At 39.7% G+C, this 121,896-nt stretch overlaps 5 protein-coding genes and 1 long non-coding RNA gene across 9 annotated transcripts in view; 3 read left to right on the top strand and 3 right to left on the bottom strand.

Annotated features, from left to right (window-relative positions):
- Nucleotides 1-11,641: 11,641 nt before the first annotated feature.
- Nucleotides 11,642-68,960, bottom strand: LOC140362868 (chemokine-like protein TAFA-1). Of its 2 annotated transcripts, none has more exons than XM_072449128.1 (6): nt 68,829-68,960; nt 64,808-64,952; nt 17,459-17,599; nt 14,234-14,358; nt 12,516-12,604; nt 11,642-12,430 (listed from the first exon to the last, which is right to left on the bottom strand). In XM_072449128.1, exons 1-5 carry the CDS (start codon nt 68,883-68,885, stop codon nt 12,572-12,574), a joined length of 501 nt encoding a protein of 166 aa, XP_072305229.1. In that variant the 5' UTR covers nt 68,886-68,960; the 3' UTR covers nt 11,642-12,430; nt 12,516-12,571. The 2 variants fall into 2 exon arrangements, with proteins under 2 accessions (XP_072305229.1, XP_072305230.1); XM_072449129.1 differs by having other exon boundaries at nt 64,808-64,949.
- A 36,436-nt stretch (nt 68,961-105,396) lies between these two features.
- On the bottom strand, nt 105,397-107,294 carry LOC140362855 (monocarboxylate transporter 2-like). Of its 2 annotated transcripts, none has more exons than XM_072449107.1 (5): nt 107,158-107,294; nt 106,821-107,051; nt 106,601-106,744; nt 105,698-106,522; nt 105,397-105,612 (listed from the first exon to the last, which is right to left on the bottom strand). In XM_072449107.1, the coding sequence occupies exons 2-5, from the start codon at nt 107,035-107,037 to the stop codon at nt 105,410-105,412; spliced, it is 1,389 nt and encodes a 462-aa protein (XP_072305208.1). In that variant the 5' UTR covers nt 107,038-107,051; nt 107,158-107,294; the 3' UTR covers nt 105,397-105,409. The 2 variants fall into 2 exon arrangements, with proteins under 2 accessions (XP_072305208.1, XP_072305209.1); XM_072449108.1 differs by having other exon boundaries at nt 106,821-107,048; nt 107,158-107,264.
- A 763-nt stretch (nt 107,295-108,057) lies between these two features.
- LOC140362853 (monocarboxylate transporter 2-like) lies at nt 108,058-111,087 on the bottom strand. Its single transcript, XM_072449106.1, has 5 exons — nt 111,018-111,087; nt 109,522-109,749; nt 109,285-109,428; nt 108,382-109,206; nt 108,058-108,307 (listed from the first exon to the last, which is right to left on the bottom strand). Exons 2-5 carry the CDS (start codon nt 109,736-109,738, stop codon nt 108,120-108,122), a joined length of 1,374 nt encoding a protein of 457 aa, XP_072305207.1. The 5' UTR covers nt 109,739-109,749; nt 111,018-111,087; the 3' UTR covers nt 108,058-108,119.
- On the top strand, nt 110,159-112,472 carry LOC140362854 (uncharacterized). Its single transcript, XR_011927123.1, has 3 exons — nt 110,159-110,572; nt 111,642-111,830; nt 111,938-112,472. It is a non-coding gene; the product is annotated as an uncharacterized lncRNA (long non-coding RNA).
- Nucleotides 112,473-113,382: 910 nt separating this feature from the next.
- LOC140362852 (calcium-independent phospholipase A2-gamma-like) lies at nt 113,383-118,111 on the top strand. Its single transcript, XM_072449105.1, has 8 exons — nt 113,383-114,591; nt 115,252-115,401; nt 115,477-115,634; nt 115,722-115,816; nt 115,895-116,066; nt 116,226-116,283; nt 116,354-116,548; nt 117,513-118,111. Exons 1-8 carry the CDS (start codon nt 113,386-113,388, stop codon nt 117,969-117,971), a joined length of 2,493 nt encoding a protein of 830 aa, XP_072305206.1. The 5' UTR covers nt 113,383-113,385; the 3' UTR covers nt 117,972-118,111.
- Nucleotides 118,112-119,845: 1,734 nt separating this feature from the next.
- nfascb (neurofascin homolog (chicken) b) overlaps nt 119,846-121,896 on the top strand; it is a 21,175-nt gene continuing 19,124 nt past the window's right edge. For both annotated transcript variants that reach the window (XM_072449104.1, XM_072449101.1), the window contains exons 1-2: nt 119,846-120,105; nt 121,818-121,896. The exon at nt 121,818-121,896 is cut by the window's right edge and continues 57 nt beyond it. The gene's annotated coding sequence lies outside the window, so the exon portion shown is untranslated. The remainder of the gene's footprint in view (nt 120,106-121,817) is intronic.

The raw sequence follows: 121,896 nt of genomic DNA, 5'->3' as shown, positions 1-121,896 counted from the left end.
CCTTGTCCAGGTTTTGTTTTGGGGTTAATCCTGGTTTAGTCCCTAGTTTAGCATTGAATGTGTAAGGGTGAACACCCAGATGTTCAGCATTTCTGATTTGTAAAAAGGAAATGTGTTTGTCTTTTGTACAGTATCAAAACACATAATGGAACTAAATGGGAAATCAAACCTGGACTAGACCAGGATCAAACCTAGTCTTCATCAGGACTATAAACTTGGACCAAAGCACTTTTCACACATAAAGAAGTGAAAGTCTCCAGCGAGCTGCTCCTGATCTCAAACCTCAAGGTCTCAGATGGTTCTGTGGGTGCTCACGGCAGTCGAACAGCCCTGAAACCTGAGTACTGAATTTTGTTACGTATTTAAACGCACAGATACGTGAACACACAAAAAGCACATTCAAAAATCAATTCAATTAAAAGTATGGAAGAAGACAGTGATGAAATGTATCATTTATGTTCTTATTCAGAATTAAATAAATAAAGTCTTTGTGTTAATGCTTGCGCTTCTGCCTGAGAAACAGAACATACATTAACATACAGTTTGTACAGAAGCTTATGCCTCTGTTTATCTGCCTTCTTATCTGTCTTCAAGTGTGAAAGTGAATCAACATGTGACTGTGCACAAATGTCACACTGCTTTGCTCTGTATGAAGCTTTGTACTTCAAGTATAAAATACTCAGCGCACAGAGGCTCGGGGCTGGTCAGGCTCTGTCCAAACTCTATCTTTTGTGACAAAGAATAAACCTCAGTCAATTTCATAACTCACCAAGGCTTGGAAAATGAGTATGGTATTATTATCGATATTTTTTCCCCCCACAAGGAGCTGTTTGAAAATGTACTTTAAGTATAAAAAGTAAAGGTATTTCACACAGATTTTTGGTTATCTTTGGTGATTCTTCTTGTGAATTTTATATGTATTTTCATTTTGTTCAAAGCTTGGGCTTTAATTCAAAACTTCAGATGTCACCATGAATGTGCTAAAACTCATACCTCAAATCATAAGAAAAGTACTTTCCACTTTTCAGTCCAGCTCAAAAGTCGAATCACGACAGGTGGTTGAGTGGTTAAGGCACAGCACATATGCCAGGCTCCAAGTGCAGCCGACCGCAGTGTTCGAATCCTAACTCTGTCCTCCCTTCTTTCTCATCCCCATTTCACACTGTCCAAAGAGTATACACTATCAAAATTACTCAAGTAAAGTTCACATGCCTAAAGATGTTACTTTAAGTACAGCACTTTTACTTTTGCCCTTTCCACTGCGAGGAACAGTGTTAGGTCCATTCTCTCCTCATTTGAAAAAGCAAAACAAGACTAAACTAATGTATTGTGTAACATATCACCCCAAATGATGATCTAAACTGTCCCATAAATATATTCATACTTGTTTACTTACAATACGCCCCCTTTCAGCATGAAGCATATGGGGCCGTCTAATTCTATAAACTATTCTTAAAGCATATTTGTAATTGAAGCGTCGGCCTCCATTAGAGTCACATTTGGGGGTATCCCACAGCGAGATAGCACGGTGAGGAGCCGGGGTGGACAGTGGGCCGCTGCTCCCTTCACTGCTTCTGCCTCTGGAGATGAAGCTCACATTGATGTCATTGTCGGTGGCAAACAAAACATTAGTGTCATTGTCCATTGCCCGGGCTAATGAAGGGACAGTTAGAGCAGCTTTAGTGATGCTCCTTTAATGTGCACATGTGCACAGGTAAAAGCTTCATTCAATCACAAAACTATAGCTTCATCATGTTTAACTTCACTTAATTTGATTATTTTAAAAGTAAAAAGTAATTGGTGGATTTGAGCATTTAAAGCAATTTGCTTTCGGGCTTTTTTATTTTATTTATAGGTTTTTACATTGTTTACATCGTAGATAAAGCATGCTGTGAAAGTTTTTGTAGAATTTAGTGTTGTAAAAAATATAGATATAAATTCAGAAACAAATTGATCTTAAAAGTAGTGGGTACTCATAGAATCAACACTGACAAAAATTACACAGAACAAAGTTGGACATTTCATGAATGGTTTTAGAAAGTAGTACAAGACCTCAAGGTACGACAAGAGAAACTATAATTGAAAATAACATTTTATTGCAGGGGTGGGCAATATGGTCCGGACCAACGTGATCATTGATGTTACAAATTCTCGTCATTATAAGTACATTTCTGTAAAATAATTACATTCATGTAATCTTTATTAAATGCCCAGCAGCCAAGTGTTCATTTAGAAAGCATGTGTTTGTGATCTATAAGAAGACAAATTGACATGGAAATGAGCCAAAAATTGCTCAAAAACTCTGATTTACTTTGAGGTTTTCAAAAATGAGGAGTAAAGTTAGCAAGTGAGTTTGGTGCATTTACATGATGAATAACTCGGTTATGCTCTGTTCTGTTAAGTATCCTGGTATTATGTGTGTGTCAGTGTCAACACCATATCTTGATAGATTACTGGTTATGACAGTATCCTTGTTATGAGAAACCACCATATTCTCACTGGGATATTCTGATAATCCATAAAACTGTGGCACGTAAATGCTGTCGTCTGATTTCTCAACATGAGTGCTCTACTGAGCATGTATAAAGTCAACAAACACATTTGGCAGAAGCAACTCGTTTCCCAAAAGGACTTAAACTTCTAGGGCTTTTTTAATTATATTATTTTATCATTATAATACAATTAAGTAATTAACTGTACAACATTGCCAACTTTTAACAACAGCAAACTAACTTCTTGACTGTCTGTGTTGCTCTTATTTGACTTGTTGTAATTGCTCTCTGTAAAGCACATTGTGATTGTGAAGGAGCTCTATAAATAAAGTTTTACTTTGTATTTTACTCTTGGACTGAACTGAAAGTGTGTGACTCGGACGTATTTTTCCACTGTTAAACGGCCTTTTACTGAAGTTGTGACTGTACTCTATAGTCTCATGTTCTTATTTGAACTTATCTTATCTATCTGTCATAAATCTGTGCAACAGTTGCCAGTGACCACTGTAAATATCTAGGACACTCTCAGTCCACATATAAACAGGGATATGAGGGTTTCTCTGAGCGCATGAAAGCACCATATTCAGAATACTGTCATAAGTGGGATACAGTTCAATAACCGGGTTATTTGTGCACATGTAAACACACTCATTGAAAACGTTTGTCATTGTCCCATGAAACTTGATATGAATTCCTTTTTATTGAAATGTAATTTAAAATATTATAATTGTAACAGTAATATTATATGTGATACTAATTGCATATTATTTTGATTTATTTAAAACATTTTTTTATCAGATCAAACTTGCTGTAATCCATCAAACTTATGGTGACAAGGACAAGACGTCTGCAACACATGGCACACATTTTTACAACATTTCACACAATTTTACGTAAAATGATATAATATATAATATATTTAATTTCAACAGCGCAGTACTAGTTGTTTTAGTGTCAGATGGTATAACTTTGGTGGTGTTTTAAATGTTTTAACTTGTTATTATTATTTTTGTTTTTATGAATGACAATGAACGCCTCTCAGTTTTAGATCTTGACCTATCACATGACTTTTGCCCAATCCCTGCTGGGCATCTAACCAGCGCACCTGGTGTTGGCGCTAAAACCAAACATTCAAAAAACTGCAGGAACCGGCAAAGAAAAACAGAAAGGAGGAAGTAGGTCTGACAGCAGGTGGGCGCCGGCACTGCAGCTGCGGAGGAGGGCGCATGGAGCGAGGAGACAGGGGCCGAGAGGCTGCAGGCCGCGGGATCGTAGGAGGGGGGGGGGCATATGAACAATGTGAACAAGCCATGGTGGACGACGGGGGGAACGCTGGCAAATGACGGCTCGATGTGAGGCTCGCTGCGGTGAAGGAGGGAGCAACCACGGGCAGCCCCAAACCATCGAGGAGATCTGGGTGATACACCACATTTTTAACAGCAGCAGCAGGACAAGGTGCCTGCCCCCGAGTGAGGACCATATACATGAAGGCTAGTGGTGTTCATAGCGAGCTAAAGGGCCGTGAGATCGCTCAGGTGTGGGAGGAGTGCTGGCTCTGTGTGTTGTCCTGCCAGGTCATTGTCTGGAGGTGGTGTGTCCCACAGGGCGAGTGACAGGCGCGCACTGGAGACAGGGCCACAGCACGAGACACAAAGATGTAACCCTGCCGTCTGCATCACCAGGGAAGAAGACCGACCTGGACCCTGCACTGCTCTTTACCTCCGGTTTATTTCAAGAAAATTCTACTTTTTTGTAGCCCATTTTAGCTAGTTTTTATGCCCTTACAATAGTTTTTACTTTGGGCTTGTGTTATTATTTAAACCTTTGATTTTATTATAAATAAACAGCTGTGATTATTTTTTTTATCTTTTTTGCTTCTTTGGTTACACTGCACATAGCTCCCACTTCAATTTTATTTTTGCCATCATTTTAATGATAATTATTCAACTCCACTATAAATCATCTAAATAACCTGTGATATTAGTGCTTGTGTAAATGTGTCATGGCATGTAAAGATATATTTCTGTAAATAAGCTTACCTGTATTCAAGTACATTCCATCGCAAGCACACGCTGACATTTCAAGCTTGGTAATTTGACAACAAGACAAATATTATACTGTTTATTCCTGCGGCCTGGCCGCATTTATCACTAATGTTCTTTGAAGTTAGTCTTTGCAGGAACTCTGGAGCTAACTAACAACACCACCTGTCCTTGAGCCAGACGGGAAACATCGGCGGCGGACTCACCTCCTCGCTCGGACCAGAGAGAAAGAGGACGTCTACTCCCTTTATGCATATTATGTTTTGATCTATGTATAAAATGCTGGGTCGAGGGCTCGTCCGGCAGTCAGCGCTCCTGGTAGAAGTCCTAAATAGTCGTGCAGGCGACTAGGGAAAGACTGACCCAGAGCTCTGTATTAGCAATCCATGTTGACGCAACAAAACATGATTTCAATTTACTCAGACAAATCCTGGTGGTTCTTTTCTACAACATGCTGGGTATAAGTAGTGTTGTATTCGAAGCAGCAGGAATAATCATGTACAATTCCAATGTATTTTAGTGTTATTATCATCAGTCCAGATGCTTGCACTGCCCCTCCGCCGCAGACCTGTTTCTGCATGTACGTACCTGTAGTTATTGTGAACCGTACGTTATAGTGTTCACAATGGTCTGACAAAAGAAAGCAGAGGCTCATCTTTTATTCAATACAGGCTCCCTCACACTGAGATAAATCCCCTTACCACTTATAAAAAGGAAGGAAAAAACACTCCTAAGCATTCGCCCTCTCTATTCAGCAATTATCTAGCCTACTTGTATTCTCTGCAATTTCACACACAAGGAATCAATTTGCTGCTATTCTTTATTTTTTTTGCTCTCGTTTGATGATATTTTGAGGGGGCGCACACACAAAGTCAAAGAAGTCACTGCTGCACCGCCCAACATATGGCCAATGCAGGTGTCACCGTCATTTGCAAACAATCATGTCAAGTTCACAGCGGGTCACGGCACACATTTGAATACCGGCCCGCTGGAAAGAGACGATTTTGTCATATTTTCCCTTCATGGGGGCATTCTGATTGCATTAGTAAACACTTTGAGGCAGGAGATTTGATTTAATTGCCGTGCTGGAGATGGAGATAAAGCCTCTCTCCAACCAACCGAATGTCAGCGGAATGGTTCCTCTCGCACGCGGCCCTGACATCGCTTGATATGAACGGCGGCAACAGACACCGGGCCCCTGTCAGAGCGAATTCGTCCATGTTTGCTTTGTGTGATCAACTTGTTATTCCTTTGTGAGGGGCTGACGGCATGAAAGGACTGCATGAATCATTTAGATGAAAGCCCGAGGATGAGGAGCGAGGAGGCGGGGGGGGGCACCTGATGTCACTTTTAATTAGACTCCACTTTGGGCCGCATTACCTTGACTTTGAAATCCCTCCCAATCCTGCAGGGGCACTGGAGAAGAGGAAGACACGGTTCGCTTACAAGATGCCGTCTGATTGGATAATCTCGGTGATCGCTCGCCGCCACAAGGAAAAGTGACAGGGAAGTTTTGGAGTTGTTTATAAGTTTTCGCGAATGCCGTGAGTGAATGGTTGAATAAACATGGTTATAAGTATAATCTATGTTATTGTTTGCAGATTTCAGAATATGGGATGCATGTTAAGTGGGTGATGCTTTCAACATAAAGGTGCACGATATGTAACTTTTCTGGTGGGTATTCCTGCCAGACAATACTTTGCAAAGATGTTTTGTCTGGAACCATTCTGTCCCCGCGATTTCAACTGGAAGTGATTGAAAAGTGGAATGACAGGTGAGATTAACCAATGAGAAAAGAGCATGGTCCGCTCGTGTCTAGACAAACATGGCGGTTTATGAGTAAAACACGGGAGAAAAGTCACACAGAGGACTGAGAAACTGAGCGTTTTTCTGCAGAATCAACATGCAAAACACTGAACTCTTACAAATCTGAGGTAAATGATGTTGTATACATTGTTCTGAATGTTACGAGAATATTCAGATGCACTTGAGAGACATGTGATACAACTTAGCGTCTGTGGTTGGACCGTTCCATGTTAGGAGAGTTTTTTGATTCCTTTCCCTTTTGAAAACCTTCTGCAATTGTAAAAAAGACATGTGAACCTAAAAATCTGTTTTGGGTAATCAGAAGGACAGTGATCAGAAAGAAATCTGATGATCTTTCTGTTTACATGTCATTTAATAATGTTACAAATCCAAAAAATCTGATTTTTTTTAGTCATGTTTTGACTATTTCTATTACTAGAGGGCAACATTGTGCTGTGTTTTCCAACCAGAGGTATGGCCGACACCAAGGGGTACCAGGGGGGAAGTTGTGTAGTATTTGAATGTCCTGAATGCAGTTAATTTCATATCTTTTGTAGGAAGATTATAGTTGCAACATCATTAAAATATAATAGAAAACAAAACAAAACTCAATAACCAATGTATTCTTCCAAAGTATCACATGTTCACAAAGGAGTGGGTATTTGGGGAGTGAGACACAGCTTAGGGGTACTCAAGTCTTAAAAAGGTGTGCATTATTGGCCTGGGAACTGTATGGTCACTGGTTCAAAGCTCTGGTTTTGATTATTTGTTTGTTGAACCCTTCATAATAAGGCTGGTTGCATAAGGAAGTGCATTGTACAAATCTGACTTTGGCTGTCGCAACCTCTTTAAATGATTATCCTGCTATATTACATTCAAAAACGGCAATCTTTCATGTGGCTTTACCTGCTCCCGTCTTTTTATACAACCAGACTATATTGTGATGTAATCTGAAATCTATTGCTTTGAGCCGGAGCTTGATTCTCAGGGTCAAAGACTTCCTCGTACAAAACCACGGCCTGAGTGCAATGTGTTTAGAATGAAATGTGTCTTGAGCTGAACCCCACAAGACCCACTTTTCCCAAGACGGCCCCGCTCCGTCAGAAACAGACAGTCAGGCCACATCATCATCACATACTGTTGTGTCCACTATTCTTTACCCTGATCTGAGACACGACTGCCAACAGCGACGGCAACAACAGCATCAGAGAACATCTCACAAGGACCGGCACAAATTAGGATTCTGCGTGTTGCCATCCTGCTCACATTATGCCCATTTAGCTGTGCCCATGTCAGAACGAGAATTTCTATTTTCAAATACAAGATGTGATTGCCCAGAGCGAACAATCCAAGACCTAAACAGCATTTTCACTTAATTTGTGTATTCATGCGGCACTCTGTGCTGTCTCCCGGAAAATGCTGCTATCATTTTGACTACAATAGATGATGGACAGTGTGTGTAATTTGAATGTGTTTATAGTGGTCAGTACAAAACACAGATGGAGCAGGAATGTGCACGACAAAGCAGCTGGATATTTACAGCAAAAAGAGACAGCCTATTAGTTAAATTACCTGAATTACAATATTAATCAACGTATTTTTGTATGATGGTTGATTATTTCACTCAAACATTGTGCTTTGTGTCATTTACTCCCAATATCAATTTAGATATAGATATTGATAGATATAGATAGTTATTTAGATTAGCTTCTTCCATGATGTAAGTACAGATTTTACACAGGGATTCTTAACTTCCTCCTAATGATTCAATCCTTGTCATCAAGCCAGTTAGGCCTGTAGGGGAATGTTTGGCAACTATAATGTCTTGGCAGAAGATCAGTGTTTTTGACCTTCATCAATGTAAGCACTAAAAGCTCAAACAATCAACAAAGTCACTTTTGCGTTTCTAAATTATATACTTTAGTATCATGTAGTTTGCCGTTGTGTATCAGCTGACAGTATATATAAGGAATGTTCTGATATATGAGCAGTTTATGCAGATTACAAATAAATATTATCATGACCAAGTGCTCCTCCGTGTTTTGAAAGTCCGGACACGAGACAGACCACAAGTGCTCAAATTGGCATCAAATACTAAGGCGCTGTAGCTACTTCTTCAGTCTAAGGCAGAAGGATTCACAATTAATATCCAGCAGTCATTTAACTTGATATTCCCGTTTGCAGTATGAGATGTATTTTTCACAGGCAATCATAATGTAAAGAGCTATTCTCACGGGGCTTAATTAAGTTCTGATTTGAAGAGATTGTACAGCAGTCGTAAAGAAGACACTTTGTACTGCTCCTCAGACAAAAAGTGTATGTTTCACTGAGCCAAAATCTCCTTCTTTTTGAGGTGAGCTGTGTTCCTCTCACTTTGCGGCCTTATTACACCGCTCTGCTTTGTCATCTGTCTGTCTAACAAGACTTCAGAAGAGGAACAGGATATTCAGAGGCTCACACAGCATCTGCAGCGCCGCAATCTCACCAAAACAATGATTAAAGGAAAAGATACTCGCTGTTGTGGTGTGTCCTCCTCCTACGAATCCCATACAAATGAAGCAGCTGTTTCACAAATGTGGAAATGCTCCTAAACGAAACAATAGAAAAGGAAAGGATGAAATTGACACGCCGAAAGGGACTTGGAGGATGAGATTTCATTTTTCCTGAAGATGGATGATGACATCTTGTATTGCAGAGTTTCACATAACACCACAACATTATACAGGCCTATTTTTAAATGCCTATGTTTAAATTTAGATGGCGACGGCAAAAACGTATGATTGTCAAGATGCATTTTCGTGTGCATAGACATATGTGGCTGGATAATAGACCTTGGAATATGCAATAGTGACAGAAATGAATATCTAAATATTTATTCAGCTTATCCAGATGCCAATCAAGCCCATCAAAATTGGAGGGAAAATGCCTTTAATTGTCTTGGATGAGGTTTTTTAAAAAAGTGATTAAAGAAAACAGTGACTGCAGGTTTGAATTAACTACTAAAGTGCAGAAATATAATCTTATATGCTTGTTTGGGCATCTGGGAATAGGATTCTAATCCCAAAACGTAAAACAAAGCACATTAAAAAGCTGTAAATTGCACCTTAATTGTTCATCAGTGTAATTATTGGTAATGACAACTGTACAGTTTTAGTCTGTTTTATTATTTTATGCATAATTTTTCTTTTTTCATCAACACTGGGGCACGTTCAGATGCTTCAGATATATTTTATTGTTTGCAGAATGTATGTATGTATGGACGCCAACTCCAGCTGTAAACCAATTGTACCTGCAGATATAAATAAAGTAACTTGAACTGAACCTGTTTGAAGGATTTCACTTTTAGTTTCTTTGATTTTTAATTGTCAATGAGATTTTTGAGACTTTCATTATTGACAATATACTCGAATTGTGCTAGTACCAGTTTTTGTATTTGAATGTATCTCGCGCCGCTACAAACACCACATTATGGACAAGGCCAGAGCTAAACCAGGACTAAAACAGGATCAACCCAAGTCGACACCAGGATTAAACTGAGCTCAAACTGGGACCAAACCAAAGTGCAAAGGTGAACGCTTCTTAAGTTAACATTAAGATTAACTTTCACTTTTGAGCACAGTCTTGGTGTATATTTGGTTTGTCCTGTTTAGTCCTGGTCTGTTTAAAGTTTAGTCACGGTTTGTATATAGTATGAACGCAGCTTTCGATAATTCTCATGAAAACCCTCTAATAAATGAATGTGAGGACAATGGCAGTTGTCCCAGTGAACTACAGTCAGCGTATACAGAAGATTCAGGAGCACAGAGCCACAAACACAAGCTAAACCACCAGGCAATTTATCTTTAAGACTTTTTTCCCTTTCTCACTTCTAAGAACTGTTCTGTTGTTCATAGACTATATATCTTCTACACAGCTTCCTTTTCACAATGGTAAACAAACACATATATACTCCTCTCCATGCAAAATTCAAATCAGATAAATGCATGAAATTTTTTTACGGCCAAAGGGAAGTATAGCCTGTATATTTGGCAACGTGTATCTTCCATTTTGACCGGTAATATGTAAATGTCCATTCAAATGCACAAGAAAACCAACAAAGTCCCTCCATGTGTTAATCCATCTCCATTAGTGTATTTTACAGCCCATAGCCCCAAGCTCCTGCTTGTTAAAATGACCTAATTAGTGATTAATTGTTTTTAATGAGGACTGGTCTAACAGGCGATTATACTTTAGGGTAACAGCAAAGTCATACATGGCTTTATACTTGATGTAAAACAGAATAAACACAACATATTAATATCAGCCAATTACCGGCTCAATGACAGGAGCTACCGTTATGTTCTTACACATGGTGGTAATAGTAGAAGTAGTACTCTATCTGTACTTAACCTAAGTATAAGAGTACTCAATTTGAAAGACAAATCTGATATTTTCTAGCCCTAACCCGCTGACAATATTTTTTTCTTTTTCAAGCCGCAATTGAAAATTATAAGTAAAAAGTACATTCAGTTCTTCAGTAGATTCTACAGCAAATACTTAAGTACTTTAACTTACGGTAAGTATTAATTTCCCTGAGCTAGTTTTATTTGTAGTAAGTATTATTTGACCAGGTGTGTAGTAGTAGTAGTAGTAGTAGTAGTAGTAGTAGTAGTAGTTGTAGTGTTACATACAGATACAGGATCAAAATAATTTGATGTATAAAAATACACTTTTATCAAATTTTGAGAATTCAGTGATTTTGATAAAGAACTGGGCTTATTTATCTATAAATATAATTGTGTTTATGTCAGGAATGTTTGTTTAATCAAGAATCATAATTATCTAGGTCACAATATAATCGCTAACACTAAGACATCATAATTGTGAGTAATTTCTGTTCAATCTTTATTCCAAAAAATAAATCAAAATGTCTCTCTTATCTGGCTGCTCCAACAAACTGTAGCCGGGACTTGAACTTGAAACCATTAGTCAGGATGTCAACTTGAACGTGCTAAAAATTAAAGCTCAAACCGTGTGGAAAGTTATTTATACGTTTCAATCCAGTTCATCACATTTAAGATATCTGTGCTCAAATATGGTAAAATAAAAGTACCCACTGTAAAATGAACTAAATCAAAGTAAAAAAGATGCCTAAAAAGTGTACTGTACTTTTACTTTTGCACTTCGTAAGCCTCGCAGTAGTTGTAGTTGGTTTATTGCCATTGCGAGTGAACCTAGTAGTATTCAACAAGACAGCAGTAACAGTAACAGTAACAGCAGTGGTACATTCGTCGTCGTAGCGATTCTGCACAAGACACATCGTCAGACCCATTGATTTTATTGAAACTTCAGCACAAATCAGTTGATGGCTCAATTTGTTCACTATCATCACCGAATAATAGACACAAATAAGGCATTTCAAGTATCAAAAAACAACCCACAGAATCACATTTTTGGTGACATTTCCAGGATAAGTGACGTGTGGTACAGCTCACGGCGGTGATCAAGGCCAATGTCTTACATACTGTACAGTGACCAGTGTGTTTCTGCCCAACCTTCACATCTCTTCAAACTCGCCTCTTGTTTTACGAGCGGGAATAAGATTGCATTCAGGGATGATCGTTTTTCACCACCACGTTGGAGTTGATGGCTACCAATAGGAACAAACAGTCTATGTACAATATTTTTCAACCACGTCTTTGAAATAAAAGCTCCTAAACCTGAGGGCTGTCTGTTTTTACATGTCGCTGCTTGGTTCTGTCCCCGTTTCTTCATTTTTCCAAAAGCAGTTAACGTCAGATGTTTTAGGTTTTTTTCCCCTCCCTTCTTCCTTCTTGATATTATTCTGGACGTGCAGACACATCCCATCCCGTTCTGTCACGAAGTTTCCAAAAGCAGAATGATGAAAATATATTCATTACTGAGTTTTGATGGAGCTCCCCTGCAGGCAGCTCGGAGCCTCAGCGCTTTTACGCCGCCTTGAGCTCCGTCTGCCGCTTTATATATTCTACATGTTTTTTTATAACACTTTTAATCTGACTTTAAGTCTTCACGTTTATTTAAAGCAACAAGAAGTTCATTGTCTTTGTGATAATTGGCCTGGTGACAAAGCTGAAACGAGAAGAAAGGCAGATAATATACACTTTGGGTAACAAAAACAAGTGTAATTAACGAAATATGAGAAGATCAAGCTAACCTGCAAATTAACCCTATTGCACCTGAGGCATCTGCGAGTGTTTCCTCCTCCATGTGTTAATATGTCGATGTTGGGTATGGCTGTGAGTTCTGAGGAGAGAAAAATGAAGGTTATTTGAGTTGAAATTACATTAATATTGATTTTGATTTGAGTGGGTCTGAATTATTTTATGGATTAGATTGTCAGAAAATATCTGCTAAAAATATCTACAAATTCAATGATAAACCTCTATGTGTGGCACAATTCTTTTTTCTTTTTATATATACAGTTCATAATATTTTATTGTTTTCAGTTTTAAATGATTATAGCCAAAACAAAAAACAAAAAAACACAGAACAAGACAAAAAAGGGAAAAGAAACGGATACCTTTGGTGCGCAAAGGCAACAAAAGTGTCCCAGACAGTTACGGCACAGATTGTCCAACAAAAACATCACACAAACTTTGAAAATATTTTTGTTTGATTTTCAATTTTTTTTGGGATGGCCTGTTGCCACCAAAGGTATCCGTTTATTGAGTCTGTGACAGGAGTTTTGAGGCCCAGAGTCAGAGTTATGAAGTCCAGTGCGTCGGTGTAATCCCTCATTCGTCCAGGAGAGTTCCATTGTAGAAAAAGGTTCAGTTGTATGTCAGTTGTCATCTGGACTCAGTTTAGAAAAAGCTAGACGTTTCGACTCTCATCCAAGAGTCATTGTCAAATGACTCTTGGATGAGAGTCCAGATGACTACAACTGAACCTTTTTCTACCAAGTCCAGTGCCAAAAACAATCTTCAGTGCTCTATCATCTCTGACAAATATTTATGCAGGACGTGATCATGATCACCAGAGTTTTTCTAGCAACCAGTATTTCCCTGTGAATAGTGGCCACTTTGACATTGTGTTATAAAGCTTTTCAAACATGTCACTTTGTGGTCCTCCATATTATGTGCCAGCTGAACATGTCAAGTGTAAAAAACACATCAGTTGATGCATTTCCTTGAAGTGTGTTGAAAGCTCCGAAGAATGCATTTAAAAAAAAGTAGAACTACTGCAAGTGAGACTTTCACCTCATTGAACGTGTATTTTCAGTGCGTTTGAAGTGCCCGTCGTCGCCCCCTGCTGTCTCTGGGCAGAAAACCAGCCTTGCAACATTTGCCGACATCAACCCTGAAGTCAACTCTCCATGTTTGTTTGATCAACTCCCCTAAGAAACCCTGGCTCTATTTTTTATATTTGGCTCTGTGAAATGTTTTTGTATGTAATTATACTTTCTTATGATAAAGAGAGAAAAAAAATCATAATAATTACGCATTTTCACAAGGGAGAGTTACTTAGTTCTTCTCCAAAAGATCATTTTGACCTGTGGACTTAGGGCTGAAGAGCGAGGAGAGACATTCACAGACAGTTTACGCATATACCTTGTGTGTGTGTGTGTGTGTGTGTGTGTATGTGTGTGTGTGTGTGTGTATGTGTGTGTGTGTGTGCTACAGCTAAATTGAGGTGTAATACATGAACAAATCTGAACCTGTCAAAACAACTCAAATCAAGATTCTGAATTCACGACATTAAAACTCGGTAGGCATCTGGTTTTGCACTAACAAGTCTTCTGAGTGGATTGAAATGGCGAAAAGCAGCTGCCACAGTGAATGCCACAGTCAGTGTCACCGCGCTGTGCATGGCCCGCCCACTCTTCAGATAGAATACAGCTTGTTTCCCTTCGGTCAAGAGAGGTTATCTTACCCTGGTGGTTATGATCTTGTTGCCGGCGTAGCACATCCAGCCCGAGTTGTCAGGCAGCGTCTTGCATTCCTCTCCCTCCAGGCAAGGCTCCATCTCACACCACCACTTCCCAATTACTATGGATGCTAAAGGCAGAAAATACCAGCGCTGCGTTACAATTCACCCGGAGCAAAGGCCATGGCAGATTAGAAAAATGTGGATAGGCGGTCAACAGGTTCATTCTGTCCACGATGATGCCTATTCCAGTCCTGTTTTTAATCCTGGTTTGCACAGGATTTGTACTGAAACTAGCTGATTTACTAATTTAAGTATACAAACACCGTACATTTGTTCAATGTTTTTAAATATTTTAAATCATTCACTGACCATTAAATGAATCCATTGTACAATACATTAATTATTGTGCAATTTGAATGACATCTATCATTCATTAATTATTGTGCATTTAATGATTTCATAAACTCCGCCCCTACAGGTGTGTGTTTGATTGAGATGTCGCAGGGGCGGAGTTTAACCACAGTTTAGACCACAGAGCTGCCAGGGAACCAAGCTTTCTCTGGAATTGAAAACGTATAGGAACACCACGTACACTTTAGTAACGAATAGAACTGATGCGTTTAGTCCTAGATTAAAGGTTCTTCACTCATGCCTGAAAAACAGAACTGGTTCATTTTTAACTCCTTTCAGCAGCCCACATGTATTACTGACTTATATCTTGCATCCTAAGTGCTCACTGCTATGAATTTACGAGCGCTTTTCACACTTATAACAAATATCATTATGCTAACAGCGCACTTCCTGCTTCACGGAGAATAAAACACTTTATCATTTGATGCAGACAGCACACTGCAGTCTCATTTTAATCTAAGAGTTACTTTTTCTATGCTGGGGGCAAAACACATTTCACTTTGATACATAAAAAAGGGTACAGCCCCTTTAAGTCTTAGTTTGACTTTTTAAGCTTTTGTGTCGCTTCAGATCTCTAATATATCACTGTCTTGCCCTGGTTTGATACATGTTAATATATGGTTTGATCCTGGTGTCGTTCTTACACATAGGTCTGAACCTTTGAGACCTCAATAGAGCTTACATGAAGTAATTAGTGGTGCTGCTGTAATATGAATTATAAAGCATTAAAAGTCAGAAGGAGCAGGGTGGTAAGTGCATGTACTTTGGACTATTAGTCAGAGATCTTGTGGAAGCTGAAGCTTTTCAATGAGTAAATGGCTTGGTACGTGTAACTGAGACTTGACTTTAATGCAGACCACACCGGTGCCTTTAGGAGTGAAAATTGCCTTAAATACAGGGGTAAGTAGACAGAAAATGGCGGGTAATATGTGATGCAGGGAAAAGAATCTGTCAGCGCTGACATTGAGAGAGCTCCGATTCCACTGCGGTCGGTGCCAAGATTGTGGCAAATGTTTGCAAAAGGATTTAAGATAAAAGCTGCAGGTGAGAGGTTTTCTACAAAAGCCAAAAAAGTCAAAACTCTTTTTCTTCTAAAAAAAAAAAAAGAATGGAGCTGGACATTTGTCAAAGAATGTCAAAAGCCATCTTGGAATAAATCCAGTCTGTCCGCCTTTCAAATCAGGAGTTATTTTGTCTGGTGCTCTTTGCTTTTTTATGTTTATCTGTTATTCTTGACTCTTCGTCTGTGGGGGTCTTACGTTCCCCTCCGCGTTTGACTGGAGCAAAGCTTTTCCCCTGCAGATATTCAGTCTGTCAGAACACAACTGTGACATTATCGCACGCTGAATTAATCCTATCTGGGGCTTCTCCGGTAACTTTAAGTCAAAGTTACCGGTAAATCTTTACAGAACATGGCAGTTTTGTGATGTGAACTTTTGTAAGGCAGTGTCGCATGTCGGGCTATTGTTGTGGGATCTCTCAGAAGGACCTGGAGCCTGTGTTCCTGTTTCTATAATATAGTCTTTGTTCAAAAAAAGAGCATTTACGATCCATTTCCGCACTACATGCACAAACTGTAACAACGGCTTTTTCAGTATGAGTCGTGCAGTTTTGGAACACAATCTCATCTCACAAACGGAATGCTAGAACACGCAAAACTTTGTGTGTCAAAATCATGGTTACTTGAGGATCGATCAATGATTTCCTGCTGCTGCTCTTTTGCTGCTGCCTAATGCATGTGTCTAGTGTCCTGCTTGTCCCGTGTCGTGATTGATCCATCCTTGTATGTTTTGTTGTTGTTGTTGTTTGTTGAGTACCCGGAGGAAGGTTTACATGTAAACTCCACAACGAATGCCCCATCGGGAATCAATCCGTGCTGCCAGAAACACATGAGATCCTGTCATATGCACATTGCAGCCTCATTCACCAGGATGGCACATGGCAGGGTGTGTACAATGTTGCTTTTTTAGATAAACATTTTGTGTTTTGCTTTTAAGATGCTTTTGAGACATAAAAAGCTTCAGTTGTAGTCATCTGGACAAAGAGGATTCTAATAGGCCATTAAAATTCTGAATAGGCTAGCTCGGTAGATACAAGGGTTGAGTTTCTGTTGAAACAAACAACTCTTTCTACTTCAGGAAGGCTCCGCCCAATGGGCGGGTCTTACCACAGAACAGTATTAATATCGGAGTTCTCGATCTAAATTCTTTTATTGACAATGACTCTTGGATGAGAGTCGAAACGTCTATTTTTTCTAACTGAGTCCAGATGACTACAACTGAAGCTTTTTCTACTATGGAACACGCCTGGACGAATGAGGGATTACACCGACATATTTGAGACATAAAGTATATATAGAGAGTAATGATGGACAATATTACTGTCAATCTAACAAAATTATCTTTAAATGTACTAGTTGAGGTTTTATTATCAGATTAAATGTGAAATTCCTGAATATAACATAACATAAAAATAAAATCAGCTCTTTTTGAAGCATTACAATAGTCTCGATGTTCAAATTTTGCATATCATCAAAACAACATTCCCAATATTATCTAAATTTCGATATGTTTCCTATCTCTAAGAATAATCTTATTTTTCTCGGCCTTAAAGGACAAACACTCAATTTTATTTGTCTATCAGTTATCAGGAAGTTCAGCCAAAGTTGACGTTGATGTGAAGGGATCACAGAAGAGTTGGACCGACCTTGTTTTCACAGAGATGTTATTGCTTTTGCCCAGAATGTTACACAAAATTGCTTCAACCCCAACCCTGATGTCATGGTCACATACATGAAAACGCCGTGGTTGAACTTACCGTCGACACACGATGGTCTGTTTCTTGTGGTTCCTGCAACTTTCCCGGGGAGACAGGAGCACTTGACTGTCTGAGAGCGTTCTTCAATTCGATTCTTGTTACAACATCTGTGAGCTGCAATTACCTCGCATGTGCCCCCCTCTGTCAAGAAAACACAGTGCAAATTGCATTAAGGCGACCTGCTGAGTATTCTAACAAGACAAGTAGCATTTTCAGTAAACGTCAGGTCTCAAAATGTGTTCCACTGAGATACAGAATAAAATAAAATAAAATAAAAGCATGATTTGGGATTTTTTGTTGTTACGATAAACTATACGCTGTTATGTGATGCTGTTATTGTGATATGTAAATATACTTTTGGACACATTAGTTTCAGCTATATTAAAACAAACATGTATATGCTTTCATTTATTAGTCCAGCTGCATTAAAATAAAAACCTAACATATCAAACACCAAAGCTAAATCAAGAATAATTACGACTAAATAAAATGGTATTGTTATTGAGATTTATTTAGTTAGTTGCAATATTAATTATTGCGTTTGCAAATATAGCTTTACTTTTGCAATATATTGTGCAGCTGTAATACATATTCTAAGAAGGTCGTATCCTATCTTATTATTGATGCTGTCAAATAGAAAAATAGAAACAATATAATATGATGTTCAAATATGTCCAGTTTACACACTGCTTTGAATATATATCATGGGGTGAACAACTGCCAAAAAAAGATTGCATCAACTGTTTATCACTATTATTATTACTCAAGTATATTGGGCTGCAATTACCTTTGAAGTTAATGTTAATGCCTGCTCTTTCTCTCTCTCTTTTCCACGGTATAGCGTAAAACACATACTTTGAAGTATGTACAACTACAGTAGGTGACGGTAATGAACAGCAAACCTTTGTGTTAGTGGGTGATTGTCTGAACCTATAAGAGATTGCCAGAGACTGCAGGGCTCCTCAAAGCTTTGTCTGGTCAGAAGGGCAGATAATCAGTCATTATTAATACAAATTAAATGGTTAAAAGCCTAATTCTGTGATTGGAAACTGGTTCTGGGAACAAAAACAGCACAGTAGCTATTCAGTGAAATAAATGCTTGTTAGTAAAGATGAGGAAAACTGCTATAAGCGTCCTTTATATCCATAGCATCTAATCTAAATGACAATGAGTTATGATGGCGAAATTGTAATGCGTTGGTGTATTTATATTTAATACATATGAACCCATTACTGTGACAATATTAAAAGAGCTGTAAACTAGTCACTGTTCCTGCTCTAGAGCATACGGTATTTTCATAAGCGATGGCCCCTGCAGCTGGTTGAATATATAATCAAGATGGAGATATATGAGGGCCAAGTTGAAAAAATACATCTGTTTAACAAAAAGAATATGGCCGCTTCAGGGTTATGAATGTTATCCACTGTGCAATTATCAGCAAACTACTGACTGTGCGACCTGGGACAACCCTCCACCCAAAATAACCCTCTGGCCTCTCCCTCCCACAGCATTCACTCTCTCAGACACAAGAGCGGTGCCGGCATCACATTAGCAGACAATTACACCGCCCATCAGCATGGCAGCAGATCAAGGAGGAGGTTCATAAGTGAGTGAGGAGTTTCTGTTTCTGCACTGAAATGAGATCTGAGGCAATGTTTTACAATGAGATATGTGTTCGAGAACTGTACCATGGTTAGATTTGCATATGTGACTATAAACCTCACTGCGTGTAGAAAAACAAGGACAGGTTGAAGCTGTCAAGACAACGTTTTTCGTATAAATTAGGGTGTGAAGCGTGCATGTTTTGAGTAATCGGTATTCTTCTTTATCAAGACGCCGTTGCTCCGGAAATTCCTGTTCTCAGCGATTGTCATTCTGTTCTGGTGTCTATAAGAATAATGTAAAATATAGCCGCAAGCGGCAATGATTGGCCCTCGCCACGCCGCCGCCACGCTGCAAGAGGAGGGGGCGCTAACGCGCCCCAATTGTCCTTTTATTACATCTACTGCTGAATCTGTGACGCTGTCACATCTTCTCCCCTTTGTTTTACCATCAAAAAGCAATTTTATTTTGAATTCTTGGCAAAATGTGCGGCTTTGCCGCACAGACACCGTGACTCTTAGAATAGAAATGTGGATAACTTTTGATGGTCCACCCCTGAAGATGAGTCTCACCAAATTTCAGGTTAATATGTCTAACGCCCTAAGAGGAGTTCGTGAAAGTCTAAAGTGTAAGCATGTTCTGGCGATTTCCCCATTGGAATAACATGGAAGGTTTCGGTCATCGTTACGGCAACGCCATAACAATTATGACATGGGTCTCATTGACTTTTTTTGATGGGGATGCCAAAATTGAGTTGTGTGTCAAATTTCATATAATTTCGCAAAACTAAATATTTAACCTCCATATAAAATCTGTAGGGGGCGCTGTGGCTCCAAATTAATTTATTTCACTTCAAGTAGGTTTAGGGCAAAGAGTTTAACAACTGATTCTAATTTGACGCAATTCGGACTTTATCTGCGCAAACGGCAGAAAAGTTAAATTTGGGAGATTTCTGAAATTCTTGCTACAGTTTGCGGCTTTGCCGCACAGAGACCGTGAGAGGTATCAATGTAATTTGGATAACTTTTGATGTCCCACTCCTCAGTAGCATTTTCACCAAATTTCAGATTTTTAGGGCCAACGCCCTGGGAGGAGTTCGTAAAAGTACGACGTTTGGAAAAACTCCGAAGTCATGTTTAGCCATTTTTGAAGCAATATGGCCGACATTTGGTTGGGCGGACGGCGTTGCAGTAATAATATTTTTTACTTCTCTTGTCACCATCTACCTCGGCGCCAAATTTCATGATTCTACGATCAGATTTTTTTTGGGTCATTTCCCATCTCTCAATGCATTTTTGGTACATTTGGGGGCGCTGACGCGCCAATTTTTTAATTTTAGAAAAAGGAAATAGCCAGAATGTAGAGAGGCACGATTTTTAGAGGTGTGCTAATTTTTGTGACTTTTCGTCAATGTTCACTGGGTGAAAAATAGGGGGGTTGGTCCCGAGAAGAAGAAGAAAGAAGAAAGAATTAAAGCCGCAAGCGGCATCCAACGGCCCTCGCGGGCCGCCGGCCTTCCGACTCTGCGCTTTCGACTTGATAAAGATGGCGCCCTTATTTTGTGTTGAATTAAAAAAGAACTTGACAGACGGCGACACATTGGACATGGCCAATCCAGTGGAAATGAACACAAATGTCGGTCAAATGTGCGGGTCCGCCGCACAGAGACCGTGACACTTGGAATAAAAATATGGATAAGTTTTGATGCCCCGCTTGTGTAGATGATTTTACCCAAATATGAGTTTGATCGGACAATCGCCCTAGGAGGAGTTCGTTAAAGTGTGAAGCGTAAAAATGTGGTGATTTGAGCGATTCTACGATTTTCTCATAAGGATAACATGGGATGTTTCTGTCATCGCTACGGTTACGCCGTACAAAATATGACTTTGGCTCTCATACTTGTATGATCAGGATGGCAAATTAGAATTTTGTGCAAAATATCATGTCATTTGGAAAAACTCTATTGTTTATAGGCTACTCTGAAGGCCAAATAGTCAGAATTCTGGGAAACGTTTGCGGCTCCGTCGCACAGAGACCGTAAAAATTATCCTTAAAATTTGGATAACTTTAGATGCCCCACTTGTCTAGAGGACGTACACCGATTTTGAGGTTGGTGGGCAAAACGCACTAGGAGGAGTTCGTTAAAGTGTGAAACATAAAAATGTGGTAATTTGAGAGATTTTGTGGTTTTCCCATAGGGATAACATGGGATGTTTCTGTCATCGCTACGACTACGCCGTAAAAATTAAGGCATTTGTCTGATTGGCTTTTGTGATCGGGACGGCAAAATAGAATTTTGGGTAAAGTTTAGACAATTTTGGTAAAACTAATTTTTGACCTTCAATGTTAATTTAAAGGTCACTCTGTAGGGGGCGCTATCGCGGCCATTTCAATTTTGTCAGCCTAAACTGGTCCAAAATAGAAAGTTTAACAACTGATTCAAATTTGGTCCTAATCGGACTTGTTTTGATCAAATGGGAGCAATTTTTAGATCTGCAATATTCCAAAATAAGTTGTCCATCTTTGCGGCTGCGCCTCACACAGACCGTAAAAGGTATCTCAAAAAATTGGATAACTTTAGATGCCCCACTTGTCCAGAGGACGTCCGCCGATTTTGAAGTCGGTGGGCAAAACGCCCTAGGAGGAGTTCGTCAAAGTTTGACGTGAACAAAATGGCTAACACAGCGTGTTTTCATTTTCAAAGGAAGATGGCGGCCATAGGGTAAATCTGGGGGCGTGGCCACAATAATATTTTTTTTTTGTCCTCACGAGAGGAATGCGTGTTCCGAATTTCGTAGCTCTACGACAAAGTTGACCTCGGGGCGTCTCCCATAGGCGCAATGTATTTTGACTTTTGTCGGTGGCGCTGTCGCCCCATTTTTTAACGAAAAAAAAAATGGCCCAGAAAAAACAAAATTTTTCGCCGATTCTGAATTTTGGGCAAAGTTTGGTGAGTTTTTGAGCATGTTCAGGGGGTCAAATTAGAGTTCAAAGCGATGAAGAACAAGAAAAATAATAATAATTAAAGCCGCAAGCGGCATCCAACGGCCCTCGCGGGCCGCCGGCCTTCCGACTCTGCGCTTTTGACTTGATAAAGATGGCGCCCTTATTGTGTGTTGAATAAAAAAAGAACTTGACAGACGGCGACACATTGGACATGGCCAATCCAGTGCAAATGAACACAAGTGTCAGTCAAATTTGCTGCGCCGCCGCACAGAGACCGTAGCACTTGGAATAAAAATATGGATAACTTTTGATGCCCCGCTTGTGTAGATGATATTTCCCAAAGTAAAGGTTGATCGAGCTATTGCCCACGGAGGAGTTTGTTAAAGTGTGAAGCGTAAATGTGAACATTTCAAGGATTTGGCGTTTTTCCCATTTGTGACAGTATATTTGCAGCTCCACGGCACAGAGACCGTACCACTTAAAATCAAAATATGGATAACTTTTGATGCCCCGTTTGTGTAGATGATTTTCCCCAAATATGAGCTTGATCGGGCAATCGGCCTAGGAGGAGTTCGTTAAAGTGTGAAGCGTAAAAATGTGGTGATTTTAGAGATTTCGCTGTTTTCCCATTTCTGACATATATTTGCGGGTCCGCCACACAGAGACCGTAGCACTTAGAATCAAAATATGGGTAAGTTTTGATGCCCCGCTTGTGTAGATGATATTCTCCAAATATGAACTTGATCGGACAATCGCCCTAGGAGGAGTTTGTTAAAGTGTGAAGCGTAAAAATGTGGTGATTTGAGCGATTCTACGATTTTCCCATAAGGATAACATGGGATGTTTCTGTCAACGCTACGGTTACGCCGTACAAAATATGACTTTGGCTCTCATACTTTTATGATCAGGATGGCAAATTAGAATTTTGTTCAAAATATCATGTCATTTGGAAAAACTCTATTGTTTATAGGCCACTCTGAAGGCCAAATAGTCAGAATTCTGGGAAACGTTTGCGGCTCCGTCGCACAAAGACCGTAAAAGTTATCCTTAAAATTTGGATAACTTTAGATACACCACTTGTCTAGAGGACGTACACCGATTTTGAGGTTGGTGGGCAAAACGCACTAGGAGGAGTTCGTTAAAGTGTAAAACATAAAAATGTGGTAATTTGAGAGATTTTGTGGTTTTCCCATAGGGATAACATGGGAGGTTTCTGTCATCGCTACGACTACGGCGTAAAAATTTAGGCATTTTTGTGATTGGCTTTTGTGATCGGGACGGCAAAATAGAATTTTGGTTAAAGTTTAGACAATTTTGGTAAAACTAATTTTTGACCTTCAATGTTAATTTAAAGGTCACTCTGTAGGGGGCGCTATCACTGCCATTTCAATTTTGTCAGCCTAAACTGGTCCAAACTAGAAAGTTTAACAAATGATTCAAATTTGGTCCTAATCGGACTGGTTTTGATCAAATGGGAGCAATTTTTAGACCTGCAATATTCCAAAATAAGTTGTCCAACTTTGCGGCTGCGCCGCACACAGACCGTAAAAGGTATCTCAAAAAATTGAATAACTTTAGATGCCCCACTTGTCCAGAGGACGTACGCCGATTTTGAAGTCGGTGGGCAAAACGCCCTAGGAGGAGTTCGTCAAAGTTTGACGTAAACAAAATGGCTAACTCAGCTTGTTTTCATTTTCAAAGGAAGATGGCGGCCATAGGGTAAGTTTGGGGGCGTGGCCACAATGTTTTTTTTTGTTTATCCTCACGAGAGGAATGCGTGTCCCGAATTTCGTAGCTTTACGCCAAAGTTGACCTCGGGGCGTCTCCCATAGGCGCAATGTATTTTGACTTTTGTCGGTGGCGCTGTCGCGCCATTTTTTAACGAAAAAAAAAATGGCCCAGAAAAAATACAATTTTTCACCGATTCTGAATTTTGGGCAAAGTTTGGTGAGTTTTTGAGCATGTTCAGGGGGTCAAATTAGAGATCAAAGCGCTGAAGAAGAACAAGAAAAATAATAATAATAATATTTTTAGCAAAAACAATATAGCCGTTTTTACTATAACAACAAATGATACATCGTTTGAAAGCTCTAAGCCTTCCCGATGCCGCCATGGGGTGGAATTATCATTACGAGCGCTTACGCGCTCGTCACTCCCTATTCCGTCGGGATGCCCCGCCCACTCCCCATAGACTTCCATTGATTTGAGCAGATACAAGCATGGCCCATGCCTGCGGCATGGATTCTCGCATACGGGACGATGCCAGGAGGGTTTTTGGAGGAATGCAGCGCTTCGCGCTGCTGTTGTCAACAATTAGTGAATGGGCTACGCCCATTCACTAATTGTTGACTATTTCTGTCATAGCAGGAGTAAGTATGCATGATCCATGCCTTCGGCATGGGCTAGTTCACTGTACTTGTCAGGGGCGACGGGGTACCAAACATGCGGGCTGCGCCCGCATGTTTGGTCAGACAGTTGCAACGCTGCCTTCGGCAGCGTTGCGGGAGCAATAGGCCCTCCCCCTGCTGGGGCTCGGGCCTAATAATAAAAATAAAAATAATAATATTTTTAGCAAAAACAATATAGCCGTTTTTTCTATAACAACAAATTATACATCGTTTGAAAGCTCTAAGCCTTCCCCATGCCGCCATGGGGTGGAATCATCATTACGAGCGCTTACGCACTCGTCACTCCCTATTTCGTCGGGATGCCCCGCCCACTCCCCATAGACTTCCATTGATTTGAGCAGAAACAAGCATGGCCCATGCCTGCGGCATGGATTCTCGCGTACGGGACGATGCCAGGAGGGTTTTTGGAGGAATGCAGCGCTTCGCGCTGCTGTTGTCAACAATTTGTGAATGGGCTACGCCCATTCACAAATTGTTGACTATTTCTGTCATAGCAGGAGTAAGTATGCATGATCCATGCCTTCGGCATGGGCTAGTTCACTGTACTTGCCAGTACAGTCGGCAGCGTTGCGGGAGCAATAGGCCCTCCGCCCTGCTGGGGCTCGGGCCTAAATATTCCGATGCGAAAACAATGTTTCCCATTTTTCAAATATCATGAACTATACATTTTCGGAAAGCGCTCGCGCTTTCCTACCTCATGGTGTGGGTCCCTGGTCACTGACGGGTACTTTCGTTAATTTTGAGCGGGCTCCGCCCACTTTGTGTTTTTGGCCCTGTATACAGTAATAATGTTCAATTTTTGCATTACATGCTTATATGCACGGAACATGCAAGATATGGGGAACGTATTTGTGAGCTACTTAGCGCAAATGAGTGCTTTATATGGGGATGACGACCGCGAAAAGCGGTCGTCATCCCAATTTAAAGTGCTCGTTTAGTGCGTACTTTTGCACGGGCTTCGCCCGTTTACAACGGTAAAGTTCCATTTTCCTACTCGATTTCGTGCGCACTATGTGCGCACTTTCGCAGCCGTGCTTTGCACGGCCTTACGAGATTAATAGGCCTCTCGCCAGCTTGTGGCGCTCGGGCCTAATTAGTACATTTCTATTTAATTGCCGATGAGCTGCTCCCTCTGATGGTGGTTGGTTGTAAGTGTTTGTTTCTTTTTTTCTTTGTCTGTTTTTAACTGTATTTCAAATGTTACATGAGCCTCTGCCTGGGACTATCTCTGGTCGTTGCAGTATGTTTATTGTGCACTATCTCACTATCAAGTAAATATATAAATGACCTTAACAACTTTTTTTCATATATTACTCAGTGTCCAACTACTGGTATATCTAGATTTCTTCCTTATAAAGTGCATTGCAAAGGCAGAACTTTGAGACAAAAATCGAAGCACTAATAATAAAACATTTTACAGATCACAAACTACATTTCATAATGTGTTAAAATGGGAGCTGATTGGTTGTCCTTCGTTGGTCCACCGTGCTTCACTTCTTTGTCTGTAAAAAGCCGTTCTGAAGCTGTGCTAGTGGCCAAAACAAATCAATGCATGGGAAGAGCGACGAGCCAAAAGGTCTGTGAGAGCTAGGAACTAGATAGACAGATTTATACTTTCTCCTTGGATAATCAGTGGAAACATCTAATTAGCTGCTGGTTCCTCAGCCACCTCAGTCTGCCCCAGCTACAGAAGCTCATGCTATAGAAGCTCATGCCCCAGCTATAGAAGCTCATGCCCCAGCTATAGAAGGCTCATGCTCCAGCTATAGAAGCTCATGCTCCAGCTATAGAAGCTCATGCTCCAGCTATAGAAGGCTCATGCTCCAGCTATAGAAGCTCATGCTCCAGCTATAGAAGCTCATGCTCCAGCTATAGAAGGCTCATGCTCCAGCTATAGAAGCTCATGCTCCAGCTATAGAAGCTCATGCCCCAGCTATAGAAGGCTCATGCTCCAGCTATAGAAGCTCATGCTCCAGCTATAGAAGCTCATGCTCCAGCTATGGAAGCTCATGCTCCAGCTATAGAAGCTCATGCTCCAGCTATGGAAGCTCATGCTCCAGCTATAGAAGCTCATGCCCCAGCTATAGAAGCTCATGCCCCAGCTATAGAAGCTCATGCTCCAGCTATAGAAGCTCATGCTCCAGCTATAGAAGCTCATGCTCCAGCTATCTATAGAAGCTCATGCCCCAGCTATAGAAGCTCATGCTCCAGCTATAGAAGCTCATGCTCCAGCTATAGAAGCTCATGCCCCAGCTATAGAAGCTCATGCCCCAGCTATAGAAGCTCATGCTCCAGCTATAGAAGCTCATGCTCCAGCTATAGAAGCTCATGCCCCAGCTATAGAAGCTCATGCTCCAGCTATAGAAGCTCATGCTCCAGCTATAGAGGCTCATGCTCCAGCTATAGAAGCTCATGCTCCAGCTATAGAAGCTCATGCCCCAGCTATAGAAGCTCATGCCCCAGCTATAGAAGCTCATGCCCCAGCTATAGAAGATCATGCCCCAGCTATAGAAGCTCATGCTCCAGCTATAGAAGCTCATGCCCCAGCTATAGAAGCTCATGCCCCAGCTATAGAAGCTCATGCCCCAGCTATAGAAGCTCATGCCCCAGCTATAGAATCTCATGCCCCAGCTATAGAAGCTCATGCTCCAGCTATAGAAGCTCATGCCCCAGCTATAGAAGCTCATGCCCCAGCTATAGAAGCTCATGCTCCAGCTATAGAAGCTCATGCCCCAGCTATAGAAGCTCATGCTCCAGCTATAGAAGCTCATGCTCCAGCTATAGAAGCTCATGCCCCAGCTATAGAAGCTCATGGAATGATTATTATTGTAAATGTGCAGATTTTGAAAATGTCCAGGAGGATATCAAGACTTGAGTCTGAATATGTATCATGTATGTACATTGTGTAGCGTTTGTATTAAAGGGGACGTATGATACAAAATCAACTTTTAATTGTATTTCCTTCACCTATACCCTCTCGAAGCTGCAAGGACAATTCTTTACTTACTTCGAGTTCCACTTATTTTTTTAATCTGTGAATCATGTGGATTTATTTGAGTCATTTTAGATCACTATTGGGCTTTAAAATGTCCAAAAATAATATATATATATATATATATATATATATATATATATATATATATATATATATATATATATATATATATGTATAAAATAATGATGTACGGTTATCATTTTAACTGAAAAGTGGGCAAAAAAAAGTTTATTGTGTTTTTTTGGGAGACAGGTAACAATTTAGTTAAATAAAATCATCTGCTTCTTCAGAAAGTGCACCATTGACTGTGATTGGTTAAATCCAGTGCTCCCTCTCTCAGAGCATGACAAAAGCTGACCAATAGGAGGCGTGGTTGAGAAAGGGTGACCTATGTTTTAAAAGACTTCTACATAAAAAAAAAAATGGTAATTAGATTCATATCACCTTATTTCCCAGCCCTGTTATAAGTGTGGCAGACAAACTGTTACATATATTCTTTAATGTGGCTTATTTGGCAACCAAGGGATTTGTTTAGAAACTGCAATGTCATTTGTAAACCACTAGGGGTACATAAAGCCCCCCCAGTATCTGTTATGTAATGAGTTTCTGTACATTTCCAGAAATATGATTCGAGGAAAGTTTGTGTGAGCTCTGCGTCTGAACTATGCCATGGTTTGATTTGCATATTTGAATATTTTGGGTTTAGAGAGAGGCAAAGTGTGTCCCGGGAGACTGTGTTATGGTATGTTAGGAGAGAGAAAAATCACAGTGGAAAAAATCCTCGGCTTATTAATCATAATCATATCATATAATTTTTCAGCTCGAGTGGGAAATGAGTCTGCTGCTTGGGTTGTAAAATTTAAACAACGGCAAGCTGAATAATTTAATTTTAACACATTTACAGTGACACGAGCTGCCCAAATGAAAATGATAAGGAATTTTGCATTCATTTTCAAGTGCAGCAAAACTATGACATAAAGCAGCTTATAATCAGAAATAGTCAGCGTGAATTGACTTGTTAAGTTTGTGATGCTGCTGTCAGGATTAGGCAAACACGTCTTGGAAACACTTGATCGGGGATATCACTGCACTGTAAAGAGGGCAGCAGAAACCACAGCCATTCTTGGATAAATGTTGCTCGCTGTCAGATGTGCTCCACAACGAGCAGGCCTGCGCTGAGCTAATCGTGATGTGCCAGTGGAAGCAGCGGGGCATCATTTGGAAACAACAGCCCACAGGGGTTTGTTCTTCTTAATGCAGCGGGTTAATTGCGTAAGACAGACCCAGATTTCCTCTTTGATCTGTTAAAAATACACAACTGACAGAGTTAACTTGATAACAAATAAGCATTTTAGTCCATATTTGGAATGGAAACCAAAATGAAGGCTTTTTTCTGACAAACTTGGAAATGGATACGGAATTTTAGCAGTTTTCTCTTTGCAAATCATATGAACAAATGTGCCGATGTGAGTGGATTATATAGATGGATAGATAGACCTTATTTTGTTACGGACGGGATTAAAAGCAGACGACAGTTATGGACGTGCCATATGTGTGTGGAGTTTATAGATTGTTAAAAAGACGTGGGACAGATGATAGTGGATACTGCCGTCTGCATCATTAAGTACTGCATTTTTTCACGTGTTTAGTGTTTCTTCTTGTACTTTTAAGTGCACAAACGCTGTCATTTAGGATATCAGCGCGCTTGTTTGCTGCGCATGGTTTGTACGGACGGCATCTGTCCATTTTAGCGGCTTTGAGCTCTGAGAAGGAGAATGCTAGCCCAAAACACTGATTTGTAGGTGCTGATTTGTTGGCCAAATAAGTATAGAATAGGGCTGTAGTGCTTTAGTCGTTTAATCAATTAATAGGTGGAAGTAGTTTTCCCTTTTCTCCTCACATTTGTGCTCTGTCTTTTTGAAGAAAATTGGCTTTTTTTGTTTTAGCAGATGACATTATAAATAATTGAGTTGCTTTTGTGTTTTCCCATTTCGGACCATTCCAATAGCGAGTTGGATTTGTTTGGAAATGGGATTAATCAGATGTCATTATCATTGGAATACAAATGCAAATGGATTCAGCGTTGCTTCTTGGGAGCTTTTTTTCTTTTCATTTTTTTTTCCAGACAAAGGCAGTGCAGTGGTGACAGGCGCAGCTCTTGAAGTTCACCCGTGGTTTGAGCCTGAGTACTACACGCTGTATGCTCCGCGGCCCCATCTTTGCCTGATGAATATTTCAGAGGGAGCGGCGCGGGAACACGGCTGCAAATGAACGCTCTCATCAGGTAAGGGGGTAAAGCCACGCAAGGGTATAATTGTTTTCACCATTTCCATTTCCTCTGTCCTCGCATGGCAGAAAAAAAATACAACAAAAACAAGGTGCAACTTTGTGGTGTGTGTGATTGTGTGCAGGTTTCAGAGGTGTGTTTTTAATGAATGTAGAACCGAGGGCTAAACCAGGGCCAAGAGCAGAAACTAAACTGAGATTTAACTGCAGCTTTTACACAAAATACATTATATCGATCTTGATTTCGATATTAAAGAAAGAATAAAATATGTTTAATAGTGATTTTGATACTTTTGGAAACTGTATTTGCCGGTGATGTATCAAGATGATTTCAAAACAAATCATTTATGTTGGTTTTTTGTTTCCAATTATGATACCTGCTCTGAAATGCATTGTAGTTTGTTATTTGAGTAACATTTTGATAGTCCTACTCAGGACCAAATCATTGTATAAACCAGGATATGACGCGGTGAGTAGCCCCCGTCCATCTGCTCATCCGAGGAAAAGGATATAGACTGTACTCTTGCTAAAAACTGCAGGAATCAATCAAAAAAACACTTTGGGCACACAATTACCTGCTTACAGTGCTATTGGTGCCTGTAAGAAGGTTAAAAGCTCTGAAAAGTCGATTTTGCATGATATGGGACCTTTAAGTCCTGGTTAAGATCTGGAATTGTCCCAACTTAGCCCTTCTTAGTCCAAGATTAGTCATATTTTGAACTCTCTTTCCAGTTCCCAGACTAAACCAAGTCCAACCCGCGACTAGGCCCGTACTGAACCAGTCCTGAACCATATTTTGAAAAAGGGTCCAAACTAGGAGTGAAATTCATATCAACTAAATGGGCCTCGGTATTTCAGATATTTCATGTTTTGCTGATTGGGGTTTCTCGACCCTAACGTTTTGATTGACAGAGAGCAGGGGTCACACAAAAATTGCCTTTCTCGGGGTCGGAGGTGAGAGCTGAACCCGCTGCACTGCGCTGCTGCCTCTTCATTACTGAGCCTTTGAAACAGATGCTGTCAAAAAAACTGGGATTACATCAAACCTTTGGACAAAGGAGAAAGTATAACATATGCAGCAACTGTGTCCATGTGTGAAAAAAGAATATCTATTCAAATCAAAATGGCTTGAATTCAAAATATGAATCTTGTAGAATAGTTTGACCTGCATTTGTACAACAGAAAGTGTTTCAATGTTAGTCAGCTCAAGGAAATTTGACATTTTCTGGAGTAATTAGAGCGATCCCTTGTGATTCATACGTCTACATTGCCATCAGCGAAAGGCTACATATATTTTAGTATTTTCATATACTGTGTAGAATAACCGTACTCTGAAATGTGAAAAGCAAAAGCATTGCAATTAGCTTTTTAACCCTCCACCAAAAGGTCTGCATCTTTCATTTTCTTCTCGACACATTGGATATGATTATTACATGAATAACAGTGGTTAGTATTTCTTGTAAAGCTGTGAAGTTTTAGGAGAGCAGGGTTTCACATGGTCACTTCGGTGTAATTGGTCAGTGATGGCGAGCAGCTGGCAGAGGAGTGATGATGCATGTGCGATGAGGACGTGGTCAGGGGTGACAATGTGACTAGGACTCACTTTTGGACTGGCCTGCAATTTAGCCTGTTCTGTGGTGAGTCACATTCTTTAGCTGCAGAAAATGGTGGGTTATTTATTTTCAATTTAAATTATGTATTTGTATCCTTTAGACATGTTCTAAATGTAGTCAATTAAACTACATATTGTATTTCATTATCTTCACTGTCTTCATGACGTGAGTTTTGTGTCTGTTATGTTCTTTGTCAACCTGCTTGGCTAACTTTGGCACGTTTACATGTTGGACTAACATGTTAATTCATGTTTATGCCTCCAAATGTAGCTTTGTTGTAATCTTACAATGCGTTTACCCCAGTTCCTTTATGTTAAATGTCTGCAGAGTCCAGGTCACCCTCACAAAACCAATCTAGATCTCAATGGATACAAGCTGCTTGAATAAAAGTTGATAAATAATAAATGAGGTGCCCAGCGGAAACCCGCCCAGACACGAGGAGAACATGCAAACCAGAGAGCCTTCTTGCTGTGAGAGGAGTCAGTGCCCTTGTCTTACTGCTAACAGTGCTTACGTCACAGAGCTCATTTTTGTCCTTTCTTTTCCTGTATACTGTACTTCAAAGGCTATAATACAGTGATGTTCAGAGATGACAGCAGCTGGCTCTGTCTCTGTCTGCGCTGCTCAAAGACTCGCAGTGATTCACCCGAGGCCAACCAAGGTGCTTCAAAGCCACATGAGACAGTCAGGGTGCTATGGGGAAAATTGTATATTTACACAATTACCAAACATTTTTCACAGAGAATACTGGGATAAGAGCTCATTTTTTGTAACCCATTTGAAATAATATGGTTGTTGCTCTGTAAATGAGGCGAAATGCAGAGGAATCTCATGATGGGTGTTGCAGCATCTATGCACTTATTTGGAGTATTTTTTTGCCTTTTTTTAGATATCAAGGATGGAAGATGTTGTGCCAAAAGATCTCGCTACATAAAATTGTCAGAAATTGTGCACACATGTGGAAAATTATATTTACCCCCTCCCATGTGTTTACTTTTGGTTTAGATGAGTGTTGATAATATTTTGAGAAGCTGCAGTTCTACAATTAATTGAAAATAAAATTAACCAAAAATTGTGAGGCAAAATTGTGAACAAAACAGCAGAATATATTTATTATACTAAAGATATTATGTGAAGGTTTAATTTTTGTGTCTCCTTTTGGGGGAAATCTTTTCTAGGGATGTCAAGATTATTCGGTTAAACAATAATCGTGAAGTCACAATATAATCACAAGAAATAAAAAAAATTATAATTATCAGAAGCAAATACATTTAATTTAATTTCAATCTATGTTCCAATGCTCCAAGCCCAAATATAACATTATTTTTCTCTGACCATTTATATCACAGTTTTCATTCAAAGCTTGATTTGATGCCCAATGTTGACAACGTGAATAAAGCGTGAATTTCTTGATCCAATAATCGTTACAGTTTGATTGTGACATAGTCTCGCCTCATTCCTCCCGGTTTGCCTCTTTAGGAAGTTATTTTGACAGCTTTTTAGTTGGTTTCTAAAATTAGTGACATAAATATTCTTAGCATATTTTCCAAATGACAATTTCAACATTTCCTCGCAAATGTTATATCAACCCCCTCTACAGTAAAGCAATCAAATACGTCTTAGCTCTTAGGCACAACACAGCCAACACATTTAGTGATGAATGTCGGCTTATTTCACACGGGACTCCGACCGTATTTCTTTCCAATGGGACGAAGCAGACTCGGCGCACTCGGAAATGGTCAGTATATCTCAATAGAAAAGGCAGTGTGCAGTAAGTAACTGGTGTGCGTGACCGGCTGTGAGTGAACTGAGTGCAGTCTGGGAGCTTGTCTCTGGAGAGGAGGGTGAGTATGGGGAGAGAACATGATGTTGATATCTGTTCTGCTCCGTGTAAAAGTACTGCAATAAGAACAGTTTGGGCGATGTGTTTGATTTGGCAAAGTGAAGTTCAACTTGTGTCCTGAACCTGCATTCATTTAAACGCTGCTGTCGAATACAAGCCAGATATAATACTGTTTTATAGCGCCAAGCCAGGATATGTACATTTCTTTGCAAAAAACACAAATCATCTCACAGTAGAAAGAAGGGGACATTTGCCAAATTGAATACTGCTAAAACATGTTGTCATGCATAGTAACGAAGAAGAAGATACAAAAACATATGATCCCAGCCCTAAGAGTAGAGCAGGCACAATCAAAAAATGCAAAGAATGACCCAACAGTTAACTTTGCCCACTTATCACACTATTTAGTCCAAAACTGAACCCATTTGAGCCCTGATTTCAGTCCCGTTTTAGTCCTCGTTTAGTCCTGATCTAAGGTCCAGGTTTAGTGTTGGGTTTTGTCCCGTTTTAGTCCCAATTTTGATGTGTGAACGCACCCTTGGTCTCTCACTGAACCACGACAGAGGAACAACTGTCTGTGTTAGTTCCAGGCAGTTGCTTCCATATAGTTATCATCCAATAACGTATCTTTAAGCCAAAATGAGTGCGTCACATCCAGTTGTTACCGCGCGGTTCTCGTCTAATTAAACGCCTGTTATAAAGCACAGGCAATTTATTTCGGCGCTGTTGTCGTTCAGTCAATTAATGGGTCAACAGCGTCTCGTTTGACCGAATTTGTATTAGTCCATTAATTATTCTATTATGATTTATTAAGGATTTATGTGGATGTCAGCAGAAAGCAGAGTGACTTCACTGGCGTTTTGGAAGTGAGTGCTCTGCCTTATTTTCACTAGTATTTAACTTCTCTGTTGATTTTGTTGGCCATAACATATTTGGGAGGTTTATTTTTGTTCTTTTTAGTCTCCTAATCAATCAAACACCTAGGCTACACTGCTGGTCTTTACATCTTTTTCACAATTTTTTTTCCGGCGATGTGGTTCACATTGCAGATAAAATGTGACTCAAATCAGTTTTCAAACGAATGCGACAGTCCTGAAGTGCCCGACGAAAAACCAGCAGTTTTGTTGTAATTTTTGTAATTAATTGGCAAAAGTTTTCAAAACCATTTCAGTGCAAACCTTCACTTTTTTGCTCTTTTTGGCTTTGTTGTTGTTGTTTGGCAGCCATTTGAAAGTTTATCTGTTTAATTCCAATCTAAAAAAAAAGTGGCATAATTTTTTTTAATTCCAGAACAAAAGTTGGATAAATGTGACTTGTGTGTGTGTGTTTCAAAAGATCCGATTTGAATTTGATTTAGTGCAACATGCGATCAAGTGTTTCCAGGACTCATTTTATTTATGTTCCCTGTCCTCATTTTATTTATGTTCCATGTACTCATTTTATTTATGCGCCATGTACTCATTGTATTTATGTTCCCTGTACTCATTTTATTTATGCTCCTGTACTCATTGTATTTATGTTCCCTTTACTCATTTTATTTATGCTCCCTGTACTCATTGTATTTATGTTCCCTTTACTCATTTTATTTATGCTCCCTGTACTCATTTTATTTATGTTCCCTGTACTTGTTTTATTTATGTTCCCTGTCCTCATTTTATTTATGCTCCATGTACTCATTTATTTATGTTCCCTGTATTCATTTTATTTATGTTCCCTGTACTCGTTTTATTTATGTTCCCTGTCCTCATTTATTTATGTTCCCTGTATTCATTTTATTTATTTTCCCTGTACTCATTTTATTTATGTTCCATGTACTCATTAGGCCCGAGCGCCACAAGCCGGCGAGAGGCCTATTAATCTCGTAAGGCCGTGCGAAGCACGGCTGCGAAAGTGCGCACGTAGTGCGCACGAAATCGAGCGCGAAGCGCTCGCCCACTTCCAAACACTCACTAACGCACTCCTTCACTCACGCACGCCCCGTGCATACTAATTAGTAGTAGGAAAATGGAACTTTACCGTTGTAAACGGGCGAAGCCCGTGCAAAAGTACGCACTAAACGAGCACTTTAAATTGGGATGACGACCGCCCATATAAAGCACTCATTTGCGCTAAGTAGCTCACGAATACGTTCCCCATATCTTGCATGTTCCATGCATATAAGCATGTAATGCAAAAATTGAACATTATTACTGTATAGAGGGCCAAAAACAGAAAGTGGGCGGAGCCCACTGAAAATTAACGAAAGTACCCGTCAGTGACCAGGGACCCACACCATGAGGTAGGAAAGCGCGAGCGCTTTCCGAAAATGTATAGTTTATGATATTTGAAAAATGGGAAACATTGTTTTCGCATCGGAATATTATTAGGCCCGAGCCCCAGCAGGGCGGAGGGCCTATTGCTCCCGCAACGCTGCCGAAGGCAGCGTTGCAACTGTCTGACCAAACATGCGGGCGCAGCCCGCATGTTTGGTACCCCGTCGCCCCTGGCAAGTACAGTGAACTAGCCCATGCCGAAGGCATGGATTATGCATACTTACTCCTGCTATGACAGAAATAGTCAACAATTAGTGAATGGGCGTAGCCCATTCACTAATTGTTGACAACAGCAGCGCGAAGCGCTGCATTCCTCCAAAAACCCTCCTGGCATCGTCCCGTACGCGAGAGTCCATGCCGCAGGCATGGGCCATCTGCTCAAATCAATGGAAGTCTATGGGGAGTGGGCGGGGCATCCCGATGGAATAGGGAGTGACGAGCGCGTAAGCGCTCGTAATGATGATTCCACCCCATGGCGGCATCGGGAAGGCTTAGAGCTTTCAAACGATGTATCATTTGTTGTTATAGTGGAAACGGCTATATTGTTTTTGCGAAAAATATTATTATTTTTATTATTATTTTTCTTGTTCTTCTGCTATTTGAGCTCTAATTTGACCCCCTGAACATGCTCAAAAACTCACCAAACTTTGCCCAAAATTCAGAATCGGCGAAAAATTCGATTTTTTCTGGGCCATTTTTTTTTTCGTTAAAAAATGGCGCGACAGCGCCACCGACAAAAGTCAAAATACATTGCGCCTATGGGAGACGCCCCCAGGTCAACTTTGGCGTAAAGCTACGAAATTTGGGACACGCATTTCTCTCGTGAGGACAAAAAAAAAATATTATTGTGGCCACGCCCCCAGACTTACCCTATGGCCGCCATCTTCCTTTGAAAATGAAAACACGCTGTGTTAGCCATTTTGTTCACGTCAAACTTTGACAAACTCCTCCTAGGGCGTTTTGCCCACCAACTTCAAAATTGGCGTACGTCCTCTGGACAAGTGGGGCATCTAAAGTTATCCAATTTTTTGAGATACCTTTTACGGTCTGTGTGCGGCGCAGCCGCAAAGTTGGACAACTTATTTTGGGATATTGCAGATCTAAAAATTGCTCCCATTTGATCAAAACAAGTCCGATTAGGACCAAATTTGAATCAGTTGTTCAACTTTCTAGTTTGGACCAGTTTATGATGACAAAATTGAAATGGGCGCGATAGCGCCCCCTACAGAGTGACCTTTAAATTAACATTGAAGGTCAAAAATTTGTTTTACCAAAATTGTCTAAACTTTACCCAAAATTCTATTTTGGCGTCCCGATCAAAAAAGCCAATCAGACAAATGCCTTAATTTTTACGGCGTAGTCGTAGCGATGACATAAACCTCCCATGTTATCCCTATGGGAAAACCGCTAAATCTCTCGAATATCCACATTTTTCTGTTTCAAACTTTGACGAACTCCTCCTAGTGCGTTTTGCCCACCGACCTCAAAATCGGTGTACGTCTTCTAGACAAGTGGGGCATCTAAAGTCATCCAAATTTTAAGGATAGCTTTTAAGGTCTCTGTGCGACGGAGCCTCAAACGTTTCCCAGAATTCTGAATATTTGGCCTTCAGAGTGGCCTATGAACAATAGAGTTTTTCTAAATGACATGATATTTTGCACAAAATTCTAATTTGCCATCCTGATCATACAAGTATGAGAGACAAAGTCATATTTTGTACGGCGTAACCGTAGCCATGACAGAAATATCCCATGTTATCCTTATGGGAAAATCGCGAAATCCCTCAAATCACCACATTTTTACGCTTCACACTTTAACAAACTCCTCCTAGGGCGATTGTCCGATCAAACTCATATTTGGGGAAAATCATCTACACAAGCGGGGCATCAAAAGCTATCCATATTTTTATTCTAAGTGCTACAGTCTCTGTGTGGCGGACCCGCAAATATATGTCAGAAATGGGAAAACAGCGAAATCTCTGAAATCACCACATTTTTACGCTTCACACTTTAACAAACTCCTCCTAGGGCGATTGCCCGATCAAGCTCATATTTGGGGGAAATCATCTACACAAGGGAAGCATCAAAAGTTAGTCATATTTTGATTTTAAGTGGTACGGTCTCTGTGCCGTGGAGCTGCAAATATACTGTCACAAATGGGAAAAACGCTAAATCTATTAAATGTTCACATTTACGCTTCACACTTTAACAAACTCCTCCGTGGGCAATAGCTCGATCAAGTTTAACTTTGGGAAATATCATCTACGCAAGCGGGGCATCAAAAGTTATCCATATTTATATTCTAAGTGCTACGGTCTCTGTGCGGCGGAGCAGCAAATTTGACTGACACTTGTGTTCATTTGCACTGGATTGGCCATGTCAATTGTGTCGCCGTCTGTCAAGTTCTTTTTTGTTCAACACACAATAAGGGCGCCATCTTTATCAAGTCGAAAGCGCAGAGTCGGAAGGCCGGCGGCCCGCGAGGGCCGTTGGATGCCGCTTGCGGCTTTAATTCTTTCTTCTTCTTCTTCTTCTTCTCGGGACCAACCCCCCTATTTTTCACCCAGTGAACATTGACGAAAAGTCACAAAAATTAGCACACCTCTAAAAATCGTGCCTCTCTACATTGTGGCTATTTCCTTTTTCTAAAATAAAAAAAATTGGCGCGTCAGCGCCCCCAAATGTACCAAAAATGCATTGAGAGATGGGAAATGACCCAAAAAAAATCTGATCGTAGAATCATGAAATTTGGCGCAGAGGTAGATGGTGACAAGAGAAGTAAAAAATATTATTACGGCAACGCCGTCCGCCCAACCAAATGTCGGCCATATTGCTTCAAAAATGGCTAAACATGACTTCGGAGTTTTTCCAAACGTCGTACTTTTATGAACTCCTCCCAGGGCGTTGGCCCTAAAAAGCTGAAATTTGGTGAAAATGCTATTGAGGAGTGGGACATCAAAAGTTATCCAAATTACATTGATACCTCTCACGGTCTCTGTGCGGCGAAGCCGCAAACTGTAGGAAGAATTTCAGAAATCTCCCAAATTTGACATTTCTGCCGTTTGCGCAGATAAAGTCCGAATTGCGTCAAATTAGAATCAGTTGTTAAACTCTTTGCCCTAAACCTACTTGAAGTGAAATAAATTAATTTGGAGCCACAGCGCCCCCTACAGATTTTATATGGAGGTTAAATATTTAGTTTTGCGAAATTATATGAAATTTGACACACAACTCAATTTTAGCATCCCCATCAAAAAAGTCAATGAGACCCATGTCATAATTGTTATGGCGTTGCCGTAACGATGACCGAAACCTTCCATGTTATTCCAATGGGGAAATCGCCAGAACATGTTTACACTTTAGACTTTCACGAACTCCTCTCAGGGCGTTAGACATATTAACCTGAAATTTGGTGAGACTCATCTTCAGGACCATCAAAAGGTATCCACATTTTTATTCTAAGAGTCACGGTGTCTGTGCGGCAAAGCCGCACATTTTGCCAAGAATTCAAAATAAAATAGCTTTTTGATGGTAAAATAAAGGGGAGAAGATGTGACAGCGTCACAGATTCAGCAGTAGATGTAATAAAAGGACAATTGGGGCGCGTTAGCGCCCCCTCCTCTTGCGGCGTGGTGGCGGCGTGGCGAGGGCCGATCATTGCCGCTTGCGGCTTTAATTTTATTTATGTTCCATGTACTCATTTTATTTATGTTCCCTGTACTCATTTTATTTATGTTCCATGTACTCATTTTATTTATGTTCCATGTACTCATTTTATTTATGTTCCATGTACTCATTTTATTTATGTTCCCTGTACTCATTTTATTTATGTTCCATGTACTCATTTGTACTCATTTTATTTATGTTCCCTGTCCTCATTTTATTTATGTTCCATGTACTCATTTTATTTATGTTCCAAGTACTCATTTTATTTATGTTCCATGTACTCGTTGTATTGATGTTCCCTGATGAGGGGAGAGAAGCTTCTGGTGCAGAGGGTGTTTTCCTGTCAGGCAGACCATGTACCATTTGACCATGAGGTTTTTTTGGCATGTTGTGCATAAAAATAAGGCTTTAACCCACTTATTTCTTGTCAAATCAATCATTCTGGGATGAATCAGGATCAGTTTGTACTCGAAAAAACAACCCTAAAATTCACAAAAGATTTAATAAGACTTTTATATGGATTCCCCCTGGACTTAAAAAAAAAATATCGCTAAATCAATTTTTTTGTTGAATTAGCTTCAGCTTTTAAAGAGAAATCCTCTTTATATTTACCTAAGAAAATCTAGATGAGATTTAGAATCTGGTTTTCATCTGTGCAGAGCATGTTCCCAATTATAACTGGAGTAAATCAGACCAAAACTACTGAGTGTCAAGAGAGCACAGCCAATTGTTAGCACTCGGAAGAGTTCAGTAACTGCTCGTTTATTTATCTCTCATTTTATTTATTATTTATTTGATAGGGACAAATATAACAAACATAGATTTACAGTGTTCTGATGCAGGAATCACAGTGTCTATAGCCAGGGCTATTCAATTATATTTTCCATGGAGCCAGATTTCTCGAGGGGACTATTAGTCTGGGGGCCTGACTATACTATTCAACAGAAATCTATTGTTTCACTGATTTAAATTTAAAAAAAATAAAACAAAGGACTAAGCAGACAGTGTCAATCAAAATGCAGACTTGAACTAGAGCAGATCATGGCAGCAGATCTAGAACTAGTCCTAGTCCTGAGGCAAGACTAATCATATTGTAGGACACATCAGGCTTAAATAACATCTTGAACAGAATCACAGACTCTTAACCAGGACAATAAAGTCTTAAGCATTCGACTGATGTTAGTACAGTAGGTTACATCAGAGTGCACTAAGGACAAACTCATTATCACCGAGCAGAATGGACCATATTACTTGGTGATAACTGTGGCATCTCTGCTGCAGTTCACGGTAGGCCAGTGGTTTGCCAGGCTTCACTGCAATGTGGTCTGGCCCATGGCTCATTTTACCATGACGGGCCTGACCATATTGCTAAGTGGGCCGAATCTGGTCCACGGGCCACCAATTGAATAGCCCTATTTTATAGCCATGGCTAATTTGCAACACCAGACTCTAGAAGGGCTTATAACTGATCCGATTTCACTAAATGCTGTTTTAAATTAGTTAAACATTAATAAAAAAAAAAGCAATAAACACAGTGGATATGTCAGAAACACCAAATATATAATAGAACAGCAATATAGATTCACACATCCACATACTTACGCTCTTTCATGCTACTCACACTCACACAATTCACACATTTGGCTCATTTTAGTCTGACGTTTTGAGAAAAATTGGCCCTCATGGTGTTAAGAGTCTGCCATGTTTAATATTGTGAATGTAACTAATCAAATGTGCATTTTCTTTTTCTCACAGTCCTCGACGCAATAATCAATACCGAAATAAGTCACATTTTCAAGTTTAAATGGGAAATATAATGCCGCATGGGAAAAAGGTTTTCATTCATGCTCTCTTTCTTTGACACAGTTTGGTGTATACATTTATACCCAGACCTACATTCTTCTTGCAAAAATGTATAGCGACATTATTACAATTCATTCTGCAATTTAAAAAAAGTGAAATCCCAGCTGCGGTGAAGACAAATTCCCTTAACAGATGGAATGACTAGAACATTTGACCGTGAGGACAGGTCAGCGCAGTGGTCTAACTACAAAGCCTTCGAGACTCAATTTAGCGGGTAACCATCTCCCAGGGCTTCTGACGCGTGATTGGCACTCACGGCTCTGTGTACGTTGTTTTTCCACATGCTCACGCTCCTCTAAGAGCTCCGTCACTGTATGACGTCTCTCCAAGTAGAAAAAGTCCTCCACCACATTAAACCCAGTTAATTATTTTACAGCCTGAAAGTAATTTACCCCAGACAGCAGGTTGTGATTTTCCAGGGTGCGCCAGTCCATGTTTTAGCAGCACGCCTGTCACCTTTTAATGGGAATGCAACCAAGGTGACCCATAATAGGTTCGCACTCAGACATTGAAGTCAGCGGGGCTATAAGCAGTTTTGTAGCTGACAGCAAATGGGCTCACCAGATTAGAGAATGTCAAATTAATGCAGATGGAAGACAGTGAGCGGCAGCAAACATGTGACAGTATGGTGTCAAAAATAAGCAACTATTCTTTGCCTTGCACCATCTCCAAAAACATCCCAATGGTGTTGTATTTTTTCCAGACAAAATGTTGAGTTCATGTGAGGATGTCAAGCTTTGGTGTAGAAATTAATGTGAATGCCAGAGATGCAGAGTCATTTTCTGTTCCTTTTTTCACTGCGCTTTCCTCGAATAAAGTTTCTGTCGCCTGCTCGTCTCCATGGAGTCATTACTGCTTCATCCAGAATGTTACAGAGTATTCATGGGTTTCAGTCACGTGACTTATTTGTTGTTGTAATCATGAAAGATAGCTCATCTCGCTGAAAATGAAATGGGGTTTTAATCCTTATCTACTGCTGGGGAGTCGTTGATAACTCTTGCCACATTAAACGTTTGCGGACATTTACATCAAGCTAACCTCGTCCACTGCCGCTCTGCGTAAGTCCACTGGCCCCTCCTGACCACAGTAATACATTTCTATACAAATAGGCTCTTTGGGGATGTTACAGAAGAGAAATCTTTTGTTTTGAGATTTTTGTTGGCACAGCCCACAGTGTAACATGCAGCTTTTGTCCTCAAGATGGCAGTAGAAACGAGCGTGTCACCTAACTTCAGACACATGAATAGAAGTTATCTTATCTATCGCTACGGAAACAAATACACAATGCCGCGAGGCCACCAGGCCAAGTTACAGGTAAGATCTGAGGAGAGGCAAGCTCATTCACAGTAAAAAACAACAAAAAAACAATAAATGCAAGAAACATTCCAGGCAAAGCAAAAACATCTCGGTAGAAACAAGCAGGTGCAAAATGATACATAGTGCACTTTTCAACCAAACAGCTGCTTAATTGTATGTGTTTTTTCACTCTAATGAATCTTTCATTAATTAGCCTCACAATGTCTATTTACTGAATCCAATTAAGATTAGCATTTACAAAAAAAAATGTTTTAATGTATTTTAATCTCTTTTGAATAAAAAACAAACAAAAAATAAATTAAATTAAGTTCAATCTTGACGTGTGGATCCAGGGTTCAAGTGTGCAACTTAATCTGAATGTTGAGAAAAAACTATAATACTTGGATAAATTCTTGCATTTTACTTGGGAAACAAGGCCTACATTTAATCAAAACTAATAAAGGAGTCAGAATGCCCAGTTCAAGCTTAGATAAAACTAAATCAATATGTAAATTGGAGTAAATAAAGTTTCAGTATCATAAAGATAAATTACTTCTGTGTAGTAAATCCATTTCATATCATTAAAGTTTCAAAATTACTACAATTTCAGAGTCGGATATTCAATTTCACTGACTTACAATATTAGGAGAGAAATTAAAAACTAAAGATAATAAATCTTTTGGTGTATCAAAAAATAATTCTGCCAAACCCTTTTATCTACGGCGCTGTTATTACTCATCCTTTTTCCCATCACCTACGTGCTTTTGTGCTCCAAGCTTTTCACAAGCTGCTTGAGACAAGAATCAAAATATCTTACGAGCAAAGAAAAGAACCAATAACTTTTTTTCAGAAAACTGCCACTATCCATGACAAATAAATCATAAAAATGCATGAGATATGCCTGGTGGCCGTGGCAGTGGCCTGTAAGATTTGTCCTGTGCAGCGGGCCAAAGACTGCTGATGGTTTATTGAAAGACACAATGACTTTTCAGGGCGCTGAGTGGCTGTTGTTTTAAGACGCATGAAAACTGCATGAAAAAATAAAACAGCAAAAAGGGCCGCAGCTTTTCTTGATCTATATTTGAGACCCGTCGTTCCGTGTCTCTCCGTAAACAGCGAACAGTGGATTCTGGGAGACTTATTAAACATGTAGCTGCCTATGCTATGGATCATTTTTTAAAAGTAATTACAGTGGTTTTGTGGTGGAGTGGAGTGGAGGAGGTTGTTGAGTCTATATCAGGCGCACATCAGCAACAGAATGTGATGGAACACTTACAAGAGTTTATTTCAGTGCTGGAGTTTTGAGATGGAGCAAGGAGCTGTGCAGATACAGGCATGTTAGAAAGGAACTAACGAAATGATTATTCTTTAACATGACATTCTATCATTTTACAGGGAGAAAGAAAGAATGGGCAATATAACAAAATCAAATCAAATTGTGATGTGTTTGAGACGAGATATACTTCTTGGTGGACGCAGAACGACAACAACAACAACAACAACAGAATGAGTAGGACCAGGGAGAAAAGGAATGAAACTAAAAATGAGGGAGTGGCATAAAAAAGAAAGAAAGAAAGAAAAGTTAGAGCATATAAGTCCAAATACTTTTTTAATTGTATTGTTATATTTTCCATTGTATGTAAGTCTGTTATGATATTAGTCCAGTTCTTAATCGTCGGAGCAGTTTGAGTCATCCATATTTTTCAGCTGCCAGGATTATGTTCCATTGATATTCATCCACTGTTTCCATGGCTGGGGTTTGTACATTATTCCAAAAATTCCTTGTTAATTTTTGTGTTAATTTGTTAATGAATACATCCCAAAACACATGGCCGTGATATACCTCTTAAAGTCTAGGCGTGATCATTAGAGGAAAAGATTGAGTTGTAATCATTCTCAATCTGTGGATCAATTCTGAGAACTCAATGTACTGTTTTAAGTTCCCCCTTAAAAGAACCTCCTTTGTTACCCTAACAGCCCTGTAAGGAGCCATAGAAATGCTTTTGTTAGCTGGCTGCAGTAGCTGATTAGAGTCAGAATGGCCAGGATGATGCTGCCCCAAAGCTTCAAAATGCTGCTCTTAAAAGTGACAGCAAACGTTACATGACATGATGAAAGGCACTAGGGAAATAGTGTGTTTTTATTTGTTTTATTTTATTCAAGGAAATATGTTTTTTACCAGATATGGGTGGACAATATATTGAATTTTAGATAATATTGTGAATGTTTGATATCTGGTGCATCTTTTATAGTACAAGAAAGAGATGAAAAAGAAAAAAGTAATGTTGTAATCTTTCAAATACACTTAAAATGGGACATCTCTGAACTTTTATGATTCATTTCACAGACATTTGACATTTTCTTTAAAATACGTGTTTTAACACATTACTGTTGGATTAAGTAAATGTAGATGGATTCTTGACCTTGCATCAAACATATTTTATTTATTATAAATGAAAATTCTCACTCTTAGATAAAATAACACCATCCTGCACTCACAAACTCACTCTCCTCTTATACGATCACATTAATGATTCATGGGTACACACTTTCAAATAGAATAAATATATTTATCTACTTTATTTTCTGTAAAATCAGTGGTTTCTCCAAATAATTCATTACAATTTGAATATATTGTACAATTAAACAACTATATATATCATGTTGGGGTCAGATTGGAGGATAAAATCCCATGGTTACTCCTTAATCCCATTGGTGGAATTTTATGTTTAGTTTTATTTGGTATTGCATGTTTTTCTTTGTAGTACTTTGAGATTTTGCTCTCAAATGTAAAGTGCATTATAAATTAAATGTATTATTATTATTTGAATGCTTCGTTATGCCAGTGAAAACCCCAAATGGACAAATTCAGAGAGACTCTCCGGAAATGGCATCCTACATAAAAAACCTGTGCCAAATCAATATTCAAATTACTGTGGGAAAATAGACAAAATGATCTGTAGAAGCCAGAATAAATGAACGACACAAGTAACAGTCAAACTAACAGTTTACACATTCCGCTATGTTCTGAAATGATGCATCTTGAACCTTGTACGTGAAGCAGAAATGCCCATTTGCTCTTGGCTTCATTAATCACAGTCCAAATATCACCACAGCTCCAGTTTGTGACACTTTTCCACCTCAAACAGACAAATCACAACCTTTTCCGACTCCACACACTCCCGTCTGCACAATGACAGTTATTTTTAAATGTCACGCAACGCTAGACTTTTTCTACCTTGCCTTTTCACCGCCTGGCAAACGTCCACAGCCGCTAATGCATATTTTTCCGATGGCCAGCACTGATGAGAGCCCTTACATGGAGCGGAGGAGAAAAGAGAGCAGAACAGCTGTTTGGTGTCGAGCCTGTCTCTGCTGGGGGCCGCTGCTACATGTAAACTGTGTAATAATGCATAATACAGACACTAAATGACCTTTCAGAGTATATGACATATGCACTAAAGGCGTCCTGGCAACAATTATGCACAAGCTGCTGCTGCCAGAGTGAAACATGAGACGTGATCACCTCTTAGCATATGGTGACACAGAGAAGCAGAACCATAAACCATTTGGTCTCGCTGTAAAGTAAATAAGGAAGTGTTACCTGTAATAATTATAATCGTATGTCTCAAGAGTAACTGAACATTTTATTTTAGTGTTAAAGACAGTTCTAGACCTGTAATTTATGCTTAAATAATAAGAATCATTCGGGTGAGGAATTGTGGTAAATCACTATAACGTTTTGCGCGCAGACCAAAAATCTGATCATTTTCTGATTTCTGCATTCTGGAAAATGGAAGAGAAAACGTTAAGAGTTATCTTAAAATATATCGTCTTCCAAATTCAATTCGAATAGATTTTTTTTTTATTCTGTTAAACACACACCAAAAATCTGCTCTAATTAGTGGGTTATCTTATTATTGTCGTGATCTGCTTTTTGTAAATGTGTTGCTGGTGTTTTGACTCAATAATTATAATACATTTATTCATAGAGGGGTTTTCAGGACACTCAAAGACGTTTTACAGAAGAACAATAAAAAACAGTCAATTCTAAAAACATAAAGAAACAAACAATGCAGAAAAATGAAACAGTAAATCAGTAAAATTGTAAGTAATTAGAATCTAAAGATAGAATGCTCTAATCAGGTGGGTTTTGAGGTTAAGACAGCACGATTACACAAAAAGTCAAAGATTTAAGACATTAAGACGTTTTTGAAACAATTATTCTCTTCTATTCTAAAGTGAAAGTGCAGGGGAAGAGAATACCAGAATTGTACACTTCTATTATCTGTTATTTGCAATGTCTTCAACCTTGTGAGATCTGTTTGACTGACTTTATAAATGATTCTTTGTCTCTGGACGTTTTTCTACACACATGTTCAGAATAAAGAATTGAATAAAGCCATTGTTGAAGTTTATTAACTCATAGTCAGAGTCAGATTGCCAGTTTTAAAGAGTTGTTCCGCAGCTCTTTCATCTACTTTTGATCAAATAATTGGCTATTGTATGTATTTCTCTGCACTTATTACCTGCTTGTCAGAAACCCATAGTATTTCACAATATTTTCCGATTTGTGACAAAATGTGACACATTCAAATCAACAAAATCACAATTAAATTGAGCGTTTGAGCGTTGCCCAAGGACATAACAATAACTTTCAAACTGCGAGTGAACTGCCAACCTTTTGTGCTGAGCTCTTTAAAACGAGACTTTTGTTGAATGACAGGATAATATAATAAACTATTAATATGGAAATTAAAACCACTTTATCGCGTGTAAAATCTGAATGTTCATCGAGTTTTCATGAGCCTGGAGTTTGCCACAGCACAGTCATTGCGGTTTCACTTTTTACGCGAGCATATGCCACTCTCTTTTGCAAAGCTAATTTGAGATGTCAGTAGACCCATAGCACACCACGGAGGTATTATAAAAGCAGGAAAAATGGATTCTGCCATACAACCTGATAAACCCGATATTAATTACATAGCTTATTTTTCATCCCACCGCCCCCCTTGGAACCAATTAGTAAGTTGAGATGCTTCTTTTCAATTTAATGAGGTCTAAGTAATGATAATGAATTTCAATATTCCTGCCAAGAATTTAAAATAGGCAAGAGGGTTCACAAAGGAGACGCCAAATAGAGTAATTTTTCACAAATCTTCCCACTGAAGTCGGTGTTTTCATCGAGAATATTCATACTGAAGATGTTGGATTTTCTTTTTGATAAACGACATTGACAAAACTCTTTATTGAGGAAGCTGAATTGCTTTTAAATTTGACTATAAGACAACAATATTTGAGGTGCACGGTGGCAAAGGCGGTTAGCGCTCTTATCTCCCCGTGTTACCGTGGGTTCTCTCCGGGTTCTCCGGCTTCCTCCCACCGTCCAAAGACATGCATGTGTTAGGTAAAATTGGTAATTCTAAATTGGCCCTAGTGAATGAATGTGAGAATGAACTGTCTGTAATGTCTATGTCTCTGTGTTGGCCCTGCGACAAGTTGGCCACTGTCCAGGGTGTACCCCGCCTAAGGCCTGAAGTCACTGGGATAGGCTCCAGTCACCCGCGACCCCGAAAGGGAACAAGCGGTAGAAGATGGATGGATGGACAACAATATTTGATGAAGTCTGTTCTCTCTTGTCAAAGTAGTGAGTGTAGTTGCCTAATGCCACTGACACTGGATCTATCCTGCATATAATATCTACACTTCTTCTGAAGCTATGTTGGTAATTATTGATGATCAAAATACTGTACTAAATACATTAAAATATGTATTAAAATGACAACATACATTGAAAAAAGTGCAGTTCAATTCTGGCTGGTGAAAACAAAAAGTAAAAGAGGACTTGCCTGTGGCCAGTCTCTGGGTAAGAGTGAGTTAAAGTGCATAAATGGTCTACAAATTTCCTTAAAATGCAATGAACGTAATTATATTTCACATTTTACTCAACATTTTGCCTCGTTGTCCCCAATTTGACAATTTTGGTGGTTTATAATGTTACTTCCTGGTTGGACATGAGCAGTAGACGTGACATAGAGATGATTCTACAACTGTTGCCCAGCAACCGTGTTGTAAACAAGGCCCAAAATCCATAAATTTGACAATAGATATTACCCGATAACACATTTAAGATAAGATAAGATAAGATATTCCTTTATTGTCCCACATGGGGAAATTTCATTGGTGCAACGCAGGTAGATACAGAGGTAGATACAGAAGAACAGATCACTTATAGGAAGTCTGAAAAACACTTTTTTTGGTGAATGGTCGTTTAAACTCTCAGTAAATTGTGTCAGTTGCATTTAAATTGTCTCTATTTTCAATGGCGCGTTGCATATTGATGACATAGACAGAGGGACTGCGTTTAGTGCTGCGTTCCATTTGTCCATTTGGAAAAACAAGGAGCAGTGGATTACAGCTTATGAACATTAACGACTCAAAACAGGTAATACAAACCAGGAACCAGCTCAATTTAGTTTATGTATTATTATTATAATTACATTTGGAGTCTATAAAGCAATGTCTGAGAGGGAATTTTTGCTTTTGTTGACGTTAGCTCCGTGTTGACGTTAGCAACATTAGCATCACAGAGGATTTGAAACGGCAGCGAAGCAGCTTCACAGATAGTAGGAAGAATCTAAAGAGAAAATAACTCGAGTACTATTCATATTTTAACTGTCGGAGCTAAAACGTCATCCAAACGCAGGGGGCAGCCATGTTGGAATGGCTAACTCAGATAAACTCTTGTATTATTAAAATGGTATTTGAGAAGGAATTCCGAGATGTGTAAAGAGTTTAAGAGTCCTCAACTCGACTCACGTTAAACTATGATAAATATTCACCACGGATTCCATTCTACCAAACTAAGTCATAAATCTACAAGATTTATGACTTGTGATTGTTTAAATTGTTTTAAGTAGAGATGCCACTGTACTAGATTTAATATAGTATTGTGGTATCTCTACTTTTTAAACAATCACAAAAGTTATAAGGATGGCGGATGTTTATAGAAAATAAAAGGGTTTAAGTGTGTGGTGGAGGCTAGAAAGATTAGATAAATGCAAATCTGTGAATGTGCGACAGCAAAGTGACAATGGTCTAAAAGAGGAGTGTGATCCCGAGGAGCAACTGAAAACAAATCTTCACGCGACAAAGTGAATGTCAAAGAGTCTGAGAGGGCCAAACGGCTAAAGCCAGATGGGACGTGTGCCATTCTGTAAAGAGACAGTGTTTTAGAAGTAGAAACAATGCACAAATGTGGAAAAATGAAGGGTAACGGCTGCAACACGCACTCCAACATGAAAAGACAATATGTTTCTTGGGATAATGCTGATCACTATTGTATATTCAGACAATATTTTAGCAATCCATCAGAAAGGCGGAAAAAACAGCTCTTTTTTCCCCCGCTTTTCTTTTTAATGAAACTCCAAAACAATATAAGTTAGAGGAAAGGCTCTGCACAGCTGCGTAGACGACAGGTGCATACGGCAACAGCAGGTACTTTAATTGAAGATAAAGGAATACTCTCGCACACTGTCTCAATCTCAATTTACTGCATACATTGTTTTGGTCGACTGATCAAATCTCCACAGTTTTCAATTTATCTCCCGCTTCTCGTTCAAAATAGTCAATAAAATCCCAACTAAAACAAACAAAACGGAACAATAATGTAATGTAGAATGCTGTTTTTATGCATGACATGTAAGTCAAGTGAAACAATATGTCAAATTTGAGGACATGAGTTAGAAGTTGCGTTCTTGATTTTTTAACATTGTGTCGCAGCTTTCTGCAAATAAAAAGGATCAAAGTGAGGTTGAGCCGACAGTGAGAGGAGTTTTCCTGATGGATTGCTGGAGTGTAATGGAGATTTAATTGCATACTTAATGTGGATCTATGGAAAAATGAGAATGTCAAAATAGGCTTTATTATTAATGGATTTAATCTGACAACTACGGCGGATTTCACTGAAGTGTGCGGCGGCTGCTGTTTGAATCCCAGGTCTGAATAACCCTTGGTGGACCGCTGCTCTAATTTAATGTGTAGACGTGACGCATGAATGTTTTATTTGCCGATCGCTGTCTGTTTTGAACGTGCGAGAAGCATCAAACGGGGTAAAGTTCTTTTGTGTTGTTGTCCCGAAACACAAACTTCCTAAAACTCGCTGCACTCTCTGATCCCCTTCTGCAGAAAATGTTGTCAGCGCGGACCACATTTCCTCTCCAGTATCAAGCGTTTTTTTTAATAACAAAGAGTAAAGTCACGCACACAACATTTTTTGCATTCAAGCTGCTTTACAAATGAAACCTGTGGGTTCGTTTTTGATCAAGACATTTTGCCTTTTCCTCCTTTTATGTGTGCATAAACCTCTACACTTCCAAGATTTTAGCTGTCATTCTGTATACCGTTGTCGAATCGCATTAGGATCTTTGCCGTCTGGTGCGAGTTGCACACTATTTCTAGATTAAAGCCTTAAACAGCACAGCGTTTTATCAGCGGCCGCGATGTCACATTTTTACAGCACTCACCACACAAAGAAGTACATCTCGTAGTTTATTGTGATATTAAAAGTGGCCGGCGTTTACTGTCCAGCTGGAACTAAACTTTGCCCACTCAAGACAGAAGCTGCAAGTCTGTGGCTCCACTGAGAATGAGTTTTATGAACTTAAGTTTAATACATTCAGCAGGGCAGTGTAAAAAATATGCGCAAGAACCAGTGCTTTCTCTACTAAATCATAGGCACATACATAACCAGTTTGCGGAATACAACAAAATAGCTCTATATTTAGTTATGTATAGCATCATTTTGGACCTAATATCATAATAATGATAGTTACCATGCAATACTTCAACTTCAGATTATAAAGATTGTTTTTTGTCATATGAATCTATACAATATTGACTCCAGCTATCAGCTTAATGAATGTTGTGTCTGGGATGAACTGTGAATGATAAAATGTGCATTTGATGTATTTGAAAAGCATTTAGTGGTTAAATTAGGTTATAAGTTTGGAGATATGCAACATTAGAATATGAAGTGTGTCATCTGTAAAAAAAAGAGTCTATTTAATTTATAAGTGATATTTCTGCTTATAAAATGTTGTGGATGAGATATTTGAGCTTGAACCAAGACATTTACCTGCATATTTTAGCACATTCCTGATGCATTATTCAAATATTGTCTGAATATTGTTGTCGAGATGATGAAAAAACATATTTTTTGTAAATATTGCTCTCCTCTGGACTTGACATTGTTACTCCCATCACATCTAAAGTGTCAGGTGTTTGCACAGGGATATTGGAAATAAAAAGGTTTGCTAACTCTTTTCAGTGATGAAACTGTATATAACAATAAAAATAAAACAAAATTCATATTATTTTAGTGTGTTTCGTTTAACCACATGGTGTGCTGTTAAATGTCCTCCGTGTTGACATAATCGAACCTACTTGTCGCACTCATGGACCCTTTTATTAAAGCTTAGGGACTCTGCGTGGAGGCAGAGACAATAAAGCGCCGCAGTGTTTAGAAATGGCTGGCTAATTAATTAGGCTGTGGGCCACAGAAATTCATTCTACATTTAAACATGACCACAAACCATAGACCCTGAACAGAATAGGCTGAAAGACTTCAATTAAACATGCTGTTTAAACAAATATCCACAAGCTTAGAGGAGCCCAGCTCTATGAATAATTCATAATGTAAAAGTGGAAATAAATGAGAAATGCTGAAATATGTAAAACCTATTTGTAGCTGTAAGCCCACAATAATAATTAGACCGCTGATTGTACTCAGATTCATTTACTTAGAAATATATTTCAGTTTTCAATCCTAGCTAACAAGCCAAATGCCTCAAGTACTTTAATACCAGTAAACTGCATTTCACCGTTCTGCATATGCTTTGCCTCAGCCATTAAGTCATACAAAATCAATTTTACAGACTATCCAAGAAGGTTTTACGGTGTGGTCAGTGGGGCCTCAATGTCAGTGAGTTACAACATCCGGCTAAAGAGTCGATGGACAGACTAAAGTAGCACTCCACAGACCACAGCCTACACAAAGTAGCTTGCAGTTTTTCTGATAGATAGTTAGTTAATCACAGTTTGGTCTGTAATATACTTTGAAGAATAGTTCACAGGGCACATTTTCACAATCATTTCCAGGCACAGTAACACTGGAGAGAATGCTGTAATAAACAAATCCAAGAACACGTGAACTCCAGGACATCTCTGTGGAGGTTCACACTTTGTTTCTTTCTTTCCTTTCGTGTGATTTGCCAATTGCGACCGCTCAAATTCTAAATTTCAATTCAACCGCAAATTATCTTTCATCCTCACACTACAGTCAAGAGGAGGCCTGAGGCACAAAGGAAGATATATGTTCAAATGATGTGCATTATACAGTATATACGAGGCCATAAACCTGTCTGCTTCTAAAACAGTGCATAAGCGAACACCCTTTGCAGTGACAAACCAAACCCATTCTTCATGTTTATTTCATTGTGAAACAGTCGGCGGTTCTTTGTGGAGGAAGATAACCAGTTGTGATCCTTGGCTCTTCAGTAAAGCTTATGGGGGGATTTGTTCCTCTGAATAGAAGTGCGTGTTTAATATAAAAGAGGAAAACTTAAAATGACATGGCTCAACTGTTACATTGTCTTTACAAGGTGCACTAGAGGCCTGACCTGTAAAAAGAAGATTGTTGTTACGTATGTGGATCCTATAGAATACAACAGGAGAGAGTGAGACCGATATCACATGTAGTTAAGTATTTATGAAGAAAATCTGAATAAATTTTAAAATGCTTAAGTGTAGACATTTGCAAGCAGCTTATATTCTTTATTCTTGCATCGGTTGCACTGCAAAGATACATACTGTGCAGGAATAATTTGACTGGAATTCATAATACATTTTAGGCTGTTCCTTATCTTCACATTGAGTAGGATAGTTCTGGTTTCCATAGTATCTCTGATTATTTCTGTACATTTTGTCGGACAACAATTTGGCATATGTCTTGGTTTAAAGACAATATAACGGTTATTTTTGCCACAATATCAAAATATTAAAGCGTCATTCATTCACACTAGGTTATTTCTGTAGCCACAGCCGCCCTGGGGCCCTTCCACACACAACCAGTCCCTCTGTCACACGCACACCACATTCATACAAAACCAGACCTTGCTTAATGCACTGGTCCGAGCGGGGTTCAAACTGATGATCTTACAACTTAAATCATGACTGATATTTAGATTTCAAAGTATAGGAGTGGGCCAAACATTCCAAAATGAACTTCACTATTTTTATAGAGCCAGATCACGTTTTCAAATTGACCCCATTTTGACTTTTCTTAGTTCCTTTTAAGAGGTAGAAGTCCGCTCACTGTTCACTGTGATATTAAAAGCCACCTGTCACTCACGGAGGCTGACCAATCGGAGGAATTGGGCGTTTGGGAGTCTGTTTTTGAGCTGCATCAAACATGAGCAGTGCATTACGTTTTCACCGTAACAGCAGATCGCCAATGGGATGATATTGCCTAATTCCTACAGGGCGTGTGGGCTTGCTGCTGTGTTGGAAGGTTGACGTTGTGTGTACTTCTTTACAATAGTCTGTGAAATGAATGACCTGTGGAGAAGTTTGACCCCGCTAAACCATTTCTTGGCGGGAGTTGAGGACGGAGCAAGGCCACTGGCGTCTCATCTTCTGGCTTTGTCCTTCTGCGCACACCCCCACACTGCACAATCACCGCGAGCACCATTTCTCCCTTTTCCTCAAGTCAATCACATTCAAATTCTATACTCGATCTGTCTAACTGTGTACAGTGAGCTCATTGCTTTTTTTCCCCTTTTCTTTGGAGGGGGTCAGGAATTGAATGACCCGTGAAGGAAATTCACCGGCCAGCACTTTAGAGAACACAATCTGTTCCCTTTTGAGCACTGTTCACGCTCTTTGCACCAAATAAATACACCACCTTTATGAATCGTGCCACAGAGGACGGAGGAGCTGCAGAGGAGACACTGCCCGGGGGACAGTGGCATCTGCGAGGATGGAGCTGGAGGCTTGTTCAGGATCCAAACTGGGACTAAACCAAGACTAAACAGGATTAAACCAATGATGAAATGATGTCAACCAGGACTGAACCAGGACAAACAGCATTAAACCAGTGCTGACTCACTTAAGCAAGGACTAAACTAGAACTAAACTGGGTCATAAACAGGAGTAAATCAGTGCTGAATAAGTACAAAGCAAGGACTAAACCAGGACAAAGGCAGGATTTAAACGAGCAAGGTCACCTCATCTGATGGCGACTGTCTCCATGGAGATAGCTATGTTTAATGCCATAATTGAGTGCCTGTGTGATGTCACGCAGGCACTATATGTTCTTGTATTTCACGTATTTTTTATTATTATATTTTCCATGATTTTCCATTTAGTCAGTTTCAACTCCTTAACGCTTTAACTGATTTCAACATGTTATACCTCATTACGATCGCTTTCGCAGTACGTGCGCTATTACTTTTGACATTTGAACAACTTGTACTTTTTGTAGAATCTTCAAAAGTATTAGTACTTTTTCCCCATTTAAAATGAATTTGGGCATTATGAGTGTCTGCGGAATTCTTTAAGCAAAAGAAACATCCCTTCAGGACTAAACCAGGACTAAACAAGGATGAACCCAGGGCTAAACAGAGCTAAACAAGAGCTAAACCTGAGCTGAACAAGGATTAAACCAGGGATAAACCAGAGCCAAACAATAACTAAACCGGGGTTAAACAAGAACCAAACCAGGATTTAACCAAGGTTAAAACAGGACAAAACTGGGGCTAAACAAGGACTAAACCAGTGCTAAGCCAGGGATGGACCAGATCTAAGCAAGAGCTAAGCAAGAGCTAAACAGGGCTAAACCAAGGCTAAGACAGGAAAAAACTGGGCTAAACAAGGACTAAACCAGGGCTAAATCAGGACTAAACAAGGATTTCAAGAGACAATAAGGAACATAAAAACATTGCTGAGTGCCTTGAACCGAGTGGCTGCCTCTAATATTTTGAGTAAAACTGAAGTATTTACTGTGACTGGTAAGTACCTGGGATTTGACCAGGTCTAAACCAGGACTAACCAGGATTAAATCAAAGGTAAACGAGGATTAAACTAGGTCTTAAATGGGATCAAACCAGGACTAAAATAGAACCAATGTAGAATTTAAATATGAACAAAAGGAACAGCCCTGAGCGAGTCTTGAAGTGGCTGCTGTAATCTGTAAGTAGACCGATGAGCATCTATGCTGCGAATTAGGGATGTAAAGATATGCATATCTCCCACTACTACATTTATTGTGATATTGTGAAGATGCAACAGAACTGCAGATATGCTCATTTTTTCCTTTTAAATGCCTTGACTAGACTTTGGTGTGAATCATTACTGTTGTATTCCATATTGATTCTTTATGTTTTCTGCACTGAAACGGAGCAAAGCTTGTCATCTGATATATTGTGACATACAAAACGGTTGTTGTTCACATTCCTCCAACAGATGTAAGACTAAACCAAGACTAAACCAGGAATAAACCAGAAACAAACAGCCGTGAGCACTCTACAGAGAGAGAGAGAGAGACAAGGATCAAATATGGACTAAATAAGCGTTAAACAGGGACCTAAACCAGGGCTAAACAGCAATAAACAGTAAATAAAATGCAGGACCATCTATAAAAACTCAGAACAGGTTAGAACAAATATAGATCTTGACAGAGATTACAGCAGGGCCTTAGGGAAGCAATAGATCTGTTTATTGAGTTCAAACACTAAACCAGAACTAAACCAGAGCTGAGAAACAAGGGTTTTACACTAAGACTAAAGCGAGGCCAAAAACACAGGCTAAAGAAGGACTCCTCAAGCACTTATATTCAGCATAGACAGTAGACTAATTAACCAATACCATACTGAACCAAAACAAAACTCTGTCCAATATGGGGATCAACATAATGAGCCTCAGTTTTGCAAAGATTGTAGCCGAGAAAAGCCCCGGGTAACAGGGGTCTGGACAGTAATCTGTAAGTAGAGCTGCAGGGTGGAACACAAGAGGCTAAATGGTCCAAATCACTGAGCATGCACAAGCAGGCACTGGAGGGTCATTCGCCTAATGGACTCCTGCGCTTGTTTTCAGCGCTGCTATAAGGCAACCGATATTGACAGTCCAGCGAGGTTGTTGGTTATGCACTGTCAAAAGAAATGATTACTCAGACCAAACGCATTCCGCAAGAACAAGGTTAATGCGAATTTCGTCTCCAGTGACCTGTCTGTGCTCAGAATTTGGAAAGTGGTAAACATCCAGCATTGACATTTTTGTAAATTAGGCTCTTTAAAACAAGGCAACACTATCTCAGTCAGACACTTGTTAAAACTTGGTATTACAAAACTGGCTTTGTAGCAGTGTTTCCCAGACTTTATTGACTTTTTTGGTTGAAAAGGTTCTGCGTTACACCACTACAGTAATTAAACATGACCAAATCACACACATTTCCTTTTTTTTGTAGCATAATCACATACAAAAAAAATGTCAAACAGCCAAATATAAAAACAAAAAAAAAGCCAGGGTTTCTCAGGAGCGTTGACTTCGTGTTGATGTCGGCAAATGTTGCAAGGCTGGTTTTCTGCCCGGAGACAGCAGGGGGCGACGATGGGCACTTCAAACGCCCGAAAATACATATTTAACCATCACATCACAGTACAATGAGGTTCAATGAGGGGGAAATGTTTCTTAGTTCTGCTTCAAAATAAAATTCCTAGGCTATTGGGACATGTCGACGTCTTTCAACCACGTCTTGGTTTTATTCCAGTTCTTTTTCCTGTTTTTATTTCGGTACCTTGAGTCATCCCCCCATCAACGCACTCACCTTTCCTATTTGTTTTTTAATCACCAACTCACATCTTTTAGTTTAAAACAAAAATTGAATGTAACAAATATTGTCTATACCACTGTCTTCACTCTGGTTCTATACGTTTGGAAATAGAGCTTGTTTTTCTCGCTTTATTTGTGCAGAAGTTGGCTCAGGACTCGCCAAATGGTAATTTATTCATATTAAATCCACGGGTAAATCTGTTTACTCAAATTCTAACTTTTTCAAAGGCACATCTTGCAATACCTCAAGGCACACAAGGATAAGACACACGTCTGTAAATGTGCAAGTAAAAGGAAATATAGTAATCAAATATATTATGCTATGTACAAGAGGTACACAAATGTTAAGTGCCTTGCCCAAGGACACAACTACACTACGCATTAGACAGAGTTGAAAATGACCCGCCAACCTCCGGGCCAAGCGCTTCACCCGTCCCGTCTGTATATCTGTAAATACTGTATAACTGTGTAACTAATGTGTATGTAAATGTGTGGTATTGATGGTCTGAGTGTGACTGACAAGTGAATGAATAATGCATCAAGTTGAAAACCCTATAAGACAAATGCATTATTATAAAAGCTACATAAAGGTACACATTATGCAGGCTTCAGATTACTATTCAGCAGTGTTTCGTGCTTCGACCCCTGACCTCCATGACAGAAAGCTCTTGAATGTGTTGTAAGTGGGTGGATTCAGAACCACCTCTTCTTTCACCCTCTGGACACTTAAAGCACTGTAGCATAACAAATACCTCACAACATTGAATTTCATACTAGACCAACATTTATTTTTCAAGGATTTTCATTTAAGGATTAAATTGCCACCCTGTTCGAGCTTCATTTTCATCTGTTGGCAGAAAGAGACAGGACTTGCTTCAAACCATGAGCACTGTCTGAATGCTAATGCAAACAAGTTTTATAAGAGTCTCTGAACTGTATTAATATTTGATACGGCTTTAAAATCTTCAGAGGTAAAGTTTGTTATAGACCTTTTGTTGTATGAGGTGACAATGTGGATTGTTTTTTTTTTCTTTTATTTCAAAAACAAACTTGAAATCCATTCTCAAACGCAGTATATGTCAGTGACGTAGAGAGACATGACAATCATTTAGATAAACCACTTTTGGAAACGTAGATTAGGTCAAAACAAACAATACAGCCACAAAAAGCAATGATTCAAGTCAGTCTATACGGAAATACAGATGCATAAGCATGTTTTCCATGTGAATTTAAATTAAGCACTCGACTTGATCGCCTCAAAAGAAAGTTAGTAGTATTTATATATAGTTGTACATCTGTTTTCTATTTGTGCAGTGAAAACAGGGCTTGACAATGACTTTTAGCTGAAGAATCAAGATTCAATCGTTTCACGTCGTCAATGGGGCTTTGAGAGGTCTAAAGTCGAGCTTGTGACGTATTGCAGGAAAATATTAGATTTTTCATTGTACCTGTGAGTGTAAATTCCACTGAACCTAGTAAATAAACTACATAAATACAACTTTTGAGCTTTTAAACATGTTATAATGGTGTTCCTTACTCAGTCAGATTCAGAGTCAGATTGATTCCTGCATGTTGGAGTAAGTCTGTGTTGTTCTGTATTTGAAGACCTACAGCTCTGTATTTACTGCGATTATTCCAACAATTCAGACTCTCCAGGCTCATAATGTAGGATTCAAAAAGGTCACGAAGCCATTTTTCAATAATAAAAACAAGTAAATGAAAATCTGCTGCTTGGTACGATGAAATGCCACTATGTCAATGGACCAGTTTCTATTATTACACTTTTTTGGAGGATTGTTGTGGTTTAATATGAACAACACTGAAAGATAAGACAGCATCTTTAAATTGTGATGTAATTTGAAGAAAATAAAAAGTGCTCATTTTATTGCTTATATTGCCCTGCAGCCCTCAAAAAAATCATTTTTCAAAGATCATAAATAACAATACATGTGTTATTAGGGTCAACAATAGGCCCCGAGCGACGCCTTCCTCGGGACTCTGGACTGACTCTTTTTGTAACATCTCCCATAGATATGAATTTCTACTGGCAAGAGCACAACAGATCCTGCTGTAATACCAGTCGCCGTGAACCCATGGCATTTCACTGCCTTTAATGATTGGCCCAACGTTCTGCAGCCAACGGCCTTGTGCCACCAATTCATGACCCGTCAACCCCAATCCTCCCACCAATCCAACAGGCACACAACTCGCAGCACAAAACAAATGTCTCCGTGTCCGAATCAATCCAGACAGGCAGCCCATCCTGCTCTCATAAAACTGGCATCTCATTTATCCAGGCCTGAGAACCGGCCCTCCACTATGGTTAATGGAACAAGAGGGCGTTTCCCCTTTTAGCAGCAGATCCCCAGAAGGTTTGAATTGCACTCTCTGCAAGGATTGTGTTCTCATCATACCAGTGAGATCACTATGTACTATGGGCATTTAAAATTTAATGGAGATGTGCAAATGTTAGTGTTACAATTATTGTGACAGAGATTGTTTTATGATTGTTTCAAACCCGAGCGACAGGAAAATCCTCTATTCACTTTGATCCACATTGTCTAATAGATCCACTCCTATATGTCCCTCTGAACTGAGCTCCACACATCAATCTGGAAAGGCTCTAACAAGCAGAGAAATGTAATGTTTGTTGAATCCAGAAAAGCACAGATTTCTTTTACACTGCAAAGAAACGCCTCAACTGTGTGCAACTCTTTGTTGTTTGTGTTTCTGCAAAATAGGCCAAAGTACGTCCATCGGCTCTCATTTTTCTTTTGGCTTGTTTGGGCACTTCCAAAACCAAAATGCTGCCCTGTGATTGGTCCAGACTCCACAATCAAACAGCCCAAAAACATTGATATTTAAGAGTGTTATTCTTGCTGTTAAGGTTCCTCTAAATGTCTTATTTGTTTTTGGCCTGTCGGCTTTATTAGACAGGACAGCTTTAGCGTGACATGGGGATGAGAGAGGGGAGGACATGCAGCAAACCCTAAAGCTAGAATTCGAACTCACAACACTGTGGTCGGCTGAACATGGAGCCTGGCATATGTGCTGCTGCCTTAACCACTCGACCACCGCATGAATTTAAGTTGTTTTTAATTATAAAATTCTCACTATTCTTATGTTTAATAGTTCTTGGTTATATTGTGGCCTGTGTAATCATGATTGACATCCCACACATACATTTGTAATACATACATTCATGTTTTAATGTGAGTTCAGGAACACGTCAATAATTTGAAGGATCATTTTCCACATTTGTGATTTTCCTTCTGGATATTTCTTGTAATCAGGTCACGGGTTTTGGTCCCATTACTTTTTACAGTTTGGAACATAATTGGAGGACTTTGGACCATTCAAAAGATTTTTAACTAAACGTTCTCTTCCCAGTTTTGTGCGCTGAAAATGCTCCCGAGTGAGAGTGTGACATAATCGACTTAAATTATGTTCGAATTCAGCTCTAAACTGCCTGAATGCAGCTGCTTTGATTCAGTTTGCGGTTAATATTTCTTCAATTACAGAACCTAGCCACGTGAAACAAAAGCGGCACAAAGTTCAATGTCTTCTCTGTCAGCGCAAATTAACTTCACTGAAATTATTCTTCAATTGATGCGTCAAAAAGTGGTGACGATATTCAATTATACAGGTGCGATTGTTGGCTGGTGTGAAGCATATTATGTTTATAGGATTATTTCAACCTCAAACTAACAATGATTCAGTTGTGTCTCGCTCTAAAGGTGGGAAAATAAGTGTTTCACAAGCAGGGGTGCACGGACAGGAGGGTGCTTGGAACGGTTTCCGATTTAAAAAAGATGAAGCTGAATATTATTTGAATTTTAAACCGTTTCGGAGGATTTTGGACATCAATATAGTTCAGACAAGCAAATATATCATCGTAATAATTGACAATATTGACTGTAGAGGTGGGCAATTGTGACAAAAGGGAATCTCTTGATATTTTTGGGGGAGAATCCTGATAACGATGTGTCAGAGCGTATTCACACACAACATTCATAACATTATCGAATCCATACAACTGAACATAAACAGACAAAAACACTCATGTACTTAATGTATTTGGAAAGAGGTGATTTATAAAAGAAAGTCGTCGGAGCAGACATTTTTCAAGCATAGCCTTCAGATCAGTCATAAAGACCCCTCGCTGATACGTTTGAGCCGTTGGATGGAGGAAATAATGCAACCTGTAAACCCGCCCCCGCCACTTCCCTCTTTTGAAGTCGTGACGAAGATTCTCCAGCTCTGCCGCTGTCGCAATTACTTACCACAAAACCGTGCCTCGAACCCGCCTTGACGGAAACAAAAGCTAGATGTTTTCAGTCATTTTCTATTCAGCTCAATTTCACGGGGAAACACAATCGCACAGATCAAATACGGAGAGATGCGCTGTACCTTGAATATCAACTGTAATGGCTTTTGTGGACGGAGGCGCGAAGCCAGCGCGCGGCTGTGTGATCTCCGCCGCTTATATCTGTGTCGTAATGAAGAACTGCCACTTTGTATCGCGCTGGCTAAAAAGATTGAGGATTATTAATTAACGCTGTACTGTAAATGACTTAATGCCATCCAAATGCGAGGATCGTTGTCTCCAGGAAGAATGTGAAGACTAATTAAGTAGACGTAACTAAACCGGAAAGGTGTACGACAGTGACCTTGTGAAAAGTGCAATGTAAAAGTTTTAAAATGTCTTGTTTATTAATGACATTTGAACTGCTGCACTGCATATTCTGTGTGTTCTATCGAAATGAATTAGGGGTCGTTCAAAGTTGTGTGTGTTTGAGCTAATGTTTGTTTGGACTGGCCTATTTCCTCCATTTACTTTCTTAGAAGAAGCTTTGTTAGAGAACAAAACAAACAAAAGACTTTCTAAAAAAGTGATAGAAAATGCATCATTTTCTCACAAGCGTCAAAACATCACAATTCTGTCGAGTGACACGAGTTTCAGCTGTTTTAGGTCATATTCTGAACGTGGTTTGAAGATATGCTGAATTTGAATGCAGATTGTGTAGTTTACAGTGAAAGCGCAAGAAAATGAACTGTTAGAAATGACAAAAAGTCATGTTTTAAACTTCCAACTGGGTATAAGGTGTTATTTCTTCACTTTTGTACTTTACATTCATCGGATAATCAAACTCAACGTATATGTTTCGTGTTTCGACACATTTCTGTTGGATTGACATATCATTGTCTGAATATCAAAAAATGACGCAATTAATATTCATTTTTGTCAGTAACAGTAAATCTAATAATGATGGAAAATGTTCTTATCAATATCAGTGCCATTGTGAATTATGGTTGCTCAAGAGTCGCGTTGATTGATTGAATTGATTTCTGATTTATAAAAAATGATATACTATGTGACTTTATGTATGTATGTTCATAAGTCTATATAAATAGCTTATTAACACTAAAAGTTTAGCCTGTTCTCGCTGCTGACCTCGAGAATGAGGTTTTGCAGTTTTCGATGCGGCTCAGCCAGGTTCTGCAATCGTTTTTTGCCCGTGGCTGTCAGACCGCTGAACTCCTTCTAAACGCACTTCAAAAGTATTTATCTGCTGATTTTTGCACTCAAATGCAACGTTCTGTGTACACTTATATCTGACAATAGAGCCTGTCTAGTGCCCGTTACTGAGTTTTAAAAATTCCCTCGTATACGTAGGACAGACTTTTTTTTATATATTGAAGTATTACAAGTCTGCGCCTTTTGTATTGATGTTATTATCTATAGCTCCTGCTCTCTGGTCTTGTTCTTTGTTTAGTATATGTTTATACTTAAACAATTTAAAAACTAAATATATAAATCAATATATATTCCATGTGGTTTCAAACTTGTTCTGTTAAAGCTCAAGATCATTCTAAAACTGTTCAGAAAAGGTCAAAATGTGTTTTTGTATCGATACTTCTTCAAATATATAGTTTCAACACTAGTTTTAGTATCAATTAGTACCTGATATTTCATTTACTATATAGCAAATGAGGCTCTGTTATGGTTAAATATTGTAAAAATGTGTACAATATGAGGCTAAAATGATCTCAAAGTAGGAAGCGTTAACAGATTTCTCACAATAAAAGGGACAAACAGGTAAAGCCCCAATGCACTGACAGAAACTAATCCCAAGTCATTCCAGATTAGTCCGATTAATACAGATGGTTGATCCAACAAGAGCATCAAGCATAAAAAAACATGTTCTAATTATTATCATGTTGCGGGAGACCATTTTGAAGTGGCAATCTGACGAAAGTGAATACAAAACACTAAGTTTATATAGTGTGCTGTGACTTTGAATGCATATGAAGTACATACAGTCCAAGATATGGCATGGCAACAGGGAATTGTAATTGCATCAATTTTCTGAATGAGTGAAAGGGTTTTAGAGGACGCGTGTGTGGTGAAGACAGTGTGAAATAGAGCAGCGCTTCTGTTCTGTGCTCAATGTGAAACTGTAGACACTGTGCGGGAGTCTACAGGCATCGGGTTTCAATTCAGAAACAATACATATATTTATTGATTCGCCAAGCTTTTATGGCCCGCGTCAGTGTGAATAAAGATGAATAATAAGATGCGTTTTCACCTTCACTGCATTAAAATCGGGACTAAACTGAAACTATTCTTGGATTAAACCTAAACTTAATTTACAGCTATTAAAGTGTGAGCTGTGTGAGCTCCACACTGTAGGTAACGGCTTCACACTGTAACACGTCATAACACATCACTTTCAAGCTTTCCCTTTTTTTTCTCTCCAGTTTTGATTAATTCCTTGAACATTTGTCCATAATAAATATTTAGTAGTGTAATAAGAGAGTGTTTTTTTTTTCAAAGATTAGTGTTTTGGAGTGACTTGAATATTAATTAGAAAGGCTCGCCACCAATTAACTGAATGCTACAGTGATTTAGGTAATATAATATATTCTGCAGAAAACGGAATATTCTGTGTTGTTTCACCTGCTAATCCTGTAGTTTAGACCTCTACAAACATGTTGTGTCAGATGCTCCTGGTGGACGCATTTAAAATGTGCACTGTGCAAACTGAATCTTGAATTGCATCGTTTATTCTTCCCCACAGCCTTTCCAGCCTCACTGATCACAAATCTAATCCCATAATAGTCATCTGACTGTCCCTAACCCCTCAGTCACATAGTCCTGCATTATTTAAAAAACTATACAGTGAATCACAGAGCAGTCGTGTTGTGTCCAGTTCAAGACCTGTCACTGTCCGCTGTTGTTCCAACTCTCGCAATAAGATAATCTTTTATTGTCCACACATGGGATAATTTCATTGTTGCAACGCAGGAAGATACAGAGGAAAAGGAGAGATAAAATTATAGGAAGTTTAAAAAACACTCTTAATAGAAGAACTCTTGCATTGGCCGATCTAGTGACCAGCGCTGGACTCTACTTTTCAAACTGCACTTTGAGGCATTTTTAGTGCACTAACTTTTCACCTGCTGGACATTTGGACAGCACTAAAAATGGCTAGCCGCATAATTAATGCCCTATGTAGGGAAGAGTGCGGACATTCAGACCCACACACAAAATCACACAGCCTTAAAAATATGTTATTTTTGCAATCCTTGGGAGACAGAGCAATGTATATTTTGCAGAGATTGCGACTCACCGATCATGTGGATGGTGGTGCGTCCAGGCCTGGTCCCGGGATGCTGAGGGATGGTGTCATAGAAAGTGGCCTGACACAGTTGAATGGCAGTGACACTGAGCCAGAGGCACAGGAAGAGCAGCCACGACATGACAGAACACATCTGCTGGGAGCACATACACAGTCAGACACTCCGCAGTATATGTGGCTTCAGACATCATTATATAGAGCTGGGGTGTTACAGACGACACACTCAGGTGGCTGAATAGGTCTGGTGGAGTAATGAGACTGCCACAATAACATGTTCTGAAGAGCGATATATTGCTACGGAAAATATCACGATAAACCATGATATTGAAACGACGGTACTCTGTGTTTTTTGGGGTTGACAGTGTTTTAATTATGTCATTACTGGGCCTGTCTATGCGAAACAAAAGCTGGCAAAAGGTTCAACATGTATAGTTAATCATTATTTCAACAATTACTTGTGTAGGGAGAGAATGAACAGAAATAGAAATACACAGTACTTTAGAAAGGTACAATCTGTGCAACTTTTCTACTCAAGGACACACAAACATGTGCAATTAAATGGCATTGTTACTCTTGATTACACAAGCAATAATCTTAATTGTAAATGAAATTTGATTAGTTTTACAGCCGTCCAAGTTTGTAGAGCCAATTCCAAACAAATAATGAAAAGGTTCAACATTCTTAAGTTTGGATAGTGTTTAAAAGGTTGTATAAGCCCCTTTATCTGAACACAATGTGAATACAGCCGATAACCCTGAGACAGCACAATGCCAGTCAATACTTGAAAAGTCAATCTAATTGTATAGTATGATTAAAAACAAGAGCTGTGGCTTCAAAAAAAGCAAACTGAAGTATCTATAATCCGTCATCGAAGTTATGCATCTCTCAACGGCTCAAATCTTATTGCACTATAAAGAAATAACACAAATGCCCCCAACTGTGCAGAGAACAGACACACGATTAATATTGAGCCACAAAAGCATTGTTCCATTCCTTTCAATGAATTGTTATTGAACAATAAGTGAATTATGGCAACAGTTCTTTCCATGTGCTCAAGGACGAGGTTTAACATTTGGTTCAGCATTTATTGAGGTGCACAATAGCATTTTAGATACATTGAAAGAATTTCAATAATACTGTTTTCAAGCTATGCAAAATGTGAATATTGAGTATTTCGTTTATAGTAAAATAAATCTATAAAAAGAGCTGATTAAAAACACAAATGTAAAGGGTTATGTTTTGTTGTAAATCTTCAACTCAGGTATAAGGTGATATTTCTGCCCTTTTGTGATTTATTTCAAATTTGCCTAATAATTAAACCTTAAAGGTTGAATGGAATTTTTTTTTTGTCCAAATCTGAGTCTCATTTCCTCGTGGCGTGGACTGCCAATTAGTCCTGCCACGTATCAATTATAAAACGCACCTACCGCTCACCTGCAGCCGCGTGCGGTTTGTCCTCACGAGCAGCACGTTTCCGCGTGTCTAAGCGCATTGATCTATCATAATATAGTTCCCTCAGTGTACGGGATAAAATGAAGACAGAGAAAGACAGTTCGAGCTGACTCAGAAGAAGACGGAAATCTACGGGAGACGAGAGATGCGATGCGATCCATCGCGCTGATAAACAAACGCACGTGTGTGTTGTATCAGTCCGCACGGGGGAGTGCACATGCGCACTTCCACCTGAGTTCTCAAATCACCGAAAAATCGTCCATTGTACCTTACAGTTTTAACACATTTCTGTTGGACTGACATAATATCATCTGAATATCCTTATCCAGATACTCGTGAATATCGTGATACGTCATTTTTGTCATATCGCCCAGCTGCACTTACATTGTGTCGTTTTTGTTTCCTTGTCACCAATATAAAGTTTAAATTTACTTTGACATATTTCGATCTAAAATACCACAGTTGTTCTCGAAAGACAGAACAATATTTTTGGGACTCAAAATGGATCTTATGAACCTTTTCATTGCACTTGTAGGGAACATTTTTGTCATTTTTAGTCTTTTGGAATTCAATAACATTTGAGCAGTAGAGGGTCAAATAATTTACTTTTACAACTATTTATATGTAGCAAAAGAAAATGGACTCCTGTCAAGTGTCCAGACGTTTGAAGAGTGAAGACGTTTGGACACTCATCCACGCAGCTTCTTCTTCTTCTTCTGCTAAAAGCTTCACTCTTAAAACACTCTTTTGTCCAGTTGACAGAATTCAATTATCTTCTGCTATGTTACCTGACTGGATGACTGAGCGTCTGCACCGACATACTGTGGAATTTCTCTAGTTATTTCTTCATTGCAGTTCATACTTTAACAATATTGCACGTTTATAAAAGTGTTTACTGGGGAATATCTGGATATTTTCTGAAGCACTGCAAATCGCACTTTTCTACTTTTCACATGCTGCAGCTGCATTTACACAGGACTGAAACAGAACCAACTCAAATCCACATCAGAACTAAATCTTTGTTCATTTTAACCGTTTTCAAAATCGACTAGGTGCTTTACACGTGGCTCTCGAGTGCTATATTTCAGTCCTGCGCGTTTGGCCCTGGCGGCATTTCAAACTGCATATACTTTCTGAGGTGATAAATGGCGTGCAAACATGAGAACCTCTGATATCGTAATCAATACCGCAAAATACTGGCTTCTGACCCCATCCGAGCGAGGGACGGCATCACGTTCTGACAGTGAAGACAGACAATATCATGAACTCAGTGGCAGCTTTTATCCGCACCGCTGCATTTCCAGAATCGTACATCAAACTGTTTTGGTTTTGGTCTATAAATGGTCTGTTCAGTGGGGGTCTTTTAGTCATCACGGTTAATCATTAGCGGCATTATATAAGCATGACTTCTTCTGACTTCCTCTTCCACTTGGCCCTGTCTTGTCTCTGAGCCTCAACACGGCAAAAGCAGAGCGATCCCCCGGGAGGTTTCTCTTCCATGCAGCACATATTTCCCCTGACAGCCTCCTTAGATGTGCTTACCCCTCCCCTCCTTCTCCTTTCACCCTCCAGCCCTCCACAAGAGGCAAAAAAATACAAAATGATAAAAAAAAAAAACTTAAAGAAAGATAAGATTTCACAAGCAGGAAGGCAGCTGCTGGGGCTTTTCTGTAGCTGTCAGAATAATGTGACAGTGACACAGCAGTAATAGGAATCAAAAGACTTGTAATGTTTCACCGTTCTGTTTAGAGAGACGAGAGGGAAACAGAACATAGTTTGCTCCTGGTCATGGCGGAAAGTTGAGGGAAAGAAAGATTTTTATAAGAAGGATGTTTTAATGCAGTGAAGAGGTGGTGAGAGTCAGATAAAACATTTTAAGAAGAAGAAACTTGAGATGACTATTTGCTATTTGCACACAGGCCTACATGTATGTCATTATTATATATTATATCCTTGTCTTCTCACTCTAGGCCAAGCACTTTGCAATTTACTTGGATTATATTTCATTATGGCCATTTGGAAATTGGAGCAGAAACAGTTATTTATAATGTTGTACAATATAATGTCATATTCTTTTTCCCCTTTCTCTCCAAGCACAGTTTACATACACACAATCTGATTATTATCTGATTTCTGGACTTTTTAGATCAAATGCAAACAACTGTATCTGATCTAAAAAAACACAATTGTAAAGAAATCATGATTATTGCGCTGTTTTAGATCGTTTCACTAATCGTGTAACTCAAATAATCTGCCAATTATCAGATTTCGCATGTTTAACTCATTGCATTGGGCCCAAGCCTTGATAAATCGTGTTTCAATCAAGTTTGAAGACTTTTTCACACATAATCAACACAATGAAACGAGCTTAGCAAATGAACACATAATGCAAGAGAATTCTAATGCACTTAAACATTTCTTCATATTGAAATCAGTTGTCATAAGGTTCACTTCACGTTTTGCCAAGAATAACAGCATTTGTCTTTCCAGAATGCATGATGAAAAAAAATAAACAACGACACATGCAAACAGACTCAACGCAGGCGAGTTCCATTCTTACCTGAACAACCCAACAAAGAGTTTTTTTTCTTGTCTCAGAGCTGTGCCATAAATCCATGCAAAAACGTGTTCTCGCGTTGATCCGGAGCGATAACTACATTTCCCCTCAACTCCTCACTTTGACATCAACAGTGAATCGGAAACGACCTTTCTCTCCCTCTCTCTTTCCTCAAATAACAAAAAAAAAAAAAGAAGAAGAAGAAGAAGAAGCAGCACCACCGGCGTCTCTCTGCGCGTTCTTCAAAGCCTCGACTCGGCTGACACCGGATTCATTTGCCCCGCACGCGTTCGTGGCCCCGTGCCGCGGAGTGCGCTTTAATTAACTGGAGTGGAGTCGCATCTCTGGGCGTCTGCATCCTTCCAGCGCGCGGCAGCCTCTGAGCAGGGACTCTGACTTGCTGATGCGCCCCTCCTTCACACCTCTCCTCCTCATTTTCTCTCTGCTCGCTCCGTTCCGCGAGCGCAAAGACACAAGACGCGCCGTGCCAGACGCGCCGGGGACGGGGAGCGCACGTCTTTTACGCAGCAGCGCCTCTGTTTTTGTTTATAGAGCATATGTAGAGCTGATGTAGGCGCTGGTCGGGGGGAGCTGTGACCACCTGATGATGTGCAGTTATTTACATTTAGACAGGGTTTCTTCATCACAACAATGACTTTTAAGTTTGACGTGTTTGATGTGCGTTCTTCTCGGCTCTGGTCTGAATTGAAAGAGCGAGACTTGAACGTTTTGAACTTCATTTGAGCTTCTTCACTGTGGCTTACTTTGGTTGTGTGAGAATCAGGTCAAAAAATTGTAACTAGGCTGTTTAAATGTACAAGTGTGGGGGTTTTAAATGTCATAGAGAGGCTGAATTTTAAAGCTTGTTCACAGTGCAATATTTTAGATTCCGAATATGAATCTGTATATTATTATTACACAGCCCTGTAACAAAATACACATGTTGTTTTCCAGGTAAAAAAAAAAAACAAGAATCAAAATAAATGCAAAAATAGAAACAACCTAATTTAAAAAATAAATAAATACAGAATTACGAGATATTTGTTTTTTTTGTGGTTTTTTGTGTGTTTATTTTTTTTTATCTAACAATTTTGAAACAAATGTTCAGGTGATTCCAGGCCCCAGATGGGACTCTTATTTTCAGTGGGGAAACCAGAGAACTCAAAGGAATTATAAGTTCAGAAATATAAATTAGGCGCTCGTGTGATTGGATATCATTGATTTAGAGTGTGAGAATAAGCATGTTTCTTTTTAATTGGAAGCAGTTGGGGAAATGTGGAGGAAAAAAACAGTATTTCCAGATGAGTTTCTTTAGTGTTGGAGATGAGATGATGGCCAGTGAAAAGGAGTGCTGATAATAAATGGACTGAATCATTCGTCACCACCTTCACTCCTCTTTCAGCTCCACACTCCCTCCATTGTGTGTGGAGGTTTTATCACTAGCATGCAGAACATGCCCAAGGCCTGCAGCACACGAGCTCACACCGCCATCTCTCCGGCATAAAGACTTCACTTTTTATTTTGATACTAGCTCAGGAAGACAGGGTGCATTCCTAGTTCAGATAGAGTGACGGAAACAGCAAGAAACTGCTTCAGAAGTGGCTCTATAGGCCTACTCTGTGTAAAGTCTGATGCTTTCGCTCTGTGCTAAGGGGGAATGGGACATACCAGTGCCAGACAATAAGTCGCTGAGCTGTGCCGACAGAACAATAGATCCGGGAAATGGTCGGTCATTAATTTAAAAAAGAAACCCAACTGGACTCTGGTCTCTAGCACAGCTGCATACATGGTCCTTTTTCAGACTAACTGCTGCGCCGGCACTTTTTGTAGTGTGTATATGTAAAGTTCAAAGCTCCCTGAAAGCTTTCAAATGTCAGACAAGTCAAAAATCAATAGCTGTATTGATTTTCCTAAATGTTGAGATTTTAGAGGAATAAACATGTCAGAAATCAGCGTGTTCATAAGTCAAATGTGGACTCCAGCTCATTTGATGTATGCTTATTAAGGAGGAATAGTTCATTTGACTGACATTTTACAGATTAAGCACACTTTTCTGGTGGAGGGTCTGCCAACTGCTCGTCTACATATGTTGCTGGTTCATTCCCGGGTGCTTTTATTGCTCAAAAGAACATTGAAAACAAGCATTCTTGTGTGGTGCAGTGGTTAGGGGCATTGCATATGTGACTCGCCACGGCAATTGTCGGACCATGTCGGCCTCGGTGAAACTGAGAAAAACAGCATTTTACTTTTTTTTTCCCAAATTTGTGATTTTCATTTTTTTGCAGAATGTGCTAGTTGAAGTTATGAATAAGCCCCTGTGTGCTTCAGATAACACTATTGGTTGTCTTAAACGTATACATTAAGCTGTTAAAAATGTGGAGTTTTCGGGTCTTTTTCCTGCTCTCCTGGGGGGCGTCACCTTTTTCTAGCCAACGTGTTGTTTACATTTTCCACCAATCAGCTGTGATCCGCATGGCTACAGCTGCGTGCTCTGCGTGCTCCGTGTTTTTCTCTCATTACTCCAGACCGTCTGCAGAGCACAGTCTTCAGAGCTTACATTTCCTGGACTACATTGCAACGGAACTGTTTACTCAGGTACACTTTTACTTTACTACTAAATTATTGCTTTAACGCTTGGTTTTAAGGCGGTCTCGTGATCACTTTAGAATCTTACTTGTCTGCTCCGGTGGAGCTAATGCTAAGCTAACATGTTGCTTCAGTGCACTCTGCAATACGGGCTTAATGTGACTACTTGCTGTTATCACCATGTTATCGGGTTATTTTTCGGCGTGGGTTGGCCCGTGGGTTGTGTGGGTCGTGCTTTGTGTGTGTTTTATGGTGCTAAACCGGCTGTTAGCCCCACAGCCCGGAGATAAACGCAGCTATTCGGAGCTAAGTTGTAAGCTAAACTTTGCTATGTTATCGGGTTATTTTTCGGCGTTTTGTCTGTACAAATTATATACTTATGTAGTATTTCTTGACCCGTGGGTCGTGCTTTGTGTCTGTTTTATGCTGCTAAACCGGCTGTTAGGCCCGGAGCTAAACGCATCTATTCGGAGCTAAGTTGTAAGCTAAACTTTGCTATGTTATCGGGTTATTTTTCGGCGAGGGAAGAGAAAAAAACTACAACTCCCGATACCACTTCTGGTCACGTGGCTTACGCACTGCGTCACTCGAACCAATCACGCGCTTGCCTGGCCATTATCAGCTTCCTGTGTGTCTCTCTGTGCACGGTGTTGGAAGAGACAACAGGACGGCTGAACCAGGTAAGCTTTGCGACTAAAACACCCGCTTTTAATCACTTTAATGTGCGCCGGTTTTAAACTCGAGTGTATGTTTATGTTTTGGTGTGCTGTTCTGCAAGTGTTTTGCTTTTACGAGCCGTGTTATCTCAAGTGAGATAGATAGCATCGCTAGCCGATGGCAGATGTCCCAATATCTCCGCGTTTTGCATCTTAAATACACCGTTAACGTCACAATGTGAACTGTTATCTGTGAAGCGTGTTATTCCCATATTACTGTTAACCCTAATCCTTTTATCCCCCTTTTCAGAATTGGCAAAGACACCCTGACTGACATGACCTGTCTCTACGTGAAGTCTGCTAAGGAGCGTGGTAAGTGTAAAACATTATTTTGGTGATTTTCGTGTTTTAATGATTAGAGTATAATTAACCATAAGCAACATCTGTTTTTCAGGTGAGCCTGCAGTTTGTACATCAAGCTTCAGATCACTGTGGAAACAGCTTCTCCCACACATCAGAAGCTGCAGGCCACGCACAGATCATCAGATTATCAAGCGAGCATACATGAAGACCAGGGTTGACACTTTGGAAGACATCGCTGAGGTTAGTTTATATTATTTGACTACTGTAATGTGTAAACATTAGCCTGGCAAAACTTCAGTGCTGCTCTCTGCTTAAGATATGTTTCTTCTGTTCTCATTTTTTTACAGTGTCGCCCTTGTCATCAGGTAGTGGAAAACAGCTCTCCTGAGTCTCACCTCAATATCCCACAGCTTGTTGGAACGGCGGATGGCAAAGTGTTTGTCAAGAACTTGGACTGGCAGAAGCATCTGAGTCCCTTCTTCAGACGGCTTCCAAAGATCAAGAGTTATCAGCACTTCAGGTATTTATATTGAAACTCTCACATTGTGTTAAAAAAAAAAAATAGTTAATGAGTGTTTTATGTGAAATAGTTAGCCATTTCTTAAATGTCCTGTTATTTGTTCACAGCTTTGATGCCAAGAGCCGAGAGTCACAGCACAGAAGAGTGCACAGACCAAGAAGAGGATGAGGATGTGATCTCTGATGTAATTGGACTCTGGCGTACATATCTCATATCTCATATATTCAAAGCCATGGACCCGTTGCAGTTCGTATACCTGGCCCTGGCATCTGTTTATAAGAGTTCTTCTATTAAGAGTGTTTTTTAAACTTCCTATAAGTTACTGTCCTTTCCCCCTGTATCTACTGCGTTGTAACATTAAAGGCTATCTTATCTTATCTTATCTTTTGTTGTTTGTGTTGAATCATTGTTGGTGCACTGAATCACCTGTGAATTATGTTTACCGACAAATGCAATGAACCCTATTCTCATTCTGATTCTTTGATTCTATTCAGGGCCTTTTGTAATCAAAGTATTTCCATTTTAATATAGTAACTTCTAATTCTGATTCAAGTCCAGTTACCATCAATAACAACACTCCTCTTGAGTCTTCAGTGACAGCTGTAGGGGGAGGTGGTGTCAGTGTGACAGGGGGGAGGGCTTAGCTCAATGAGATGCAAATGAGCCCCCCTGTGACTCTGGGCTCACTCCGGTGAGAAACTTTGGAAGCCGTTTTCTCAGTGAATGGGTTTGAGAGTTGTATACATTCAAATGACCACAACTTACTTAAATATTATCAGATCTACATGAGTGAGACATCATTGGAAAGCTTTGAATTCACACTTTCAGAATATGTGAATAACTCAAAATGTCTCCGGGTAGACATGCAACTGGATTGGCCATGGTCAGTCACATATGTGTGGTCCCCTTATTTGCTGAATGTCTCTCCATTTCAACACCATTTCAACACCATGCATAGCACTTTCCGATAGCCAAGGCCTGAGTGAAGCAGCCTTCACAGAGGCAATAGAAAGAATCATATAGCAAAACCTTTTGTTTAAATCATATTCAATAATTTAAACATTTGAGTTGCTGCTCTTTCAGATGTGATTAAACTGTTTTTCTCCAACCTTGGAAAACACTAGATTTTGCACATTTAATTTACAATAATAATAATAATAATAATAATAACTTTTATTTATATAGCGCTTTTCAGTGACCCAAAGACGCTGAACATATATAAAAAAGGGGGGATATTTACAGACAGGGGGGGACAGCACGTACAATACAGAATAATATACAGATAAAATGAACAAGACAGAAGAAGTAGAAAGAAAAAGATGGGGATGTAACAGGGGTACAAGAGCAGGCAATGGGGTAGAGGAGGCTAGGGGTAGGGGAGGTCATAGGCTTGGGTGAAGAGGTATGTTTTTAGGCGGGATTTGAATGTTGTGAGTAACTTCACATTATAATACCAGATGCTATATAGAGACAGTTACTCTTACACTTACTTGAGTAGTACTGTAATTCCCCCAAATGCTTCTTTACTTTTACTTTTTACTAGAACAATATTTTGGACTATTATTTCAACTTGAGTAATATTATTTTTGAAGTACCTGTGCTCTCGCTTTAGTAGATGTTTTAGCTCTTACTCTTTTTTATTCGCACATTACACATTCTTGAGAGCTACAAAACAATGGCATGATGGCTTTCAGTGAAACAAAGCAATCAAGCTGACTTCTGGAGCAGATCAGTGGCACTTTTGTGAGGCAGCTTCACGCTCGGCCGCTTCACGGTGTCCTCCCTGAATGCAGACCACGCTCCACCCGCTCTCCTCCACCAAACCAACTCTGAAAAGGGCAGAAGAGCTAAATTATGCTCAGGTATGCATTATGTTATACTTCACAATAATATTACTCAAGACAAAGGCAAAGTATGGTCCAAGAAATGACTCAATTAAGAGTAGAAATGTACTCACTTACTACAAAAGTAAGTATATAATTTATTTATAAATGGAATAAATGTAATTGGGAGAACAAAACAGACAAAATGTGGTGTTTTCATTGGATAATACCATCAAATTAAGAAAGAACTACATCATATCTGAAGGAGTGCTGCAAGAAACACAAATGTTTATCTTATTTCATATTGTCAACATATAGATTTTGGTACTTATAGTGGGAAGAGTAATTAAAACTGTGCAATCTACTTCTCAAGTAGCATCTGACAACAACTCAGAAAAGTACAAAGATTGGGTAAATGTACCTCAGGAAAAGGGGAGACTTTTTATTTAGGACCGGTCATGGAGGGCTGTCTCCTAAATCGTAAAGTTTGGGTACAGACATCGCCAGAGAGCAAACTCCTCCAGCTTTCTGTTTACTACAGCCTCACGTACATGCGTTTGAAGCTGCAAAAGCCTCTCTTACATGTAATGTCAGTTTTATTGGCGCAGACTTAACGCTTGTCCAGTTCCGTGTCAAATTTTCCTTCCATGCCTCTAAGATAAGGTGTTAGTTGCTAGTCGGCGTGCCTGGGGTGGCTAGGCTGACTAGAAATGTCAATAAATCGTTGTGTTTTGCTCCGAATGAGGCAGCGCGGAAGAGCTGCAGTGTATTTTTCTATTTGGTTCGCCCTGTAGCCAGGCCCGTCCTCGTGTCATAAAACAGGCTTCGCTAATGCTGTTGGTGCCCGCAAATAAAAAGCGACATTTTAAGATGATATTCCGGTTGATTACAGTGACAGCATGCCCACAAGGCAGATTCAGATATCAGACAGAGAGCATTTCATTGTCGAGCTAGTTCATGTCACGCATCGCCACACAATGAGCCATGATGGATAAAAGTCAGGCAGTTATAGCAGCAATAGGGATAACAATGAAAGAAATTAAAACTAAATATATGACTTTTATAGGTATTTACATAACCAAGAAATTAAATAAAAGCAATAACCATTATAACTCTCTGACTGATTTTTTGTTGTTAAAGCATATAAATCAGAGCTTTCAAGGTGAATGATATAAGTAAATAGGAAAAAGATGGTAATTTGTGGGTTTTTGCTATTCACAAGGAGGCTCACCATTACCACGTGATTTGGGATTGCCCGACCGTTCAGAAATGTTAGACTGAGATTATTAGAGCGCTGCGTCATATTTTTGATAATTATTGTGATATTAATCGCAGTTATTTTGTGAATCTGACAGATTACATTTTAATTTCTGGCTGTTTTAATAATGCAAAGCTAACGACTAGCAAGATTGACACAAATTTGGTAAACTCGGGCGTGGCTCCTGACAGGTTTCCCCAGTGGCCTTGAAGGATGGGTCAAATGCAGAGGCAAAGTGTACCTTAAAGATATCATCCCATATCATGCTATTTCTTCCCGTTTCATAGTCTACCCCAAGGGTATATTTGATAATAATAAGTGTTGTGCAACACCCATAACATAATAGTTATAAAATATCACCCATATCTTGGACCGCCCTTACAAACCCAGAAATGCAAACGGCTTGGTTTGAGATTCGCCTCCACCCCCGCGAAGAGCGTTCTGCCTCCCCCGCCCAACCCGCAACGTAGTCTCAGCATGAGCGTGCCTCCCCCGCCCAACCCGTGACGTAGCCTTGCGTGGAGAAACGGTGGGAAACAGGCCGAGGTGTGTTTTAGGTATAGAAGCTAGTACTCTCGCTAAAAACTGCAGGAATCAATACAAAAAAACACTTTGGGCACATATGAGGCACCAATAAATAGCACTGTAAGAAGGTTGAAAGCTCTGAAAAGTCGATTTTGCATGATATGGGACCTTTAACATGTGGTAACACAAATGAAGCCTGGAAGACCTAACTCCACCCATCTACGTCAAGGCCACCATGGAAGGACCCCTCTCCCCAGCGCCATCATCGCACTCAAGCGGCGTCCGCCTGTCCGTCTGTGAGAGTCAGATCCCTCACTTCACCATGGACTCTTCCAGGTTTCTGCGCTTATCCCAAAGAGGTTATGCAGTTTTTCCCGGCCAAGAAGGAGGGTGAAAGATCAGGGGGCGTCTGCACCATGGCCCTCGCACCTGCTCCTCATCCCCAATCAACGCTCCCAGTGACTCCTCCTCTGCTCCCAATCAGCGCCCAGGCGGTCGCATTTAAGCCCTCAGGCAGATGGCTCGGCCGCTCAAACCGTACTGCGACCCACCACCTCCCCAGCTCCTCCTCTGCATTCCCCTCATCCTCTACCTTCTCTCCACATCTACCACCACCAGTCTCCAGGCTCCGGGGGGAGACATCTAATACAAATAGATCATGGAGTGCCCATGATTGCAACGTCTTCCGCAGGGGTCTGAGCGCCAAATAACTCACGAATAAAGCTTGCTCAACAGTCCATTCTCGTGGTCTCTTTGTCTCTCCAGGGTGAAATACTGTAAGTTACCACCACCAAGTATGGAGAATGAATGAGTAATGACAATGCAAAGGTTTGTCAAGGATAAGGCATAATACAATGAACATTTATGTATTAACTGGAGAGTAAGTAATTCTTTTTTTCATATATTGTGAAAAGTAGAGGCAGACTGACAAAAAGACGTGGTTCTGTTGATTTCTGCCCAATACTCTAAATTCTTTAACTAAGGACTAGTTTATTTTGAATTGTTTTGCAATGTAAAAAAAACAATTTCATTTTGCCGAAACAGCTAGTCTTGTACAGAAGATTCTGCTTTGTTGCAATCTTTTTCCACCCCTGAGATCAATAGAAAAAAGCCCTTGAAACCAAACGATAGTAGGTGCGAGGGAAGCCTTTTCAAGTGATTAATTTGCATTTTCATTGACTGTTTTTGTTTCTCTTCTCTGTGGAAAGGTCAATGGAAAAAACGGTTCGGTGTTGACTTTATCTGCACGAGTCAGCTCAGGTTCAGCCAAGTAAGAAATAAGATTATCCTTAGACAAGACAAATCTGGCCTTTGAAGCTGCAAACTGCTATTAGAATAACGGAAATCTGGACAAGGATGTTTTTCAGCTCGCAAAGCTCCTCATCTTTAATGGAAATTGTGGTTCACCTTACATCAGTTGATCTTAACATTTAATAGATTCTTTTAAGGATATTAATCTTTTCCATTATATCGCTGCGCAGGATAAGAGCATTTCTCTAAGCTGAAACAACTCATTAACTTCCCAGACACAAACCTTTCTGCACCTGCACTGTGACGAGAACCAGAAGTGAAAACCACAGGAAAATCTCACTGGCAAGACTGTTTTTAGTGTCTCCAAAGGTCCTGTATGATGCATTATTCAGGCTGTTTGCACACATCATATCACTTAAAGGTGCACTAGGTAACTTTTATTTGTAGAGATGGTGTTGCTTTGCCTGGATTTTTTAAAGCTGTGTGGTATTAAACTGATCGAATGTATCTTTATTCAATTACCGGTGTTTTTATGGTTTAAAAAATACTGGACTTTGTCCGGTGGTGTCGCTGTCTTTCAGGCTTTTACATCGGATTTGAAAACACCCTGTACAAATAATTTTGTCTGGGTGTTTGGGGGCCGACTAGGCAAAAAAACGAGTAGCTTCGGCATTCTCCATGGACCACGGCTCGGCAGCCAATCAGAGCCAAGCACACAGATTTCGTCGATCAATCAGCGCGCAGCATGCACATTTTCACTTGGACACAGTAAACTGTAATGGCGGACTAATGTCAAATGCTTCCCGGCCCGATTTAATGATAATATTCCCTTTTTTTCTAAGATTTATCAATAAAATGGCCGTCCCTGCACTCGAAAATCCCCGTCCACATTTTAAAATACCCCGCCCAAAATACGGGAAGACGGGTCTCTATCTAAAAGCCTGCTGTCTTGTCTCTATGGAAATGCATCAGTTAAATGCCTTACTGTGGAACATTCTAGACAAAGAACATCTTCATTGGGACAAGGAGGCATCTTTAAAATATTGTACGTGTAAAACTAAGATTATGTGTCTTGATTTGTACATAGTCAAGAGGGAAAAGCGGATGTCACAGCGATGAGAGAGTGACGGGATTGGAACTGCCACTGACGCCTACAGTATGTTACTTCTTCTCTACCCCCGACAAATCTGTTTTATTTTTGCGTGATTTCTTCATTACTGATTAGCTCTAATGTAATCTTTTAACTATGACAATAACATTTGCACATCCTGATCTTTTGATACCAATTAACACTTCCAGACCTTGCAGTGATCGTAAACAGACCGACTGCGCACTAAAGGCTGCTATTGTTCCACGACTTGGCTCCGATACATTTTTAATGGGAGAGTTAGCGCTAGCAAACACACATCGCAAACTGTGAAAAACCAGTGCTGTTTTGACGCCTGACAAGTGACAACCACCCGACCTCACGAGAGTTACATCAGAGCCTGGTTAGAAAGCATTACCGTGTTTAGAAGTGTTTATTGGTATAATGTTAGCGCAGAAATTACCATGAAACCTATCAACCACATCATTAATATTTCAATCAAGGTTTTACCATGACATTTTTGTTTTAGTGAACCGAGCGAGCGTCACAATCGTACACACATTTGTGATATTTAGACAATGGAGCTGGTGTTGCCTAGAAATGTTCGACTGAGATGAAGAAATCCCTCCGGACTGGTTTTCACGTCATCATCACACTCGACTATGAGTGATGTACTTGGGCATTCAAACTCTTGCCGTGGACACAATAAACAGTTACCTCTGAGCGTACTCCTGGCAGCACAGAAAAACGTCCTCACAAATTGCACCAACAATCAAGGACCAGACCAACATAATATTGGACATTTGCAAGATGGAAATTGACATTCTGACTTGATTTGAAAATGGACAAATTTGACAGAGCACAAACAAAATTTCTTTCAGTTCTTATTTGCCTCAATTTCCTTTTTTTTCGTTGTATGTATACTTTTTAATTTTTGCCTACTGTTCACTCTTTGGTCATCTTTTGTTTCACGTTTTATATATTTTCATATTTGAAAAATGGAGCTGGCAGTGATGAATTGACTGTTATTACTTGTTGTATAATGAACATATAAACAACAGCCATTCATCCGCCCTGCATATCATCAAATGCTTTTATTTTGCTGCATCATCAAAATGAGTGGGATGGAACATTTATGTCAGTACCAGGCTGTGCGCGCACGGCTGAATAAGTCACTCCCGGAAGCTATTGAAATACTTCTAACGCCTAGAAGTATTACTATACTTACTTGTTGTAATACTACAATTGATCTCTACATCATACACATTTAGATCTGAATGTTTATGGGTTAAGGTGTACTTTATTAATTACTGAGGTTAAGGTGTACTTTATTAATTACTGAGGTTAAGGTATACTTTATTAATTACTGAGGTTAAGGTGTACTTTATTAATTACTGAGGTTAAGGTGTACTTTAATATTTACTGAGGTTAAGGTATACTTTATTAATTACTGAGGTTAAGGTGTACTTTATTAATTACTGAGGTTAAGGTGTACTTTATTAATTACTATAGTTAAGGTGTACTTTATTAATTACTGAGGTTAAGGTGTACTTTATTAATTACTGAGGTTAAGGTGTACTTTATTAATTACTGAGGTTAAGGTGTACTTTATTAATTACTGAGGTTAAGGTATACTTTATTAATTACTGAGGTTAAGGTGTACTTTATTAATTACTGAGGTTAAGGTATACTTTATTAATTACTGAGGTTAAGGTGTACTTTATTAATTACTGAGGTTAAGGTGTACTTTAATATTTACTGAGGTTAAGGTATACTTTATTAATTACTGAGGTTAAGGTATACTTTATTAATTACTGAGGTTAAGGTGTACTTTATTAATTACTGTAGTTAAGGTGTACTTTATTAATTACTGAGGTTAAGGTGTACTTTATTAATTACTGAGGTTAAGGTGTACTTTAATATTTACTGAGGTTAAGGTATACTTTATTAATTACTGAGGTTAAGGTGTACTTTATTAATTACTGTAGTTAAGGTGTACTTTATTAATTACTGAGGTTAAGGTGTACTTTATTAATTACTGAGGTTAAGGTGTACTTTATTAATTACTGAGGTTAAGGTATACTTTATTAATTACTGAGGTTAAGGTGTACTTTAATATTTACTGAGGTTAAGGTATACTTTATTATTTACTGAGGTTAAGGTATACTTTATTATTTACTGAGGTTAAGGTATACTTTATTAATTACTGAGGTTAAGGTGTACTTTATTAATTACTGAGGTTAAGGTATACTTTATTATTTACTGAGGTTAAGGTATACTTTATTAATTACTGAGGTTAAGGTGTACTTTATTAATTCCTCATGAGGAAAATTCATAGGGTATTCTATCCATACAATATAGTCCTCCACTTATTCTGAGTAAAATTCATTTGAATAACATTATCAGTGTGCAGACACAAATCCAACACTTTCACCCTGAAGTATGATATTTATAGTTTTTTTAGCGTCATGTAACACTGCCTAATGCAAATGCCGTTTCCTCTATTATTTCCTCCAGTCCGATTGACATTTGGAGAGAGCAGCACTATTTGAACCCACCATTAAGTCAAATGTCATTGCAAGCGCATTAGGGCGTTTTAAATTAACACACAGAATTACAGGATAGTAGTCCCAGGGTGAATGCTGAAATAAGCTTTATATACAGACATTTTAACTAGCTATTCTTTCAGTGCAAATTGCTGACATCTGTCTCCGGAGGTGCAGCAGATGTTGTATCCTTCTGGCTGGGCTTAGCTTTTCCATTCAACTGCCTTTACTCCCCCTGAGAGATTCTATACTGTACATACGTTCTATCTTGTGACTCGCGTTTGAAAAAACACACACTCAAAGGGAGTTTGGTGTTTTCGCTTGAAGGTGCACAATGTCGGCCATTTGCTTGTCGCAGTGTTAATGCTGTTCCTGGAATGGTCCACCTATGACAGTAAACATACAGTCTGTTTCTTGCATCTGATTGATTAAAATAAAGGCAAGGCACGATTATTATAGATACAGATGATTACGGTGTATCTAGATTATTCAAATCACAATAAAAACAGAAAAAAAAATAAAATAAAATAAAAATGATCATGGAAAAATTTACTTTAAAAGTGAAGAACACGGAGAAAGTCATACGAACAGCTAAACTTTGAGTCTCAAAAGGCATGCATTATCCTTCTGAACGGGCTCGCTTCTCCAAAGATCTGACTTGTAACTTGGCCTGGCGTCGTCCCCTGCACGTCTCATTTAATGCCATTAAGGCTGCGTTCACACCACATTAAAACTGGGACTAAACCAGTCTAAAGCAGGACTAAACCAGTCAAAAGCAGGACTAAAACAGGACTAAACCAGTCTAAAGCAGGACTAAACCAGTCTAAAGCAGGACTAAAACATGACTAAACCAGGCTAAAGCAGGACTAAAACAGGACTAAACCAGTCTAAAGCAGGACTAAAACAGGACTAAACTAGACTAAAGCAGGACTAAAACAGGACTAAACCAGTCTAAAGCAGGACTAAAACAGGACTAAACCAGTCTAAAGCAGGACTAAAACAGGACTAAACTAGACTAAAGCAGGACTAAAACAGGACTAAAACAGGACTAAACCAGTCTAAAGCAGGACTAAAACAGGACTAAACCAGTCTAAAGCGGGACTAAAACATGACTAAACTAGACTAAAGCAGGACTAAAACAGGACTAAACCAGTCTAAAGCAGGACTAAAACAGGACTAAACCAGTCTAAAGCAGGACTAAAACAGGACTAAAACATGGACTAAACCAGTCTAAAGCAGGACTAAACCAGTCTAAAGCAGGACTAAAACAGGACTAAAACAGGACTAAACCAGTCAAAAGCAGGACTAAAACAGGACTAAACCAGTCTAAAGCAGGACTAAAACAGGACTAAACTAGACTAAAGCAGGACTAAAACAGGACTAAAGCAGGACTAAACCAGTCTAAAGCAGGACTAAAACATGACTAAACTAGACTAAAGCAGGACTAAAACAGGACTTAACCAGTCTAAAGCAGGACTAAAACAGGACTAAACTAGTCTAAAGCAGGACTAAACCAGTCTAAAGCAGGACTAAAACAGGACTAAACTAGTCTAAAGCAGGACTAAAACAGGACTAAACCAGTCTAAAGCAGGACTAAAACAGGACTAAACTAGTCTAAAGCAGGACTAAAACAGGAATAAACCAGTTTAAAGCAGGACTAAACCAGTCTAAAGCACGACTACAACAGGACTAAACTAGTCTAAAGCAGGACTAAAACAGGACTAAACCAGTCTAAAGCAGGACTAAAACAGGACTGAACCAGTCTAAAGCAGGAATAAAACAGGACTAAACCAGTCTAAAGCAGGACTAAACCAGTCTAAAGCAGGACTAAAACAGGACTAAAACAGGACTAAACCAGTCTAAAGCAGGACTAAAACAGGAATAAACCAGTCTAAAGCAGGACTAGAACAGGACTAAACCAGTCTAAAGCAGGACTAAAACAGGAATAAACCAGTCTAAAGCAGGACTAAAACAGGACTAAACCAGTCTAAAGCAGGACTAAACCAGTCTAAAGCAGGACTAAAACATGACTAAAACAGGACTAAACCAGGCTAAAGCAGGACTAAAACAGGACTAAACCAGTCTAAAGCAGGACTAAAACAGGACTAAACTAGACTAAAGCAGGACTAAAACAGGACTAAAACAGGACTAAACCAGTCTAAAGCAGGACTAAAACAGGACTAAACTAGACTAAAGCAGGACTAAAACAGGACTAAACCAGTCTAAAGCAGGACTAAAACAGGACTAAACCAGTCTAAAGCAGGACTAAAACAGGACTAAACTAGACTAAAGCAGGACTAAAACAGGACTAAAACAGGACTAAACCAGTCTAAAGCAGGACTAAAACAGGACTAAACCAGTCTAAAGCGGGACTAAAACATGACTAAACTAGACTAAAGCAGGACTAAAACAGGACTAAACCAGTCTAAAGCAGGACTAAAACAGGACTAAACCAGTCTAAAGCAGGACTAAAACAGGACTAAAACATGGACTAAACCAGTCTAAAGCAGGACTAAAACAGGACTAAAACAGGACTAAACCAGTCAAAAGCAGGACTAAAACAGGACTAAACCAGTCTAAAGCAGGACTAAAACAGGACTAAACTAGACTAAAGCAGGACTAAAACAGGACTAAAGCAGGACTAAACCAGTCTAAAGCAGGACTAAAACATGACTAAACTAGACTAAAGCAGGACTAAAACAGGACTTAACAAGTCTAAAGCAGGACTAAAACAGGACTAAACTAGTCTAAAGCAGGACTAAACCAGTCTAAAGCAGGACTAAAACAGGACTAAACTAGTCTAAAGCAGGACTAAAACAGGACTAAACCAGTCTAAAGCAGGACTAAAACAGGACTAAACTAGTCTAAAGCAGGACTAAAACAGGAATAAACCAGTTTAAAGCAGGACTAAACCAGTCTAAAGCACGACTACAACAGGACTAAACTAGTCTAAAGCAGGACTAAAACAGGACTAAACCAGTCTAAAGCAGGACTAAAACAGGACTGAACCAGTCTAAAGCAGGAATAAAACAGGACTAAACCAGTCTAAAGCAGGACTAAACCAGTCTAAAGCAGGACTAAAACAGGACTAAAACAGGACTAAACCAGTCTAAAGCAGGACTAAAACAGGACTAAACCAGTCTAAAGCAGGACTAAAACAGGACTAAAACAGGACTAAACCAGTCTAAAGCAGGACTAAAACAGGAATAAACCAGTCTAAAGCAGGACTAGAACAGGACTAAACCAGTCTAAAGCAGGACTAAAACAGGAATAAACCAGTCTAAAGCAGGACTAGAACAGGACTAAACCAGTCTAAAGCAGGACTAAAACAGGAATAAACCAGTCTAAAGCAGGACTAAAACAGGAATAAACCAGTCTAAAGCAGGACTAGAACAGGACTAAACCAGTCTAAAGCAGGACTAAAACAGGAATAAACCAGTCTAAAGCAGGACTAGAACAGGACTAAACCAGTCTAAAGCAGGACTAAAACAGGAATAAACCAAGTCTACACCAGAAGAATTGAACTGGGCTCAAACAAGACCAACCTAGCAAAAATATGAAAGCATCCACTGTGGAACATTCCAGGCAAAGCAATGACATCTCCATGGCAACAAGCAGGCAATGAACCCTCAAAAGTTAGTGCACCTTTAAAAGTGTCGCAATGCATCAGCGCCTCTGCAATAAGAGCTTTTTTATAATTGAGATAAAGAGCGGTGTGATCCCTCGCCCGCCTTTTAAGATGTGCGGATATGAAAACATTAAACGGACAGATTACAGGGGCTTCAAAGAAAGGACATCAGCAAAGACATTTCTGAGGAAAAGTCATGCGTCTTTTTTGCGCCGGAGCTGTGTTGCTGCCTTCTCCTGACATGCGTAACTGTGTGTCATAGCAGTCGCGCCCTTTGTTATGCTTGTGTTCATTTTGTGAGCTGGATCTGCTCTTTTAGTCACATTAACACCTAAATGGAGCAAGGATGATTATATGCTCGTCTGCCACAGTCACAGGTTATGTTTTAGATTCACTCCAAACCATACCTTATTATCACTGGAGCATAAATATTAAACAGAATTTTAAATAGGACTTTGATGACTTTTGTTAATGAATAAGACAATCTTTTTTTTTAAAATAACCAGTACGGTTTCTTCATTTGGTCCGATTGAGGAACATAGAACAAGTCCAGACTCAATTTCTGCTTAATACTATGAGGAGGTTTTAAATAGGCAGTGGTGGAACATAACAATGTGCAAAAGTACTGTACTTTTAAGTAACATTTTTAGGTATCTGAACTTTACAACAGGTACTACCAAACTTTTACTTCAGTACATTGTTTTTAATGTGATACTTGAGTCAGGTTTTGCACACATATTTGTACTTTTACTTAATTAAGTAACAACATTGCGTACTTCTTCCACCACTGCAAATAGGCAACACATTCCATCCATCCATCCATTTTCTACCGCTTGTTCCCTTTAGGGGTCGCGGGTGACTGGAGCCTATCCCAGTGACTTCAGGCCTTAGGCGGGGTACACCCTGGACAGTGGCCAACTCGTCGCAGGGCCAACACATAGACATAGACATTACAGACAACCATTCACTCTCACATTCATTCACTAGGGCATTCACTTGTGTAATTTGCAGAAAGCTCCAGAAATGCTTGTAACTAAAACCAAAAAAAAGTGATATCACACGTTCAGATAACGGGGAGAAACCTGGGCTATTTCTATATTGTGTTTTTTTCTGATGTATAGAAACAATATACAGTATACATGCCTTTATCCCACGTTATTATCCAACCTCAAAATCTGCATATCAAGCCTCAGAACCGGTCAACGTCGTGATGTGATGTCATCTGAAGCGTGGCAATCCAAACATTTTGCGGACGTCAAAGCCAATACAACCTTTGCCACACTAACATCCAGTCAGAGCGTGTTGTGCCATTATAAAACAGAGATAGCGATGACATAATCTAACCTGAGCTGTCACAGATTTACTGTACGCCACGCTCGCTCTCACAGGATTCTGCTGAAACTCTCTGGTCTAACCTCTCTGACAAGGTCGAAGCAGCTGTCTGCCCTTCTGCGTGCGGCACTTAGCTCAACAAATGTCTCCGAAACGGCCTGATACCTGCTGTTTGGAGCTCTCTGGAGTTGATTATGAAGACCAGTAGCCCGGGCACACTCAGCTCTATTTGTTCTGGGCCACTGCAGCCTGCATATGAGCTGAATGGCACAGTTGAACCCCTCCAGCATCGGTCAACCCACACCTTTCTGAAAATGATAATGTCGTTTCTCTGGGCTTTTGTGTTGCCTCAGTGGTCAACAATGTAAGATTCTATTGTAGCACAGCCTCCTAGCTCTGGTTTTTTGATTTAAAATGTGGAGAATTTTTTTGTGTTGTAGTGACAAATAATTAAAGTGCATACGGCAGTCTCAATGTTTTTCTAATTACTGCTCTGTTTGGTTTTGTAGGACCTGTGGTAAATATTCATCATACTTTTACATTAGTAAAGTTGCTGTTTGTGAGAAAAATGTGGAATAAAAATGTGTTCTTCTTCTTCTTCTTTGGTGTTTTATGGCGTTTGGTAATGTTACATTACCGTCACTTACTGTAGTTGTACGTCTTAGACTTTAGACTTAATTCTTTAGACTTCATTTTTTAGACTTCCCCACCCCCCAAATTTAAAAAAAAAAAAAGTGTAACATTACAGGACGTAGAGCTGTGCTCTAGAACAGAATTCCTCTGTGATGTCATTAATAAGCTACAATTTACAAGCAATAAACAAATGTTTCTAACAGTTTAAACAATCAATTAACAAAATTAAGATGTTATGTAATTCATTTTTGTTCATCTAATCATAATATTTGCGCAATTTAGACACATTTTTGCCCTTTACAATATAGTGCTAGGTAACAGTGGAATTATCTCTGTCACATCTGCTGCTCGTGTCCAACCAGGAAGTAACATTAGAAATGTCACCAAAATTGTGAAACGGTAAAATGGTAAAATAGGAGGCCTTCAGGAAGCACTGGTCTAACCTTTACAATTCCCAAAGGGATTATTAATCTGGTTCTGTTATATACTGTATGGACAGTTGAATAAGCTTTATGTTTATTGCAGCCACATATATTGCAAAGTTGATCAATTGTCAGGAAGATTTGAAATAAGCAAATCACTAACAGTTAACCTCGCCAGCAAGATTTCTGTGAGTTCACAAACTTTTGAGACTCCATCTTGTTAGGCTCCTACCGAATTGTTTGTAATCCTCACCAGTGGTGTAACGGGCCAATCACATGGCAGCAAGCGGGTTGAGGGATGTCATGAATGATGACAGCAAGGTGAAACAACCAAAACAAAGATGGCGACGCCGGGGGATGTACGCGGTGCATCCACACTACATCCACGGTTGCAGCTGCAATTGATTCTGTTTTAGCTGAAATACAGACTATTTCTCGTTTGAAACAAGAGCAGCGGGAAGAGCTTGGTGTATTTTTTAATGGGAAAGATGTTTGTGCTTTTCTACCCACTGGATTTGGCAAGAGTTTGATTTATCAACTTTGTCCCCTCGTGATAAAAGAACTTCAAAGCCTGCAGACCCCCATCCTACTGTTGTGTCTACAAGGCGGTAAAGCGTGGGATTTCTGCTGCGAAGCGCTGTGATAATGATAGCCACGTCGTCAGTGGTAAATGCCAGCGAGTCTTCGGTCGCTCAGAGTCTCGGTCACTGAATAAGACGAGGTTGAACACGTTTAAAGTGTATCAGGAAAATCTATTTGGAGTCGTAGTGGACAAAGTAATCGATTTGGTTCACAAACCAGTGCTGTATTATTTAAGACGCCTTTAAACCACTAACTAGTGTTACAAAAATGGCAACAGTAATTCACCGACATGTTAAATCATAGACATTTACAGACATCAGCCCATTGCTCAGGCCTGATCACTTTGCAGATTCAACCCAAATTTGTGTCAAATCGAATACTCCTTCACGTAGAGTATGTCTATGTCCCATACAATCCAGTGTGAGCAGCAGTGAGAGTTTACTAGATCCAAGAGTGACACTTTAGATAGGGCATTATGAGTCATAGCTGTGATTGGTTAAGCACAAACCACGGTAGGCTGGCACTAAATTGCTTCACCTAATCATCTTGAATTATTTCACTTAACTCCACCTTTTTACCTTCAGCGTTCAGCGAGAGACTTTGATTTATGTGTAATTGAATTCAGAGTGAGACGCGTTAACCTAGCGTGAACCAGGTTAACTAACTTTAACCAACCAACTTTATAACTAATAGTTATATATAATAGCACCAGGATTAAGTCAATTCAAGTCAAATAATATATACATAGTTTGATATTTCCAATATAGTGTTTAAGCGCCACACAGGTTAGAAAACGCAGTTAATTAAAACTACTTTAATAAGAAAAAATGAAATAGAGTCAATGTGTAATAGCATTTTATCCTTTACACCGTATTGCAAGATGGATAGAGGGTTTATTCTGAGCTACAGCAGTTATAGTGTCTGAAAGGTTTAACTTTACTCCTGTTTCCACAGTTATTAGGCCCGAGCCCCAGCAGGGGGAGGGCCTATTGCTCCCGCAACGCTGCCGAAGGCAGCGTTGCAACTGTCTGACCAAACATGCGGGCGCAGCCCGCATGTTTGGTACCCCGTCGCCCCTGGCAAGTACAGTGAACTAGCCCATGCCGAAGGCATGGCTCATGCATACTTACTCCTGCTATGACAGAAATAGTCAACAATTAGTGAATGGGCGTAGCCCATTCACTAATTGTTGACAACAGCAGCGCGAAGCGCTGCATTCCTCCAAAAACCCTCCTGGCATCGTCCCGTATGCGAGAATCCATGCCGCAGGCATGGGCCATGCTTGTATCTGCTCAAATCAATGGAAGTCTATGGGGAGTGGGCGGGGCATCCCGACGGAATAGGGAGTGACGAGCGCGTAAGCGCTCGTAATGATGATTCCACCCCATGGCGGCATCGGGAAGGCTTAGAGCTTTCAAACGATGTATCATTTGTTGTTATAGTAAAAACGGCTATATTGTTTTTGCTAAAAATATTATTATTATTATTATTATTATTATTTTTCTTGTTCTTCTTCAGCGCTTTGATCTCTAATTTGACCCCCTGAACATGCTCAAAAACTCACCAAACTTTGCCCAAAATTCAGAATCGGCGAAAAATTTTATTTTTTCTGGGCCATTTTTTTTTTCGTTAAAAAATGGCGCGACAGCGCCACCGACAAAAGTCAAAATACATTGCGCCTATGGGAGACGCCCCGAGGTCAACTTTGGCGTAAAGCTACGAAATTCGGGACACGCATTCCTCTCGTGAGGATAAACAAAAAAAATCATTGTGGCCACGCCCCCAAACTTACCCTATGGCCGCCATCTTCCTTTGAAAATGAAAACAAGCTGAGTTAGCCATTTTGTTCACGTCAAACTTTGACGAACTCCTCCTAGGGCGTTTTGCCCACCGACTTCAAAATCGGCGTACGTCCTCTGGACAAGTGGGGCATCTAAAGTTATTCAATTTTTTGATATACCTTTTACGGTCTGTGTGCGGCGCAGCCGCAAAGTTGGACAACTTATTTTGGAATATTGCAGGTCTAAAAATTGCTCCCATTTGATCAAAACCAGTCCGATTAGGACCAAATTTGAATCAGTTGTTAAACTTTCTAGTTTGGACCAGTTTATGATGACAAAATTGAAATGGCAGTGATAGCGCCCCCTACAGAGTGACCTTTAAATTAACATTGAAGGTCAAAAATTAGTTTTACCAAAATTGTCTAAACTTTACCCAAAATTCTATTTTGCCGTCCCGATCACAAAAGCCAATCACAAAAATGCCTAATTTTTTACGCCGTAGTCGTAGCGATGACAGAAACCTCCCATGTTATCCCTATGGGAAAACCACAAAATCTCTCAAATTACCACATTTTTATGTTTTACACTTTAACGAAGTCCTCCAAGTGCGTTTTGCCCACCAACCTCAAAATCGGTGTACGTCCTCTAGACAAGTGGTGTATCTAAAGTTATCCAAATTTTAAGGATAACTTTTACGGTCTTTGTGCGACGGAGCCGCAAACGTTTCCCAGAATTCTGACTATTTGGCCTTCAGAGTGGCCTATAAACAATAGAGTTTTTCCAAATGACATGATATTTTGAACAAAATTCTAATTTGCCATCCTGATCATAAAAGTATGAGAGCCAAAGTCATATTTTGTACGGCGTAACCGTAGCGATGACAGAAACATCCCATGTTATCCTTATGGGAAAATCGTAGAATCGCTCAAATCACCACATTTTTACGCTTCACACTTTAACAAACTCCTCCTAGGGCGATTGTCCGATCAAGCTCATATTTGGGGGAAATCATCTACACAAGCGGGCCATCCAAAGGTATCCATATTTTGATTCTAAGTGCTACGGTCTCTGTGTGGCGGACCCGCAAATATATGTCAGAAATGGGAAAACAGCGAAATCTCTAAAATGACCACATTTTCACGCTTCACACTTTAACAAACTCCTCCTAGGCCGATTGCCCGATCAAGCTCATATTTGGGGAAATCATCTACACAAATGGGGCATCAAAAGTTATCCATATTTTGATTTTAAGTGGTACGGTCTCTGTGCCGTGGAGCTGCAAATATATTGTCACAAATGGGAAAAACACCAAATCCTTGAAATGTTCACATTTACGCTTCACACTTTAATGAAGTCCTCTGTGGGCAATAGCTCGATCAAGCTCATATTTGGGAAAAATAATCTACACAAGCGGAGCATCAAAAGTTATCCATATTTTTATTCCAAGTGTCACGGTCTCTGTGCGCTGGAGCTGCACATTTGACCGACATTTGTGTTCATTTGCACTGGTTAAGCACAGCATTGTACATGTCCAATGTGTCGCTGTCTTAGTTCTTAGACAATTGCGTTAGCGCCATCTCTGTAAAATGCAGAGAGCAGAGTCGTAAGGCCGGCGGCCCGCGAGGGCCGTTGGATGCCGCTTGCGGCTTTAATTTAGTTTGTTTTTTGTCAAGATTTAGCGTTAGAGTAAAAGGAGTGCTGGAGGAGCCAAATGTTTAGCGAGGTGGCACCTTATCCAAGAAAGTGAGACTCGCTACTGTAAAATATCTAATTCTCTGTTTTAATTTGCCTCCGGGTTGAAGAAAATGAGAACTCCAAACTGCACGCGCACCCAATCCAAATACAGCACTTGCGGAAAAGTCTATTATAGTTTAAAAGCAGCTTACCCTAGGACATTAATACAACACAACACTACAGCTGATTTTACACTGCACATTATTTTGTTTCCCCTCATCTCCACAGGCATAATATGAAAATAGCTAATACCAAAAAAGAAACAAAATCAGATCAGTTTCTCTGTAAAGAAAGATGATTGCATATCAAGTTGGCTGCGTGAAGTACCACGGCTGTACGACTCCTTTGTGGTGGTGGAGGAAGGCATTTTTCTTGCAGCCATTGGAAGAGAGCGTCAGGTTTACGACTATAGGGAGCAGAGACGGTGGCCTTTATTTCCCTGAGAAGAGTCATTATTATTGCCTTGTAAATTTATGGCTTGCTACTGGAGTGAACCTACCAGCAGAGTGCCTGTCATTTTTCTTACTACCTTATGCATTATTGATAAGTCTATGGTCCTATCATCCATTGTGTGCTATTGTCATAACTCAAAAAGCAGAAAGCTGAGAACTGGCAACGTGTTGAACCTCTGTTGTTTTCTCCGCTGTTTTGCACCATGTTTATTTATTTTTTTAAAAGAGAATTTCCAACAAGACAAAAGACGGAGTGATAAAACTGACAGATTCTCACAATTGGAAGAGCCTGTGGAAAGATAAATAAAGTCATATCTAACACTAAAATATCAGCGGACACTGGGCAAAGAAGTGGTTGTTATTTCATTCAGCATGGGCACATCTTTGGTCAAATGACTTTTTAATCAAATTGTCAAGTCGTTCAGTGAGGCTTTTTAAATTAAAAGGTAAGGGGCAGCTAATAAATCTTTCTTTAAACAATTGAATGTGGTTTTACTGCTGCAAATGTATCTTCTTTGATTCAATTTGCTGATATTCTCTGGTTAGATCTTGTTTATGATTTGGATTCAGCTGTGAAATACTATGTAAAGTTCAATGATGTGGAAGAAAAACATGCAGAAGGTTTTCACACGTGACAACCAAAGGCAAAAGCCAGAAGGAAACAAAGAAGACAGAAGTATAGATCTAGTCCAGTGGTTCTTAACCTTTGTGGAGGTACTGAACCCCATCAGTTTCATAAGCACATTCACTGAACCCTTCTTAATTGGAAAAATGAAATGTGATTTTTTCAAATTCAAAACATTGTTATATATTTTACTGGTGCACGAAATGAACCGTACATCAACATCATTGTGGTCAAAGAACATTTTCGCACAAAAACAAAAACATAATAATGAATATTTACTGCAAATCAGTGACTTCTGCAGTTGCCTTTCACAGAACAGTTCAGAAATGCTTCACCTTGGCAGGTGCCACTCTCATGTCATTTTTGCAACATTTTCCTTTTCTTAATTTTTATGTCCAGCATCCTCAAAAAGGATTGCTTGCAAACATATTATATTATAGTATAGTAGTTATAGAAAAGGACAAGAGAAATGGCCCCAGAGGCTGACCTTTTGGCCCTTTTGGGGCCAGGCTGGTGCCAAGACTTAACCCTAAAAGGCGGGCTTTGATTCAGGGTAAACTCTGGGGTCTGTTCCCTATTCCTTTTGGCCCTTTTGGGGCCAGGCTGGTGCCCTGTCTTAGCCCAGATATAAGGGCATTGGGGGGCACTCTGGCCTGGTCCTTTTGGCCCTTTTGGGGCCAGGCTGGTGCCCTGTCTTAGCCCAGATATAAGGGCATTGGGGGGCACTCTGGCCTGGTCCTTTTGGCCCTTTTGGGGCCAGGCTGGTGCCCTGTCTTAGCCCAGATATAAGGGCATTGGGGGGCACTCTGGCCTGGTCCTTTTGGCCCTTTTGGGGCCAGGCCGGTGCAAAGACTTGGGCAAAAAAGGAGAGTTTTGATACAGGTTAGACTCTGGGCGATTTCCCTGGTCCTTTTGGTCCCTTTAGGTGCAAGCTGGTACCAAGACTTTGCCCAGAAAGGTGGGTGGGCTTTGATTCAGTCTAAATTATTAAGAAAGAAATCACAGCACGTACCATCATGACAGTCACAAGTCGACCACTGAGCGCACCAAATTCCCAGCAGCACAGATAGGCCAAGCGGGGCGTGTCATCACAAATCATATCAGAGGTCAAGATGTGTGTCTTGACCTGCACCGAACCCCTGAGATTGACTCACCGAACCCCTAGGGTTCAATCAAAGTCATTTCTGTGTTTGTTTCTTTCTTTCACTTCCTTTTTTCATCGGTCTGATTCATAAAAGAGTACATGTATCTCCTGGGCAAGTAAAAGAAAGGAAAGCTATAATTCACTTATTTTCAGTCACATTTTAATTGGTCTTTTATATTCATTCTGCTCATTCTTGCCAAATCTTTTGGGTTAATTTAAGAGACTTTTACTTCAGCTTTGAAATAGGAATCATCAAGACCCAACAAATGCTCATCCCTCAACAAATACCAACTTTACTCCACCTTCTATTGTACCGGTAAATCTAATCTAAAAATGTTCTCTTTGCATAACTTACAACTATCAGACAGCTTCACAAAGTGTGCAACCATTTGGTTATACTTAAAGGGTTCAAAAACAGATTCAGTTTTAATTAGAAGTTATTTGATTTTGTGGAAAATCAGCCAGAATTATACATTAACCCGCAGTTTGATAATATCACATCATTCTTGGCAATACAGATTTGTCTTCCACCTATTTTCAGGTCAGAGCTCGTCAGACTTCTTTATACGGAGCTGTCTCTGACTCAGTATACAATAGAGTTTATATTACATGTGTCTGTCATTACGTGTAATTATAGTGAGCATATTTTTGCAAGACAGTGTTGCTTTGAGGACCATTTCAAAACCCAGAACCACTGATTAAATCGTGAACTCTCCTTCAATTAACACATCTTTCCATTCAACCTGATATAAAGTGCCTCAGTGCCACACTCGGAGGGCTCGGAGGGGCATAATTAGATCATCATTTTGTTACGGCTTAATAAGAAGTGGTGTCTCGCTACAAAGCTCGGCCTCCTTTGACTCTGTCCTTCACCCGGCCCTGAACGTTGGGCTGTTCAAAGAGGGGAGAGAGGGAGACGCTTCATCAGAGCCGGCACACACTGCCTCTTTCATTTTCCTTCATCAAAAGTTTCTGTAAAACTCCCATTGCTACAGTTTCACCAGGCAGATCCTTGTGCACGTGTTGACCCAGTGATGTGGCGGCTCAAACGTGTTCAGATGGTCAAATATGGGGTTTGGACATGTTTGGATGGAGTCATATACTGTCTGCTTGAATTATGCTTTTACTTTACATGTCTTAAAGCGCAAGATTCTGCTCAAACAACTTCATAACTAAATCGGTAAACTGACTTCTTGCTCAAATCACAGAACTGGCTGTGCCTCTTGAAACTGCCGCAGCAAACAGCAGACTTTAATCAGTGTGCTTTTATTTTAGATAAATAGCTACGTGACATTGTTTTACCCTATAACCTGGATTCTAACTTTAGGAAAAGAAAATACGTGTTTAAGTTTAGTAAATACATGTATGAGGATACTGAATGGTATAATTAGGAAAGGAGATGGGATTAAATAAGTTATACTTATTCCCACTACTTACTATGCAAACTTGCAGCTCTACAGCCTACAGCATTAATTATGAATTCATCATTGGATTCATACAGCGCCGTTCATGAAACCCACAGCAATTTACAGTGCGTTATACCTTCACTCCTCACTTTCAATACAGCTGCCCTGGGGCAGACTGACAAGAGTGAGACTGCCAATCTGTGCCATGGGCTCCTCCAACCACCATCACACACCAGAGTCATACTAGGAAATGTTTGTGCTGTGAATGTTTGAGATCAAGAGCTCATTTTCAAGGATGACCTGGAGCACTTTGTGACTTCTCTGGTGATGTGGTTATTTGTGACATGACATGTGACATGTGACATGACGTGTGACATGACATGTGACATGTGCTTGTATGTTTGACATAAATGAATACATTCATGTTAAGTACTGAGCAGTTGGTGTCATTCTAAAGCATCACAATGTGTGGCTTATAGCGCTTTTCCTGACAATCAGAGAAGCTTCATAGGGATTCAGATGAAGTGAATCTCCAATGCAAGGGAACCATTCCTCAATTTAGTATGAATATTACATTTTTCACCTACTTGAGCTTTGTAAGTAGTTTCTGGTAAAATCTTCTTATAAGGCGTTTTATCCTTGAACTGAGTCACCGGGATTGTGAGATCAAATTATTATTATTTTGGGACAGACTGGCCCATCACTGGAAGTACCAGAAAGTGAATGTAAGTCAGTATAATGTGTTTTGTGTGCCGCATGTGTTTGCACGTAGCGGAGGATGTGCGACAGGTTCATCAGTGCTGTTTTATTTGGCACCTCCCACACATGGGCACCTCTTCTCTCTGTCACTTCCCTTCACTGCTCCTCTCCCGGAGCACCCTTCAGACCAGCCGTAATCATCCTATTTAGACAGCTGAGAGCCGGGCTTGTTCTGCTGTTGTGTAACTGCGGCTGTAATCGCAATCATGCTCTCCAACGCACCATGATGAGGTTACTTTAGCTCTTTGTTTGTTAGTTTGTTTAAGTACTACCATGAAAAGACAGTGTTTGGTTTCTGAAAACTGTACAGAGGCTGAGTGGCTGAAGAACTCTCACTGCACACAAGGCCAGCTTTCTGAATGCCATTTGTGTTATTCATTCTAGTTTGCATGTTTGCTGTGTCTGGGCACAGGTGGCGAGAGTACGCAATAAAATACACATACTAGTACTCAAGTGTAACATTACTTCAAAAATAGAATTACTTCCAAGAAATAGAAAAATAAATATTTGAAGAAACTCGTACTCAAGAGGAGCTGTTGATTTAATAATAAGGACAAAATCTTATATTTTCAAAAGATAGGAAAGGAAAAATGAGACAAACTAAATCATGTCTGAAGGAACGGTGTAAGCAACATAAATGTTCAAATCAAGAAAATAAATATAAAATAATGTCAAATAATGCGGCAATAATGTGTACAAATATATTCTAATTAAGGGTTTTGACAATACTTTGAGTTATTTTTTGTGTTTAAATTTTTGCTGCACAATCTTTTTACGAGCCTTAAGTCACTGCACAATTCAAGACATAAACAGACAAATAAAACAATATAAAAAACAGCTTACATTTATGTTTTCTTTTTTGGGGGTGAATAAAAAGAACAATTTTCTTTTTTTTTCCTTTTTTCTGTCACTATTATCAAGTAACTAATTGATCTTGACATCTCTAATGAGGATCCTCTTTTAGCTGGTGGTAAACGTGTATTTGTCTGCTGCTTGTGACACGTTCTGACTTGAGGCCAGCCATGTGTTTGAGCCGCTCTTTCAGGTATTAGCACTTTCCAAAAACAAGTGAACTGTGCACTATCCAAATCATTAATAGATGTGTTTTTTTCTGCATGACGGGAAAAGGGAAATCATTTTAATTGTTATGCCAAGCTCCAGTGGAGACAATGTGCAACATACAATTACCCAATAACCGTCTGCAATTGTAAGCACTTTGTTTGTGGTTTGATAAGAAAATGGCTTCCTAGCTAAAAATAAGTATAATATATGTTTCCCTTATATTGTACAACAGCTTCAAAATAAAAACAGTGCTTTCAAATATAATGTAAAGTTGTATTAAGGACAGAATGTGATGAAAATAAACCCGGGTCCAAAAAACTTGCAATGATAATGGCTTTGTGATTGATTGAGATTTGTAATGATTATGACACCACTTTTGAAGCTATAATGAAAGCAAAACAAAACTCCATCTAGTTAATTTGGGCTGAAGGAGAAGAGGAAGAACGTGGTGCCAGTTTTTGTGTCATGTGATGGGATCAAGTCATTGTTTTGCAAGAAACAAAGAAGTCCCAAGTCTTATTTATCTGATTTTTGTGAATGGTTCTTCTTTAAATTCATATTAATGTGCAATTACTGTCATACTCGCAAGCAATTAGGGCCATAATCAGGTGCATATAACTGATGTAAATAAGAGTGTTTACTTACCATTAGTATTAGTATTATTTTGTCTTATGCTAGCTATTTTTACTTTACTTTATTACTATTTACTTCATTTTATTATTTTATTTTTATCTTTTCATTTTATTTATTATTATTTTTTTGAGTTTTTTGTTTTGTTTATAAGAGTTCTTCTATTAAGAGTGTTTTTTGACACTTCCTATAAGTATCTGTCCTTTCCCCCTGTATCTACTGCGTTGTAACACCGAAATTTCCCCATGTGTGGACAATAAAGGATTATCTTATCATATCTTATCTTATCTTAAAGAAATAAAAGTCCTGGTTACAAAGTTTAAAATATCTGCATTTGACTGTTTTAAAGTCTATTTTGCAACACTTTTTCCACTGTTACTCAAAAGTTCACCGTGTAACTAACTTTCCATGTGCCGCAGATCATTGAGAGCAGTAAAAATCAAAAATCAAAACATATATGCAGAACATTGAAGACCAAGCAACAACATTACCATGGAGACAAGCAGCTGGCGGACTCCCCCTCCTGAAAAATCGAGTGTATCGTAAGATGATGAGATCAATGCAAGTTACAGAGCAGTGGAGCGAGGGTGAAAGGGCAGTTAGTGTCAAAGGACCAAGGTCAGTAAAGTGTTTGTTTACCACGTACTGTTGTTAGTTCAGATCAATATGGTCAGAAGATACATGAACCCGGTTTATCTCGTACTCTTTATTCAACTCAAACGGTTACACGAATGATACAAACTATTTAAAACATACACGATACGACTGGAGCAGATGCAGAGGCAAAGTGAGAGGTCAGTCAAACTCAAATATGACGCATGCTGTCTATTGATGAATATGCATTTTCATTACAAATTACGTTCTGAATTTCAATCCGCCTCGATGACTCGAGATGCCCTCTGACTGATGATCACGAATACATTTGCCGAAGCTCCAAACAAAGTCAGATGACCGTGAAATGCTTTTTCGCTGAAATTATTTACCAGTTTTAAATGTTTGTCATTGGTATTAATTCACGGCGACGAATATGTTTTGTGAGGTTGTTCCATTCAACGATGCATGCGAACAAGAACTGTACAGGAGATGTATCTGTTAAATGTTGGGGATGCATATGTTAAAGCGGGTTATTCATGCGTTCACGGTGACGTCATCCAGCCGGTACTTCCCCATAGCGGCCATTTTAAAAGGGGAACGCGATATATAAAAAACAACACGACTGCATCCTTTTCTACGGCATAATGGGCTACGAATACTTTGATTCTTTAGACTAAGGTACACGACAAAGCTATCATTCCTTGGTCAGTCAACAGAGCAATGTCCTAACAGAACGCAGATTTTTGGCATTTTAGCCTCATATTTCCTGGATTTCGTATGTAGTAGACGTGCTGTTGTGCCCCTTTCAAAATGGCGGACTCGGTTGCCACTGCACAAGTTCCCGGATGTGCGAACGCATGTATAGAGTTGTAACCAAACCAAAAAACAAATAAACCTACACATATTTTCCCAACACATGGACAAAAAATGTGAATGAATTGATCAACAAAAACACGGATCAAATCTTGCCTCACATTTGAGAAAGCCATCGGCGATATTGACATCAAATTGAAATCTAGAACATGTAACAATGACTACGTGTATATAAAAGCCGGTGAAGCAAACCCATTTTGTACAATATTACTCCCACAACCTTCTGGCATTTCCACTGCGCTCATAATGCTGAATCTACCATGTAACTTGAAGCGTATATGATTCTGAATGATGTCCTCCCACCTGCACCGCTGCTTTAAACCTTCACTCAAACACAAGAAACCTTACCAAGCATCTGCGTTCCTTCCCGGTGCACAGCGCAACACAAAGACATTCAGTTCCTCATGTCATTTCCCAGAAAAAATTGGAAAAGGAAAACAAAACAGAGCATTTCTTTCAAGACCTTTATTGACTTGTCCATGTGGTTTATAGGCTTCTAAATGGCTTCACTTCTCCTTCGTGAAGGGGGAAAAAAAGGAATTTAATCACGGCGGTTTGGCAGGGCTGAGCGAGGCAGCTGTGACAGTCAACAGTCTCATCATGTCACACTCCAATTCAGAAGACAATGCCCTTGAAACACAAAGCACCTCTGAGGACATCGATTCACTTCAACAACTGCAGCCCTCACTCGTGATTACCGTGACCCGGGTCCCTCCAACCTCTCCCCCTCTGGCAGCACAAAGGTAAACTTCCCAACTGTGCGACCCTCACGGTGGCAACAAAAAAAAAGTACTATTTCTCCATCTGAGCAACAGCACAGACTCAAAGTACGAGTATTGTATTGTTAAAGGAGCACTTTCCCGGTGTCCGTTGAGGTGTGACACTGCTTTGCCTTGATTGCGACACAGTGTGGCATAAACTTATCACCATGGAGACCACCAGGCCAAGACAGGAAAAGTCCGGAAAATGCATGTTTTTCCGTGTATTTTGGAGCAATGAAAAATGAAATAAAAAAGAAATTGACTCAATACGAGACAGACAAGTTTAATGCCATACTGTGGAATATTCCAGCAGAACAATAACATACGCATTGATGCCACTGAGACTAGCCAAGGTACAAGTCAGATCTTTGGAGAGGCAAGCCCGACCACAGTAAGAAAAATGCATGATGAGTATTTTTGAGCAATAAAAACATGAAATTGAATAAATGAATGATAGATATGTTTAAAGTCATACTGTGGAACATTCAGGCAAAGCAGTCACGTGTCCATGGTGACAGAAATGCTACGGTGCAAACTGTATAGTCTTTTTAGAGCCCGCAATTCAAAGGTAAGCCTATTCTTGTGATGATAAGTTTGGCTATGAAAAATTACTGATGACTTCAAACCACTGCAGCAGAAGAGACCGGAACTTTTCTGACTTCATTATTTTGACGCTCCTATAGTAAAAACTTTATTGTATCTTTTATATCGAGGCGCTGTGTGTCTAAAACGAGAGCAAGCCAAAAATAAACTATTTTGAACTCATTTAAACATGTACTGATCAAACTTTTCTAGTGCCAGAGCTGATATCAGTACTTTGACTTCAAGTACTTTGCACTGGCTGATGACAGGTACACAGTTTGATATCGGCAGAGATATGCATATGGCAAAAACAAGCTAAAACGACACAGCAACATCTGAATGTGTTGTTATCTATCTGGAAAAGCTTTGTATAATGAAAATGAACACGGTATGAGAAGAGCTCCTTCATGTTTTTACTACAGCAATTGATATCCTGGAGCCGATACTCAATCAAACACTGTCAAACTGGATTGGAGCCGATATCAGCGCATCATGTTTTAAACCACATCTCAAAATATTTCAAATAATTTAGAGAAAAGCACAAATACCTACTCAACTCTTACTCATTCACCTTTTCGTCTTTTATTAATTTTCATTGATTTTCATTGATTTCATCTGCATCGACTCCGACAAATGCGTCACAAACGGGTCAAGGGTCAGGATTAGGTTCAGTTAATTAGCCCGCGGGTTAGAGCTTTTGGACGGTTCGGACCAAATGCCGAACTTTCACTTTCTAAAAAAAAAACAAAAACATGCGAAACAAATGACCAGTTTCTCCCAACACGTTTAGCACCTTCGCCGTGCGGGGCAGTGGTGCGGCGTGGGTAATGGCCGCTCAGTTCTGGTGCTACAGACGCAATACGAAGCACCTGACGAGTAATTACACAGATGTTATGGCCGATGCAGAGAGCGTATATGGACCAGGCCATCGATGTGACTCATGGTGTCTCATCTCTGAGGCGAGCACTGGCCGACACACTTGACTAGCTTCGAGTAATTATTTCAGCTTTTCTCGCACTTTTTCCCCTTGGCCTCTCTCTCTCTCTCTCTCTCACCATGTCGCTTTCACTCTCTTCTTACTTCTCTTTCTCTCTCCTATTCCTATTCCCTTCCCTCTCTTTCTTTATCCTTATCTCACCTTTCCCCTCCTTATCTTCCTTTCTTTCTCACCCTCCCCTACCCTTTCCTAGTCTGCTTCATCTGCTTCAGTCTTCTTCCTCCTCCTCTCTCTCTCTCTCTCTCTCTCTCTCTCTCTCTCTCTCTCTCTCGCTCTCTCTCTCTCTCTCTCTCTCTCCCATCCATTTCCTTTCTATCTTTCCCTCCACCCAATATCTGACCTCTCCTCCATCTTTCTTTCTTTCGCACTATTTTGCTCTCTCTTCTCTTGTTCACTGTTCCTCTCTACTTCACCCTTTTCTCCTACTCTCTCCCTGTCTCTCTTTCTCCCTCCTTCACCTTTCTTTCCCGCTTTCTCTCGCACCATACTGTTCTCTTCCCTCCTCCTCCTTTCTTTCTTTCTCTCCCTCTCTCTCCCTCTCTCTCTCCACCTTCTTCCTCTCCCTCTTTCTCTGTCTCTCTCTCCCCCTTCCTGCTCAGAAATTCTCTTTCCCTCCCTCTCCTTTAACTTATTCTCTTTCTCTCTTTCCATCTCCACCCAATTTTTCTCTCTCCTCCATTTTCTCTTGCTCTTTCTTGTTCACTCTATTTTCCTGTCTTTCTATCTCACCTTCCCTCTGTATTCCCCTCCTCCTTTCCCTACCTCTTGCTCTCTCCACCACCCCTTTCTCCAATTTTCTCTCTTGCTCTCCCCTTCTCTCTTCCCCTCCCCTCATGTCTCTCTATCCTTCTCTCTATATATATACATACATACTCCCTCTCTCTGTGTGTCTCTCTTCTCTATTTCTCTCTCAATCCTATCTGTCCCTGCCTCTCCTCCCACTCTCTCTCCCTGTCTCTCTTTCCCTCTCCTTCTTTTTTTATTTGCTCTATCTGTCTTTCCCCCTCCCTCTCTCTCTCTCTCTCTCTCTCTCTCTCTTTCTCTTCTCCCTCCAGTCATGCACTCAGGTCTTCCTTTTTATCCCCTCGCGGACAAGAACCTAGAATGCCAATCTCGGGCGCTGGACAGGAATTGAGACTATCTGAAATTCAATAAAATTTTCCGAATCAAATTAAACTAAGTCGTACAATGTTATCTCCGCTCCCATTGCTCCCATGACGGACAGATAAAGAAGACCACTTGCTTTTTATCGCAGATTACTGATGTGTACACAATATGTCCCAGCCCCTGTGGTTTAGCGTTACAATAGTGCCAGTTTGTCAAAGTATGTCATCTAAATGCATGTTCAGACTATGTTATAGTGACTTTATACGGCTTGAATTCAGAACCTCATTTGTGCATTTTGGACGAGTCAATACATAGATTTCCATTTTTTTCTTATTTGAAGTAAACGTGACAAAAGGCTGCAATAAAAATATACAGGATACTCTCTAAAAATGATGTTGAAAAGTGTAAAAAATGTATGTGGATCTCTAGGTCGTACTGTCATTCAAATCAAGATGATGTTTATATTGTTGAAGGTTTCTCGTCAAACCAGCCCTCACCGCTGAATTCAGGTCATATTTATTTTGACAGTGTTTGTAGCAGAGTTATTTAGTGTTCTGTTCAAAGACTAGATTATAATCCTCAAGACAATTCTGGTATTCTCTTTGCGACAAGCTTACAACTGCGGCCACATCTCTGATACAGCAGCTCGAGCGGTCGTCTGTGTTCACCAGATAAAGAGCAACAATGGCTTTAATAGGCAGCAGAGAGTGTCCACGAGCAGCACCACGTTTCTGCTCACAAAAGCTTGAATGTATTTTGAGTGGCAGATTAAGGATATTGGTCAGGGGGCTTGTATTGTCGACACTAAGAAGTGGCTAAATGTGTATTTGAGTGATAATTCGCACATTCTTTAACCGTGCAATGGCAAACAAAAAGACATTTGGGGAAAAGGGTTTCAAAAGCTTGTTAATTATAACATAAGCTTATTAAGTAATCTTGCTTTGTGACTTAATTTCTTTTGTGAGAATTAGTGATGACAGAGTAAGAGGTTTCTCTTTTGTCCCAGTTCAATGACACCACCGTCATCAGGGAATATTCAGCTTTGTGTCCAGTGGCAGCAGGGATAGTTCTACTGCTGAGTCCTGCGTCAGTAATACCAACCTCTCAGCGCAATTAGCATTATAAAACATCTGCATTTACTATTTTTAACCAGAGCCACTCAGCTCCAGTGGCCGACCTCAGTGCCCGGCTGCAGGTTTGTAAAAAAAACGAAAAATGTACAGTTGTTTCCTGGATGCCCATTGAGTTAAAACAAGTATTTATACTAAAAATACACATAATAGGGCATGATTAGACCTTTCCTGGATAGTTTTAGAATGTTAGAAAGATGGAATGATAGTATTATATTGTGTTTTATTATCATCGTGGTATCAGAATTGGTATCAAGTATCAAACATTGTATATTTAGACATTTCAGCATGAATAGAAATATTTTAAATCACTTCTTTCAATTAGTTATTTCATGGCAATCCAATACAAATAATTGATATTAATTTGATCTGTTCATATGTATACGTTAGTTTAAATAAATGAAGTAACTGGGAAAGGTGACATTATTATATTTATTTACCATCATTAGTATATAAATAGAAATTAATTTTCAGTTTCATATTTTTAAACATCTTAAATATCTCAATTACATTCTTAGTCCTTCTGTAATTGTGTGTACACTTTGTAAATCTTTATATATCATTAATATCCTCATTCACAGCCTTGATGAGTAAACTCTTAAGTCCTGTATTCACATGATGTGGCCCCTGCCTCCAAGAGTAAACACTGAGAAGACAGATTAGTTCTGCCGCTGTGGTTTAAGAAGATTAGCAGAGATTATTGCAAACATGCTGGATTAAAAAAAACAGTATCACTCATGTCATTGCACGCCCGCCTATCCCATACCATTTGCTTGAAAAGTTTAGGGGCGCAACCGTGAACTCTGCCTGAATAGCTGCAGCAGTCCTTGAGAATTCAATCTTCTTAGTCCCAATTAACAACAGCTTAACGAACATCAGCCACACCTCATCACAGTAATCATGCCTACAATGATTGCGTCAGTGAAATGTGTAGAAGTGCTAATTGAAGGCCTTTAGGTTACCACTTTGAGCCCAAACATTAACTCTATTCCCATGAGAACAGATGCAGAATTCATCAATACATCCTGACAGACGCTTTCCTGCCTGACCAGACCACTTACCCATAAGGCATGAACATAAACAATAGGGCCGCCTTTCACATACCATAATGTTATCTGCCGTTAGATATAAACATATTGATTTGCTTACATGCACAATTTTCATTCATCTGCACGGAAAAGTCAATATGCGCCTTGCAGGGACTTGATAAGGATAAATCATTTAGAGCGCTGGGACTATTCAAACATAGAATTATAATTATACGCTTGGCAAATGGGTGACCTATACACATTTCTAAATGTTTGTATGATCTCCAAATGCCCATTTTCAAACTTGTTGAGGACTTGTTGATGACTGTGACGGACAAATAACCCCTCATTCTTCATCAAAAAATGTATTTATGTTTATATTTGATGCTTTCTGCACTTTTCAGAAAATAAATATACAACAAAACGCATTTTAATTCATAACTCCAAGATCAAAATATCTGACCACAAAGGAATAAAGCGCAAAATATTCTATAGTCTGTCTTATCTGATTTGTCCTGTCTGATTGCATTTGAGGGCTCACATCAGAGAATATACTGCCATCAAGTGGTCTGTGTTAGTAAGTTATTCATACAGTACTGAACAATAAAAAATGTATAATAAATGGTAAGTAGTTTAATAAGCACACAGAAAAAAGATTCTGTAAGTAAATGTGTCTAGCTAATTGTGGACTGTTCTATTCAATTTTGTTACTTCTCATTCTGGCCTGTGTTCAAGTGCACTGTGTCTGCAGCAGTCCTCATCTCCACAGCTGCTCTGTGCTTCTTCTCGTCCTCCAGTTTCCTGTAGTTGAAGTAATGCATGATGAAGAAGAAGATGCCAGGGAGCAGCATAAACACACCACATGTGTAGTACATGTATTTGTAATCTCCAAATACATCCACCAAGGCTCCTGCAAAAAAAAAAAAACACAAGTAAATAAACATGCTGACTGCTTACTTTTGATTCACATTAACGAGAAGTGTAGATGGACTGACCTGATATGGGTGGCCCCAGCAGAACAGGCCCACACTCTATAATAGTGCAAAGGCCCACAGCAGTGGAGAAGCGCTGTGCTCCAACCAGGTCCATGAGAGTCTCAAAGAGCAGGGCCGACAGCATCCCAAACGCAAACCCAAAGAACACAGCATAGACCACCAGACCCGCGTATCCAGGAAGCAGTGGGCACAAGAGGTGGCACACACCGTTGTATGAAACTGCAAGGGCAAAGAAATACTGGATCTTTGGTCTGATCCATTTAGTATTGCCAAGAAAGCCAGTCAACGGTCTGATAAACATATCTGAGAGAGCAAAAATAGAGAGCAAAAAAGCTGCAGAGTATTCATCAATTCCCTGATGTTTGGCATATGGTGCGAGGAAGACGACAGGAGCAAAGAAGCCAAAGAACATGACCACGTTGCCGACCAGGTAAATGAGGAAGCCTCTGTGTTTGAAGAGGGAGAAGTCGACAAATCTGCGCACATAGCTCTGGCTCTCAGCGTTGTCCTCAGTCCTGGGAGCTTCGATCTCCTCTTCGTCATGGCACTCTGAAGACTCTGCCTTCTTTGGTTTTGACCCAACCATTTTCTTCACCGGCCTCATCAGAGAACCAGCCACACAGCAGTTCAAGACTATGCCTCCTAAAATGAGGAAGCTCCCCCTCCAGCCAAATGAATCAAACAGAAACTGGTTCAGAGGAGCCAGAGTGAACAACACCACTGGGCTTCCTGTCATGGCAAATCCATTGGCCAGCGGTCTTTTGGCCTGAAAATAAGTACCGATTATGGTCAGAGCAGGCTGCAGGTTGAATGCAAGTCCTAAACCTGGTGAGAAACAAAAGTACTGTAGTATTGAAAATAAAGTGATGCATATACTGTTTGTGAAAATCAAATAGAAATTACCCCCAATTACTCCGACACAGAGGTAAAGATGTATAATAGAGGTGCCAAAGGATGCTAGGACCATGCCAGCACTAACCATCAGCCCACCCACCATCACCACAGGTCTGCTGCCGTAACGGTTCACCAGAACACTGCTAATGGGCCCTGCACATGCCAAACTTTGGTTAAACCTTTTTTGTCTTGTTAATGACTAGTAAAAAGATGATGAAAAGTGACTAACCTGCTGCATACATGGTGGCGAGCATGACTGATGACACCCATGCTATCTCACTGTAGGACGCGCCGAAATATTCCTGAATCTCCTTGAAGTACACAGTGAGAGACTTGGGGAAAGCGTAGGAGAATCCTATAGAGATGAAAGAAGCCAATACGACCGCCCAGCCCCATCCTCCGTCCGGGGGACTGTAACCCAGATTTGTTGTAGCTGGAGGAGGCATACTTGGTGCACCTGCTGTGATGTGGTTAAAGAGCAGACGATTCAGCAGAGCATAAACAACTGCAGATTATCACAGTAATGTGACTACATTGGGCAGGCAGTAGTAACATTGTTGACGTACCTCAGCAGCTCACGTCTCCTCAGTCAGTACAAAAGAAAAGTCCGGATTAGGGGGCTTGTTTTTGTGCTCTAGTCAGAAACTTTGGGGCCGAGAGTCACAGCGGGGAGGTCTTTGATCCCATGACGTGTGCTCGAATAACCTTAAATACACACAAAAGCCAGGGGCCTGTCTGGGGCCGCACTTGGGATACATTTAAAGGAACCATACACAATTCTACACCATGATTCCTTTAACCCTTTTATTAACAACCAATTAACTGCATTGAACAACAGTGGAGTTAACAAAATGGATTAATTAGGAAAAAAACGGTTTGGACTAATTATGTCTATTGAAAATTAAATTACTAAAACATAGTTGTATACAGTAAAAACAATGATCAATGATGGCAAATCTTAGAGTTAGGTGCTATAATGAGTTCAAACTGACAAACTGTCCTGAATAACAATTCTTTATCATGACTTCTTCTTCTTACTGGTATGTATGTATGTATGTATGTATGTATGTATGTATGTGTGTGTGTATGTATGTATGTATATATATATATATATATATATATATATATATATATATATATCTTGATCCAAATGTATAATCATTTGTAATAAATAATGTAATGTAAGGATTAAACAACTCTGAACAGTGTGTTGCTTGGTTCTATCCCACAACTGCAGAATCTAGAACACCACAACGTGCAGCAGAGTGTTATTACTCCACGGAGTGAGTTAAAGCTGTGTCACAGACTGCTCCGAATTGTTTAAAGACTATGCACTCCAGTTAGCTATAGAATTCTCACCAACCATGTTTTAATATTTATGTCTAAAGTTGCCGCATTCTGATAATTACCATGACCTTACAGGATGTTACCTTGTGCATGAATAGAGGTTAGTAGGTTGGACAGGACAAAGTGGTAAATGTTTTTTAGTTCTTCTAATCTTTCAATTGTAAACCCAGAATGTATTGAACTATGAATTGCATTGAATTTTGTCTTCAGCAGTCCTCATTTCTGCAGAAACGCTCTGCTTCTGTTTCTCATCCAGTTTCTTGTAGTTGTAGTAGTGCATAATAAAGAAGAAGATCCCAGGGAGCAGCATTAATACTCCACATGTGTAGTACATGTATTTGTAGTCTCCAAAGGCGTCCACCATCGCACCTACAGAAAACACCACAGCTTTACACGACTGATACAGTATCTAATGTCTCTGTCTGTAAAATAGTTTTAATGACCTGATATTGGAGGTCCAAGCAGAACAGGAGCACACTCTATGATGGTCACAAGCCCCACAGCAGTGGAGAAGCGCTGAGCTCCAACCAAGTCCATGAGAGTCTCAAAGAGCAGGGCACAGACCATGCCAAAGGCCGCACCAAAAATGATGGCATAGGCCACCAGACCTGCGTATCCAGAAAACAGTGGGCACAAGAGGTGGCACACACCGTTGTATGAAACTGCAAAGGCAAATAAGTACTGGATCTTTGGTCTGATCCATTTAGTGTTGCCAACAAAGCCAGTCAACGGTCTAACAAACATATCCACTAGCGCAAAAATAGAGAGCAAAAAAGCTGCAGAGTATTCATCAATTCCCTGATGTTTGGCATATGGTGCGAGGAAGACGATTGGGGCAAAGAAGCCAAAGAACATGACCACGTTCCCGACCAGGTAAATGAGGAAGCCTCTGTGTTTGAAGAGGGAGAAGTCGATGAATCTGCGCACACAGCTCTGGCTCTCAGCGTTGTCCTCAGTCCTGAGAACATCTATCTCCTCTTCGTCATGGCACTCTGAAGACTCTGCCTTCTTTGGTTTTGACCCAACCATTTTCTTCACCGGCCTCATCAGAGAACCAGCCACACAGCAGTTCAAGACTATGCCTCCTAAAATGAGGAAGCTCCCCCTCCAGCCAAATGAATCAAACAGAAACTGGTTCAGAGGAGCCAGAGTGAACAACACCACTGGGCTTCCTGTCATGGCAAGTCCATTGGCCAGCGGTCTTTTGGCCTGAAAATAAGTGCCGATTATGGTCAGAGCAGGCTGCAGGTTGAATGCAAGTCCTAAACCTGGTGAGAAACAAAAGTACTGTAGTATTGAAAATAAGGTGATGTATATACTGTCTGTGAAAATCGAATTGAAATTACCCCCAATTACTCCAACACAGAGGTAAAGATGTATAATAGAGGTGCCAAAGGATGCTAGGACCATGCCAGCACTAACCATCAGCCCACCCACCATCACCACAGGTCTGCTGCCGTAACGGTTCACCAGAACACTGCTAATGGGCCCTGCACATGCCAAACTTTGGTTAAACATTTTTTGTCTTGTTAATGACTTGTAAAAAGATGATGAAAAGTAAAAGATGATGAAAAGTGACTAACCTGCTGCATACATGGTGGCGAGCATGACTGATGACACCCATGCTATCTCACTGTAGGACGCGCCGAAATATTCCTGAATCTCCTTGAAGTACACAGTGAGAGACTTGGGGAAAGCGTAGGAGAATCCTATAGAGATGAAAGAAGCGAAAACGACCGCCCAGCCCCATCCTCCGTCCGGGGGACTGTAACCCAGATTTGTAGCTGCTGGTGGAGGCATACCTGGTTCACCTGATAAAAATGATCAGTTAATATAATTGTTGACTTATAACATTGTTCCTACTCAGTGCTGAGGTAACACACCACCCCAGAATACTCTTTTTTGTTACCTTATCTTTGGTTTGACAAAATAACCAGTATGTATAGAGAAGGTTATTGTAATCTACTGTGCTTTATTATCCCCATAGCAACCTGTAGAAACACAAGACTATCCCCAGATCTTGAACCAACCCAAAACCATTATATTTTTTACATTATTTTCTTACAGTTCACTGGTATTAGCTGTCTGTAATAGTACTCCATTATTAATTGTTTTATTTTATTTTTTTATTATTTTCTCTGAACGCAGATTGACTTGCGCAAACAAAGCAATGACGACATGACGTAAAGCGGAAGAAGGACGCACTGGCCACGCCTCCTCCAAACATCTTGAGAGGAGAGAACGAGTGGATCTTTTCATTTTAATCATCTTTCAACGTTGTCAAATCCTTTCGACTGTCGGCTCTGCTTCATTTAACACAAGTAGACGATGTTTAGAGTGCAGTCCGATTGACAAAGGCCACAGTCTTTCGCGGGGCTTGCTCGTTCGCGTTGTTACCAAAGCGCTTGTGTAACCCCTGCGTTGCTGTTATTGTATATAAGTGAGCTAAAGTCAAATTCCTGCTCTTGTTAAATGAGTCTTTCTACGTTTTCCTCGGAAAATCAACGTAGATAAAGTAAAATGAATTTGGTGAGAATGCCTTTGCAGTCGGGGTTGGCGATAAGAGCGGTTTTGTGCAGACTTCCACTCAGGACGAGCCATACTAGTCCCGCGTCTGCTGCTGCACCTGTCAAAGTAAGACTGACAAGCATGAAACACCTACTATTTCCATTCAGCTATATATAAAACATGAATACTGAATGCCTGATCATGGTTAGGAGTAAAAATCCTCTATTGAAAGTTTGGTGGACGTGTGCTACTGTTGTTTCAGTTTTTGGTTTCAGAACACGTGGCTCAGTGACGGACCAAATAATGACAAGTTGATTAAGTTCAAGCGTCAATCACCCACATGTTCTAGAAGGAATCAGCCTCACGCTCCTGGATCAGGCAGTATGTCGCCAGCAGCAGCAGTGGCTACACGTGCCTGTCAGTGAAAGCATATGGACATGATGACTGTTCTGCCTATATCATGTCCACAAGCTTCAAAGCCTGATTCACTCCGGGCTACCAGTTGGATTTACTGCCTCTTGTTGACTTCAATTCAACATGCTAAAGATAAAACGAATAGCTTTGTACGTACTTGTCTTCTTCAGTGGTTGTGTGTGTCATCAGCGCTATAATCTTCACACATTCAGTAAACCAGCACATCAAGATTGTTACAAACCAGTTCTCGGTGTCGACAGCTGGGCTCAACCTGCTCCCAAACTAAGGAATGCCACTTCTAAATAGATGAGATAGAGTGACCTGGTGTCCAGCAGAGTGTGCTCTACAGTTCACGTGTCAAATGCATTTTGTTTTACTTCTGTACTATAATAATTAGACTAAAGGTGTCACTCGCAATACAACATTTTAGTGTTGCGATTGTGTTTCAAAGAAACTAGTGATGAGAAACATACACCATAACCAAACAAAAGTGAAATATTTAATTTACTTTAATGTCTCAGTAGATTAACATACCTTCAGTGTGTTACTAACTTTCTGAACTCAGACTTGCTGAATGATAATCAGAGGATTAGCAGCATTCAACATTTTAAGTTATACTTTGTTTATTGTGTTGAATGAACTGAAATTACCTATTTTGTCTTTTCAAACTCTTATGACAATTTCTTGGCCTGTGTAATCACAATTATCGATTAATGGAATAATCCCTAAGTATCTCTAAATAGAAAATGAGATAATAACTTGTTTATCTTCTGTATTACAGGTTTTATATGACGGGCTGTGTCCCATTTGTGTGACAGAGATCCGGTTTCTTCAGTTTATGCAGAGGAAAGAACCTGGCAAAGTGGATTTCATTGATATCTCTGTCCAAGGATATGAAGGAGCAAAGCACAATGACATCAGCTACGAAATGGCAATGGAGGAAATGCATGTTATAGATGAGAAAAATATGGTACATACACTTTCACTATCATATTTTTTGTAATAAGGGTGTGTCATTTGCTTTTGTGTTTAGATAATCCGAATATATATTTAGATACTCCTTTGTTGCTCTGTCAGGTTCACCGTGGTGTTCCTGCCTTCTCTGTCATGTACTCCGCTGTGGGACTCGGATGGTTGGGGCGTCTCCTCATGTGGCCACGCATAAGACCTTTAATGGATAAATCTTACGACATCTTTGCCAGAAATCGCCTAAAGTGGACGGGGCGTGGAGCTGAGTGCACCACTGGACGCTGTGAAAAGAAATCAAACTGAACTGCTCTGCACTTTATGGATAGTTGCACCACAAGCTTTAACATGTGATTAAATATACCCATTGCTTTTTTGTGAATAAACTTGTTTGCAGAATTATATAACTATATGATGGTGTTAAGTAATGGAAATATACAAAGTGTTTCCAAGGAGGATATGAGGAGGTTTTCTGATGATGAATGGTATTGGATGGCTTAATATACAAATATGTACACGCAACATGCAAACAAATGCACATGTTTCAAAAGAGAGACTGCAGTTACCAGTGTTTGGCCATAGATGTCCCCACAAGCAGACTTATGGCCATTTGGAGTGCTTTGTGTGTCACCAAAAGGTAAAATAATACAATTGTTCAATAAAGTATTGTTTTTAACTGTATGATATTCTGAAACATGTTGGTCTTTTCTCAAGTCCTGTTTGAAGCTGTTTTAGCATGTTTATTACTACAACTAACGGCTCCTCCTAATTTTAGACTGGTGCGTCCAGTCAACTGCTGAACAGTGACCTTAAGACCTTAAGATCTTATCAGGCATTGGTCAGTGTGGTCCGCCCCCACTGAGCTCCACCAATAGGATCACAGCACTGAGGGAGCAAAGGCTGGAATAAGAATCAAAACACAACACTGTCCATGCTTCTGATTGGCATGTCAATTTTGGATTGTCAAAGGTTTTTTTTTTTTTTTACTTAAACTGACAGAAAAGAAGAAAGAAGTCTACCTAGTGTCAGGTATTTTATTTCTCTTGTCATTGAGTGAAGACATAAGCTGCTTTGAGACATGAGGCATGACCTTCCCCTGACGAAGGGGAAAACAACAACATAGACACACTGTAAATGTTGCTACACAGTGTTTAGGACACAATTGTTAAAAACTACCAAACACAACCACCTGTAGGCTAAAACATGTATTTGAATTTCCAAAGAGAACTTTATGTTCACAATTTCACAAGTTGCATGACATATGCCAATGTGTGCCAGGGTTTTGCTTAAAGGCCTATTTTTCAGTAGAAAACTTATTTTTATCAGTGCTGAACCTGTTGAGAACATTTACATTACATTTGTCTGACTTGTTTTCGGACTATGGAATGCACCTTTATGTTATTTATAGTCACCACAGTGTGCCTCTTTGAGTGATAGTTCCTGGAGTTGTTGTGAAAGCAGATCATAACTAAGCATATAGACAAAGACCTTACAAACTGACCACAATTAAAGCCATGCTTAAACTTGGCATTGTATTTTTACTTTTTACACAGGCAAAAATGGGCCGATACCTCAACTTCTGTTCAAGCTCTGTGAACTCCACCCTGAGATCCTACTGCAAAATCAAGTTCTTCATGAGCATTCTGAAGAAAATCCACAGCCGTGAACGATTCAAAAGCTCTTTTCGTCTTAAAAGCTTTTCAAGTAACAGCACCAGGCAAAGTGGACACACATACTTCAGTAATAATTTCTCAAAGCTTCACCATCCAGCCAACAAAGTCAAACCTCACACACAACTTTACTCTACCTCTTCTAGCGGGGATGAATTCAAGGCTGAAGCTCCAGTAGGAATATTGGCGGAGACTGGAGAAAACAGTCAACTGAGAAGACTTGGTGGTCGCCTCGGTCAATCATTTAATCAGTTGTCAACACATATTAACATGTATTTCAAAAGAACCAAACCTATACCGCCAGTTAACAATGCTAAACCTGTGCAACAAAGTAACACGAGATCAGCTACTCAGGATTTACCTCAAAACACAGCCACATTACAGTCCCGTGGCAATAAAACAGATGAACATGTAAGTGCACAACTGTTTCATCCCAGCTCTTTAGCAACAAGATTTGGAGAAAGTTACTACTACGTTGCAAAACACATCAATGCAGTTTTCCCAAGAGTGGATGACAAAGTTAAAGTAGAGGATCATTTGTGTTCAAGAAGTGAGCAGATAAACATAAAAGAGATTAAAAATGTCACATCAGATGAACCTGAAGCCAATCAACAGGCTACAAATATACAAGTATCTACCTCCAGTAGCTGGGAAGAAGGTTATGCAATGTTTGCTGCACATATTAATACATACTTTGGAGCTGGGGTTGCAGACAAGGAGGAATCGCAAAATCATAATAATGTACCCCAATCCTCCAAACAAATACCAATCAAACTGAATCACAGAGTGTTTGAATCAAAAGATGAGCTGGATGGTCTTTTCCACAGCAGCCACAATTCAACACATTTTGGCGAGAACTATTTCCAAATGGCAAATCACGTTAATCAATATTTCAAAGGAGAAACATCAGAAGAAAATGATCTGGATGTGAATCTGACAGAGGCGGACGCTGCTTTTGTAAAACAACTGAGAGCGGTTTCTCTTATGGACTGCCTTCTTCATCCGTCCAGTGCCATCCCAGATTTTCTCAATACGTATCTGGGACCAAACCAAATCAACAATGTGACCTCACCTAAGTCGACCTGGAACAGAAAGGTCAGTCGATTCTTAAAACTTATAAATCTACTTTTTTAAACCTTTGATTATTATATGTCAACATTTGGTTAGTACTTTTACCAAACGTTTATAATGTCATTTCCTGGTTTGACATGGCCAGCAAATATGACATAGATAGAGGTAATTCCACAACTGTTACCTAGCAACCAGAATGTAAACAAGGGCCAAAGTCCATTCAAATCCTACAATAGCTATGATTTGACAAATAATTGCGTTTTTTTAATAATTGATAGTTTGAAATGTCATAAAAAGGTGCAAGTTGCACATTTTCTCTGCATTGTTGATGGTATGGCACCTTTTGATGACATCAGCACTACTCCCTGTAATTTTCAACTTTTATTTGTCACATTTTCTTCACAAACTCCAAGTTGACTGATGAAAAACTATGATAATTATTTACCACAGGGATATCTCACAAAAACGTCATAATTAGAAAAACATGAGAAATATGAGTACATATTATGTTAATGAAAGAACTTTGAGTGCCTAGGCGTAGAATAACACTTTATAATAAACAATTTGATTCCAAACAGTAATAGTAGGTCTGGGGGTTAATAACGCTATTGCATTATTATTGTACCAGAATAACTGAAAGTATCCTGCACATAATAATGTATCTAATGTACTTATTTTCAACAGTACTTAAGTAAACGACAAGCGGAGGAAGCTACTTATAGTTTAATAACCACATTAGAACAGACCTCCTCCTCAGAAGCCTTAGTAACCTCCATTGAAGCTCTCAATCAACACCTCATTCGGTATCCATTATGCAGAATGGTCTTGTGGCAGGTAAATAAATATGGTTTTCTGCACACGTCATGTTTTCCTGGCTGTATCAAGTCTCAGTTGTGCTTGTGTTTGCAGGAGCAGACTGCTGTGTTACTACTGAGAAAACGCCGCTCCTTTAAACATCACGAGCGTCTCCAAAATGCCATCAGAGAAATCCTCGCCCTTGTGGGATATGTAGATCCCGTCAAAGGGAGAGGCATCAGGGTTCTGTCTATTGACGGCGGTGGCACAAGGTAGAATTTAAAATATCTATTATAGAGTTGACACAAATGCCGTTTAATTTGAGTGTAAATAAATGCTTGAATTATTTTCTGTTTTAGAGGTGTGGTTCCGCTGCAAGTGTTGAAGGTTTTAGAAGCTCAAACAGGCAGGAAGATACATCAATTATTCGATTACATTTGTGGAGTTAGCACAGGTAAGCAGCGGAAGTAAAAGGAGCTGGGTATTTGAGTTATTATTGTGTATTATATTGTGTGTTCTATGTTGTTGTCAGGGGCAGTTCTTGCTTTCATGCTGGGTCTGGCCCGTTTTTCCCTCGCAGAGTGTGAGGACATGTACCAGCGCTTTGGTTCTGAGGTGTTTAGCCAGAACCCATTTGTAGGAACAATGAAGATGGGCTGGAATCACTCGTACTACAACACGGAGACCTGGGAGAACATACTCAAGTAATCAGCGTTTTCAGATTTCACTAGAGAATAATGAAGATAGAGAGATCTCACAGATTTTACATTCCTTTTAAATGTCATATCATCTGAAGGACTCTTTTTAAACTAATTGTCGTCATCTTTGGTCTATTTGTGTAACATTTTTGGAGTATTTTACAGAGAGGAGCTTAGTGAGCGACTGCTTATTCAAACAGCAAGGGATGAGTTAAGCCCAAAGGTAAGATAAGCTTAAGATATACAGGGTTTGAGTAGTAAATGATGACTAATAATTGCTCATGTGAATGTAGGTTTCAGCAGTCAGTGCAGTTGTGAACTGGGGAACAAGTCCAAAAGCCTTTGTTTTCCGTAACTACAACCACACTCCGGGATCACTCAGTCGATACGCGGGAGGCAGTGGTTACAAGATGTGGCAGGCGGTCAGAGCATCATCAGCCGCTCCGGGATACTTCCAGGAATTCACTTTACAGGGAGACATTCATCAGGTACAAAGGTGTCACACTCAGACCCAGTGTTTCTGTTCAAATTGTTTGGTTTGTGGATGATTTATTACAATAAAGTAGTAACAAACATTCTCAACTGCTCTGTACTGTTAGATTCATGTGACATCGCAGCCTTTAATAGTTCTCAAAGTGGAGCCTGGCTCAACTTCTTCAGGTGGCTGCGTTATTGACGTGCAGGAGGATAACTTAACATATATGTAGACTCATGGAAATTGAACTGTGTCAAATCGGAACTAAATCTGGACCAGACCAGAACTAAACCAGGTCCAAACCAAGTCTACAAACCAAGTCTAACATCTAACACCTAACACCTAACTCCTAACACCTAACACCTAACACCTAACTCCTAACACCTAACTCCTAACACCTAACTCCTAACTCCTAACTCCTAACTCGACACCGTACACCTAACACTGCTAAAACTCTGCTCAAACCAGGACCCAACAAGGACAAGTGTGATGCACCCTCAATTCGAAGTCACCCTCGGAGTTATACTGACATAATCACAAATGCTATTCATGAATTAAATAAATAATTGATAAAGTGATAAAAAAAAATGTGACCGTTGAAAGGTCAAAAGTACTCAAAATGGCGTTTATAACAAGAAAGTGAAAGATTGATGCTCGATAGTACACTCCTGCTCTGATTGGTCATCTGAAGTGATGAGGTTTACTATATAACTAAATATAATACATTTAAATTGTTTTTCTTTAAAGCATGCCTTATTTGAATTGAATTGTGTTCACTGACAATGGCAATAAACCTTTTCTGATTCTGATAACTACTGGTATACAGGTGAGATCTGTGAAGAGGTGACTGTGCTCACAACAGGAATGCATATTTATCAAGTTTTTGTGTTTTTTTGTGTACTTTTTACACTAAAGCACGTTCAATAAATCAATGCAAGATAATTGAGTTTAATACTTTTTCGGTTTGACTCTTGTAGGATGGGGGGATCATTCTGAACAACCCCTGTGCTTTGGCGGTGCACGAGAGCCGCCTGCTGTGGCCCCGCCAGCCGTTCCAGTGTGTCCTGTCGCTGGGCACGGGCCGCTACGACAGTGTGAAGAGAAACCCTGCCACCTCCACCAGTCTGAGGGCCAAAATCAGCAACTTAATCTGCAGCGCCACCGACACCGAAGGAGTCCACACCCTTCTGGACGACCTGCTCGCCCCCAACGTGTATTTCCGGTTCAACCCCACGATGAGTGCTGTCGTTTCCCTCGACGAAAGCCGGCCCGGAGCCTTGCAGGTGCTCAGGCAGGACACGCAAGAGTACCTGGAAAGGAATCAGCCGAAATTGGCCAGACTGTGCTTGGTTCTTGGGGCAGAGCGTTCGGCCATGAGCAAAACAAGGGACTGGGTGAGTGAGAGGGCCTGGGGGATGAAGCAGCGCTGGGCGTGAGCAGATGTACGTCCACTGAAACCACTGCAGCTGTGTCTACACTGGAAGACACTCCAACAGAGCCACATAATAAACTGTGAAATCAAAGCCTCTGTGTATGAGAACTGAACGCTTCTCAAAGTAAAGATGTCCTAAAAATAGTATTGTATTAAACATATTTTATATTTATTCCAGTGAAAGGTGCACTATGTAACTTTTCTGGTGGAGGTTACGCCACACAGATGTTGGAGGTGGGGGACAGAAGGGTCCCGGCTAAATTCACATCTATGCTGGACCATGAGTGTCGCCTCCTGCAGGACACTCTATCCACTATGGAGAGCAGCTTCAGTGACAGACTGATCCACCCTCGCTGTGGGAGGGAGAGGCTTCACAGGTCTTTCCTTCTGCTGCTGTCAGACTTTATAACAAACACTGTTAGTCCTGAACACTCGCAATACTGACTTAACCATGTGCAATACCGTCATATTCATGTGCAATTACTGTCGTACTCACATGCAATAATGTCACATTCATGTGCATATAACTGATGAAAATAGAGTGTTTGTTTTACCATTATTATTAGTATTATTTTGTCTTACGCTAGCTGTTTTTATTTTATTTTATTATTTTATTTTATCTTTATTTTCCCCCTCCATTCCTTATTAGGAAATGAGAGGTTTTGTCTATAGGAGTTTTTGTTTATAAGAGTTCTTCTATTAAGAGTGTTTTTTAAACTTCCTATAAGTTATCTGTCCTTTTCCTCTGTATCTACCTGCGTTGCAACAATGAAATTTCCCCATGTGTGGACATTAAAGGATTATCTTATCTTATCTTATGTTACTGCTTTTCTTGTTGTTCCGTTGGATACGTATGTTCCACATTATAGCATTAAACATCATTATCAATCGCAGGTGTTTTTGTTGCAAAAAATCTGCCATGTACCAACTTGTCTCCATGGAAATAAATACATTTAATGCCATACTGAGGAACATCCCATGCAAATCAACAATAGCATCACCATGGAGACAAGCAGGAAGCAGATCCTCCACCAAAAAGGTTACATAGCACGTCTTTAAGTAAGTGTATCATATTTAGTCATTAGAACAATGTGACGCGTACTCTTTAATGTTTTATTACTACTTAATATTGTTAGAAGTAATTTCAAAGGTAGCAGAATCTACTTATTTCATTGTTAATAATGTATATTTTGATGAATGATTTACAGGCAGTGTTGAGAAGAATACTTGAATACTGAACACCTGTATTAAAATGTAACATTCAGTTATATGGTCAAATAGCACTGTTTTATGAATACTTGGAATACTTTTACATTGAATTGCCTCATATTATAGTGTAGTAAATGGGACATTAGATCAAAACATTTTCCTGTTTGTTATTTATCATTCATTTGAGAAGGTAAAATGGAACATACTTACATCACAACAGCGGCGTTGTCTTATTTATCTCAGAAACGCATTGCAGTGCAAGGCCTAAATTGTACACATTTTATTCCTTTGTTACAGGAAAGTACTCTGCATTCTGAAAACAGCCAATTAAAAGAGCAACTGTATAGGAGTGGTCAAAATTTGTATTCTAAAGAGGTATTTTTGTTCATTTCCAACACTGGGTTTGGGTTTATCAATGAAATCATGTCCACTTTGTTAGGGTTCAATTCTTTCTGGTAACGTTTGTGGGTCCGTGTCCTTTTAATTCACAATAGCTTGGACTTGACAGAGGTCCTTTGTCTCTGTGCTTGTGCCAGCCAGCGCAAAGATACAATGTCAGTATCCTACCATGCATTTAATTAAACACTGAAAACACACCAGCATAGTTTTTGCTTCCTTTTTTTTGTATCATATTATAAGAAAAATACAAAAAGAGAAACTGTGTCCAATTTTTCTTCTTCAACACAATGAGTTTTTTGTTCTCTATGGATTTCACAATGGATTTTATTATGATAGGGACGTGTGACCAAAGCGTGGGACACAGTGTCTGACGTGTTGCTCGAGATTTGTTACAGAAGACGTGAGTGACAGATCAGGTCAAGACAACGCACAGCAGCACTAATTATGTTTGTATTGGACGTGCCAGTGTGATGAAAGAGGAGGATCTACACGCAGCCAAGCAGAAAAGGAGCAAAGTGCACCACAAAGAGGTGAGACATACTCTGTTCATGTTGGAGTACAATGATTAAATGCAGCTTAATTGATGTGTAACATGTAAAAAATGATTGGAGCTTTAGTTGTAACTGTGCTGTTTATTACACTTGTTGAATGAGATCAGGATGTTATGCATATTTACTTCTTTTAATATGTTGACCTGTATGATAATTTGTATTGTATTGTATTTTATGTCCCATGAGGCTATTTTTCCTATTTTCAAAGGTTAACTAGTAATAAAACAATGGCTAATAATGAAATAATGGCTGTACTCTGCGGTCTTTGAATTAAAGATGCTCTACGTTTTTGGGAGAAGGTTCTTGCTTTGCCTGGAATGTCCAATAATATGTTATAATATAGCTTCAACTTATTCAATAGTAAGGGTTTTTATTGCCAAAAATACATGGTGGAGTCACCTGCTTGTTTTATGTTTTATGCCACTGTGTGAACACTCCAGGCCAAACAACGACATCATGGAGATAATAAGGTTTTGCACCGTCCATCTGAAAACGTACCTAGTGCCTCTTTAATTATAGCAGTGAGTGCATTTTGCTTCTTCTCCTTGAGTTTTATTTCTGTAAAAAAGTGCCAGTTAATGCCCCGCTCACTCCTTGAGCTGCTGGTATTCACTGCTTTGCTCATGTTGAACAAGCTTTTGATTGGTCACAGTGGAGTAACTGTAGTACATTGTGTGCTTCATCAGCCATGACAGTGTGATGTCATAGTGCACAGCTTGTGTGTGCTATACGCTGCCTCCTACAGCCCATCTGTTTCTGATGCAGGTCGCTCACACGTGCCAGAGGAGCCCTGGAGCAGACAGAGCTTCTTGTGGTCAGCCAGCCAGCTCTGTCTGCCTCTTGACTGTGCAATCTGGTGCATGGCACTGATCACTGCTGACAGACAAGCCCCCCGATCTCGAGTGTAAATGGAGAGAAAAGCCCATTCTCAAAGCCAGGCTCACACGCCCCTCTGCTGACGTGAGTGTCAAGCTGGGATGTGTTCACTTGTCAACACAGACGCGGCCCAGGATGTCTTAATCCAGTTTATTCATGACATTAAGTTTGTAGAAAGATCAAATGTTTGTGAGAAGGTCCGACACGGGAAGCAGATTATCTATTATATCTATTTGCAAATAATTTAGGCAAATACACTTGACAAAGCTCTCTTTTATTTCGTAGCTTCTGCACTGAAGGCAAACGCTTCCAACAGTGCCATGACCCGCCTTGGGAACAACATACATACAGTATATACACAATATACACGCACAAGGAAATTAATCAAAGCATTCCATCAAAGTTATTTCCCACCATTTCTCAGCAACAGAAGCGTGTGACGATGTTATATTCATATGAGCAGGACAAAAGCTGCTTTGACTCCAGACTCAACAACAGGCCCACAATTTGATGTCATCAAAACCAACAAATGCTTTTCAACTTGCTGCATCTCACCAGGGCAAGTCAAGTTGTAAGACCAAAAACATCATTCCTTAACTAAATAAAATAACCTATGATTTATGATAATTTCTCATTCTTGTATAGACGATGCAATATTATAGAGAAAGTTAGTGTTTTATTAATGTGAGTCAATGCCAGTGGTCAGTAGTAGGTGGTGTATGGCGCTCATTCATTATTCATGGGGAAGGGTGGGCAGCGTGTAAGTGGCAGGGACAGACAGAAACAGCATTAATGAAATGTTTTGATTCTCCAAGGTCTCCTGACCTGGCGTTCGGAGGACTGCTATTCATTTTATTCTTCACCCAGGGGAATAATTCTGTGGGAAATGATCCT

The sequence above is a fragment of the Eucyclogobius newberryi genome, unplaced genomic scaffold (genome assembly GCF_026437365.1).
Source record: "Eucyclogobius newberryi isolate DKJ021-1_F unplaced genomic scaffold, fEucNew1.0.hap1 SCAF_17, whole genome shotgun sequence".
Taxonomy (NCBI): domain Eukaryota; kingdom Metazoa; phylum Chordata; class Actinopteri; order Gobiiformes; family Gobiidae; genus Eucyclogobius; species Eucyclogobius newberryi.
The sequence above is the reverse complement of the archived record's forward strand: the minus strand, read 5'-3'. Positions and strand labels throughout refer to the sequence as shown.

Bases quoted from the DNA above. Each gene is read 5' to 3' on its own strand.
- LOC140362853 (XM_072449106.1), bottom strand. From the start codon at position 109,738: ATGCCTCCACCAGCAGCTACAAATCTGGGTTACAGTCCCCCGGACGGA. The intron at 109,207-109,284 runs GTAATTTCAATT...GTTTCTCACCAG, and splicing joins CTGTGTTGGAGTAATTGGGG to GTTTAGGACTTGCATTCAAC. The intron at 108,308-108,381 runs GTCATTAAAACT...TGTTTTCTGTAG, and splicing joins GCTTGGACCTCCAATATCAG to GTGCGATGGTGGACGCCTTT.
- LOC140362852 (XM_072449105.1), top strand. From the start codon at position 113,386: ATGGGCCGATACCTCAACTTCTGTTCAAGCTCTGTGAACTCCACCCTG. The intron at 116,067-116,225 runs GTAATCAGCGTT...AGTATTTTACAG, and splicing joins ACCTGGGAGAACATACTCAA to AGAGGAGCTTAGTGAGCGAC. The intron at 116,284-116,353 runs GTAAGATAAGCT...ATGTGAATGTAG, and splicing joins GGGATGAGTTAAGCCCAAAG to GTTTCAGCAGTCAGTGCAGT.
- LOC140362855 (XM_072449107.1), bottom strand. From the start codon at position 107,037: ATGCCTCCTCCAGCTACAACAAATCTGGGTTACAGTCCCCCGGACGGA. The intron at 106,745-106,820 runs GTTAGTCACTTT...TGGCATGTGCAG, and splicing joins CGCCACCATGTATGCAGCAG to GGCCCATTAGCAGTGTTCTG. The intron at 105,613-105,697 runs GTCAGTCCATCT...TTTTTTTTGCAG, and splicing joins GCTGGGGCCACCCATATCAG to GAGCCTTGGTGGATGTATTT.
- LOC140362868 (XM_072449128.1), bottom strand. From the start codon at position 68,885: ATGGATTTATGGCACAGCTCTGAGACAAGAAAAAAAACTCTTTGTTGG. The intron at 14,359-17,458 runs GTAAGTTCAACC...TTCTGCCTTTAG, and splicing joins CAGACCATCGTGTGTCGACG to CATCCATAGTAATTGGGAAG. The intron at 12,605-14,233 runs GTAAGATAACCT...TTCTCTCCTCAG, and splicing joins ACAAGATCATAACCACCAGG to AACTCACAGCCATACCCAAC.